The 110,082-nt window shown below is 40.0% G+C and overlaps 2 protein-coding genes and 1 pseudogene across 22 annotated transcripts; 2 read left to right on the top strand and 1 right to left on the bottom strand.

Annotated features, from left to right (window-relative positions):
- Positions 1-10,508: 10,508 nt before the first annotated feature.
- BLOC1S6 (biogenesis of lysosomal organelles complex 1 subunit 6) lies at positions 10,509-68,765 on the bottom strand. Of its 16 annotated transcripts, none has more exons than XM_073800915.1 (12): positions 68,628-68,765; positions 66,629-66,896; positions 64,923-65,081; positions 57,078-57,243; positions 56,530-56,728; positions 27,191-27,332; positions 22,824-22,911; positions 20,456-20,542; positions 19,633-19,748; positions 12,945-12,993; positions 12,162-12,270; positions 10,509-11,114 (listed from the first exon to the last, which is right to left on the bottom strand). In XM_073800915.1, the coding sequence occupies exons 5-12, from the start codon at positions 56,603-56,605 to the stop codon at positions 10,930-10,932; spliced, it is 852 nt and encodes a 283-aa protein (XP_073657016.1). In that variant the 5' UTR covers positions 56,606-56,728; positions 57,078-57,243; positions 64,923-65,081; positions 66,629-66,896; positions 68,628-68,765; the 3' UTR covers positions 10,509-10,929. The 16 variants fall into 16 exon arrangements, 12 of the variants coding, with proteins under 12 accessions (XP_073657016.1, XP_073657014.1, XP_073657015.1 ...); XM_073800913.1 differs by having other exon boundaries at positions 68,594-68,731; XM_073800914.1 differs by having other exon boundaries at positions 68,590-68,721.
- On the top strand, positions 51,554-52,553 carry LOC101320066 (large ribosomal subunit protein uL3m pseudogene; annotated as a pseudogene).
- Positions 68,564-97,366, top strand: SLC30A4 (solute carrier family 30 member 4). 6 transcript variants are annotated; one of them, XM_073800909.1, is made up of 8 exons: positions 68,564-68,678; positions 69,174-69,678; positions 77,650-77,796; positions 90,571-90,724; positions 92,173-92,374; positions 93,090-93,195; positions 93,979-94,113; positions 94,730-97,366. In XM_073800909.1, the coding sequence occupies exons 2-8, from the start codon at positions 69,288-69,290 to the stop codon at positions 94,882-94,884; spliced, it is 1,290 nt and encodes a 429-aa protein (XP_073657010.1). In that variant the 5' UTR covers positions 68,564-68,678; positions 69,174-69,287; the 3' UTR covers positions 94,885-97,366. The 6 variants fall into 6 exon arrangements, with proteins under 6 accessions (XP_073657010.1, XP_019791023.1, XP_019791024.1 ...); XM_019935464.3 differs by lacking the exon at positions 68,564-68,678 and adding an exon at positions 68,926-69,063; XM_019935465.3 differs by lacking the exon at positions 68,564-68,678 and adding an exon at positions 68,926-69,063 and having other exon boundaries at positions 93,979-94,139.
- The last annotated feature ends 12,716 nt before the right edge of the window (positions 97,367-110,082 follow it).

Below are 110,082 nucleotides of genomic sequence, written 5' to 3'. Positions count from 1 at the left end.
CCCCATTCCCGGGTGCCTACACCGTTGCGTAACTGGCAGGAACAAAGGTGAAGGCGGGGCTGTGGATAGAGGCCCTGGCGGTTTGCTTTGGGTCGTCCAGTGAGCCCTGCTGGGCTTCTCATCTGGTTCCCAAGACTGTCCAGAGAGACAACTGTTCCCGGGTTCATTTCACAGATAAGGTAACCAAGGCTCAGAGAAGCCCCAAAACTTGCCTTGGTAAGCGCCGGAGCAGCGCTCTTCCCTCAGGGTGGAGGTCAGGGTCAGCTGGCTTTCAGACACTGGTCTCCACACCACGTTGCGTCCTACTTTGATGACTGGACGTTTTCAGTTGGCTGCTCTAAGTAGGTGCGAAGTGTAGGTGAGTGGTCCTCGACCACACCAGATCTAGAGCACCTTTTTATAACATATATAGGGTGTCCAGAAGTCTTACTGCAATTTTAAGCTTTTATAACTTCAGATGTGTTACAAACTTTAAAGTCCCTTGAAAGTATAATTACGTTTCTTTTACATTTATTTCATTCTGTGAATTTCGAATAATTCTTTTTGAATTTTTTGTTTCAGTCAACTTTTTTTTCTTTTTTTCTTTTTAAAGAGGAACCCTAGCAAACTTAAAATTGAGGCAATCACAGAGGTAAGAGCTCGGAAAAGCAACCTAATAAAGTTGTCCCCCTGCATTGGGCGCACGGAGTCTTAACTGCTGGACTGCCAGGGAAGTCCCTATGTACTGTCTACATTTGTCACTTGTTATCTTTTTGGCTTGAAGTCTATTTTGTCTGATATGAGTATGGCTACATCCACTTTTGTCTGCCATTTGCTTGGAGTATCATCTACCATCCCTTCATTTTTAGCTTATGCGTGTCCCTGGAGCTGAGGTTTGTCTCCTAGAGGCAGCATATAGTTGGGTCTTGTTTTTTAATCCATCCAGGCACTCTGTGTCTTTTGATTTGTGAATTCAATCCATTTACATTTAGGGTGATTATTAATAGACGAGGACTTAGTACTGCAAAACAAAACAAACCTTTTGTTTTCTGGTTGCTCTATATCTCCATTGTTTCTTTTTCCTTGTGTTTCTGTCTGCTATTCTAGTTTGGGGGTTTTCTATGATGTTTTTCTCAGTTTCCTCTTTTTTTATGTTTCGTGTCTCTGCTCTAGATTTTTGTTTTGTGGTTACCATGAGATTTGTATACAATGTCTCATAGGTAAAATAATCATTTTTCTGCTGATAGCATCTTATCTTCATTTACCTATATGGGTTTCTTCCTTTTCCCCCTTTTTGTTTTTGTTGTCTCAAATTATCTCTTTACGTTGTGAGCTTGTTACAAAGTTGAAGTAGTTATAGTTACTTTTTTCTGCTCCCCCCTTTAACCTTTATGCTATAATAAAGCGTTTAAAACCTATTCTGATTGAGAGTTGCAATTTTCTGGTTCTATTTATCACCTTGCTCAAAGTTTTATGTACTTTTGCCTTTTTGTTTCTGGTAAAGAGCTCCTTTCAACACTTCTTATAAGGAAGGTCTAGTGATGATGAACTCTCTCAGCTTTTGTTTGTCTGGGAAAGTGTTTATTTCTTCTTTGTATATGAACTATAATTTTGCTGGATAGAGTATTCTTGGGCAACAGCTTTTATCTCTTAATATTTTAAGAATGTCATTCCACTTCCTCCTGGCCTGTAGGGTTTATGCTAAGAAATCTGCTGAAAGCCTAATGGGGGTTCCTTTGTGGGTTACCATCCTTTTTTCCCCAGTTGCCTTTAAAAGTCGTTTTTTTGTCATTGACTTCTTACAATCTTAATATAATGTGTCTTGAAGAAGGTCTTTTTTCATTTAGGTAATTAGATGTTCTCTTAGCTTCATGGACTTCTACAACCAGTTCCTTCCCCAGGTTTGGGAAATTCTCAGATATTATTTAAATAAATTCTCTGCTCCCTTCTCACTTTCTTCCTTCTGGGATACCCATTACCCTAATGTCACCCTTCCTAAAAGAGATAACTCTCATAGAATTTCCTCATTTTTTAAATATCTCATTTCTCTTTCCTCTTCTAGTTGTATCATTTCTAGATTTCCATCTTCAAGCTCATTAATTCTCTCTTCCATATGGTCTGCTCTATTTTCAATGCTTTCTAATGCATTCTTCATCTCATTTATTGACTTATTCAGCTCCAGAATTTGTTTGGCTCTTTTTTAGAGTTTCAACATCTTTGGTAAAGTATTCCTTCTGTTCACTAATTTTATTCCTGAGCTCACTGAACTGCCTTTCTGAGTTTTCTTATAGCTCATTGAGTTTCTTCATGAGAGCTATTTTGAATTCTCTTACCAGTGAGATCACAATATTCTGTGACTTTAAGCTGGGTTCCTGGAGAACTGTCATTTTCTTTTTGTGGTATGGTGTTACTGTGGTTCTTCATGGTGTTTGATGAATTGTTCCTCTGCCGGTGCATTTGAAGGAGCCAACAACTTTCTGCGTGATTCTAACAATTCAACAGCTTAGAAATTAGAGGCTTTTCTTTTGTTTTTCCAGTAGGTGGCACTATAGGACAAGTTTTGAGTTTCTCTTACCTGCGCTGCCTCTGATCAATTATGTTTGAGAATCAGTACTTCCCACCCTCTACCACCTCTGTCACAGGGGTGGCCCCTTGCCCTCCTTATCATTTCTGTTCCTCTGGGGTCAGTGTTGCTGATGTGGCTGCTTTGTGCACCAGGATGGTGGGCTCTTCTGTTGCGTCCAAGATCCCCTGAGTCACAGGCTCCATTACCACTGGGAGGGAGGGTGGAGGCCGGCTGGGGTCATGCAGGTGCCTCTGCCGTGTCCAGTGTTGTCAGGTTTGCAGGGTCCACCACTGCAGGTGGTAGACCACGGGGCTAGAGTCACAGGCACCTCAGCAGCTGGTGGGCCAGTATCCTAGGTACCACTGCCACTGCTGCCCAGCTACTTGTGGCTGCAGGCACTGCTGTGGCCAGGAAGCCAGAGTCATGTGTACTGCCTCCCCTGCTACTCGTGGGTTCTCTGGGGCTGCAGGCTCAGCTGCCATGGTGGGGAAGGCCGGGATTACAGGCACCACCTCCACTGTTCCCTTGGTTCTGCCTCTTCTCTGTGTTCCAATCAACCCACCTGTTTTTCTTTCTTTTTTTTTTTTATACTTAAATGTTGGGGCAAGAGGGGGCACCAGAAATCATGCAGGACTCAGGACAATTAATTGTGTATGGCACTATCCACAGAGTACAGGATGTTGGTATTCCCGGCTCCCACCCTCTAAGTGCCAACAGATCGTGTCCTAATCACCTTGACAAATAAAAATGCCCCTGTGTATTTCCAAAATGCCCCACCTCACCTCCCAGTTCCACCACCTGAATGAAATTAGAACATTTTCTAACACCATACACAAAAATAAAATGTATTAAAGACCTAAATGTAAGGCCAGACACTATAAAACTCTCAGAGGAAAACATAGGCTGAACACTCTCTGACATAAATCGCAGCAAGATCTTTTTGGATCCACCTCCTAGAGTAATGAAAAAAAACAAACAAATTGGACCTAATTAAACTTAAAAGCTTTTGCACAGCAAAGGAAACCATAAACAAAACAAAAATACAACCCACAAAATGGGAGAAAATATTTGCAAACGAAGTGACCAAGGGATTAATCTCCAAAATACACAAACAGCTCATGGAGCTCGATATCAAAGAAACAAACAACCCAATTAAAAAAATGGGCAGAAGAACTAAATAGACATTTCTCCAAAGAAATGTCTCCATACAGACGGCCAAAAAGCACATGAAAAGATGTTCAACATCACTACTTATTAGAGAAATGCAAATCAACACTACACTGAGGTATCACCTCACACTGGTCAGAATGGCCATCATCAAAAAAGTCTACAAACAATAAATGCTGGAGAGGGTGTGGAGAAAACAGAGCCCTCCTACACTGTTGGTGGGAATGTAAATTGGTACAACCACTATGCATAAGAGTATGGAGGTTCCTTAAAAAACTAAAAACAGAACTACCAAATGATCCAGCAATCCCACTCGTGGACATATATCCAGAGAAAATCCTAATTCAAAAAGATACGTGCACCCCAATGTTCAATGCAGCACTATTTACAATAGCCAAGGCATGGAAGTAACCTAAATGTCCACTGACAGAGGAATGGATAAAGAAGATGTGGTACATACATACAATGGAATATTACTCAGCCATAAGAAAGAATGGCTTATGTTCTTTGCAGCAACGTGGATGGACCTAGAGATTATTATACTAAGTGAAGTAAGTCAGAGAAAGACAAATATCATATGATATCACTTATATGTAGAATCTAAAAAAAATTATACAGATGAACTTATTTATAAAACAGAAACAGACTCACAGACTTTGAAAACAAACTTATGGTCACCAAAGGGGAAATGTGGTGGGGAGGGATAAATTAGGAGTTTGGGATTGGTATATACACTACTATATATAAGATACATAGTCAACAAGGACCTACTGTACAGCACAGGGAACTCTACTCAGTATTCTGTAATGAGCTATATGGGAAGGGAATCTGAGAAAAAAATGGATATATGTATATGTAAGACTGAATCACTTAGCTGTACACCTGAAACTAACACAACATTGTAAATCAACAGTACTCCAATATAAAAATTTTTAAAAAAAGCATCAGCAGTCCTGGTTTTAACAACAACAACAAAAAAAGCAGCAGCAGCAGCCCTGGTTTAGATGGGAAGGGGGCAGGCAGGAAGGAATCACAAGAGATGTGCTGCTTGCTGGGTGGTTTGAGGTTGGTGGTGTGAAATCAGATTCAGAGTTAAGAAAGGTGTCCTGAGCAGATCCCACATGCTGGGGGCTTCTACCTGTATTCATCCTACTATCTCACCTAAGCCCTCTCTTAAGCCTTTGAAGAAGAGCTGGGACTGTCACATGAGACAGCCAGGAAGAGGGGGAGCTGAGAGTTCACTCATTCGCTCGCTCACTCACACAGTCGTTCTTCCATATGATGCATGATCCCTGGGTCCCTGCCTGCTATGCTTCAAGCAAGCCCTGTGCCCACTGCCTGGCCATACACTGTTGAAAAACTCAGACTCGGTTCCTACCCATGTGGGGCCTGCCAGGTAGCGCAAGTGCACCTGGGGAGAAGGGAAACTAAGAGACGCACTGTTAAAGAGCGGGAAGAGGAAGTGATAGGCGGGGCGGGCACGAATGGGAACAGACCCCAATTCAAGAAGATCCAGGAGACAGAGTAGTAAACTGGCAGGGCTCTGGGAAGACACGCAGGCTAGTGAGCAGGAAGGGCTGGCAACAGGAATGGGTGGGCACGGGGAACGGAACAGAGGAAAGTGCTCTCTGGAGAACAGGAAAAGGAAGGCGCAGGAGGAAGCATTGTGAAGAGGCTGTTCCTGCAGGCATGCAGTTTTAAATAGTACCCCCTGCTTTAGCCGGATCAGCACGTCCCACCCTCGTCCCTTCCCCGTAGCAAATTCTCCCCTCCCTGAGTAGCTAGAGAAGCAGCCTCAGCCCCTGGCCCCAGCAAACCCTCCCTAGCTGAGAGAGCAGCGCAGCTGACAAAAAGCTTCTGAGGAGCTGCAGCGAGATGTGTGTGAGCTAGGGTAAGGTCCTAGTGCAGGGACCCGCCCGCACACAGTGTTTATCCTGCCCGACCACCAGGCACTCTCAGAAGCGGAAGGGGGTGGGCAGACAGAGCATAATGATTGTGTGTATTATGCCAGGTGTGTTTTAAAGGCAGCCCCAGCACCTCCTGAATGTACTGTTTTCATCACAGTCATTCTGCATGTCAAATAAAAACTAGAATTGCTATCAGGCTACAGGGTGGCTGGAGTTTTCTCATCTGTTACATAGAAGATGAAGCTGTTTTTCAGACCAGAAGCACTAATGCATATGGAGGTGCTTCACAAACTACAAAGAGCTCTAACTCAATCAGCACTCTTGGTTGAAGGCAAGCAGCTCTGGATAACTTACACAGAAAAGGCTTTCAGGGGTTCACACTACCCTCAAAATGACAAAGCAATGATGGCAGGAAAAGTGCACAGGAATCAGCAGCTCTACAAGATCAAAAAGCAGAAAACGCAACACCATCTTTCAGCAGGAACAGCCTGGCAGCCCTCAGAATACTCCCCCTGCCTTGGCAAATGACTCCAGAGTAAGTGACACAAATATAAAGGGAATAAGAATTCAAGTCCTCATGGAAGTGTCCACTGACCAAACTGATGTCAAAGGCCAGCGCCACAGCTGTCAGAGAAGGAGAGAGTGTACATGGCCCCTCTGACTTCCATCAGGATTCTTACGATGAGTATTTCCCCCAAATTGGGAAAGGGACTGAATACGAGGCGGCCAAGAGAAAAAAAGAAAAAAGGAAGATGGCAACCATAGGCTCCGTACATATTAGATCTTATTATATATTGTTTTCTACTTATATACGCAAGGTGGTATGATAGTGAAAACCCTCAGCCCTAGAACAACAAAGACTTCTGCTAAATACACGTGCAGTAGAGGGACTTCCCTGGTGGTCCAGTGGTTAAGAATCTGCCTTCCAATGCAGGGGATGCAGGTTCGATCCCTGGTCGGGGAACTAAGATCACACATGCTGCAGGGGAACTAAGCCCGTGCGCCGCAACTACTGAGCACTCGAGCCACAACTAGAGAGCCTGTGTGCCACAACTACGGAGCCCACATGCTCTGGAGCCCACGCACCACAACTAGAGAGAAGCCCGTGCGCCTAAAGGAAGAGCCTGCGTGCCGCAACTAAGACCCGATGCAGTCAAAAATTTAAGGAAAAAAAAAAGTACATTAGAGTGCTGGAGAATGACGGTGTGGCTCAGGAAGACTCAGACTCTCCATCCAAAGGGGTCTCTGAGGACATAAGAGTGGAATCAAGTCTTTCTCAGAAACTTAGCTTCATAAACTCAGTTTTGGGAAATTCCTTTTGCCTAAATTTCCTCATCTACATGATAGGAATAAATATGTCCTCCTACGTCAAGGATATGCTGGAGGAAAAAACACTATGACTTTTGGGCCACAAATACCTCAGAGTATGTGGGACTATGAAGACCAAAGGTTACCTTTGTGTTCATACACCACCACTCTCAGAAAGAATGAACTGACGTGCCTCGGTTAACTGTATCGGTAAAATGGGTATTTTTATGAGTACCTACCTCATAGTATCCTTATGAAAATTAAATGAGTTAATATATATATAAAGTGATTGGTACCATACCTGGCATAGAATAAGTATTCAGTAAATTGTAGTTACTAAAGTAACTATAGTATTATAGGAATTATTGTTATCCAGTGTTCAGGCAGGCGTTATACAAGGTACTGAAAAGTAAGTTCTACAGGTCTGCCCCAAGGCAAGTGAAACAGTATAGTATTGAGTCTAATATAAGAATATTAGACCTCATTTCTCAAAGATGGGAGTAATCGGAAATGTACAAAAGCTAACTATTTACAGTACAGATATACTGCACTGCAAAGTGCCCCTCAGACGTAAAATTGAAACTGAGAGTGGAACTGATATTCCCAAGAGATGAAGCAAAAAGTGGGGGAGGTCTCAATGTATCCTCCAGGGCAAATAAATGCTTGTGGGTGTTCCTTTTGCCTCAAGATCAAGAGCTGGTGTGTAGGAAGGGCTCCATTGTAGCTGAGGGCTGGCTCCCTGTCAGCATCGGTTCCTTCAAGATGCTTCTTCCCAAACCTGCCTTCGTGCCAGCAGTGAGTCCCATCATTACCAGTTTCTGTTCCTTTGGTACTTCGTGTCATGGTTACTTATTACCCCTTTTAATAAAGTAATGCATAATGTGACAAACTGCGTCTCTCCGTGAAAAACATAAAGCCACTGAGGGAAGGAACGGTGTCTTCTGCATCTTCTTGTCTCCAGGACTTAGCAATGTCTTTTTCCCAATAAAAGTGTGTTGGGTTCCATGGAATGGTTCCCAGGTAGGAGTGTCAAAAGAAGCTAAAACAGACTGCCCCAAAGGGCTGTTAAAGGCCCAGTAAACTTGTGACTCGCATTTGATAAGCACCGGGAGAATAGTAGTCAGTGAAAAACTCAGGAGTTGCGGAGAGTATGAGGACCTAAGGCTTTCCTGACCCCTGGAGCAGGTAGCAAATCTTCTACTAGTTCATCTATCTCTTTTCTATGCACGTTTGAACAACACAGGAGAAGTCCACCTATAAGGGAGCACTGGGAGGCTCTGAAGTTGCGCAGCTGAGGTTCTGGGCAGCAAGCATTTCCCTGGAGGGGCTGGGAACCATGTCTCCTGTCCCCGCAGTCACCCCTTGTGTCCTATAGATCTACTTCACGCAGGTGCAGGGAGCAGCTCCTCATGGGCCTGTGGGCCTTCCCTCCTGAGGGGCAACTCAGAAGAGGGAGAAACTGGGTAAGTTACTGTCCCCTGAGATCACTAGAGTTGATCCCAAGGCCACATTTTTACTCACCGTCTCCCCTTTCCCCCCTCCCCTATCCATTCTACATCCCCTTTACCCTCAGCTCTCACGTAGGCAGGTCCTGGTGGCTCACCTGGTGGTGTGACCCAAACCTTTATTCCTGAGGGGTCTGAACACTTGCTAATCAAACCCTCCTCAGGCTGGGTTGCTGCATGTGTCTACTCACAGTTATAACGGAGCAAAGGAGTCCAGCAGATGCCCACCTGAAGCACCTGAGTCTCACACATATTCCTCCTTGCTCCCCTTGTGTAAACGCAGCCTTCCTCCTCCCGATGACCAGGGTCAGTTACCCCTGCTGCCACGGCAACTCCTCTCTTGCCTGCTGGTCCCTGGGCACAAAAAGTTCAAAGTGCCCTTTGAACTTTTTACCCCATAGCAGCAGCTTTACCATATAGTTCAATGGGACCTTTATTGTGCCCCTGTCAATAGTGTGTTCTCTTTGGGGGCCAGAAACTCCAACCATGCAGAGCCCAGAGTTGCAGGGAAAGGAAGCACAAAATTCCGCAGCGGGTCATTAGGAATGACAGTAAACAAGGCCATCCCTGCCCCCACCGCTTGGTTTCCAGACCCTTATATCCTTCCTACTGAGGACACAGCACCCTACAGAGGTCTCCGATTTAATAAAGACACCTTGTTCTGAATGACGGCACTCCATCCTTTCAGAGTGCTTTCTCAGAGCTGACGCTTCAATTGTTGAGTAGAGAAGGCCCTCCCAATCCATTGGGCCAGTTACCTCTGAGTGGAGCAGTACACAACACAACCAGAGGACCCCTGGTCACGACCCTCTCCCACACCCCCTCCATTTGAAAGTGTATCCCCTGGTTGGATGCTCTGCTATATGAGATTCCATACCTGTGGATCAGACATTCCTTAAGCCTCCAGACAGAAATGCCGGTTGAGGCTCTGTAGGCAGCAAAAACAGACAATATTCATTTACAGTTTGCCTCGGGGTTATGTTAACTCTCCCACCTCCTATCATATTATAGTCTGAGAACTCTGGACCTCTTAAATATCCAAGAGAACATCACACTGATCCATTACACTGATGACTTCCCTGATTGGACAGGACAAGCAAGAAGAGGCTAGAATGCTACAGTCAGTAAGATGCTTGTGCTTCAGAGGATGGGACATAAACCCTATGGAGAGTCAGAAACAGACCATTTCAATGACGTTTTCAGAAGTCTACTGGTCAAGGGTATTCTGGGATAGCCCTTTCTAAAGCAGAAGACAAATTGCTGCATCTTACAACCATGTCACAAAGAAGGAAGCACACTGTCTTACAGACCTCTTTGTGTTCCCCAGGGATATTTCTCTGGCCCACATACTGAGCGACACAGTGTTGAGTGGGGCCGGAGCAGGTAAGGGTGTTGCAACAGGTCGAAGCGCAGTGCAGGTAGCCCTGCCAGCTGACCCCCACGGTGTTGGAGGGGTCAGTGGTGGGAAAAGATACAGTGTGACCACTACATGGATCTGTGGATCCAGTGGGCCCACTGTAAGCTGGACTTTACCCAGGACCTCACTTTTCACCTGGTCCTCATAGGCCCCCAATCCAACAGGAGAGCCAGGATGCTCCTTTGGGTCTCTAGGTATCAGTGTCAGCTCAGAACCTTTGTCCAATAACCCAAGTAAATGGCCATAGGTAGATTCTTTTGAGGAAAGACTGGAGGAATCGCCACAGTATATACTTGCCACAGTGTTGCAGGGTCCGTCCTTCAGCCACTTCTTCAGTCAATGGGTTCCAGATCTGAAAACTGACTCAAGTCTGAGAACTGAGCAAGAGATCATGACTTTTTCTTAAAGTGACTGCTCTCAGCCTCTTGCTCCAATTTTGTTGTGTGTTTTTGTTTTTGTTTTTGTTTTTGGGGCGCACACCACACAGCTTGTGGAATCTCAGTTCCCCAACCAGGGATTGAACCTAGGTCACAGCAGTGAAAGCACCAATTCCTAATCGGTAGAACACCAGGGAACTCCCGTGTTTTGGGGTTTTTTTTTTTAAATAGATGAAAGATCAGCAAACATGGCCCCACGGGCCAAATCGAGACAACCACCTGTTCTTGTAAACAAAGTTTTATTGAAAGACAGCCACATACATTTGTTCACATATTATTTATGGCTGCTTTTGTGCTATAAACAGCTGAGTGGAGCAGCTGTGACACAGACCATGTGACCTTCAAAGCCTAAAATATTTACTCTCTGGCCCTTTACCTAAAAAGTTTGCTGACCCCGTTACAGATGCTAAGCATCTTGTCAACTGTCTGCCTATTTTGCCCCTAGGTGCAAAATCGACACGGTGTCCCATTAGCCATCTCCACAACCCCCTGCTGGCAAAGCCCACTGATTGCCCTCTGGCCTTGCCTTTTGGTGAGGGAGGTAATTATGGCCTCCTGGCTTCTGGCAGCTAAGTGCCACCTCTTGGCCTCTATGAACCCCATAGATGCTAACAAGCTCAGTTTGTAACCGTCTGTCCTTCCATCATCCCCAGCCTCCAGAACTTCTTAGTGATGTTGGTGCCCCTCTCATCAGTACACTTTGATAGCTTGGTGACTGGTGTGTCCTCTCAAGGGATGCATCCTCTGGTGGGTCTTTTGGCTTACATAATAGAGCCCTTCCAGCATGTCCACTTTCCTCAGCCTCTTTATTCCTTCCTGGACTGTCTGCTGGAGTGAAGGAGAGAAGCAGAGGTTGGGGAGAAGCATCCTAAACTGCTAAGCAGAATTTCATCAAAGCCAATGGGGAGTCCCTGAGCCAAAGCTGACATCACAGAAGTCCCATGTCTCCCAGGGAGCGGACCATTGGCTGGAGGCAGCCTGGAGAAAGCGTGCCTCAGTACAAATGCAGGGGGGGGCCTCAGAGCACTGTGGCCAGAGCCCTTGGTCAGCTATGGTCCACTAGTTAGAGGTGTGTGAGACATAGTCTCACGGTGACAGCAGGAGCACAGAATGAAGATTAGGGTGGGTGTGTCAAAGCCTGATTTACATGCCAGTCTGCATCCTTAATAACAGGTCTAACTTCTAAGGGGGCACAAGCTGCTGCTCAGAACGACACCTCTCTTAGGAAAGGAGGGTGAATCAGGAGAATAAGAGGCTCCGGGATGGACTGCAGAGAGGCAAGGTGTCTCATGTGTGCCTCTCCTCCTCTCTCCTCGCCATTATTCTTTCAATCCAGACAGGAAAGGTACATCTGCCCTCATTCAGAAGCGATCTCTTCCCAGCTCCCTCATTGTGCGAGGGTAAATTCACGGACCTTAGGATTCTTCTGAGGCCCAGGCTGTGAGGTAGTTAAAGGCTACAAAAATGTCATCTGAGATGAGTGCTTTTGCCTGGATGCTGCCACTGCACCAAGCAGATGGACTGGTGAAGCAACAGCCCATAAGCCAACATTCCTTGAGAGCCATGGGATACAAGGTGTCTCATAATGTTAATGCCAGAAGAGTCTTAGGGATCACCTCCTGTCTGCATGTTTACCCCTGAGGGAAACTGAACTGCTCAGGGGCCTCCAGTGAGGAAATCTGGCTTCTCGTCCTGTGTTCTTCCCCCAAAGCCATAAAAGTGCAAAAAGAGATGGAGCCGAGTGGGCAGAAATGAAGACCCAGAAATGCAGGCTGAGCAAGGCAACATCCATGCTTGCTTGAGGTGGTGGTGGTGGTGGTGAATGTCTCAAAACAGCTGTAATGGGAATGTCCTGGCCCTTCTGGAGTCACTCACTTCTCCCAGCAGCTCTGCCCTTCTTCCGTCTACTCCAGCAGTAGCAGCATCTCAAGGGAAGGCTCCTGAGCCGCATCTCACCCAGGTGCAGTCTCACCGTTGCTTGTTTCTATTGCAGAAATGTGGAGCTTCAGAGTCAGTCTAAAATTAAAACAGCCTTGCAGGAAAATCAAAGAAGAGTTCTGTGCATTCTTCCTACCAGGCTCTCCTAACAGGGAAACCCATGCTTCCTCCACTTCTTCCAATATTATCAGACTGGATTAAACAAATTAGCAGATGGTTTGTCCACATAATTCCCTATCACTGGTATAGCTGTAGAGAAAGATTTAAAGTAAAACTCCCAAGCCTATTTCTATCTCTGGTCCTAGGGTCTCTAGCCCAAGAAAACTCCCCAGCAACGGGGTAGTTTTGGGTTTCTCCCAGAATCAAATTCAGCTCCACCACTTGCAGCTGTGTGATCTGGGCAGTTATCAGACTCAATGTGTCTCAGCTGTCCTCATCTGTAAAGTGTCCTCATCTATAAAATGCTGATAAGGATATGGTGTTAGGGTGGTAACTGCTAAAGTTGTTGTTATGAGACGTCGTGTATAAAGCACCTGGCATATAACAGATGCTCAACAGAGCTAGGGCTCTGAACTTTAGGCTTGGGAATGAGCTGGAAGTAGATGTGGGATTAGAAATCCAGCCAGAGATGAGAACACTCTAAGAAACTGGATAATACAAGGGAAAAACCCCAGCAAGCAATGAGAGTAGGTGTGTGGCTGGCAGCAGCACTGCTCCTACCTGGGTGCTGGTCAGTGTGCTGGTCAGTGTTATCTTCTTCCTTGAACTCCTGGATTAGCAGGCATGGAAACACATAATCTCCTAAATAGCATCCTTATTATTAAATTAGATAGTGCACACTAAAACACTTTGAAAGATATAACATGCTAGGGAAACTAAATGGCAACGCTAGATGCTTAAAGTTGCAATAAATAAAGAATTGTTAAGGTTATCTCATAAATAAGGGAAGTAGGGGATGGGAGGGTGGTACTGTGGAAAACAGGAATCTTAGCCCAGTAATTAAATCCCATAGGGACCTAAGAAAAGCCCAGCACCCAGGTCACACAGAGCCTTATACAGGAAAATAGCTCGGGATCCAAGATATTTTGAGGGATCTATGACCTTGTCCCCTTTCAGAAGTAGAAGTTCATGGATCCCTACTCCTCCCCACATAACACTCAGCTGTTCTGTCTGCTTCCGTGTGTCTTCTCAATTTCTCCTTCAATTACTAAAGGCCTGATTCTCTCCGAGTATTCTAATACATATTCCCAAGACAGTAACCGACTAGGGCAATGAGATACTCTACGTCCCCATCTAGGCAGAGTTTTTCCTGCCAGGCTAATTATTCCACCACTGAGCCCATGGGTTGGCTGCCCTTGGGCCACGTGTTAACCCCAGATCCTATCAGCAAAGGCCCAATGGGGACAGTCAGGTGAATAAAAGCACAGAACTCCTGAGAACTTTGCCCACAGCAAGATCTTTGGCCTGGAATGTTTTTCTTAGAAAAGTATTCTGAGCATGGTGGATGATGATAGACGATGGGAGAAGGGCGGTGGAGGGGGGCGGGGGACGACCGTCAAGCCTAACATCAAACTAAAAGATTCAAAAAGTTAGAAAAATGTAGTTTTAAACCTGATGTTTCACAGATCACTTTCAAACATCTCACTCAGACCATACAGAAAACCCTGACTTACCAAAAACACTATAGTTGAAAACGCTTAGGCCAAACTTCATCAAACTAGTTGAGACGATACAGAATTTGTTGACTAGGGGAGCAGAGTACCACAAGATGGCAGCATTGTCCCTTCTGTGCCTCATCAGGTTTTAATTTTAAGATGTGCTCATCTGTTGAGCCTGCTCTAAAACTGCCCACCTCTTCCTAGAAGCCATTTTTAAGAAAACTGAACAGCCCCTAATTAATATAGAAGGTATAAAGCTACAATTGATGTAGCATCTATTTTGCTGCAGTCCCGTACACATATTATCCCTGAGCTCTGTTTATTCCCAAGATCTTGGGACTATCTTTTTTTTTTTTTTTTTTAGTCTAATTGAGTATGTAATCAGGGATGGAAGCAGTGGCTCAGGTTATCCAAGGATTACAGACTCCCAAGCCATGTTTCAATTTCAGGAACTTAATCTTTTTATTTTAATAGTCCCTATTTGGCATTTATGTAATCCAGGTTTTTATTATAGCTATTTTTAATATCTGTTTATTTCTCTTACTAGATTCAATTCAGTCTCAATCATGATGGCTAATTTTATGTGACAACTTGGCTAGACCATGGTACCTAGATATTTGGGCAAATATCAGTCTAGATGTTGCTGTGAAGGCATTTTTTAGATGAGACTAACATTTAAATCAGCAGACTTTAAGATTACCCTCCATAATGTGAGTGGACCTCAACCAATGAACTGAAAGTCTTAAGAAAAAGACTAAGAAAATTCCCCCTGAGAAAGAGGGAATTCTGCCTCCATACTGCCTTTGAACTCAAGCTGCAACATCAACTCTTCCCTGCGTCCCCAGCCTGCTGGCCTGCCCTGCAGATTTTGCAATTGCCAGCTCCCACGATCATATAAGCCAATTCCTTAAAATAAATATCTCTGTCTCTACGTCTCTACGTCTCTACCTCTACCTCTACCTCTCTCTCTCTCTCTCCACACACAGACACACACACATACACACACACACACACACACACACACATTCATTCTGTTTCTCTGGAGAACCCTGATTAATAACTATAGGCCAGGCACTACTGCACCATGGAACAGAAATGACTAAGAAATATCCTCGATCTTGAGAGACATGTGAACACATAACAATACTGTAAATGCTAAGGCAAATGTATTAAGTACTATAGAACACAAGAAAAAAATTCTTTGGGAAGTGGTTTGAAAAACCATAAGGAAGAGACATTTGAGTTGCAAAGAACAAATAGGTGTCTAACAGGAAGATATTAAAGAACCAAGGATCCTAGGGGAAATCCTGTGAACAAAAACAGGCATGCACAAAGGGGCAAAATAAGCACCATCCCCACATGTGAATATGTGACTTCAAGATACCATGATATAACACCCAACATTTCTTGAGCTCTTCCTATTTTGTTACGGGCTTTTATATGGATATCATAAAACCTCATAATAACCTTATGAAGCCAGAAACACCTATCCCACCTTTACAGTTTAGGAAACTGAAAGGTACCCAGGGTTTAAGCAAGTCCAAGGCCCTAAAAATCAAGCAGGAATATAAACCACAGCAGTCTGACTTCAGGTCCACAATCCTAACCACTATATTACGAAGGTTCTACATCCTTTAAAATTTAAAGGTTTATGATCAAAGCAGAGGCCAGGAAACTTCAGGTCTATATACATGTATGTTTTTACTTCTTAGTATTTATTCTCTTGTACTAAGTGTTCAATATACTTTTTGACTCTCTTTTCCAAAGTCCTAATAAAAGTCAAACCTGGAATAGGAGTGAGCAGCACCCACACACGCTTATCCAAATTTGAGCACTGCAGGCCTCCTGAAGCACTTTAGGAATATACATTATTTAAACCAGAATGAACAGCAGGCTACCACCTTTTCTTCAGTTTACGATGAAGTGACAGTAGGGGGCAACCTCATCTTAAAACAGGTGGATATTATTAATTTATTATTCTTCACAAGCCTATAAGCCTCCTTTATTAAAGGTATGTAAAAGACACATCACCTTTCCCTTCTACCTCAGACTTGGCCTTTCCTTTTCTCTTTCTCTATTACCATCCCCAACCCACCCCAAATTTCACCGATCTTCTCTTTGACTGCCCTTCCTTCACGTTGTATTTCTTTGGAATTTCTGCTTTAAGTGCTTTTTAAACTAGTCATTAGAACCATCTCCCTTGACTACTCCCCTTCACTCTCTTAATGGCTATGAAAATAAACCTAGTTTCACCCAAATGTTAACCTGAAGACTAGATGGCACCTGGCCTCATACATGCAAGCAGAGCTAAAACAGTGTGAATAAGCTATCAATAGAACAAATCTTAAATATCTGATTCATCTGTACAAGCATAATATCTGAACAAATATGTAAAATAGGAACTATCTTGATCCAAAAGGAAAGCCCAGAAACTAAGTAACTTTTAAAAATATGTGCACAGTGAGGTCTGAAGGTTTAATGATTAAGAATCATTGCTTTAGGGACTTCCCTGGTGGCGCAGTGGGTAAGAATCCGTCTGCCTATGCAGGGGACACGAGTTCGAGCCCTGGTCCGGGAAGATTCCACATGCTGCAGAGCATCTGGGCCCATGCGCCACAGCTACTGAGCCTGCGCTCTAGAGCCCGGGAACCACAACTACTGAAGCCCGCGTGCCTAGAGCCTGTGCTCTGCAACGTGAGAAGCCCAAGCACCGCAACAAAGAGTAGCCCCTGCTTGCCACAACTAGAGAAAAGCCCATGCATAGTAACAAAGACCTAACGCAGCCAAAAATAAATAAAATAAAAATAAATTAAAAAAACAAAAGTAGTAGCTATTATTCTTATTCTCAAATAGTGAAGAACTTTATGAAGTTGGGTTATTGGTAGAATCTTTTCGTAACACTTTCAATCACCTTTCTGAAAAGGATTTCATGAGCCGACCAGTCATTTTGTGACACAACCTACAGAGAACATTAAGAGGAAGATGACAGGAGAGGAAAGCAAAGGAAAGGAATGTCTGAAATAAAGTACATAAAGGGAAGTGTACAGTGCTGTGTGCACACCAGTGCTTGATAAATGATACTGGATAATTCATAGACCTTTCTTTTCTTTATTAAATGTGTAAAAAGGAGTCCTCATTTTACAAGCTCAAAATCAGACAAGTATATGAGGGTATATAATTGGCATATTTATAAACTGTATCCACCCAAAAATTCACTGCGGACACAATCCATACTACATTCAACGTCTGCATATTTACATGATACCTCCTACAAAGTAAATACAAAATTAACTCCCATCACTTTAGTTCAGTACATATATGATATAGTTTCAAAACAAAGGCAATTTTTTTCAACTAAAACACCATAGGCAATTTTTTTCAACTCAAGTACCAATTCATAATTTTGTGCAAAAATACAGCAAGACTAATTATAAGGGTTCTCTTCAGTTTTAGTCAGTAAGATATGTTTGTACACTACTGAGATACAGCTAAAGTTTTAGATTTTAATTACCAAAGTAACAGTACTTCTGATTTACAATTGACCTAAAAATAGTGGATCCTAATATATATTCTTGACATTTTAAAAAATCTTCAAAATGTAAGTAATACATTTCTAAAAGTACATGTGCCTTGCCATTCATTCAATAAACATGATTTATTTAAATATAGGTCACAAAAGTTCAATTAACCAGAATTCTATACCTATTTCCGGCCTGCTATTTATTTCAGTCTTAAATCTGACTTTATATCAAAAGCAGCAGTTTAAGAATTTATTTAATAAGATTAATCCCAAGAGTTACTGGGTAGCTTTCAAACTATTTCACTCCTTATAAATATAAATCACTAGAAAGTCTAGACCAGTGGTTCCTTGCATTGGACTTATCTGGGGGGCTCTTTAAAATGTGCATGGGCCCTACCTAAGAACTAATGAGTAAAAATCTTCAAGAGTATATTTTTTTAAAGTTTCCAGGTGCTAATATGCAGCCCAGTGTGGAAACCTCTGACTAGACCAGTGGTTCTCAACTTACAAGGTACATCAGAATCACTTGAGGAAATTTTTTAAAAAGGAAAAAAAGAGAAAAACAAACAGATCTGCTTCAATAGATTGAGAGTGGTGTCCAGGAACCAGCATTTTAAACAATCATTGCAGTTGGCCACCACAAATCACTCTAAGAAACAATGCACAGCCTTTGTCAGGTTATCAATGAGTACATTCAGCAGTTTAGGTGACACTGTCCTGCCAGTGCTAATGATCCTGCCCTAGGAGTTTTAGCCAGTGTTTGAGGGCAACACATAGCCTTTAAAAATAAAATATATTTATACTCTTAAACATAAGGTCAAAACCAAGAGAACTGTGAGATAATAATTCACTCACTAAAGAAGGGAAAGGTTTTCAAACAAATTTTTTAAACCTTTAAACAGACCAGTTCTTAGCACTCGACGTAAATCTAATGCCTTCTCCATCATTGGTTAGCCTGATATGTGATCAGAGGTAGTGAGTGATTCCAGCTTACCAAATGTAACGTAGATTATAAAAGATACACATTCTAATCATAATCTGTAATCTAATCTGTACAGTCTCTATGTAAGAGATTGGACATCATGGATATTAAGTAATACTAAAACAGTGAATAATACACTCTCAATTTAAAACAATGAAACTTCATAATATTTCCCTCACATAATAAATTTCTACATGTAATATTGGGGGAGGGGGATCTAGAAAACACTAAAGGTATCATGCTGCCTCTTTTGTGAAGAAGCTATTTACTAATTTTCCACCATTCTTGTCATTATCTATAAAATGGGTAGTTGGTATGTATCATTCTACCTTAAGAATTTTTTTTAAAAGCACAGAAAAAGTAACCACATGTTAAGACCACACAACAAATCAGAGGATAGCTAGAACTAGCAGTAAGACTTTCCACTTGGAAAGCTGGGTTCATTATCTTATCAGCTTGACAACTGTATCTCACAGTGTGTGATGACTGTTACTAAGAATTATAAACATTTAAACACTTTTGAGTGTGTGAAAGCTACATCACCCCTGCCAAACTTTAGGAATAGATATAATCTACTTTGAACCCAGAAGCAGCATAAGGAAAAAACAGCAACAACAAAGCTAGGAAGCAGATATAGTATATGGTTAGTGGAATCTACACGGCATCTTGCTCACCTATCCTATGTCTAAGATGCTACTATTTCCTGTGTACACACTTTTCTATCATGTTCTTCACAAAGGCTTATACCACCTCTTTTCCAGTGGCATATGAGATTAAACAGCTGGCAATTCTTCTCAACCAAACAATGAAAAGGCAACTGCCGAAACCCAGCGCTGTATTGCCAGAAAGGCAATTCATTTCATAAAATGAGAAACTGAAACTTTTAAATCCACACTTATTAAGAAGCTAAACAATTCATACTAATTTTTAACCACTTATAGTCTAGACTATTAAACCATTTTCCAGTTTATAAGTGACTTAAGGCCAAAATAATGAATTTTAAAAAGCAAAACAAAGTTGAAAAATTACATATAAAATATCCAAACCAAGTGATATTATGTCTTCTACTTAGGAAAAAAAGCTTCTTGAATGGCTGAAATGAAGATAGAGAGACAGCACTCATGGGAAAAGGATTTCAAAACATAACACAATGGTATAAGGCACTACCTTAACTTCAGTCTACACTGGGTCACCTTAAATCCAGAACATGAACAGGGGAAGGAAGGACACAAACATCCAACTTCTCACATCCTTTTAGCTGGTTTGGCAGTTAACTGCTTTTCTCTTTCAAATTCCTTCTCCCGTTGCTGCTCCCTTTCCAACTCTTCTTTTTGCCTCTTCTGCTGCAGTTTAAGTGCTCTTTTCTAAGTCAAAAAAATTTAAAAACCAAGAGAGCAAAAGGCTTATAGGTTATGGCCTAATTTAAAAGTAGTAGTGGTTTTAGAGAACAAACTAGTGGTTTATGGGGGAGTACAATATAGGGGTGGGGGAGTGGGAGGTTCAAACTACTGGGTGTAAGACAGACTCAAGGATGTATTGTACAACATGGGGAATATAGCCAATATTTTGTAATAACTGTAACTGGAAAGTAACCTTTAAATATTAAATTAAAAATAAAAAATTTTGAGTAATAGTGCTTTGATTTAAGGTAATCAATAAATAATAATAAATTTCATGTTTAACTTTTAAATTCGTTCAGGGTAACTTTTTTTTATTGAAGTATAGTTGCTGTATAGTATAAGTTACAGGTGGACAATACAGTGATTCACAATTTTTAAATGTTCTGGGAAATTTAAGGTCTCCTTGATAAAAAAGTTCTGTTACTCAAAACTCTTATTATTAAATGAGAAATACAGTGACATATTCAGAGAATGTGAGCCCACCAGCCCAGCTATTAGTAGAAAAGCCCAGAGTGGGGTTAATAAGAATGTGTTTTAAAAGAAAACAATGTACCATGAATTAAGTACCCTATTGCATATGAATATATAAGAAGTCAGAAAATGAATACTGAAGAAAAACAGACAATTAAACCTCTACTTCTATAAAGACTGTGAAAGAATTTTCAACTCACTTTTAACTTTGATGTCTTTTCATGAAGCATCAGCATCTCCTTTCTTATATTCACCAACTTGGCATGATAGTGTTTAGCTTCAGTGAACTTACGATGGAAAAGTAAATTTAAAAGTCAATTTAAAACAGACTGAAATATCAAAATGGATAAATAAATCAATACCTAAATTACAGTTCATTCTGCCTAAATTTGTCAAAATTTTTGAAGATCTAATTATCTCCATATTTTAATTCCAAGATTCAAATTTAATTTAAACCACTAGTAGGCTTTTGAGAATACTTGATTCAGTTCAGATTGATTAAAAGTTACTAAACATAAAATAGACATTTATATTCTGTACAGATAACATTTTGCCTTAAAAACATGCAATATAATTGGGAGATTGGGACTGACATATATACACTGATATGTATAAAACAGATAACTAATAAGAACCTGCTGTATAAAAAAATAAATAAAATAAAATTCAAAAAAAAACACCACGCAATATAATTCTCAAATTTTAGTAAGACTATCCAACAATGCTATCAGTTTCATTTAAGAAAAGTAAAACACTCTCTACTGCCTTTACAAGGGAGAGACTGAGCCAGGGTACACAGGACAGTTTAAGTGAAGTGTCTGCCCATCAGGAAAAACCAAGTTGTGGCCAGAGAGCCCTGAGAAGGCTGTGGACAAGTCTGATCATATTCTTTGGGCTTCTGAAGTCAGACCAAGGACAACAATCTCTGTAAGGACAACATTTTTCTTCCCAAGGAGTGATAAGTATAGACTTTCCATCTCTCCCAGAGATGGGAGAGAAGGAAAAAGAAACACCTCATTCTTAGGAAGGAAGGTAACAGAAAGAGAAGATCCGGTAAAAAAAAAAAGGAAAGAAGTGCCAGTAGAGAGATTAGCAGCCTTAATGTAGCTATAGTAAAGTCAGAGTCTGTCTAGAGTAAGAGTCTGTCTAGTCAGAGTAAGTCTAGAGCTTACAGACCCTCTTTCTCTCTCTCTGGGCTTCTATTTTTCAGTTCCTGAATGACAATCAAAACCACTCTTGGGTGACTTCCCTGGTGGCACAGTGGTTAAGAATCCGCCTGACAATGCAGGGGACATGGGTTCGAGCCCTGGTCCGGGAAGATCCCACATGCCGTGGAGCATAAGCCCATGCGCCACAACTATTGAGCTTGTGCTCTAGAGCCCGCAAGCCAAAACTACTGAGCCTGAGTGCTGCAACTAGTGAAGCCCGTGCGCCTAGAGCCCATGCTCTGCAACAAGAGGAGCCACCGCAATGAAGAGTAGCCCCGGCTTGCCACAACTAGAGAAAGCCCACGCACAGGAACAAAGACCCAACACAGCCAAAAATAAAATTAAAAAAACAAAAAACAACAATAAAAAAAACACCACTCATGGGCTGAGAGAAGGAAAAAGAGCAAGACTTAGTTTCTGCGACTTAGTTTCTGCCCTTTCAGATGGAAGCGTCAGTATTACATATGCTTGGTTCATTCATTCAACAAATATGTAGCTCTGCTGCAACATGAACTCAATGGAGAAGACAAAGACCACCTCCTTCACAAATCAAGAACTACTGAGTAGAAGACTTTGTATTTACTACCACAGGCCTCTGCCTAATACTACAGAAGGTGGACTTGGTTTCTGATTGTTATAAAAGGAAAACATTAATAAGCCACATTTTTCCAATGAAAAGTCCATTCTTTGACGTATATATGAAAGTCCACAAAATCATGCAAACTAAGCTATTTCTAATGTTCCGGGTAAAGAGAAAGGTAGCCACAAGTTCCTTATTTCTGTTAATTCTCCATTTCCTAAAATAAAGAGTATTAGTTCCTCTCATCAAAAAGCTATAAAGTTTCTGATGAAATTCAACTACTGTCACTTAAATTGAAAGATATAAAGGGGATGTAAAGGACCCTCAAACAGTCTATTTCAGTGTTAATTTGTTATGACATTATGAAAATACCATACAATTAAATAAATACTAATTTTAAAAACCATGTACTTGATAAAGAGAGATGTGCTTTCCTTAAGGGGAAAAATAGTACCTCCAAAGTTCCTTACTTTTACTTCTCTTTTATTAGTCTTTAATTATGAGCAGATCTATTCCAGACTTTCATATATAAGTTCAATTTCCTATCACAAGTTCCTATCACAAATACTTTCAAGTATTTGAAAGCTAATAATTCAAGACAATAGAAGGTCTAATAAAGTAAATCAAGGTTTCCTGTTAAACAACAAATTCTAAACTTTAAAAATTAGAGGAAAACATATGTAAGTATCTCAAACATACATAAGCACAAAGTTGGGAGGATAAACCTAGCTATTTCTAAAATAAGATGTCATTAAGCTATGTCAACTAAATCATACTTACCAAAGCATTAATATCCAACATAGAATGACATTCTTTAAATTTTGAAATCTCTTGTTCCAGTGTGTCTAATAATACAACTTGGTTCTGTCTGAAACAAAAGCACACAGCCAAAATAAACTTTACATACTTTAAGTGATGGTTCATTAAAAGCAACCACATTCATCTTGGTTAATGTTAAAAGTAGAAATTAAGTTGGAAATTTATTGACTCTCCAAGGCTTATTTAGTTTATCATAATCTTTTTCAAAATAATATTCCAAAGCCAAAATAATATTCCAATATTCTGATAATTAAATACGTCTTTTATTCTTGCCTCAATTTCAGATTTGAATAACATCAAACCATTTAAAATTATTTTATTACTTATTCCTAACAACTCTCTGTATTATCCCCCAAAAAGTTTTTTTATACTATCTTGCCCAAGAAACTTGATGTTTTATATATATTAAAATTGTAACATCATCATAAAGGAAGAGGAGCAGTGACTTTTTAGATTAGAGTTGGAAAAAAATGCAGTATCAAGGGATAATAATCAGTTGGTGTGATCTTGGAAATTTAGTTTCTCTGGACCTAAATTTCATTTACAAAGTAAGAAGGTCAGACCAAGTAATTTCTAAGACTCCTCAATAAAATCTGATTCAAAACTTGCTATTGAGGAAGAGAAGCCAACTTCTCTGATATTCTTCTCCAGATCAACCAATGCTAGGATCACAGGAATAAGTGACACTGCGGGGGGGGGGGGGGGGTCCCTTAATTAAATATTTTAAAGAATACTACAGACAAAGAAAAATATGACATGATGTGCTTGCAGAAGTATGCTAAACAGAGAACAACAATGAAAAAAAGAAATAGCAATGAAGAGACTGAAGGGCAGTTAAAACATCCCCACCATCTAGCACTGAGTATGGCATATCCTACAGGTCAAAAGTGTCCCTTCAGCTCTGACTGGAGACCACAGAAGGTGAAACCAGAATGGATGAGAGGAGAACCCAGCAAGCCAATGATCCAAGACAAGCAGGACAGCAAAAACAAACTGTTACAACTGGAAAACAATAAAAAATAAACAAAACCAAAAGTTGGTTCTTCCAAAATATTGATAAAACTGATAAACTTCTAGCTAGACTAACAAAGAAAAAGAGAGAGGAGATACAAACTACTAACATAATTTATGGAAGAGGGGTCATCACTACTTATCCCATGGACATTAAAAGGATAATAAAGGAATACTACAGGTAGCTCTATGCTCACCAATTTGATAACTTAGATGGAAATGACTAACTCCTTGAAAGACACAAACTACCAAAACTCACACAAGGAGAAACAGATAATCTAAGTAGGCCTATATCTATAAGTAGTAACCTTCCAGAGATCGAAGTACCAGGAACAGATGGCTTCATGACGATTTCTACCAAACATTTAAGGAAGAAATTATACCAATTCTCCACAATCTCTTTCAGAAAACAGAAGTAAAGGGAGTACTTCCTAATTCATTCTATGAGGCCAGCATTATACTAAAATCAAAACCAGATAAAGACATTATAAGAGGGACTTCCCTGGTGGCACAGTGGTTAAGAATCCACCTGCCAATGCATGGGACACGGGTTTGAGCTCTTGTCCGGGAAGATCCCACATGCCACGGAGCAACTGGGCCCATGCGCCACAACTACTGAGCCTGCGCTCTAGAGCCCACGAGCCACAACTACTGAAGCCTGCGCACCTAGAACGCATGCTCCACAACAAAGAAAAGCCACCACAAGGAGAAGCCCACACACCACAACAAAGAGCAGCCCCTGCTCACTGCAAGGAGAGAAAGCCCGTGAGCATCAACGAAGACCCAATGCAGCCAAAAATAAATAAATAATTTTTTTTTTTAAAAAGACATTACAAGAAGGAAAACTATAGATCATTATCTTTCAAGAACATAGATGCAAAACTCCTCAATATCAACAAATCAAATCCAACAATGTATAAAAAGAATTATACACCACAACCAAGTGGGATTTACTCCAAGTATGCAAAGCTGGTTCAACGTTTGAAAATCAATCAATGTAACCCACACCAACTGGTTAAAGAAGAAAAATCGTATGGTCTTATCAGCGGATGAAGAAAAAGCATTTGACGAAGTCCAACACCATTCATGATTAAAAACACTCTAATCAAACTAGGAGAGAGGAACTTCCCCAACTTGATAAAGAATATCTTTAAAAAAACCCATACAGCTAATATTGCACTTGTGGTAAGAAACTAGATGCTTTCCTCCTAAAGATCTGGAGCAAGGAAAGGATGTCCACTCTTACTACTCCTATTCAACATTTTACTGGAAGTCCTAGCTAATGCAATGAGACAAGAAAAGGAAATAAAAGGTATACAGATTAGAAAGGAAGAAGTAAAATTGTCTTTGTTCACAGATAACATGATTGCCTATGTAGAAAATCCCAAAGAATCAACAACAAGAACCCAGGAACGAATATGTGAATATAACAAAGTTTCAGGATACAAGGTTAATATACAAAAGTCAGTTGCTTTCCTATATACCAGCAATGAACAATCAGAATTTTAAAAAATACCATTTACAATAACCCGTCAGATGAAATAATCTGGTATAAACCTAACAAAATATGTATAGGATCTATATGCAAAAACTATTAAACTCTAATGAAAGAAATAAGAGATATCTAAGTAATGAAGAGATATTCCGAGTACATGGAATAAAAAACTCAATAGTGCTAAGGTATCAATTTTTCCCAACTTGATCTATAGGTTCAATACAATCTCAATTTAAATCCCAGAAAGTTATTTTGTAGATATCAACAAACTGACTCTAAAATTCACATGGAAAGGCAAAGACCTATAATAACTAAGACACACTGAAGAAGAACAAAGTTGGAAGACGTACATTACCAAATTTCAAGACTTACAGAAACTACAGAAATCAAGACAGCAGGATATTGGTGAAAGAACAGATACACTGATCAATGAGACAGTGTAGAAAGCTCTTTACTAGACCCATATATTTCTCTTTGTTCTTTCTCTGAAGTTTGCTTATCTTTCCTTAACACTCAAGAAGTTTAGTAACTGCTTATTCATCATATTCAACTGTTATAAACAGTAGCTGATTTTACTATCATCATCATCATCACTGTCTAGACGCCTAGGAAGATAAATGGGGTTATTGAAACACTAAATTTTAGCCAATGTCCTCATCAATTAAACTTTCCAATTAAACCTTGATTCCTAACTTCCTCTAAATAAAGTGTTACCAGATATGTTTTGTTTGCAGAGTTTCTTACCTTCCTTCAGTCTATCATATATCATTCAAACTCACCCACAAAATCTTTGACTTTTCTGCCACAAGGATTGGCTGGTGTTAAAATACAAGATATACCACACACTGGGGAATAAAAATAATCTTACTTGGAACTAGCAGAAAACTAAGAATGTTACCAGCTTCCGTAACTACAGTAGGGTACTACATGTAGTAGAACACAGTACCACTTTTATATTCATTTATCATCTTCAAACCCAAGGATTATAACATTAGTTACTAATATTTAAAAAACGGACATAGTTGTTGATTATTCCTCTCCTTTTGCCCTAATAAAGGCCTCTGAGACCAGTTTTCAAAGAGTAAGTCTTAGAGCAGCAGTGGTTCATAGCCAGTTTAAAGGTGACCACCACAAAAAAGAAATAATAGGCCAGCTTGGGCAATCCAGAGAGGTCCTGACCCAAGAGGAAGAAGAAGCTCAGGCTGCTGTTTCTGGGTGACAGCTGATAAAATCGGAGTGTATATTTTTGCATATTGATTACACTTTATGGATTCCATTCTTCCTTATCCTGTTTCTCTCTTATTCTCCAATCCTTTATTTAGCTAGTAGAGTTATAAACTAAGAATGAAATGGGTCATCTCCAAAAAAGATAATTAGGGATTTCTGGCAACTCATGTGAACCAGCAATTGAAAACAAATGTGACTCTTACAGAGGCAATTTTGCAGCTCTACTCAGAAACAGGTGTATACCCATTTGCAACATCCCCAAGAGGCGATTCTTTCCTAAAATAGTGGAGAGACACCAAAACTAATCAAAGAGTCTAGATAAGATTTAGGGGTACTTCTCAGAAGAGACCAAACACTCTAGGAGCATTCACTTCACCTTTTACATTTAGATTACTGTGTAATCTAAATTACATGTATACTATGTAATTTAGATTACTCCACTCCCATTTGCTAACACAAAAGACACAGAAATACTCCATTGTATTAAATGTTACAAAATATTATCCCTAATACAGTATATACTTTACTTATACAGTAAATTATGACTATGCCAGAGAAGAAATGAGTGCATCTATGTTTTTTTTTTTCAGCTCACGTGAGTTCCTGGAGAGCTTGTTTTGATCTCTGCAGATCTGGCAAGTAGTGAGAAAGCAAGCCTTCTGCCAGTTGCTCCACAGCTTTGTCTTCTATGGTCAAGTCCTCTATTAACCCTTCATCTGGAGAAGTGTCACTTAAACCTGTCCCCAAGCAAAAAATCAAATTTAGGAAGCTTTTAAACTGACATGGGGTAAGAAAGTAGCAGGGAGGAAGGAAAGGAGGCTGGCAGTGGAGTTCAGAGCACACACACAGGATACTATAGGTATCCTTTTTTTTTTTTTTAACTTTTACTTCCTGAGCATCCTCTAAAAATCAAGTTATGAGCACTCAAAAAATATTTTAAAGCTACTAGTACAAGGTAAAGTCTAGCTGAAAAGAACGTTAACACACGCAAAATTCCATATGTGTATGTATTTTTCAGGGAAGGAGATTTAGAGTTTTCGATGAATTATTAAAGGAGTCTGAGGCTTAAAAGGAAGGAACAGTTACTGAATGGAAGCAAGAAATTCTTCTTTCCAAAAGCTTGCAGAATTTTTTTTTAATTAATTTATTTATTTTGGGGTATGTTAAGTCTTTGTTGCTGTGCGTGGGCTTTATTTAGTTGCGGTAAATGGGGGCTACTCTTCATTGTGTTGCACAGGCCTCTCACTACGGTGGCCTCTCCCGCTGCAGAGCACGGGATCCAGGCTCACGGGCTTCAGTCATTGTGGCTCGTAGGCTCCAGAGTGCAGGCTCAGTAGCTGTGGCGCAGGGGCCTAGTTGCTCCGCAGCATGTGGGATCTTCCCGGACCAGGGCTCAAACCCGTGTCCCCTGCATTGTCAGGCAGACTTGTAACCACTGCACCACCAGGGAAGCCCCTAGAGATTATATATTTTTTAAATGCAGGGACTTCCCTGGCAGTCCAGTGGTTAAGACTTCACCTTCCAGTGCAGGAGGTGCAGGTTTGATCCCTGGTCAAGGAGCTAAGATCCCACATGCCTCCCGGCCAAAAAAACCAAAAGGTAAAACAGAAGCAATATTGTAATAAATTCAATACAGACTTTAAAAAAATGGCCCACATTAAAAAAAAAACTTAAAATTTTTTTAAATAAATGCAATACCTAAAAATATTTTTTTTCAATTCTATGGAAGTAATATGAGTCAACATTTATTTTGCATAGAGCTTGATAGTTACATGTAAAGGGAGGGTTGTTTTGTCATTTGTTAGCAGGAAAGAAATTTTCTAAGAATTTCTCCTCTCTTGAAATTCAGAACCTTAATTTACCATAGAAAATAGTGTATAATAATTGTCTTCTGTGTAAATTTAGATTTGATGCCAGGAACTATTTTATTCCTACCTTTCCTTTGAATAATAACAGTGTAAGCATTGTACCAGGCATTCAAAAATGTCTAACATGAATACCCATCTATCACTACTCCTACCGAGAAAAGTACAAAACAATTTCTAAACAGGGTTCAATGAATGATTTGTAAGATTTTAGAATCACTGGTTTAGAATTAAAAACAAAAAAAGTGAAATGGCCACATTACTAAAATGGTACTCCAAAAGCATTTTTAAACTAATATTAAACTCTGAAACACCTCTTTAATCATAATCTGGTAATAATCCATAACACCAAATTAGATCATTATACAAAATACGTTCATCACAATACATTGCTTATAGCTCATTTCCAAGTATAGTTTTTACCACAGATTTAAATTTTGGCAAGATTGAGGAAAACAACATGCTGTCATATTCAAAATTAGCTTTTAGAGATCAAAATAAATTAGCATGGTTTTTATTTGGATCCTGAGAAACATATGAACAAACTTTGGAATTCTCTAGATTGCAAGGCAATATTCAAACAAGTAAGAGCTAACTAGAAACTGAAGCACTCCACAAGTGAAATAAAAATATAGTGGGAAAAGTGAAGCATTTACAGATATTGCCATTGATGTTTCATCAGATGGGAAGTGAATAAAATATATCATTAATGTTATATATATTATATTATTATGATTAATGTCACTGCTAAAGGCTTGATTACAATAACAGTGCAAACAGCAGCAACTCTCTTTAAAAAATATAGAAGGGGGCTTCCTTGGTGGCGCAGTGGTTGAGAGTCCGCCTGCCGGGTTCGTGCCCCAGTCCAGGAAGATCCCACATGCCGCGGAGCGGCTGGACCCGTGAGCCATGGCCGCTGAGCCTGCGCGTCCGGAGCCTGTGCTCTGCAACAGGAGAGGCCACAGCAGTGAGAGGCCCGCATACCGCAAAAAAATAAAAATAAAAAAAATAAAAAATAAAAAAAAAAAAATATAGAAGGGCTTCCCTGGCGGCGCAGTGGTTAAGAATCCACCAATGTAGGGGACACGGGTTCGAGCCCTGGTCTGAGAAGATCCCACATGCCGCGGAGCAACTAAGCCCAGGCACCACAACTACTGAACCTGTGCTCTGGAGCCCGCAAGCCACAACTACTGAGCCCACACACCTAGGGCCCACGCTCTGCAACAAAGAAAAGCTACCGCAATGAGAAGCCCACGCCGTGCAACAAACAGTAGCCCCTGCTCACCGCAACTAGAGAAAGCCCACACACAGCAACGAAGACGTGACACAGACAAAAATAAATTTTAAAAATAAATAAATTTAAATATATATATATATACTTAAAATATATATATTTAAATATATATATACATAGATATGTATACATATATATACATATGTATATACATATACATATATATACATAGAAAACATAAGTATTACAGACAAACAGAAACAACCAAATAAGGATATTTCAACTTTAAGGAATAACAACCAATACGCCTTCCTTAAACTATATATACATTTTAACTCACACCAACCCCCTTACCCTGCCCCAGTCTTCTGGTTAAATTATTGGAAGAGTTGAAGTTTCTCATGTTTTTACACACATTTATTCACTAAGTTCAAGGTACTTTATTGTGGGAGACAAGAAACATTTGCTGCACATACATTTTATGTACTAGTTTTTGAGGTTACAACAATAAATTAGGCAAGTCCCCATCCCTGAAAAAGCTCAATACAGGGGAATCAGAGAATGTGAGACGTGCCATAGATTAGAGAAATCACTTTCATCACTATTTAAATTCTTATAAATAGATTAATGGAACAAGGTGTTTATGCATTTTTTAATAGACACTGCAGGGACTTCCCTGGTGGCAAAGTGGTTAAGAATCTGCCTGCCAATGCAGGGGACACGGGTTCCATCCCTGGTCCGGGAGGATTCCACATGCCATGGAGCAACTAAGCCCATGCGCCACAGCTACTGAGCCTGCACTCTAGAGCCCGTGAGCCACAACTACTGAGCCCACATGCCACAACTAGCCCGCATGCCTAGAGCCCGTGCTCTGCAACAAGAGAAGCCACTGCAATGAAGAAGCCCGCGCGCAGCAACGAAGACCCAACGCAGCCAAAAGTAAATAAAATAAATTTATAAAAAAAAATAGACATTGCAAAACTGCTTTCCTAAGAGATGTCACCAATTTACACTTCCATCAGCAACCTATGAGGGCTACTATTTCCAAATGGGTAAGAATTCTAAGGCAGGAGAGGAAGGGATGCAATATGGGTAAAGGAAGGAGCATGAGGAAAGGTGGGAATATAGGATGGCTCTGGAAAGAGAGGTTAGTTTGGGGTGTCTGGAGCATGAGACATATGCAGTAGTGAGCTCTAAGACCATGTGGCCAGCCTATGAGGACCCTTGAACGAGAAGATAATGTGTTTGGCCCTTAATTTAGTAAGGAACCATTTAAGGTTTCCAAGCAAGGAAATGGCATGATGGGAGCTTTATCTTGGGGCAGTGACGTGACAGTGGGATAGATGGAATGAATAAGAGACTGGAGGTGGACTAGCCTTACAACTGTTGTTGTAAAGGTGAAAATGCAAAGAGGAGATGTAAATTGTACAGTAGAATCCCCTGGACTAAACAGAGGTAGGAGGCAAGTGGAGGAAAGAGACAAGAGTAATGTCAAAGTTTCAAGTGATAGTGACTTGGCACCATTAATAGGATCAGACATCTACTTTTATTTATGTACATGCTGTGTGTGAGATTAGTGCAAAATAACCATGTCAGAGTACCCAGCAAGCAGATGGAGGAGCAAGCAGAGAGAGACCCAACCTGCACTTACATACAAGGAAGTGATATTTACAGAAGCAACTTTGGAAGGTGTGAAGAGAGGGAAGTCACTGAGGAAAAGCACCACCAAGAAAGGGCTGAGAGCGCTATTTTGGGGTAACCCCTATATTTCTGGAACAGGAAGTACAAGTAAAGGTACATCCAAAGTCCTGAAGCCTTTCTCACCTAGGGTTCCTCATCTGAACCGCAGAACACAGAAACTGCTTTGAGTGACTACCTTCTCAATTCTCCCTAGGATAGTACAAAGATAGTATCATTATGGATGCAGAAGTCATTCATTACATTCAATAGATGCCCTAGGCCATTAGGGTTTAAATCTCTCCTCGAACTCGGGCTGAGAAAGACTGCTGGAAGAAGGACGCAGTAAGGTCAAAACGCAAGATAATCATTTCATGAGTGAGTGTGCAATATTACTGGATACATCAATTCTCTGAATTACAAACCAATCATCCTTCTGGTAAATTCATCCTCAACCACTAACGTGTAACAAATAGCCAACAGTGTGCTGGAGTCAATACACAAACTCAAAATGCCTTCACCATCAACCCCCACCAACAGCACCCCAAACCCCGCTTCCCCCCAGATCTCGTTTCCTGCCTCCTCCTCTGGCCAGGAGAGCCGGCAAGGTTCCCTAGTTCAGCGCTGGGCACAGAGCCTCGGGGCGGCAGCTGCCGAAAGCATCTTACTCCCGCGGGGCGGCCCGGAGACCCACCCACTCGGGTGCCGCCCGCCCGCCCCGCCCCGCCCCGCCCCGCCCCACAGCACGTACCCGGCGTCGGGCCCCCGGACTCCAGGCCGTGGGGTGGCCCTGCCAGGACCCCGTCCAGGGAAGGCGGCCCAGGGACACTCATGTCCCTCCCGCTGGGAACAGGGAAGGGGCAGTAGTACAGACTGTCAGGTACAGTAAGGAAGCACCGAACGCGTACAGAGCCCACCGGGACAGAAGCGACGGTCGCACCCGGAAGTGACGGAAGCGGAAAAACAGCTCGGGGCACGTGACCGAGGGTCCGCCTTCCCGCTTTTTGCCTCCTCCATCCACCCACCCACCGCGCTTCGGGGGTTCCGGGCGGACGTCGTAGTCTGGTCGGTCGGTGTCAGTAGAGTCAGCTGGGCGGGGCTCACATCCCTGCCTCGGATGGTGGTGGGGGGATGGAAGGGGCGGTGACGGGAAGGCGCAGCTTTTCAGTTTTGTGTCCTTGTTAAGGAAACACCTTAGGAAGAAGGACTGCGTGCTTTCCCTGAGATTTGGACCCATAAAAAATTCAGTGTTTAGGTCTCTTCAGCTTTGCTAATTGGGGGTCTGCCAGGATTCGTCTCTCCTCTTGTTGATTGTATGCCCTCCTTACCTTAGACCCTCTTAGACTGTAATAGTGGCCTCCTAATGTTGCACCCCAAAATTGCCTGTCCAAACGATTTTTTCTATGTTGCAGGCAAAGCTGTTTTCAAAAAAATTGAGAATTTATCTCTAACCTCAAAAACTTGCACCTGCTCCCCATTGCCCTTATCAGTGCACTTGTACCCCTTCCTCTTTTGGCCTTCTTTCCTCTCAAGATTAGCTGCTCCTCACTACCTGTGGTAAGCAGAATAATGCCCCCAACAAAGATATCCACAGACTTCACCCCCAGAACCTGTGAATAGGCTGTTTCACTGCAAAAGCGTAATTAAGGTTGCTAGGCCCATGACTGTAAAATAGATTACCCGGAGTTACTGAGTGGGACTAACATAATCACAAGGGCCTTCAAACTGGGAAAGGGCGGCACAAGAAGAGTCAGGAGGGAGATGTGACTATGAAGAACGACTAGAGCAATGCAACATTGCTGGCTTCGAAAATAGAGGAAGAGGGTTACCAGTGACCTCTAGAAGCTAGAAAACACAAGGAAATGGATTCACCACTAGAGCCTCTAGAATGGAACTCAGCCCTGCCAACACCTCAATTTTATCCCAGTGAGAGCTGTATTGCACTTCTGACCTACTGAACTCGAAGATAACATACAAATTTGTATTGCTTTAAGTCTGTGGTTATTTGTTACTACTTAAATAGGAAAATAATGTACTACCCTTCAAACATCCTTTGAGAACTATGCCCTTTCATGCCTGGAATATTTTATTCTTTTCAAAGTCCTACTCATCTTTCAAGGCTCGGCCTAAATAATACCTTTACTTTGAAATCATTCACAGTCCTGCCTCCCCTTTCAACTCTCAGAAAGTAATAACCTTTTCCCAACTACAAAGCATCCTCCTGCTATTTAGCACTTAATCCATTCTTGTATTCGTTACTTCTCTTTCTCTATCAAACTGCAAACTCCAAACAGAAATTCTTATTCACAGAAAACCATAATAGGTTCTCAATGAGTATTTGCTGAATGAGGTATTGATTTTCGAGCCCCAAATTCCAAGTATCTATAATCTCCAAAGTCTGAATCACACAAGATGGCACCTGATAAATGCCTGGTAACCTTAGCTGATTGTTAGTATTATCTCCTAACTAGATACTAAGACCTTCTGGAATAGACCCTTGTTCTACAGGTGGTCTGTAACCTCTTTATCTCTTAGCACAGTATTAAGCATATTACTTGGACTTTTAAATACTGGTTATTTAAATTTAATGGATGAAATTAATTGAACATTAAAATGTTAAGCAAAAAAGAACACTTAAAAGAATGAATGTTCTTGTAAAGCATTTTAACTTTACTTAATGTGACAAAAATGAATCGGCCAAATAGACAAGGAGGACTTTCTGCCAGACCCACATTGCTTTTCTCTTTCTCCTTTTCCTTCTTTACCCCCACAGATTTCAGCTCAGTGCATCAAGTGCTTGTTGAGGGCACTCTGTATTCCAGCCTCCATTAATCAAATACTGTGCACCTAGCACTGCATGTGACACAAAGCTCAAAATCAAAAGGTTGGAATTTGATGCCAAGGAAGTAAACACAGTTTGTTGAGTTATATATTTCTTTTGAAATGCCTTTCATTTCCCCATTGGTAGTCGCCATTCTCTTTTATGCACCAAAGTTATAACCCACTTCAAATAGCTGAGTACCTAAGACGGGACTAGGCACTGTAGGGTGTTTAAAAAAAAAAACAAGGGTAAAAATGCTTGTTCCTGTCCACCAGGAATTTATATTCTACCAATTATACATAGTAGAATTAGAGAGTTTGACAGTAAAGTACTAAATTATGTGGAACAGACCTAGAAGAATATAAATACGTAATGATGTCATATTGGTTTCCTATTGCTGCTGTAACACATGACCAAAGACTTGCTTAACACTACACAAATTTCTTACCTTACAGTTCTGGAGGTCAAATGTCCAAAATCAGTCTCTGGGGGCTAAAATCAAGGTGTCGCCAAGGTTGGTTACTTCTGGAGGCTCTGAGTAAGAATCCTCTGCCTTGCCTTGTTTAGCTTCTAGAGAGCAGTCGCATTACTTGGCTCACGGCCTCACATCATATTGCCTTTTCTCCCTCTACTACCATTGTTGCATCATCTCCTCTCCTATCCTGGCCTCTTTCTCATAGGACCCTTGTGATTACACTGAGCTCACCAGCATAACCCAGGATAATCGCCCCATCTCATAGTCCTTAATTTAACCACATCAGCAAAGTTCCTTTTGCCATGTAAGGTAACATTCACAGATTCTGGGGAATTGAAAGTGGACACCTTTGCAGGGGGCATTATTCAACCAGCCACAGGTGTGCAGTTGTGTAGTGCATGATTGGGAAGTGACTAGAGAAATTTTAAAAACCTAATAGAGGAAATTAGCTGTACCTTGAAGGACAGGTCAATGTAATATGCAGACAAAAACTAGTAAAGGCTTCCAACAGGAAAAACAAAGACACCATAAGTAGCAAAAGTATACTTCAGACTCAAGGACCTCGAGGTGCTGTCTTTTGGGGAAGACAAGAATAACATAGATTAAATGGTTAGTAAAAGAACCTAATGGAGAAAATTGTTGTATAATCTTTTAGAGCAAAAGAACTTACAATGACAAAAGATAACACAAAATGTAGTCATATAGCTCTGGAGAAGTTAGTCCAAAGAAATGATAGTCAGAAAGAGCTAAATGCTGTATATATTCATAGCAAAAGGAAACTAAGTCCATTGGATTTCAAGAAACTTAAAATCCAAAAGAGGGAGAGCAAATCTTATGCAATAAGTACACAAACCCTTTTATCCATTTTTCAGTTTTTTCTGTTTTCCTTAAATTTTCCTACATTATTTTTGCTAACAAAAGGGGAGTCGGTAGGTAGCAGATTCAAGTAAAGAAATAAACATGTTAATACATGAATATTTTCTATTCCTTCTGTTGATCAGGTGTCCTATATTTAGAATGTGCTAAGATTTGATAAAAAAAATCTATCCCAGTTTGACCTAATTCTCTCACAGGATTTGCTTGTCCCTTCCCCTCATCTCTCTCCATCCTTTTCCAAAAATAAAAGAAAGAATGGGGGTAGGGAGAGAAAAAGATTTGAGCAAGAAAGATGCAGGGACCAGGGGCTGCAGAGAAAAGGGATGGAAAAGGGGAAAATATACAGGAGAAAGATGTTACAGCCCATGACCTTATCCTTCTAGTGGATTAAAGTGTTGAAAATTTGAAAACATTCATATAGGGTGATGTGCTTGCAAAAAAATAAAAAGGAAAGAAGGGAACTGAAGGTAGAAAACGAAAGAAGTTGGGGTATTAAAAAATAACAGTTTACTATTTGTCTGTGGTTAACCAACCCGAAAAGGTGTCTCAGCAGTTTTAACCACTTTTCTTACATTTACATGAGAAATATTCTTTCACATTAGCAAAGTACTAAAATTCTTCCACCCTATGCAACTCTACTACATTTCCATCATTCCTTTCTTGCATTATCTAAAAAACATATCCTTCCATGGATTATTTCACCAACACATTCTCCTACCCTTGCCACCAAAAAGTTTGTAAAATATACGCAGTGGTCAAAAGCAACAGCTTTTGACATTTTAAAATAGACTTTTTTTTTTAGGTGTGTTAGTTTCTGATTTATAACAAAGTGAATCAGCTATACATATACATATATAGAGAGAGACTTTTTTTAAGAGCAGTTTTAGGTTCACAGCAAAATTAAGAGGAAGGTACAAAGACACCTTGTACTGTCATGCATTATCAGGTCGTCCCCCACCAGAGTGCTACATTTGTTACAACTGATAAACCTACATTAATACATCATTATCCCCCAAAATTGATAGTTTACATTAGGGTTCACTCTTCATGTTGTATATTCTATGAAACTGGACGAGTATGACACGTATCCACCACCATAGTATCATGCAGAGTAGCCTCACTGCCCTAAAAATCCTCTGTGCACTGCCCATTCATCTCTCCCTCTGCTCTAATCCCAGGCAATCACTGATCTTTTTACTCTATAGTTTTGCCTTTTCCAGAATGTCATGTATTTGGAATCATATAGTATGTAGCCTTTTCAGATTGCTTTCACTTAGCAATATGCATTTAAGGTTCCTCCATGTCTTTTCGTGGATGGATGGCTCATTTTTTTTTTGGCATAGAGTAATAATCCATTGTCTGGATGTACCACAGTTTATTTATTTTTTCACTACTGAAGGACATCATTGCTGCTTCCAAGTTTTGGCAATTATGACTAAAGCTGCTGTACACATCCAGGTGCAGGTTTTTGTGCATACATAAGTTTTCAATGCCTTCAGGTAAATACCAAGGAGCAGTCTCTGCATCCAGGGGGATATAGAGAGATCTGATGGGCTAGTGTGGGTCATATGTAACAGAAAGAGGCAAAGCCCCTTGATTGACAGTCCTGCTAGGAGTTACAGAAAGGCACAGGTGTAGTTCCTTAAAGGAAAATCAGAGTCATGTTACCAAAATGAGAAAGGAATTTGGCCCAACCAAAGCAATAGATATCAACTATATCAGTTATGAGATTTTAGTCAAGTCACTTAATCTCTGTTTTTTTTCCCATAAGTAAAAGAGACAGGGAGATAATACCAGACCCATTACTTGACATATTTCTTATGAGAATTAAACACTCAGTAAGACATATGAAAAGGATCTGTAAGCTGTGAAGCACTATTACAAATAATAGCGGTCCCTGAGTACGTATTACATGCCAGAAGAAACAGTATTATTTCTGTTATTAGTGCCTCGTTTATGTCAAATGACAAAACTAGAACAATTCAGTAATGAGTTTGATGTCCTTTATTTAAAGGAAAACAATCCATGGATTGGGGGAGTAAGAGCCTTTTGTGCAGAGGGATTTAGAGCAAGAGTGAGTTTTATAGAACATTAGAAGAGGCAATGTTGCACAGCAAAGGAAACCATAAACAAAACGACAACCCACAAAATGGGAGAAAATATTTGCAAACGATGTGACCAATGAGGGCTTAATTTGCAATTGACATAAACACACTACTATATATAAAATAGATAACTAATAAGGACCTACTGTATAGCACAGGGAAACCTACTCAATACTCTGTAATAGCCTATATGGGAAAAGAATCTAAAAAAGAGTGGATAGATGTATATGTATAATTGATTCACTTTGCTGCACACCTGAAACTAATACAACATTGTAAATCAACTATACTCCAATAAAATTTTTTTAAAAAAAGATACATGCACCCCAATGTTCATAGTGGCCCTACTTACGTTAGACAAGACATGGAGGCAACCTAAGTGTCCATCTACAGAGGAATGGATAAAGAAGATGTGGTACATATATACAATGGAATATTACTCAATCATAAAAAAGAATGAAATAATGCCATCTGCAGCAACATGGATGGACCTAGAGACTGTCATACTGAGTGAAGTAAGTCAGACAGAGAAAGACAAATATTATACGATATCACTTATATGTGAAATCTAAAAAACAGTACAAATGAAATTATTTACAAAACAGAAATAGACTCACAGACATAGGAAACAAACTTATGGTTACCCAAGGGGAAGGGGGAGGAGGGATAAACTGGAAGTATGGGATTAACAGATGTACAATACCATCTATGAAACAGATAAACAAGGATTTACTGTATAGTACAGGGAACTATACTTAATATCTTGTAATAAACTATAATAGAAAAGAATCAAAAAAAGAATATAGATATATATATATAAAACCAAATCACTTTGCTGTACACCTGAAACTAATACAATGTTGTAAATCAACTATACTTCAAAACAAAAAAATTTACAAATAAAAAAAATAAAGAAGAGGCAATGTGGAAACAGGGCATGATTGGCTAGAAAGTTGGGACTTCCTTGTAAGGCCAGCAGGTCCTATTTTCTAGGATAAGGTAAGCTAGCTAAGGCTGAGTTGGAGGATCGCGAGCAGTATACGTTAGGATTCCTCGACAGGTGTTTCTGTAAGTGTAGGCTGACTTAGGTTTTGTTATGTGACATGGGCCAGGCCACTGCGGTGGCTTCCATTTTGTGGGTCCCCATATACAAATTAACTTTATCAGTTACATATATTCACCAACCTTAATTTGGTTTCTTAAATAGGTTTTAGGTTTCTGAAGTAACCCTTCAACTGTTATTTAGCTTCTTAAGTAGACTTCCATGGTGAGATAAGAGAGACTAAATGAATTAAGTGAGTATCAGAGGGTTCGGCAATTACGTTTTATTACAAACTCACTTCTTTTGTACAAGTCGATGTTATACAATAAGGTAGCTTTTTAGGGGTAAATCTCCACTGGCTAAGCTGGCAACTGAAGTTCCAGACTTGCAGAGTGAGATGATTGAGTCTTGAAGTATAGAGATCACTACCAACACCCACGGCTTTCTTTACCATCAATACCACTGTCAATATTCTGCTTCTATGGCGGGGGGGGGGGGGGGGGGGGGGGGCGGGGAACGAGGTGTCTTATTTTCTTCTTCTTTTTAGCATTATGATGTCTGACTCATGATGTTATTCATGAGTAAAGGAATATTCATAATATTGAGTGGTAATCATTTTAAATATCATCATTGCTTCTGGACTATTAGTAAAACTAGTGGTGAAAATTTTATTCATTGAAGAACTTTACATCTTAAAATTCTCTTTTAATATGCTTATATTGGTTCAAAAGACAATGATTCTTCCACTTTGGGGTTTTCACAAAATTCATTTATTATCTTAGTGTGTAGGTATCAAAGTGGCCACCAACCATTACTGCTTTATTCTCTTTCTATGTGATGCAGAAAGTGGGATTATCAGCGACTATAGGCAGCATAAATTATTCCAGTGCTCAGCTTTCTTTTTAGGATAGATTTATTTAAATTAGCTAGGATATATTAATCTTGCTTAATTCAAAATTGCTAAAAGTAGTACATACATTAGCTTTCCAAAATAATCCTTATTTGTTACTATAAATGTTCAAGATCTTCAAAGTATTTCTGTTGCTAAACAAGAATAATTTCCAAAGATCCTTCAGACCAGATGGTGAAATGAATATAAAAATTCAATTTCTTGTAATATGAGGTCAATAATACAGAAAGTTCAGAGTCTCCATTTCCTTTTTCAATTTAAAAATTCCAGTGGATCAACTTATTTTTTAAATTATTGCTCTAGTCTTTGGGCTTCCTGTAAATTTCTTGTCAACATCTTTTGAATTACTTTATGAAAGTGCTGTCTTTACAATTAATTATTTACTTATCTTCATCCAAAGTAATTTTTCTAAACTGCTCACTTAATTTACTAATGAAAGAGCACATTTAAAAGCATTAATTTTTATTAACAGCTAAAGATTTCAGACAGATTTTTTTTTTTTTTTTTTTTTTTTTTGCGGTACGCGGGCCTCTCACTGTTGTGGCCTCTCCCGTTGCGGAGCACAGGCTCCGGACGCGCAGGCTCAGCGGCCATGGCTCACGGGCCCAGCCGCTCCGCGGCACATGGGATCCTCCCGGACCGGGGCACGAACCCGCGTCCCCTGCATCGGCAGGCGGACTCCCAACCACTGCACCACCAGGGAAGCCCAACAGCTAAAGATTTCAAAATGTCATTTTTCCTTTTAAGATTTCATAAAAGTCTTTATTATGTGTTTCCAGGAGAAAAATACACTCGTTTAATTTACTTAGAGATCAATATAATCCCTCTATATTTCATCATTAACCTAGTACAACTAATTCCTTAATGTCAGTGACTATGCAGGATTTTTCCAGCCCTGGTGGCCCTCAGACCCACTCCTCACCTTTCCCTGTTCTGCTCTGTATTGCAGGTGCCCATGTTCTCTGGCCCCTGTGTCAGCTGGCTTCCAGATGGGTTTGGCGAATGGGGGGTACTGATGGAGACTGGAGGCTGGGATACTGAGAGACTGGAAGGAGAGAGGAAAGAAGAAATCAGGGTCTTTGTCCCTCCTTCCTCTCTGCCTCAGGAGACAACTGAAGCAGCAACTGGCTCTCCTGTCTGGTCCTAGCTCCCCACTGGGGAGTCCTACCAGGATTCCAGCTTTGTCGGGTATGCCAGTCACGGTCCAGTCAGGAGAGAAAACACCAAGTAATGTGAATGGAGAAGGTTTAATATAAAGAATTATTCACTATAATAGACACTGGAGTAATGCAGGACTGGCCAGTAGGAAATGAAGAGAAATCTAAACAACACAATACTAGCAAATATAAGGAGCAGTTACAACTCTGGGGCTCAGAGAGAGCAAGTATGATCCACCCCCGGCTCACCAAGACTAAGATCCAGATCTTGCTGGAGACAGAATAGCTATGGCTCACTGGATGGTGGAGAAGCTTGCTATGGCACCACACCAGCAGAACGTGCTGAGATACTGAGGGAGGCCAGCTACAGGGAGATGCCCCACCTCGTAACTGCAAAGCCGTTCTAGGGGATGCTAGAAGAAACTACCCACAGGGAGGTACCGTACTGGCACACAGTAGCAGATAGTGCAGAAACCGCGTGCACTGCAGGAGCCGGGAGCTGTAGAGGCAGCATACACTTCAGGAGCACCAGTGAGAGAAGCACATGGGAATCAAGAAGAGAGAGGAAAAAACCCTCCTCCTGCAATGTCTCTCCAGCACCTCCTACTGACAAAGCTTAATATCATGCCAACTGACAAAGGAGAAACACTCGGAGGGAGAAATATTTACAAGGCCTGTATTACTTTGCTACAGCTGCATAACGTATTACAAACTCAGTAATTTAAACAGCACAGATGTATTATCTCACAGCTTCTGTGGGCTAGGGGTCTGGCACATTTTGTCTAGGTTCTCTGCTCAGGGTCTCATAAGGCTGAAATCAAAGTGTCAGCTGGCTGCATCCTCATCTCGAGGCTCAAGGAGGAAGTGATCATTTAGGTTGTTTCAATAATTCAGTCCCTTGCACGTGTAGGACTTGAAGTCCTTATTTTTTTGTTGGCTGTCGACTGAGGACCACTCTCAACAAATAGAGGCTGCGCTTGCCCTGTCACCCCCTCAACAGGCTCTCTTAAACAGTGGTTTTTTTCTTCCAGTTTTACTGAGATATAACTGACATACAACACTGTATAAATTTAAGATGTACGGCATGAGTTGACTTACGTGCATCATGAAATGATTATCACAATAAGTTTAGTGAACACCATCATCTCACACAGATACAACATTAAATAAATAGAAAAAAAATTTTTTCCTTCCGAGAACCCCTAGGATTTGCTCTCTTAACAACTTTCATACATAACATACAGCAGTTAATTATATTCATCACATTGTAACTTACATCCCTAGTACTTATTTATCTTATAACTGGAAGTCTGTACCTTTTGACTCCCTTCCTCCAATTTCTCCCACCCCCACCTCTGGTAACCCCAAATCTGATCTCTTTTGCTATGAGTTTGCTTTTTGTTTTTGAAGTATAATTGACCAACAACACTGTATTAGTTCCTGTTACACAACATAGTGATTTGATATTACTATACATTTCAAAATTATCATATAAGTCTAGTTACCATGTGTCATCATACAAAGATATTACATAGTTATTGACTATATTCCACACACTATGCATCTCATACCGTGACTCATTTATTTTGATCTAAAAGTCTGTACCTCTTAGTTCCCCTCACCTATTTCTATCCTGCACCCACCCCCTCCCCTCTGGCAACCACCCTTTTGTTCTCTGTGTCTATAACTCTGTTGCTGTTTTTCATTTCCAATATAGAAATCCTTAATTACTGTCAACCTCTTTTGAATAGCTTTTAGGGATGAAAAACTCATTACTTCACTAAGTGGCCTGTTGCTTTTGAGGATTTATAATTGTTAAGAGATTCTTCACTGTGATGAACTAAAATCTGTTTTGTAATTAATTGAGGTATAGTTGATTTAAAATATTATATCAGTTTCAGGTGTGCAACATAGTAACTCAAACTTTTTATAGATTATACTCCACTTAAAATTATTATGGGGAGGGGGAAGGGTAAGCTGTGACAAAGCGAGAGAGAGGCATAGACATATATACACTACCAAACCTAAGGTAGATAGCTAGTAGGAAGCAGCCGCATAGCACAGGGAGGTCAGCTCAGTGCTTTGCGACCACCTGGAGGGGTGGGATAGGGAGGGTAGGAGGGAGGGAGATGCAAGAGGGAAGAGATATGGGAACATATGTATATATATAACTGATTCATTTTGTTGTAAAGTAGAAACTAACACACCATTGTAAAGCAATTATACTCCAATAAAGATGTTTAAAAAATTATAAGATATTGGCTGTATTCTCTGTGCTGTACAATATATCCTTGTAGCTTTTTTTAGTATTTATTTATTTATTTATTTATTTTATTTTTGGCTGTGTTGGGTCTTAGTTGCGTCATGCGGGACCTTTGTTGTGGCATGTGGGCTTCTCTCTAGTTGTGGTGTGCGGGTTTTCTCTCTCTAGTTGTGGCACGCGGGCTCCAGAGCGCGTGGGCTCTGTAGTTTGCGGCACGCGGGCTCTAAAGTTGAGGCGCACGGGCTTAGATGCCCTGCAGCACGTGGGATCTTAGTTCCCCGACCAGGGATCGAACCCATGTCCCCTGCATTAGAAGGCAGATTGTTTACCACTGGACCACCAGGGAAGTCACAGCTTATTTATTTTATACATAGTAGGTTGTACCTCTTAATCCCCTATCCCAATCTTGTCCCTCTCCCCTTCCCTCTCCCCATTTGTAACCACTAGTTTGTTCCCATGTGATATCTTGCATCTCCAGGTGATCCAGCCCCTTTGTACTATATTATGTCAGAGGATGGAAGGTTAACATAGCCCTAGGACAGGAACATAAATGTATATTGCTGTGTCCATCTGTGTGCAAACTGCTTCTTATTCTCCTTACTAGGACAGAAAAAAATGAATTCATCACATCAACAGTCTGTACCTGAGATCATATTAATCTTCTCTGGCAAGGATACAGCTAATGAAGCAGACTATACCCTTTGGGCTTTGGATCTGAAAACTGACTCACATACAGAAACTCGGCACGGAATCACGACTTTCTATTTGCATGGCGGCCCTCTGCCTCCTGATCATCCATTCTTGATTTCTTTCTATTTTTACAGATTGAGCAATACCCAAAACTCTTTATTGGCTGTCCATTCATCTTGACTCTAGACACACGATCTCTTAACCTCTATAGCTCTCTGTGTCAGACTCCTCTAAGGGCCACTCTACCCTTTCTGCTTATCATTATAATTGCATCCACTTTGCTTCTGATGGGTTTGGTGCTACTACTCGGCCTATGTTACTTTAGGATCCTACCATCCCCATGGCTATCACTTCGGAAGCCCTGACCTAGTTAACACTGAGATAGTTACCATTAAGTTTCTCAGTGATTCTTGTGCCCCATTTACCAGCACATTCCTTACCACTTTAGCCAATGGAATATCATCTGGATTCTTTTTCAGAACATAGGCAGCAGCAAGGTTTTTCAGACTCATATCTACTCTAGAATGCACATATCTCTGAGCCTTTTAATCTCTTACTGTCTTCCAAAGCAGTGTGAATTTTCTATTTCACTTTTTCAAATCTTCCTCAAAAACCATCCTTGCAGCAAGGTGACACTATTTTCCAAGGTGTTAAAGCCTGTGTTACAGAAGGATGTTCCCATATTCATAAATTCTTCTTTATCCAATGTTATACCTTATCTCACCCCCATTAAACCAGCATCCTTAGAATCCAGTCTCATATATACTCACTCAGCTCCTGCCAATACATGTTGGCTACATCTGGTAGCTCCTTTAGCATATGGTCCATTTCCTCCCTTAGAAGCTAAGGGAAGTGCTAGGTTATACTGTTACTTGACGCTACTAATCAGTCAGGTAGCCAGGATGGGAGATGGGGGTTGACTATGGGGAGTGGGTGCATATTATCTTACAAGGGAAGGGCTTCTACACCATCTTCAAGTACAGGAGGATCACTGGCCTTTAAAAGGAAGAAAAGGCCTACTTGTTCAGGCCCAGAGGGTCCAGGGAAATCTGAGGATTAAAGATTTTTAACTTCATCAACCCAGGTGAGATATCCCCATCTCAAGTTTCAGGGTTCCACTCCTACTCATTCAAGACCATTATTTGTCGTGGCTCAGAATTCATTCTTCGATGGAGTTTTGCTGCTATTAAAAAGTCCTGGGCTTCCCTGGTGGCGCAGTGGTTGAGAGTCCGCCTGCTGATGCAGGGGACGTGGGTTCGTGCCCCGGTCCAGGAGGATCCCACATGCCGCGGAGTGGCTGGGCCTGTGAGCCATGGCTGCTGAGCCTGCGCGTCCGGAGCCTGTGCTCCGCAACGGGAGAGGCCACAACAGTGAGAGGCCCGCGTACCGCAAAAAAAAAAAAAAAAAGTCCAGGTCCTGATCTTAAACTTTTGCTGATGTCTGACTGCAGGATTTGAGAGTTTGCTTGTATGCTGCCAAGGAGGGCTTTTGGCTTTCACATTTCATCATGAATTGGAGGTTAATCACCCTCAATATTTCACTATTTTTTCTCCAATGTTTCAATAGCATACAGCAAGAGCCATTTAATTCTGTAGCCCTTATATTTACTACTTCTTCCAGACATCTCAAAGACCTAAGTTATTATACCTTGCAGTACATCCCTTCCACTAGAGTTCTATCCCAGCTCACCACCAGTGAAAGTTTTAACAACTGCACAGATGCAGCATGCCATGCACCATCAACATTCCATCTACTACCACTGATGGAATCCACATTGCTAGCCAGCCAATGGGCTGTCATTGCTAAGACAGCATGGGCACCAACTTTCCTAGATGGAATTCCCTCAGAAACAGATTCTGAAGCATAGATTTCCATGCAGGAGGCTTACTGGAGGGTACTTTCAGGAACAATACCTGTAAGACAATGAAGGAAGTAGGATGGGGTGGAAGGAGATGAGTTGAACTGCTTAGGAGTTGCATCAGAGGCTTCAGGTGATCTTCTGGGGAGCTCTGGAGCTACAAATGACGCTTTGAGTTGTCTCAAATAGAGGCAAGGGGCTGAACCTTTGTACCCCTGCATCAACTAATCACTGGATGCAGGCATACCCTGAGAACAGGTGTGAATTCGGGCAAATTAGCACCCTTCAGCAAGGAACTCAGATGTGTGAGCCATCAGCAGTCAACATGCCCAACAGCTAGGAGAATTAGCACCTCCGTCCTGAAGGAGGGATCCAGACAGCACACCATAGCATCCACTATGGCTAGTTTCTGCTCATACCCTACAGATTCACAAGCCAAGAGAAAAGCAGGATGTATTGAAGCAGTCCAAAAGAATTTAGATAACTACTGTATTCTTAAAGATATCTGCTTCTAAGACGGGAATGCTGAGGAAACGATGGGTTAATAATGAAAGTATGATTTTGACACTACAAGGGAGTAAACTGAGGTCATTTACGACTTCCTTGATGTCCATGACCATACCTTTCCTTGAGTCTCTTCCTTCCTATCTGATCACGCTCTGGTTTCCTTCACTGACTCCTTTTCTGCCATCTTCCCCTTCCTCACACCTCAAAAGATGTGGCCTGGGGCTTCCCTGGTGGTGCAGTGCTTGACAGTCCACCTGCCGATGCAGGGGGCACGGGTTCGTGCCCCGGTCTGGGAAGATCCCACATGCCACGGAGCGGCTGGGCCTGTGAGCCACGGCTGCTGAGCCTGCGCGTCCAGAGCCTGTGCTCCGCAATGGGAGAGGCCACAACAGTGAGAGGCCCGCATACTGCAAAAAAAAAAAAAAAAAGATGTGGCCTATGTTTCCTCCTCACCCTCTCCTCACTCTGCACTTTCTTCCTTGTCTATTTCACTTCGTCCCTTAGATATGGATGACACCCAGATCTACATCCCAGTTCTCACCTCACTTCTGAGCTCCTCATTTCTGAGTTTCAGAATCTAATTTCCTGCTACCTACTGGACATTCCTTCCATTCCCACCTCAAATTCAACACATCCAAAACTAAATTCCTTAATATAACATTCACGGGCCATCACAATCTGGTTCCTATCTAATTGGGCTATTCCTCCTCTGCACTCACCGACATTCTGCCTTTTCTGCTGGTTATTTTCTATATACGTGTGCATTTTTTGTCTTTTTGCCTTTACACATACTATTCCTTCTGCATGAGATGCCCTATTTATCCTCTTCCATTTATCAGAATTCAACTCACTGTCCAAATCCCAGGTTGCATGTCACATTATTTAAGAAGTCCTTCCTAATACTGCAACCAGAATTAATTTCTTCTACCAGGTTTTATTTATATCTCCAATCAGACAGTTACCACAGTCTACCCTTTATTATAGTTATTGAGATTTTATTTGTCTCTCTCACTAGGTTGTTAACTTTCTCAAGACTTGCACTGTCGGGCTTCCCTGGTGGCACAGTGGTTAAGAATCCGCCTGCCAATGCAGGGGACACAGGTTCGAGCACTGGTCCGGGAAGATCCCACATGCCGTGGAGCAACTAAGCCCGTGTGCTACAACTACTGAGCCTGCGAGCCACAACTACTGAAGCCTGAGCGCCTAGAGCCCATGCTCCACAAAAAGAGAAGCCACCATGATGAGAAGCCCGCGCACCGCAATGAAGAGTAGCTCCTGCTCGCCACAACTAGAGAAAGCCCGCACGCGGCAACAAAGACCCAACGCAGCCAAAAATAAATAAGTTGAGTAAACAAAGATTTGCACTGTCAAGTTGTTTTACTCATCTTTAGACATTCACTGCCTAGCTCAGTATTTTGCCTATGGTAGGATTTATATTAGTTAGGGTACATATTCAGCTGCTGTAACAAAGACTAAGGTAACAGTGGCTCGAACAAGATAGAAGTCTACCTCTCACACACAGGGACACAGACTCCTTGCAGCTTGTTAACTCAGGCATCACTTGAGTGTTGGCCTCATCTGTATGACCCAGAGAACCCCACCATGTCCACATGTCAGGCAGCAGGATAGAAAGGAAGGGTTGGAGAGAGAGGACACACCCCTCTCCATGCCATGACCTGAAATTAGGTATATACTTCCACACAAATCCCATTGAACGAACTTTGCCACATGCCACACTTACCCGTTGAGAGGCCGCAAGTGGTAGTCTTTCACAGAACAACCATGTACACAGGTTAAACGTTGGGAAGAAGGGGAAAGTGGATGTTGGAAAGCAACTAGCAGTCTTGCCATAGAATCAATGGATGCCTGCTTTAAAAATAACATTAAAAAGCATTCGGGGACTTCCCTGGTGGTACAGTGGTTAAGAATTCACCTGCCAATGCAGGGGACACAGGTTCAATCCCTGGTCTGGGAAGATCCCACATGCCAGAGAGCAACTAAGCCCATGAACCACAACTACTGAGCCTGTGCTCTAGAGCCTGCAAGCCACAACGACTGAGCCCGTGCACTGCAACTACTGAAGCCCACGTGCCTAGAGCCCGTGCTCTGCAACAAGAGGAAGTCACTGCAATGAGAAGCCCATGCACCACAATGAAGAGTAGCTCCCGCTCGCCGCAACTAGAGAAAGCCCGTGCGCAGCAACAAAGACCCAATACAGCCAAAAATAAATAAAAAATTAAAAAATAAAAAAAGCTTTCGTTTCACTCACAGGAGTATGCTAGCAGACTGGGGAAAAGGGAAAAGAAAAAAGTAGGCATGACTGCAACAAGATAGCTACTGAGTGGGAAAGAAGAGAGAATCAGTGTACCCTCCTCCTCAGCCAGCATTAATACTAGATGCCTTCTGCTGGCTGGGGTCCAGTTCTCTCTCAGTAAGATGGCCTTTCCCCCTTCAGCAAGGACTCCTTTAAAGTCACTTGGGTCTTGCAATGGGATTCACACGGACATAAGAAACAACTCAGGATTGTCACAGTCAATAATGATTCCAAGTAACTAGATATTTCATCTACTAAGAGTTATCTCTCTTTCAATACTATTTGCCCCAAATCTTCTAGAGTAGCAGTGTTTTTCCTTCTACCTGTGGGCAGTCCTGGTCTTTTGAATAGGCAGTGGTTTTCATTCCCATCCCTACTCCACCCCAAATCACACATACCTTAGCTTTTTTTTATTATTATTATTGTTTCATTCCTTTGGTTCATAAAGATTTCTTCATAAAATGAAAATATCCCCGAGAGGTATTCAGGTTCCATCAATTAACATTTTAGTTACCCATTAAGCCAGTATGTGAAAGCCAAATCTTAAAGGAAATGAGGTGTGGTGGTCAGTTCTATATGCCAACTTGGCTAGACATAGTCCCCAGTTATTTAATCAAACACTAATTTAGGTGTTACAGTGAAGGTGTTTTGTAGATGTGAATTAAACCCATAATCAGTTGACTTTAAGGAAGATTCTTTATGGAAGATAATCTGGTGGGCCTGATTCAATCAGTTAAAAGGTTTTAAGAGCAGAAATGAGGTTTCTCTGAAGAAGAAACTCCTCTGTGGATAACAGCTTCAGCTGATGCCCAAGAGTCCCAGTCTGCCCTTCCTGATGGCCTACCCTACCAGTGTGCCTTGCCAGCCACCACAATCATGTAAGCCAATTCCAGGCAGTAAATTTCTAAATATATCTCCTACTGGTTGTTTCTCTGGTTGAACCCTGACTGAGGATTGGGGGCTGGGCAAGAAGAGGGGAGAGGCCTTCACAGAGGAGTAAAGGAGGAGGAGCAGGCAGCAAAGGGAATGCTGACAGGGGAGTTCATTCGACAATTCTGCCCAAGGAAGGATTTGTTTGAGAAAATAAAAGAAAGGACAGAACACTCTCAGAGGACGCTGAGAGTTCAAAGCAAAGAAAGGTAGAAAAGGTGGGGAGACACACCCCAAACTCACTCTTCTTCAACAGCTTTAGTTATTGGCAGCAGTGGGGTAGAGAGGGAATACTGACTTTCTAATGGAACCTAGTATCTGCAGATTGCATGAAAGCTCTTCCTCAGAACAGCACAAGCTTACTTTAGCTTCTTTGTACATTTCTATACTTTCATGTAACCAGAGAGGCAAAGGCATACCTTTGCAACTAATGCTTCCAGACTCATCTGCAAAATCAAATGCACCTGAAAAAAAAAAGAGCAGAGAGGAAATTGGTTTCCTTCTATATCTAGAGGGTTTCCCCAAATATCATGAATAATTCTGGCAAATTTTCCAGAATCTAGTACGTATTCTAAACTAAGTATGTATTTGAATAACTCAAGAGCAAGAATATAATGTAAGTTGGAAAAAATAAAATGCTTGGATAAATACTCACTTAAATAAGCGTGTCAGTAAATAAGTCAGTGAAAAGATGCCAATATACACGAGCATTGAAAGGAAGAAAAAAATGGTGCAGCCTTCAAGGGACTCTAAGAAGAAAACTACATGGGCATGATGAAAAACCAGGAATAAGAGAAAAGTTAGAGATCCAAAACTAGACAGAGTTAAAACTGTACCAAAAATTAAAGGAATCGGCAACTGGATGTTGCTACCAAGAATGGTTAGTAAACCTTTTAGAAAAGACAAACTGATATTTATTGAGCACTTAGTATATGACAGGCACTGTGTTACATGGTTAATCTCATTTAGGCTCCACCAGAACCCTAGAAGGAATATAACAGTAATATTGCCTTTATTTTACAAATGGAGTAACTAAAGCTCACAGAGGTTAGCAGCTTGCCCATGGTCACCCAGGTAAATACGTGATTGTACATGCCATGGTGAAAAGAAGTAAGTCTGTCTCTTTTACCTTTGGGTTTCCAATGTCTAAGCACATATTGATTATATAAATTATTACATATTGATTACACATCAATTACATATCAATATTACATATTGATTATATAAATTATTACAATTAAACTGTAGTGAATGGTGGAAGACTGGACTGACCTTAGAGAACACACTATCTCTATTCTACACTAACAGCCCTATTTTCTTAGTTATCACTTTTTCTTCTTTTTTTTTTTGGCTGCTTTGGGTCTTTTTTGCTGTGTGTGGGCTTTCTCTAGTTGCGGTGAGCAGGGCCTACTCTTCGTTGCGGTGCACGGGCTTCTTTACCTTACTTAGTTAGACTGAGTAAGGTAAAAAGAAAAGATTCGAATAAATGAAATCATAAATGGAAGAAAAGACATACAACTGATGCCATGGAAATTAAAAGGATCATAAAAGACTACTATGAACAATTATACACCAACTGGATAAACTAGAAGAAATTAGAACTCTGGCACACTGTTGGTAGGAATGCACAATTGTACAACTGCTATAGAAAACGGTATGAAGGTTCCTCAGAAAATTCGAAACAGAACTACCATATGATCCAGCACTCCCACTTCTGGGTATTTATCTAAGAGAATTGAAATCAGGATCTCAAAGATATTAGCACTTCTATGTTCATTGCAGCACTATTCGCAGTAGCAAAGATGTGGAAACAAATGTCCAATGACAGATAAATGGATAAATAAAATGTGATATACACATTCAACAGAATACTGTTCCACCTTTAAAAAAGAAAGAAATTCTACAATATGCAATAAGATACATGAATCTTGAGGACATTATGCTAAGTGAAATAAGCGGGTCATAGAAGGGCAAATACTGCATGATTCCACTGATATCAGGTATCTAAAATAGTCAAATTCATATAATCAGAGTGGAGTGGTGAGGGGTTGGGGGTGAGGGAAATGGGGAGTTACAACAGGCAGAAAGTTTCCGTTAAGCAAGAGGAGTAAGTTCTAATTCACAGGTTGTTGGATGAATGGCTCCCAGATATCTGACTCACAGCAGGGAAGCCCTGAAAACAGAGTGGTAGGGCGCCCGGAAGTGTCTCAGGAGGACCCCTTCCCAGCCACAGAATGCCTGGTTGGAGGCTGCTGACACAAACCAATGCCCAGGTACTGGCCTGAGGCACGGGCAGCCTGGCTGCTGCTCGGGGCTTGGGGAAGGGAAGAAACATCTGGCTTCTGCTTAGAAGGCTCCACAGCAAGAGCTGTACTTGCTAGGACAAGCACCTTTGCAAAGAAAATGTCCCATTTGTTAAGCAGTTGATCTCTGATAAAAATAAAGCCCAATTAGTAAGTAAACTGCGTCCTCTGAAAGATGAACCATGGCCTTTATACCCTTGGGAACCAGGTTTCTCTAAAGTTGGCCTTATCACACTGAAGCTGGGCATGATGCCTTTATGGACCAAGGACGGTCAAAAGCATATGGTCACATTACTTAAGATACAAGACTATCACATCCTAAAATATACTCCAAAGGAAAACCAGAATGGGAAAATGGCAGCCCTAACTGTAGGAGGAAAAACTGTAACACATGTCTATAGCTCTGCATCTCTATTGGAAATTTACTGAGAACTTGGATTGCTGCCAGTATGGAAAGTTAAAACCTTTCATGTAACAGACAACGCTGTCATTAAACCAGGCACTCCTCCTTACGCTGCTCATTTTCTCCCAGACAGTATATGAATGTCACAACAAAAATGATATTGGTAAAGGTTTTCAAGGCATCATGACAACATGGGGATTGAAAGGCCAGCCTCCTACTCATGGTCAAACAAAAATCCACAGGAGACTTAGAACAATTTCAACCCGTGATGTTGCCGGAGTCTGGCCTGGAACTAAAATGCCTGGACAAATGGGAAGCACAGATAGCACAGCATATGGACTGCAAGTGTGGATACAAAGCCCAAATAAGCTATGTAAATGGCTCTGTACTTGGACATAAAAATTGCTCAGAGATTCTAAACTGCCTGCATATAAGGATTCCTATTAAAATGTATTATTATTCCCTATATATTTTCCTAATGGAGAAGAAGAGGAACAACCAGACCATTTATATGATAAAAACATGTAACAACACAGTATGTAACCCTATTACATACAGTCTAACCTCACTGGACATGACAGAACCTCACATGTTCTTTGAGTTTTGATGAGCCAGAACAATAAGATAGCCAGGATTTATATTCTCTTTTCTCAACCACAGCAATACCATACTTGTTATCTTTGTCAAAGGCATAAATATTCACTGGTTCTCCAACTGAATTTTGTTAGAAAAATTACTACTTAAACAAATTACTACTTAAAAAATTACTGCTTCAACAAAAATTACTACTTAAGTAGACAGGATATGCCAAATTTAGATGGATTGGCAGTTTGCATATTAGCAAAATCTTTGTAATTTGAAGGATTTATTCTCTTTTACTGCATAATTCCCAAGTTGTCTTAAAGTGTTCATAAATATAACCTCTTTTAATTAAAAGGAAAATGAGGGAGTAGCCAGGATGGTAGAGTAGGAAAACCCTGAGCCAGCCCCCTCTCATGGGCACACCGCAATTACAACTACTTACAGAGAAACTATCGATGAGAAAGACCTGAAGACTAGCAGAAATAATCTCCTACAACTAAAGATATAAAGAAGGAACCACAATGAGAGGGTAGGAGGGGCAGAGACGTGGTGTAGCCAGGACTCATACCCCGGGGGTGGGTGACCCACAAATAATTACAATTGCAGAGGCTCTCCCCAAGGAAAACGAGGTCTGAGCCCCACATCAGGCTCCCCAGCCCAGGGGTTCTACACCAGGAAGATGAGTCGCCAAAACGTTTTGACTTTGAAGGGCAGTGGGGCTTACTTTCTGGAGACCCAGAGGGCTGTGGGAAACAGAGTCCACTCTTAACAGGCAGAGACAGAATCTCACACACACTGGGTCTCAGGACAGAAGCGGTAATTTAAAAGGAGCCTGGGTCAGACCCACCTACTGATCTAGGAGAGCCTCCTGGAGAAGCAGGAGGCAACTGGAGCTCACCCTGGGGACACAGACACTGGCAGCGTCCATTTTGGAGAACCATCTACCAAAAGGACATTGGTGCTAGCAAGTGCCACTTTGGAGTCCTCCCTCTAGCTTGTTAGCACCAGGACTGGACCCACCCACCAGCCTGTTGGCACCAGTACTGGGATGTCTCAGGCCAAGCAGCTAGCCAGGCAGGGATTCAGCCCCAACCATGCAGTGGAATACTACTCAGCCATAAAAAAGAATGAAATCTTGCCATTTGCAACAATGTGGATGGACCTAGAGGGTATTATGCTCAGTGAAACAAGTCAGACAGGAGAAAGACAAATACTGTATGATTTCACTTATATGTGGAATCTAAAAAATAAAACAAATAAACAAACATGGTAAAACAGAAACAGAGTTATAGATACAGAGAACAAAAGGGTGGTTGCCAGAGGGGAGGGGGTGGGTGGAGGATAGAAATAGGTGAGGAAGATTAAGAGGTACAAACTCCTAGATGCAAAATAAATGAATCACGGTATGAAATGTACAGTGTGGGGAATACATTCAATAATTATGTAATATCTTTGTATGGTGACAGATGGTAACTAGACTTATTGTAGTGATAATTTTGAAATGTACGGCAATATACAATCACTACGTTGTGTAACAGGACCTAACATAATGCTGTAGGTCAATTATACTTCAAAAACAAACTCATGAAAAAAGAGATCAGATTTGTGGTTCCCAGAGGTGGGGGTGGGAGGAGGGGGAACTGGATGAAGGCAGTCAAAAGGTACAAACTTCCAGTTACAAGATAAATAAGTACTAGGGATGAAATGTACAACATGATAAATATCCTCACCCTCATACCTAACACAGTGCTGTGACACTTGGCTATTCCATAGCAAAAAAGAAAAGGGACACACTCAGAATCACTTTAGCTTTGAACCTGCAGAACGTTCCATACATTCATATTCAATGCATGCTCCTTGAAAAAACAAACAGTATAACAACATTGTAAATCAACTATACTCCAATATAAAATAAAAAAATTTTAAAACAGTATATAAAAGTGTAGAATATTTAAAAAGTCTTTTCTCTCCTCCCCACTTTGCCATGTATCCCCATACTTTGCTATCACTTTGATATATATCCTCCCAGCTTGGTGTGCAGGTACACTCCCATGCATATGCACACACACAATATTCGGAATAAATGATATTATCCTAACCACACCATTCTGCAGTTTGTTTTTCTTACTTAAAATTTGTATAGATGGACCTTGGTTTTTCTACTGGCTGCCTAGTATTACGTATGACTAAACAATCTCTCACTGATGGGATACTTTTTATTTTATTTCATTTCTTTTTCCTATTTTTAAAATTTTTATTTAAAAGTAATACTCACCTTTAAGTCTTTAATCCATTTGGAGTTTATTTTTGTGTATGGTGTTAGGGAGTGTTCTAATTTCATTCTTTTACATGTAGCTGTCCAGTTTTCCCAGCACCACTTATTGAAGAGGCTGTCTTTTCTCCATTGTATGTTCTTGCCTCCTTTGTCGTAAATTAGGCGCCCATATGTGCGTGGGTTTATCTCTGGGCATTCTATCCTGTACCATTGATCTATATTTCTGTTTTTGTACCAGTACCATACTGTATTGATTACTGTAGCTTTGTGGTATAGTTTGAAGTTGGGGAGCCTGATTCCTCCAGCTCTATTTTTCTTTCTCAAGATTGCTTTGGGTATTCAGGGTCTTTTGTGTTTCCATACGAATTGTAAAATTTTTTGTTCTAATTCTGTGAAGAATGCCATTGGTAGTTTGATAGGGATTGCATTGAATCTGTAGATTGCTTTGGGTAGTATAGTCACTTTCACAATATTGATTCTTCCAATCCAACAGGGAGGGGATATGGGGACATATGTACGCATATGGCTGATTCACTTTGTTGTACAACAGAAACTACACACAGTATTGTGAAGCAATTATACTCCAATAAAGATCTATTAAAAAAAAAGTAATACTCGTACATGTTCTAAAAACTCAGACTGTACAGAAGTGCCTAAAATGAGAAACAAAAACCTCCCACCATCCATCCCCACCAACCCCACCGCTCCCACGCCCATTACTCAGAGGTTTTATTAGTAGTTTCTGTCTTAAGTTCTACTGTTGATTACCACTGAAACTGTATGTAATATATTTATACCTCTTTTTCTTGATTTATCAACTATATATATTATCTATTGACTCCTCCTGATGAAAAATTAGGAAAAAATAGTACATTCACCACATGGATGAAAATGAAATATGGCATTTGGCTACTGGGACAATCTCAGCCTGCTACTGATAATGAGTCATCTTCTATGGTACTATAACTTGGTTGCTACAAATAATATTTTAATTATAGAAATATAGTGGTTTAGTAATAAATTGGATTTAGATACAGAAAAGCTCCCCCAGGAGACAGAATACTTCACTTCACATCATGGTCCTGCTGCCAATTAACTCTATGACTGTAAACACATTACTTAACCTCATGGTGCCCTAACTTCTTATCTCTTTAAATAGGAATAACTATCTCATGGACCTGAAAGAGGATCAAATTAAATCATGCCTGTGAAAATGCACTGTAAACCATGGGGGTAGCATTAGCGCCTCTTTAGCCACCTCTGTCACTCCTGGAGCTGGTGAAGGGCAAACAAGGCAGAGAGTTGGGCAGACAGGTCAGGCTGCAAGGCCAGGAATCCTCACCTTGCCCTTCGCTTCTCAGGTTTCAGCCCCTAAGACATCTGATGGAATGGAGCTGCCAGCAGGAACAGAAGCTGAACCAGCAGTTGAGTTAGCAGGGTCTGTCATGTATCCCAAGAATATGAGGTCTTAAAGCAAAACCAGAAGCTGGAAGCAGGAGAAACAGATCCCTGCTGCCACTGGTGGCAGCAATAGAGGCACCCACCCCCTCAGCCTGGAACAGGATTTAAGTGCCTCACATGGGGATGGGGAGTGGGATGGATGTAGACATCAGATGTCTAAGTCTTGAGACAGTCCCTGGAACTTACCTTGGGACAGAAGAGCAGAAGGGGAGACAGGAGCTCCTGGCCACAGATGGGTCAATGTCATTGCCTGAGTGACCATCACAGTCCCAGGGTACAGGGGTCAAACAGGAGAGCTCAGACCCAGAGGCCTCTGGAGCCCTCACTCTGTGCTCTTGAAGCGAGCTGTCATTCTGTAAAAGTGATCTCTCTGGTGCTAATTCATCTGTAGACATGTGAGGAAAGTTCATTCTGTAATTAATCTAAACATCCCATAAGAATACAGCTGCTAACTCACAGATATAGAGGACAAACTAGTGGTTACCAATGGGAAGAGGGAAGGAGGGGGAGGGACAACATAAGGGTAGGGGATAGGAAGAAGAGATTATTATAGGATTCTATGAAATCACATGTGAAACTTTTGAAAATTGTAAAGCACTATAGAATTTAAAGAATCTTACATTCAATTAAAAAAGAAAAGAAAAAGAATGTTTCAGTGAAAAAAAACAGAATACAGCTGCTAGAGGTCCTTTGTGGAGGGCAGCACGTCACAGCTCTGTAGTGCACCCCCTTACCGTGAGGCTGATTTTGTCAGACTACAGGCTTGTTCCTGCTGGTCTTGAGCTGATTAGGCTTTAACTGTGATGGATAATGGACAGCTCCATCGGAGACATGGCTGGGATGGGAGGGAACAACCGTGAGGTGCCCCTCAAGACTTGAAATGAGAGACTAAGCCATCCTCTAAAAAGTTAAACACAAAGGAGAGGATCAGTTGTCTGTTGGAGTAAAGCAGGAAGCTGTGAATGAGTAAGCAGAGAGTTCGGGGGCACTCAAAGATGCTCTGGTTGTATTCTTAGGGAGATGGGACCATACTGGAGTTGTAATTTAGTAAACAGAATTGCTTTTGGAGGAAGATGTGGAAAACAGAAAGGATGGTTCAGTCATCTTATATGGTTAACAGGGCAATCGTCTTTTGTGGTACACATTGTCATGTTACAAAAATAACAGAAATTATAGCAATATAGTAGTGAGGTGATGTTCTGGATTTAGACACAGATAGAATCCTACAAGCCAGAAGACTCAGCTTCTATCTGGCCTAGGGCAGCTCAGAGAAAGCCAGTAACTTTTCAAGCAAGTCTGAGGGATGGGAGTCCTGCCAGGCCCCCCCAGTGGGTGACTCTCCTTGGTGGAAATGACCCCAGAGCATGGAGCCATTAGCTTGGATCCTCCAGCTAACGCCCCTTGCTAGGACTGCAGGTGTACCCAGCAGTCTTAAATCAAATTAGCTTTCCATGTTGTATTCTTGGTGAAGGTAACTTGAACATCCAGGTAGCTTATTTTACTTCTCTCTGTAAATTATTGTCATTTTCTTTATATTTTTAAATTTTATATTAAGAAAATTTCCAACACAAAGAAGCAGAAAAAATAGTATAATGAATATGTATAACATTATATAATGTATAATGAATAATGTAGAATACTCATTAACCAAGTTAAATCATTATCGAATCCTATACTTGCTTCACTTTTCTGTACTTTTTAAAACTAAAATAGTTTTTAAAAAGAGAGAAAAAAAAAAAAGGGACTTCCCTGGCGGTCCAGTGGTTAAGACTTCACCTTCCAATGCAGGGAGTGCGGGTTCGAACCCTCGTCAGGGAGCTAAGATCCCACATGACTTGCGGCCAAAAAACCAAAACATAATACAGAAGCAATATTGTAATAAATTCAATAAAGACTTTAAAAATGGTCCACCTCAAAAAAAAATCTTAAAAAAATAAAAGAAAATATTTTAAAGCAAATGCTAGACCAAAGTCATTTCATCCCCACTTACTTCAGTATGGATCTCGTAAAGGATTAGTGTTCTTACAAAGGAGAGCCCAGTGAGCTCCCTAGCCCCTTCTACTATGTGAGGACACAGCCAAGCAGGGCCAGCCATGAACCAGGAAGAGGGTCCTCACCAGAACACAACCCATGCTGGTACCTTGATCTTGGACTTCTAAGCCTCCAGGAATGTGAGAAATAAAATTCTGTTGTTTATATGCCATTTGATTTGTGGTATTTTGTTATAATAGTCCAAACAGACTAAGCTAACTGTTAAGGAATATAGGCTGGACAGACGGATGATGAGCGGTTTAAATCAAAGGGTAATACTTCAAGACCTACATGAGTTTTGATGGAACTCTAACGTGACACTGAGGGACCATTCGCCAAAATGGGTAACCAGTCATAACAAGTGGCTGCTCCCCCAAAAGATTATATAAGAGAGAATGTTACATACACACCTTCCCACCACCATCACCAACCACCAAGCATAAGAAGGGAGGAAAATGTCAGATTGGAAAGATGATGGACACTTGGCTGGGACAAATCTTGACTCCACCATTTCCTAGTTGTGAAGCTAATAAATTTCATTTATTCCATTATTTCATTTTTTACGTGGAATAAATTTCATTCCACGTACAAAAATGGGGATAATAGTGTCTACTATGTACAGTTGTTATAAGGATTAAATTAAATGATGTATGTAAGGTCCCTAGCACAGTGGTTGTCATGTACTGGGCTCAAAATATTGTAATTTATTTTTTGAATTTTATTTTTTTAATATTTTTATACAGCAGGTAAGATATTATAATTTTTATTACATGATAATATTCATTATCATTGGGACTTCCCTGGTGGTCCAGTGGTTAAGGCTCCATGATTCCAATGCAGGGGGAGTGAATTTGATCTCTGGTCGGGGGAACTAAGATCCCGCATGCCACGCAGCACGACCAAAAAAAAAAAAAAAATTCATTATCATTAAGAAATCTTGGAGGGAACCTGGGAAGTTATGGTTTCCTTGTGAAATAGGCAGGCTAAACACTTAAAATTAACTTCAGAGAAGAATGGCAAGAAGGGTAAAACTTGACAAATTTAGTTAATTTTTAAGGAGTAAATAGCATGTGATAAAAGGGAATTGCATAATATCATCCACTTTGAGACCTTAAGAAAACCTTTGACAGGTTTCCAAAGGAGAGGCTGAAATAAAAGTCGCATGAGATTGGAATGTTTTGTGAGGCAATAAAGAGCTAGCTCAGCAGCAAAAACAATGGGGGGGCGGGCTGTTGATTCCAGTAGGGGGAGGGAACTTGAGGGTCCAAGTGGCAGCTCCTGGAAAGGCAGCAGATGTGTGAAGGGTGTGGTAGTCACGTTTCTAATTCTGGACTTCTCAGAGGAAACGCCTCTTCAGGAAGGTGGAGTCCTGTACGCTTGAGGAATCTGGGCAAGAGGTAGTTAGGCGTCAGGCAACCATGGAGTTGACATCCATGAGAGGAAGTGGGGAAGGGGACTAACATTAATCTCACCATAACTGGGGCAGGCCATGTGCCAGGCACATTATCTCTTTAAGTCACCACAACCTGATGATAATAGTTATTACCTCCATTTTACAGAGGAGGAAACTGAGGCTCAAAGAGATCTTGTAATTCATGCCAGTTCACTCTGCTGGTGAGGGGGGGGGCGGGGGCTGTCATAGACAACAACGCCCCAGCCAATAGGCTGAGGTCTACTGGGGTTCTGGCGCCTCTGTTCAACAAATGCTTGTTGAACACCTACTATGTGCCAGGCAGAGGGCCAGGTGCAGGAGATACAGTAGTGAGCAAAGACAGACAGCCCCCCTCTCATAGAGCAGAGTCTAACAAGGGAGTCGGAGGCAGCTCTTAGTCAAGTAATGCCACTAATGAAAATAAAAGTACAAAGTGAGGCATTAGCTCATGTAACAGATGGACTCCTCTAGACCTGGGGTGCCACAGGTGCCATGGGGGAGAGTGGCCCCAGAGTCTACCTAGAATTGATTAGGAAAAGGAGCGGTGAAGAAAAGCATTCCAAATAAGGCAGCTGCACTTACAAGGGCTGTGGTCAAAGCCTCAAACAACGCAGGTTCAGTGCGGATTCCATTTATAGAGTGACTCAGCTGGGGGTGAGACAACGGTGGAGACACAGTCAGATTTCCATGCTGAAAAGTTCAATGCATTTTCACAAGAGTCGCTGGGAGGCTTGGGCAGCCACAAGCAGAGCACTCTGGTGGGTTCTGGGACCCCAGCTGCACCCCACCTATATGAGGACAGTTAGGCTGCCTTAATAGAATGTTGGGAAGCAGGGACTGATGGACCCAAGTAAACAGCCTGAATCCTCCAGCACATGTGTTAGGAAGGGGCTCACTGATAACGTGTATGTGATCAGGTGGAGGGAGTACGCAGTAAAATCCCTAACAACACTTCTAACTAGCGACTGGTCTAGATCAGGGTCAGCAAACTACAGTCCAAGAGCCAAATCGAGCCAGCATCTATTTCTGTGCAGCCCACAAGCTAAGAATGGTTTTTAAATGGTTGGGAAAAATCAAAAGAAGACTAATACTTTGTGACGCATGAAAATCATATGAAATTCACATTTCGGTGTCCATAAATAAAGTTTTATGGGAACACAGCCCTGCTCATTCGTTTACTATCCTCCACGGCTGCTTTCACAACACAGCGGCAGAGCTGTGCCACCGGCACTGGGGTATTGCTGCAAAGTTAAACTTATTTATTATCTGGCCCTTTACAGAATAAGTTTTCCAGTCCTTGGGCTAGTCAGAAGCGCCTATAAATATGAGCATGTGTTCAGACAAATGACAAATGAGCTTTAGTAGGAACAAGTGCAAAGTAATGTACTTTGGGATAAAAATACCCAAACTATTTATAAAATGAAGACAGGGCTCTGAGCTGTGAGGCCACAACTCAGAACTAAGCACAATGGCAAGGACTGAAGGCAGCTAGAGTAATATTGTGTGAATTTCCTGCCCCAGACTATAAAAATCAGTACACAATGGATGGAGTTGGTTATCTGACGACTTCCCTGGATGGGGGCCCGGGGAGTGATTTCAGTAAAACTAAACTAAAATTCAACTGAGAAGAAAGGCTATATTATTTTGCACTTTCACTTAACTGTTACATTTAGATATAGATAGCAACAGTCTGCATGTAATCTCGGGAAAAATTAGTGATAAAGATTTACAATGCGTGGTGTGTATACAGGACTACTGCGGGATGGGTTATCAGCTAGACTTTGTCTTGTTCAATACTTTATAGTTTAATTACTGGCGTATGATAAGCACTCAAATAATATTTATTGAATAAGAGGAAAGAAGAAAAGGAAGAAGAGGAGGGAGGGAGGGAGGGAGGGAGAGAAAGGAGGGAAAGAAGGAGGAAACTGGGCAAAACCTACAGGGTTTGAAGGCTGAACAGGAGTTAGCCGGCCACCGAGGATGAGGAAGAACAGCCCAGCAGGAAAACAGGAGCATTTAAGAGGCCAGGAGAGCCCAAGAGGCCTGGAATAATATCACATAAACCCCCTGTCACTTTTGCTCTAGCTCTAAGGTAACCTGATTTCCCATATCACTGGTCCTGTGAAGGGGGCATCCAGGGCAACAGGAGAGGTGTATCCTTCAGGATAATTAAGTCATCAGCCACACGGTAATTTCCTCAGTCTCTCTGAGCAGTAGGGCGAACACCGATTTCTTCAGCCTGATCCTTAGGGGTAGTTTCCACAGCTGCAAAGCTTACCGAACTGACCTGGGACCTTGGAGGCTCTAACAGGGTCACTGGAGGCACTACCTGGTGTGGCTGGCCTCTCTCTTGGACACCTCTGATCTCTTCCATTTCAATGTAACAGGAGTCACATCCACAGAGTTCCCTGAGAACACCCAGCCCAGTGTGCTGCGGGCCCAAAAGGAATAAGGTGTCTTTCTCAAGTAAGATACTCTCCCGGCCCAGCAAAGACACAGCCAGCATTCAGGAAGCTAAATATTCAGGGTTCCAGAATCTGTTCTCACTGAGAGGTAAACTCATCCTGGTAAACCGAAAGCCCCATGCCTGGGGAATCCCCCCTGTCCCAAGCAAACCAGGACAGTTGGGCACCTGCCAGACGGGTTCCTCATTTACAATGGGTCTATTGGGGAGGGGGAAATTTCCCTCTCTATTCTTCTTGAATTCGTGTGGTTGGGTTAATAATAAAATTAACAGAGAAAAAGGAACAAATTTTAATTCACGCCCATGGAGGACCCATAGAAATGAGACCTAAGAAGTAGCCAAAGCAGGCAGCTTTTATACTTTTTAGACAAACAAATTTGTAAGGAATTGACAGGACAAAGACACTTAGGTTCTGGGTGCCCAATTAGTGAAGAATCAAGACAGAGTTTGGGCTTAGGGTAGTAAGCTAAAGAAGTAGTAAGATTTGTTTATATAGTCTTCTCAGCCCAAATTCCCTACCTTTGGCGATAAAGGTGTCCTATCTCCAGACACAGGGAATGCACCTTTCACATGAGAGATTTATTTTCTGCTTTCAGGAAGACAGAAGATTCAGAGTGTCCCTTCTTCTGTTGGCCATAAATTTAATTCAAAATAAATAATATGCCATTGAGGCGCAGTTTGGTCTACCCAACAGGCCTTTTTTTTTTTTGGCCTCGCCATGTGGCACGTGGGATCTTAGTTCCCCGACCAGGGATGGAACACGTGCCCCCTGCATTGGGAGCTCGGAGTTTTAACCACTGGACCACCAGGGAAGCCCCCCAACAGGCCTCTTGTCCTACTGTTCCCCAGACCTCATGTGGGCCTATTCCAGAGAATCTGCTGCCTCCAGCCCGTCAACCAGAATGTGCAGAGTGGCTCCTTCTGGGTCAGGGAAAGGGACTGCATGGGCCAGGTGGGTCACTGGGGACAAAGGAGACCAAGAAACTGAGGTAAAGGGGTTCCCAAGGAACCTCAACTGTTGGAGAATTGGATCTAGGACTCCTGTCTTTTATCTGGTGTCTGTATGTGTTTCTGTGCAAACAATGAGGATCGAACAGTACCCGGTATCAGGGAAAATTTTCAACATTTGCAATGTTTGAAGATAGGGAGGAACTACTAAAGGGAAGGCTGCCTGAAACCCTATTTGTAAACGAGCAGAATGTGAGTTATTAAAATATAAATAACAAAGAGGAGAGTAAAACTTTGTTGCTCAGTATAAAACAGCTGTAATAATTACAGTAACTAATATCTAATGACCATGTAGCATAGTGATTACAAGGCATTATTGTGTCATGTAAATCATACACCAAGATCTTTGTGATTAGCGTACTAAATTCTGCTCAGTCATGTGTGCACTGGTAGCCCACTTAAAACCATTAAAGGTAATTTAGGTTGGCTTAGTCTGGCTTTTTGCTTCAGGGAATACAGAGAGTTAAACAGTAGGTGAACTTGTTTCATTTGATTCTAGGAGGACCAATATAAAGATACTTTAAAAAAAATTAAAGCCATCTTTATTTATAAAAGAATTCTGGGAAAAAGTCAAAGCATTTTGTAGATTTTAATCTAATTAATCCTCACAATAACCCCGGGAGGGAGTTCTTATACAATGGCCTTCATTGTTTAAAGCTACCAGTTGTCAGAGGCCACAAAAGAGTCACTTTGTCTGCAGTTGCTTCTCTGTCCCAGCTTAATTCATAAACGTTATAATGTTCTTTGAAATAAGTCTAGTATAAACACAAACTGACTACTAGTGTATCAATAATCTCTAATCATTATGAGACACATTGACCTCACCAATAAGAATTTCGTACAAATGACTTTACACACCAGCTTAAAGAAATAGAAATGTTTGTTAGAGGGGAATTTAAAGTCATGGATGAGCTCTCTATAAACAGAATATTTTCATTAATCCACATGTAGTTACAGGGTTCCTGCTCTGAGCACGATGTTAGGTGCCATGGACACAAACAGAGCCTAGGAGAGAAATAAAGGAATTTTAACAGTGAAGCGTATGTGGTGGTGACCTAGACGTCTAAGTGAGCCAAAACATGTTATTAATAAACCAAGGATGGAGTGTAGCAGTCCCTAGAAGGGACAGGCACAAGTGGAAGATATTTCATGACAGCATTTGTCTGTACCCTTGCTTTGCAATTTGGTCCAGACGGCATGGTCTTTAATAGTTCTCACTAGTGAAGTAGGTAAGGGGACGCTTTCACATACAGAATCTCATTGCATTCTTACAGTGTCCCTATGAAATAGGTAGGACAACTATTATTTTCCACTGTTAACACACAAGAAAATAAGCTCAGCAATAGTACACTGCTAGAGATCATAGTGAATGGATGGCAAAATTAGAAGCTGAACCAGGTTCTACAAGTTCCACCCTCACCTTCAAGCTCCCTCAGCCCAGCCACCACCTCCAGATTCCAAGACTGGCGTGCGTAGTTCTCAAATTACCGTCCCAGCTGGGACCTCGTTATTCCCTCTCATTTCAGCCAGACATGGATAGAGAAATCCATAGGAATGTTTAATTTAAGCAATAAGCAAAGACAAAAACAAAGATATGAAAACAATGAACTTGACTAAGCGTGGTGTTGTTAGGTTTTGGCTCACAGGTTGGTGACAGGGTAGATGGTCTCAAGGGCCAGAGATCTTCTCATTTATCTCCTCCCCGTCCAAGAAGGCAACTGCCTGTCCTCAGGCAATCTATTTCTGGTATTTCTTCTTCTTCCTTGGAGGAGGGGTTAAACTGAATCTCCAGCCTCTCTGTTACTAGAGTAACCCACAGAAAGAAGAAATGATTACGTTCACCGTTCACCGTAGTGGTGTATCACATCACTAACCCTTGTTCATGCCCACCCAACAGCTTTCATCCCCTCCTGAAAAAGATAAGGGAACACATTCCAAAAACATCCTATGGGAACCTCCTATCGCCACATACTCCAATGGAGAAAGGAGTTCTCATGATGGGGAATATGCAGCATTGGAACCTGTCGACTAAGTGGATGAAGCACCTTTTCCACATTTCAGTTTTAAAAAAACTTTTCACTTTTCTCCCCCTCCATTCCCAAGAGGGATTTCACCGGACAATGCAGAGGTCTCCAGGTGCTGGCAAATCTTTCATATATGAAACAGGGATCTCTCCTAACATACCGCAAGAAGTCTAGATGCTTTTTTGCAGATCATTCCATTTTTATGCAGAAAGAAACCGAGAGGGACAGTGTAGAGTGATGGTTAAGAGCTTGAGCTCTGAAACCAAACTGACCGGGAACTGAGTTCCTGCTCTGTTTGCTAGCTTCACGACTGTGGCCAAGTTACTTAATCTCCCTGAGGTTCCATGTCTCCACCTACTTAAAAAAATAGTAATAGCTGGCATTGATTGAGCACTTACTATGTGCTAGGAACTAGGTATGCTAAGTTTTACATGCTTTACATCCATTAACCCTCATCACGGCCCTGTGAAGCAGGTACCATCATCATCCCCACTTCATAGGTAAGAAAATTGAAGCACGAAGAGGTTAAATAGTTTGCCAGAAATTATAGGACCCTAAGATGTAAAGCCAGGATTCTAACACAAGCAGTCTGACTCCAAGACCCATGCTTTGAATCAATACCTTCTTCATAGTGATGTTGTAAGGATTAAATGAGCTCAGGTAAATCAGGTCCCCTGCATAGTGCCTGGCACATAAACAAGCCTTAAGTAAACGTTAGCTGTAGTATTATTTTCAGCATTGTCATTTGTTCTAAGAGATATCTAGGCCAGAAAACAGGTTTTGATATAGGGTATTTTGCATCTATTCCAGTTAACTGCCCCAAGATATGCGTCCTGCAGTTAAAATGACAGGCCTCTGCTGTTAACTAAACAATCTGTGTATTATGGGTTACCTGGTTAAGAGATAGCCTAAATCATTGACAACTTTTTCCATTTGCCCATGCAGAAATGCTCTTCATACTAAAAAGAAGTATTAAGTCTCTTATAAAAGAATGGCGTACTGAACAAGAGCTAGCAGAATTGCAGGCAGTACTCAGCTTATAAATGGGTTGTTTCAAAAGTTGGTTTGTCTACTGTTATAAACTGAATACACAGACATAAGTTTGAAAATGGTGGTTACATTCCAAGACTATTCACAGAAGTCTATTTATTTAGCCCATTTTAAAGTTCAATGATAGAAACCATGCCACTAGCTCAAGGCAGGCCTAGGAACAAGAGCCCATGTGTGATAAAAGACTAAGAAAGGTATCTTTCCTGGTACAGAGGAAAGTTGATATAGACTATATTAGTCATCTATTGTTGTGTAACGAACTACTCCAAAACTTACCATATTAAAACAATAAACATTTATCATCTCATAGTCTCTGTGGGTCATCTGAGAGTGGCTTATCTGGGTGATTCTGCTCAGGATCTCTCATGAGGTTTCAGTCAGCATCACCCAAGCTACAGTCACCTGAAGGCTTTACTGGGGCTGCAGGATCCACTTCCAATATGGCTCACTCATATGGCTGTTGGCAGGAGGCCTCAGTTCCTCATCATCTGAGCCTTTCCACAGGGCTGCTTGAGTTCCTCATGACATGATAGCTCTGGCTTCCCTAGGTACAAGTGATCCAAGAGTGAGAACAAGAAGGTAGCTGCAATGCCTTTTATGACCTAGTCTTATAAGCCACACACTGTCACTTCACCCATATTCTGTTCATAATGAGACACAAGTTATACATTAAGAGCAGCCCACACTCAGTGGGAAGGGGAATTAAGCTCTACCTATTGATGAGAAGTATGTCACAGAATTTGTGGACATACCTTAAAATACCCTATAGTTTTTGTTGCCCTCCCATTACTCTCTCTAGGTACTCAGTACACAAAAGAGTAAAAATAAACTGGGGTGCAGAGCTTCAGCCCTTCCCAACAAAGTTTACTGTAAATATCCCCCAAAATCCATGCTCTTGCCTCATCTTGCTTTAAAAACATCTATCCCCCCAAAAAAATTAAAATTAAAATAAAATAAAATAAAAAATAAAAACATCTATCCCCATTCCTTAAATGGAATCTCATTTGCAAAATGTATACTAAAGAGTGATCACATTCCTGAAATACTTGCTCTATTCATTTGTATCTCTCAGCAGTAGAATGTCAGGCAATGTAACAAACTAAAAGTAAAAACAACAAAGAAACTACTCCCAATCTGGGTGGATTAAGATATTTGGAATTAAGAAAGCAACCTTCAGGAAACTTTCTCCCTTCTGTCGATAATGACCTGGGTCCCCTGGTTATTGAGTATTCTGGGTCTAGGGAACTAGGGGATCTCTGACCCCCAGTTCCCTAGACCTGACCCCCAAGGCTGCAGCTCTGCAGGAATATTGTGGGCATTCAAAAGTGATGGACTGCCCTGGATTCCAAAAACAGTTGCTGCTCTTGCACCAGAGACATGCAAGATTCTAAAGTATCATCGGGATCTTCAGAGGAAAATGATGTTTCATATGACTTTCTATTGTATTTTTTGTAACTTGAAATTTGGTAATTCATGTAGACTGTTGTCAAAATACATTTCTAAACATTGGATAAATGGGAGTTTGCACTGTAATTCAACTCCAAGTAGAAGCTAGAGGCTTGATCTATGAGTTCTTCTAACAGTGTTGTTGTTTTAAATCTTGAGTGCCCATTTGAGAATATGATGAAAGCTAAGGGACTTACTCAAGAAAATACATATACCCACAAAATTTTAAGGCCTCCGAATCCCCTAAAACCCATCCAGGGAATCGCTGGAGAAGCGGGAGGCGGGGCTTATTGTCACTTCATTTTGTCCTTAAAATGTAGATCTAAATTAGAAGCTACTACTAAAAACTTAATTCTTTTTAAATCTTGTTGTTAAACAAAACCAACGGCCAGTACAGATACCTCTACTAGATTTTCTGTGCTGGGGTTTAGTCCATACTGTAAATACCTTGGAGGCAAAAGGAACCTGGCGGTGAGCACACAGAGGACAACACACATTTGCTGAAAAAAACAGTAAATATAACGCAGGACACAGAACTGCTGACGACCACAAGCCTTGCCCTCTCCAAGCTGACCTCACTGTGCAGCAAATTCTGCCAATTTGCCAGAGAGGCAGCAATTCGAGGAGACAAAAGCGGCTCAGCAACCCACTTAAAAGCAAACGCTAAATTCGTTTTCTATCGAGCATCAGAAACCCAAATCCCAGCCCAGGATTCTCTAGGCCCTCCTTCGGTGGAGCGAACTCCCGGCAGCAACGCCCAGCCCCGGGTGGGCGGGACCGCTCGAATCTACCCACTTAACCCGCGGACTCCAGCTCCATCCACTCATGCCTCTCAGCCTCGGGAAGTGGAAGGGCCGCGCGGGAGACTGGGGCTTCGCCTGTGAGTGTCCCCCGGGCAGAGGCGGGCCCGCGGGATCCGCATCCAGGAGCGGGACGAGGGGCGCCCCTGTCCCGTCCTTCGCGGGCGCCCCTGCTCAGCGCGCAGGGCCTGCGTGTCCTCGTGCCGACTCCTCCCTCGCGCGCCTCGCCCGCGGCTGCTCCGGCGCACGCGCGCGGCCTCGCGCAGGGCGGGGAGGGGCGGCGGCCGCGGGCGCCCGACCTCGAACCTGTCAGACCAGACCCGGGGAGCCGGCCTGGAGTTGTGGGCGCCGCAGGCGCGAGGACGGCCCCGCTGCCCCGCAGCCCCGGGCCGAGCTGTGCGTGCCGGCCCCGCCGAGCCGGCCGGGGGCGGAGAGATGAGCTGCGGCACCGCGGCGGCGCCCCAGGTAGAGCGCTCCCCCCTTTCGGAGCCCCGGCTCCCCCGCTGCCCCGGGCTTCGGAACTTGTGGGCTTTGTTGGGGCGCTTTTAATTTATAATGAGTTTCGTTTTCTACAGGATGGGGAGGGACGCGCGGCAGTGCCATCGGGAACTGGCACTCGGGTGAAGTAGGAGCCGCCGGCCGTCCGCCTGCACCGAGCCGTTCGGCGCCGCGGCCGCACAGCCTCTGCCATGGCCGGATCCGGCGTGTGGAAGCGCCTCAAATCTCTGCTGAGGAAGGACGATGCGCCGCTGTTTTTAAATGACACCAGCGCCTTTGACTTCTCGGACGAGGTGGGGGATGAGGGGCTTTCTCGATTTAACAAACTTCGAGTTGTGGTGGCCGACGATGGTTCTGAAACCCCGGAAAGGCCTGTTAACGGGGCGCACCCGGCCCTCCAGGCCGACGATGATTCCTTGCTGGACCAGGACTTACCTTTGAGCAACAGTCAGCTGAGTTTGAAGGTGGACCCCTGTGACAACTGCAGCAAACAGAGAGAGTTGCTGACGCAGAGAAAGGTGAAAACCAGATTGACCATTGCTGCCGTTCTTTACTTGCTTTTCATGATTGGAGAACTTGTAGGTGAGTTGTGTTGCCAACTCACTTTCCATTTACCTTGCCTGGAGAGTCTTTGTCAAGCTGTAGTTACACATAACTTGGCGTTTAAACTTTCTTTTTAGGAAGCTTGTTATTTATCAATATACTGATGTGAAAAGGCCTCACGGTTCCAAAGTGCAGATCAGCCTAGGTACAACAAACTTCCAAAGATAACTCTGACCTTTTCTTCTGATTCTCCAAACACTGTGTCATCTACTGTAAAGTTAAGGACATTATCTTCATTATATATCCTGTAACTTCCTCTTTAAAAAAAAAATCTGATAAAACACCAGGTTAATTTTTGCAACCTTTTAAATAGTAAATGATTCTACAATTATTTAGAATCATAAAATTTTACAGTATGAAGGGACCTTACTGAACACCTGCTCCACCTTTTTCTTTTTTAAGAGATCAGAGGACCCAGAGGTTAAATATTAATAAATTATGAGGACACTTAAGTGGGTAATTGAAAAGCTACATCTACAGTCCCGTTGTCTTGATTTTTTCCCTCTACATTTGAATTAAGTGGTCTCTTACTATTTCCTTTTGTGTTTATATTCAAGAAATTTGCAAAGCTAAATAATGCTAACTGACCTCACCATTTTTCATTATAAGGAGGATCTGAAGGCCAGAAGGCTCCCCTGGGTTTTATAGAACTTGGTTTTATTTTTCATTTTTAATTATTCAAGTAATGCAGTCTTACTATAAAATACATGCTCAGTTTAGATATTAATTTCAGAGTCACATTAATGTAACTGCTAACTTCTTTTAGTGACAATTGAGAAAGTGACATTAAAGCAGGGAGATTATTCTCCTGTGTTCTTTTTTTTTTGGCCACACTGTGTGGCTTCTGGGATCCTAGTTCCCGGATCAGGGACTGAACCCGGCCCCTCAGCAGTGAAAATGCAGAGTCCTAACCACTGGACCGCCAGGGAATTCCCTCCTGTGTTCTCTTAATGATGAACCATGACAAGAACAAAGGTGGCAGTCCAGATTTAAGATGCTGGCTGGAGGTTATGTGCAGGAAAATTATATACATTTCCTACCTCTTTTCATACCACTTCTCGCCAGTGCTCACTTCAGCCATGCTGGCCTTCTTTCTCCCTATGACTCACAAAGCTGTTTTCCTGCCCATAAGACCTTCAGACTGAGTGGTCTCTCTACCTCTGGCTTTCAAACTTTTTTGAGTTCACTATAGTAAGAAATACACTTAACATTGTGACCCGTGTAGGCATGCATGCATACGTATGTATGTATGTACACACACATATACATTTGTATAAATATATGAATAACTAAAACAAAAATTTTACTTCATGTGCTGTGTTCTACTGTTTTTTCAATTATGGTCCCAGCCCACTTAATTAATTTCATGGTCTACAAGTGGGTCACAGCCTGCAATTTGAAAAGCACTGCTTTATATGGACTGCCTTTTCCCAAATCTTCTCTTGGCTGCCTTCTTGTCATTCGTGTCTCATCACAAAAGATACCTCTTAGAGACCTTTCCAACTGCCTAAAGTCAACCTCCCTTCTCCCCTGTTCCTTCCCCAGCTTTAAAAGCCCTCAGCACCTGAGATTATCTTGTTTGTATATTCACTTGTTTAATATCAGTGTCCATTGAAATATAAGCTGAATTACCAGCACCTAGCACAATGACTAGCACAGAGTAAACACTCAATAAAATTTTGTTTAATTAATTAATAATTGCTGTTAGAGAATTATAAATGTTTAAGCTATGAAGAAATTAAAGACAGAAGTGAAACAGATCAGATAAGGCATGGTCAGCAGATTAAGAGTCAATGACTTGGGGCTTTCTGGTGGCTCAGTGGTTGGGAATCCACCTGACAATGCAGGGAACATGGGTTCAAGCTCTGGTCCGGGAAGATCCCACATGATGCGGAGCAGCTAAGCCCGTGCGCCACGACTACTGAGCCTGTGCTCTAGAGCCCGTGAGCCACAACTACTGAAGCCCCTACACCTAGGGCCTGTGCTCTGCAACAAGAGAAGCCACCACAATGAGAAGCCCGCTCGCCACAACTAGAGAAAGCCCGCATGCAGCAACGAAGACCCAATGCAGCCAAAAATAAATAAATAAATCTATTTTTTTTAAAAAAAGAGTCAATGACTTGCCCAAATTCCCAGTTAGAATATTGAGTCATTCAGACTTAGTGATTCTTGAAGTTAATATTTGAAGTTAAAATCACATTAATCACAATTTCCCCCTTAAAATTAGAGTTTACACCTATAAAAATTACTAAGATATAATTGTCCTGACTTAGCATTATTTAAATCTCTTACTTGGTAAATGATGTTTTGTGAAAGCTACAATAAGTATTTCCTTTCAAATACTAACTTTATTTTCAAATATGAAAATCTTTTGTTAAACACTGTAGAGATGCTAGTACTTAGAATAGACATTAACAATATTATTCAGAATGTTACATAGAATTAAATTGTATACAGTAGAGCATTTATTAAAGTGTGTCGAAAGCACTTAGAAATAAAGCATCTTATGTAGGAAGTATGGAGTAATTTTAAAATGAAGTATTTTAAAGATCTGAAAGGGGAAACTTGATTTTGAATCTTGGATTTGCTCTGAGACCTTAGGCAAGATCAATTCAGCAAGTATTTTTTAAGTACTTGCTATATACAATGGAGAACAAAACTTATGCTCCCTACTATCTAAAACACTTAATCTAATGTTTGGAGGACATTATATCTTCCTGTAGTGGAGGACACAGGTATTAATAAACACACAAATAAATTTAAAATTCAAATGGCCTTAAGTACTGTGAAGAAAAAGAACAAGATACTATAAGACATAGTTTAGACATGTCCAGCAGGACATGGTTTATGTATGAGCCACATACAGTTAAACCAAAAAAAAAAGAATATTAGGAGTAATTTGAGCAAAGGGAATGGAGGAAGATGTTTTCGACCAAAGAGAACAGCAAGTTCAAAACTCCTAAAACCTTCAATTCTTTAAGAGGATCTAAAAAGAAGACCAGTTTGGCCAGAATGTAGTAAGTAAAAGGGAAAGAGACAGGGGGACCAGACCAGGGAGGTCATGAGAGACCATATTAAATGAGTTTAGTCTTTAATTCTAAGTACAATGGGGAGCCAGTGACTGCTTTGGAGTGGAGATTGACCTGATGGGATTTATCTTTTTAAAAGATTACTCTGACTCATATGGAGAGTGGATTGGAGGGTACAAGAGTGGAAGCAAGTATACTTTTGCAGAGGTCCAGACAAGAAATGATTATGGCTTGAACTGGAGTGGATGGAGAAAAATGTACTGATTGAGAAACATTCTAGAGGTAACAATGGCAAAATGGCTAATGGTTTGAACGTGAGACTTGATGGGAGAGCAGTATCAGGAATGATTCTGAAATTTCTTACCTAAGCAGCTGAGCATATGGGAATGTATGTCAGTTATGAACCAGGGAGAAAATACAGAGCAGGATTTAAGCATGGGCTCAAGGGTTGTTTTAGGCATGTTAAGTATCATATGTATGTGAAATAGACAAAGATGTCTAGTGAGCTGTTACATATAAGTCTGTCATTCAGAAGGGAGGTCAAGGCAGAGAGAGAAACAGTATGTAATGCCATAGCAATAGAAAAAATTATCTAGAGAGCCCCAGCTTTGAGGAACTACAACTTTAGAAGTCAGGCAGAAGGCAAATGGGTATCCCAGAACTGAAGAAAAGAGTATTTCAAAATGGAATAAGCTGCTGAGAGGCCTGATAAGATGAGAACTAAAATATCCTCTGGATTTAGTAACAGTTATTGATTGTTTTAACAGCTGCATTTTATTGGGAATGAAAAAACTTAAAGAATGAATGCAAATAGACTTCCAGGTAAAGATGGCAAATGAACTCATGCATCTAGTTGTACTCTCTTAAACTACAGTAAAAGGATTTAAAATACACAGACACACACACACACACATATACACACACACATACATATACACATATATATATAGAATATATATATATATATATATATATATATATATATATCTCCACACAGGTGGGGAAAACCTGAGAGGAGACTCTAGCAACACAAACTAGAAAGGAATCAGGTAAAAGAGGTAACTGACTTGACCCAAGAAAGCCAACTCCTAAACAAGCAGTGGGGAAAGCCAAGAACCAATCTAGTTTACACTAATGCATCAGAAACACCTAGACAACTTATTAAAAAACAAATTGCTGGACCAGAGTTTCTAATTAAGTAGGTCTGGGGTAGGGTAGGGCCTGAGGATTTTCTAACAAGTTCCCAGGAGATGCTGATACTGCTGACCCTGAGGACTACACTTGAGAACTACACTAGAGAATCCTAAGCAGGCCCAGAATTGGTTGTACCAGGTACCCCTATAAGTGTGGTTAAAGAGGAAGGCTAAAATAAGGAAAGTTCATTAAAACCTGTTTAAGAGCCAGTCAGATATAATAGTATAATAATACAATAAGTATCCACAGAGATAAAATAAGATCATGAATCCATGAAACTAGAATAGGCTACTTTTTAAAAGAAATTCAGAGTAGAAAATAGAGCTTTTGAATAATACAAACTTTTTTTTTTTTTTTTGCAGTATGCAGGCCTCTCACTGTTGTGGTCTCTCCTGTTGTGGAGCACAGGCTCCGGACGCGCAGGCTCAGCGGCCATGGCTCACGGGCCCAGCCGCTCTGCGGCATGTGGGATCTTCCCGGACTGGGGCACGAACCCGTGTCCCCTGCATTGGCAGGTGGACTCTCAACCACTGAGCCACCAGGGAAGCCCTAATACAAACATTTAAAATTTTAACTCCAAACAAATTAGAAGGTGAATTAAGGTCACCTCTCACAGAATATAGCAAAAAGAGAAGATAATGGGAGAAAAAAAGCAAGAAAATTAGTATATTAGTTCAAATTCCAAATAATAGGAGTCTGGGGAATAGAGAAAGCAGAAGGAAAGAAGTTATCAACAACACAGTTTAAGAAATTTCCCCAGGGACTTCCCTGGTGGCACAGTGGTTAAGACTCCACGGTCCCAATGCAGGGCCCCAGGTTTGATCCCTGGTCAGGGAACTAGATCCCACATGCATGTTGCAACTAAGAGTTCGCATGCCACAACTGAGAAGCCCACATACCGCAACTAAGGAGGCCGCCTGCCGCAACTAAGACCTAGCGCAACCAAGTATTTTTTTTAAAAAAAAGGAGAATCCTTACCGCAAAAAAAAAAAAGGAGAATCCTTTCCAAAAAAAAAGAAAAAGAAATTTCCCCAGAACTGAAGGGTATACAATTCCAGATAGAAAGAGTCAATAGGGCTTCCCTGCTGGCGCAGTGGTTAAGAATCCACCTGCCAATGCCAGGGACACAGGTTTGAGCCCTGGTCTGGGAAGATCCCACATGCCACAGAGCAACTAAACCCGTGCACCACAACTCTTGAGCCTGTGCTCTAGAGCCCACAAGCCACAACTACTGAGCCTGTTCACCACAACTGAAGCCCGCACACTAGAGCCTGTGCTCTGCATCAAGAGAAGCCACCTCAATGAGAAGCCTGTGCACTACAACGAAGCGTAGCCCCCACTCTGCATCTAGAGAAAGCCCGCGCGCAGCAACGCAGACCCAACGCGGCCAAAAAATAAATAAAAAATTTTTAAAAAAAGAGTCAATAAAAGCCCAAATTGGATGAAAATAATCCCACACCAGGTACATCATTGTAAAATTTCAGAACACATGATACACACTTATTATTGCTTCAGGCAGCTGCTGTGTTAAACAATTGCCTCTGATAGTTTTTGACAAACACTGACCGAGGTTTGCACCAGGGCCAAGCTCCAAGTCAAGTCAAATAAAAAGAGCCTTAAAAAAAAAAAAAAAAAAAAAAAAAAAAGAGCCTTGCAAGTATAGTCTCCCAGGGAACCACCAGACAGGTCAAATAATGACAATTTCCTGGCAATGGAGCTTTTTTTTTTTTTTTTTTTTGGTGTACGCGGGCCTCTCATGTGGCCTCTCCCGTTGCGGAGCACAGGCTCTGGACGTGCAGGCTCAGTGGCCATGGCTCACGGGCCCAGCCGCTCCGCGGCATGTGGGATCTTCCCGGACCAGGGCACGAACCCATGTCCCCTGCATCGGCAGGCAGACTCTCAACCACTGCACCACCAGGGAAGCCCGCAATGGAGCTTTTAAGGAGCTCTAACGCCATCCTATTCCTTGCAGTGGCTGCCAGGCTGAGGTTTTCACTGTGGTTACTGCTTGTTAGTTTTCAAGGCTACCATAGAACTGAAGAGGGGGAGATTGGGTATAAGGCAAGTTAAAGTGCCACAGAGCTAGTGAGCTTCTTACCAAGATTCAGCCTTTTTCCTTGAATAGATGCTACCTGTATCAGCCTTTGTTTAATTTCCATAGTTTTCAGAATGCTGATTTGGACAATTTTTGCCCATGTTCTTATGGCTTTTATGGAGGAGATGATTTTCATAGGTCCTTACTCTGCTGTTTTTGCTGGTGATCATCACATGTGGCTCTTTAGGTTAACAAAAATTAAATAAATTCAATTCCTTAGTTGCACTAGCCGTATTTCAAATTCTCAAAAGCCACCTGTGACTAGTTGCTGCTCCATTGGCCAGCGCAGATAGAACATTTCCATCATCTCAGTTTTATTGCACAGTGTGGCTTTAGGGTATTATCCTTATTTTATAGATGAGTAAACTGAACCTCAAAAATGGTAAGTAACTTGCTCAGTCTCTGAGATTTCAAAGCCCCATGTTATTAACTGCCAAGCTGTATTTTCTGTCAGTGATTCCAGCTTTTTCATGTAAGGGAATACATAAAAAATGATATTTCTATAGAGCACACTGGCTGGAGTAAATGGATGTGACTACAAGATCACCAGCCCCAGTTCTCCTGCTGCTCTTGACTCTGCATACACATCCCAGGAATAGGGGAATCAACATCTCAGCACACTTATGTGTCACAACATCCTGATCATGAAGTTCTGCTATACATTATAACAGTATTTCTCAGTGTGGTTACAAGACCAGAAGCATCAGCATCACCTGGGAACATGTTAGAAATGTAAATTCTCAGGCCCCATCTAGACCTACTGAATTAGAAATTCTGGGAGTGGGGTCAAGAAGTCTATAGTTTAACAAAACTTCCAGGTGATTCTGATATACATAAAAGTTTGAATACCCTGTATTATATTATAAAAACTTATTCTATGGTGCTAGGAAAATTGGTTGACCATAATGGTCATAAATAAGTACATATATATGTATATATGTACACATATATATATTATTATGTATATATATATATATATACACACATATATAAAATACATATACACACCCACATATATGAAATATACACATTATTATTATGTATAATAATACATAATACTGGAAAACTAATATAAAAATTGTATTCTAAATACCATCTTTTATCCCTCTATTAGGAGACATTGCTGTTTATACCGAAGAGAATCAGTTAATTTTTATCTTTTGTTTTGAACTAATGAACATTTTGTGAAATTTCTTCAGTTTATGTTCAAACCCTCCCAAACAAGTGAATACCTACCTTTTATTCAGCTTTATTGTAATATTTAGATATGGTGGTTATTAATTTCACTGTCTAATAGTAGAATTAGTAGGCTGAGTAAAAACTGTATTGCTAAACACAAAAAACTTCTCTTTGTGTCAGCCCCCATTTAATGGCTCTTAAATTTTTTAAGGTCATTTACTCCTCAGAGAATCTGTTCCTGGAAATGGACATCTTCACCATTAGAAAAATATGCATAGTTAATGTTTTGCATAAAATTTCAGGATACCTTGACTTAATTGCAATAGGATAAGTATTTAGTTAACTTTAGTTAGAAGTTCATGTTTTGTAGGATGCTGCATATTTTTGGTTTGATTGCTTATGTTTATTATTTTAATTAACTTATTCCTTCTTTCCTGTCACCCTTACTCTAAGGTGGATACATTGCAAATAGCCTAGCAATCATGACAGATGCACTTCATATGTTAACTGACCTAAGTGCCATCATACTGACCCTGCTTGCTTTGTGGCTGTCTTCAAAATCACCAACCAAAAGATTCACCTTTGGATTTCATCGCTTAGGTAGGTAATTGGGCGTTTCTTTGGTTTATAAAATTTTATAGTAAAACCACAATGAACTATAACCTTTGATTAACTGAAATCTTTCTGATGATAGTCTGTTTGAACAAAGCAAATGAAAACAGACAAATAAGATTCATTCAGATATATATCTTCCAGGGTACATGCAGTTCAGTCAGCTAAATAGTTTACACATATAAAATTACACGGTGATCAGGGACTTTCCTGGCAATCCAGCAGTTAAGACTCCACACTTCGATTGCAGGAGTCATGAGTTCGATCCCTGGTTGGGGAACTAAGACCTCACATCCCACATGCCGCATAGTGCGGCCAAAAAAAAAAAAAATTGTGTGGTAAACATTAATCTTCAGATGTTGTTCCTTGTGTCCTGAAGGTGTTAACAGAAAAAAGTTTACCTTCAGTTTATCGAACCAAGCAAAACCACATGGATTTAATTCATCAATGAGCATTAGCTTTTCTTTCTCTTAAGGTATTCCAACCAAAGCGACTTATAACCCAGGTTTTAGGCACTACTATAATATGTATAACATACTGTATGGCTGACCTTCATTGTGGCCATTAACTGTAAATGCTAACAAAGATTCTTTGCTTGACCAAACGTTTGTCAGTCTCCTGAGCTGTCTCCCAAGCCCATCTCTGTACTTCCTCATTAAATCTAGTTTTAGGAAGAACCCTGCCAAACCAATTTAACAGAACCTCCACTCTCAATATTTGATGGGTTATTCCCAGGTGATGTCTCATCACCCTGGCCTGTTTTCAACAAGGCTTCCCTATACCAATCTTGATAGCTTCCCCCCAACTGTATTAAAGTCTTCTTTACCATGTTTTAATAAGTGTCATTGAATTTTTTTTCTTTCTCAATGCACACATATTTATATTTTCCTATTTTGAACAAATATTAATATTTAATTAAGAGAGGTTAAAATCATACATTGTTATCCACACAACTCTTCTTGCCATGTTAGTGTTTTTTTTAATTTTTACTTATTGTCAAAATACATATAAAACAATTACCTGAATTAGTATATGAAGTGCCATATGACCAATTTTTTGCTTAGAACCCAAAAATTGATTTAGGCAGCTTCAGCAAAACCTGTCTTAAAGAACCAGAATTAACATCTTGTAGTTTTATTTTGTGTAGACAATGACACTCTTGGCTAATATTCCATTCAGTTCCTCCCCTTCTTTGTTACTTTTTAGCCTAATCTTAACTCAACATCTAGGTCTCCTATAATTTAGTAGCTGGGTCTTCTAGTGTAAAACTTGACATTTTACCTGAATGGCTGTATTCCAAGTAGCTATCCAGGTCGTAAGTTTGGGAACTTATCTGGCATCCCCATTTCTCAGCACCCTCAGCTGCTGTACAAGAGCAGTAAAGCCCTGAGTGAGGCCTTTCCGTTATTTGTTAAGCAACTGAATAACACATAATGCATTTGGATGTGTTCCTAAAAAAAACTCCCACTTCTAGCTGACACATTATACATCCATTTGTTTACTGATTGCCTTGGGGTTTTTAAAAAACTTCAAAATTATTCTTAAACTTTAATATTTTTGTGTGATTTAAACACCTGCAATTTAAGAGCAAAACTCAAACTAGCATCGTGGAATGGGGATTTTTACCTTCTAACACTATTTGAGAGAGTGCATTCATTTTAGGTTATAGACCCCTTGGAATTCTAATGAAAACAGTGGAATTCTCCCCCAGAAACATGCAATACCAGAACATAGAAAGTTCTACAAATGATAAGTTAAGAACCCATAATCATGAAAATTCTATTAAATATCAGAGAAGTACTTAGTGTTTATCTAGATAGTCATAGATAACAAGTACTATGAAAAGATGAAAGAAAATAGAACTGACTGGTCCTATTGTATTTCTGTACATTTCTATAGAAAGTCAAATTTTTCCCTTTCCTTAAAAGTACTACTTCAAGATGGTGGACTAGAGGTCAGCATTTGAGAGTCCATTGAAATAAAAGGTACCAAATCAACACAGAGAAGCAAATGGTTGAGTCATCAATCAACAAGACATTTTCAGAAATTTCTGGAAGTTGGAAAGTAGATGGGAGTGGGTTGAAGAAAGAAACAAGCCAAGAAGCGACAGCCTGGAGAACGCTAGGGTAGAACTGGACCAGCCCAACAGAACTCCAAAGAAGACTCAGGGACAGAGATGGCAGAAGTGAGAATTGGGGCTGAAAACAAGACTAATTGAATGACTGCAAATGAGAGACTGCTCCCACTAGTCCACTGTGTCCCTACCTTCCTCCCACCGCCACCTCCACTCAGGCAGTCCGCATTTTCCCCCATGTAAACACCACATAGTTCTTCCAGAAGGAAATTGAATCAAATGTTTGGAGAAAGCTGAGGCTTTTAGTGTGAATGTTGATGCTCCAAAATAATTCGTTTTCATACTAGAATTCAGGGTTCTCCAGCCTTCTAGTTTGGTTCCCCACATACTCACACTAAAGTAATACACTTGTCTTAGTCTTCCCTGCTCTACACCCCTTATTAGTAACCATTTTAAATAGTTATGGCTTATCCTTCCAGCATTTCCCTTTTGCAAAGGACAGTTTCCCTATCCTATTACCCTAAATGTGAACGGACACCCAAGGATCTTTCAGAAAATGGGAAAAACCAGCAGCATGAAAGAAAGTTAAAAAACAAACAGACAAAAATTTGTCGTACAGGAAAGAGAGGTGACTTAGGAAACAGAAGAAAATGTTTTCAATTATCTTATTAATATACCCAGAATAATAAAACAGTAAAATGTTTTGAAAAAGAAACATACAGAAAAAGCTCTTTGAAATTGAAATATTACTAAAATTTTTAAAGTTTTTTTCAATAGAAGGACTAGAAAATATAATCAAGAAAGTCTCGGACTTCCCTGATGGCACAGTGGTTAAGAATTCACCTGCCAGCAGGGGACATGGGTTCGAGCCCTGGTCCAGGAAGATCCCACGTTCCACGGAGCAACTAAGCCCGTACGCCACAACTACTGAGCCTGTGCTCTAGAGCCCGGGAGCCACAACTACTGAGCCCATGAGCCACAACTACTGAAGCCCATGCACCTAGAGCCTGTGTTCCATAACAAGAGAAGCCACCGCAATAAGAAGCCCGCGCACCACAATGAAGAGTAGCCCCTGCTCAACGCAATTAGAGAAAGCCCACCCACAGCAACAAAGACCCAATGCAGCCATAAATAAATAAATTTATTTTTAAAAAAAGAAAGTCTCCCAGAAAGACAAATACCATATGATATCACTTATATGTGGAATCTAAAATACGATACAAATCAACATATCCATGAAACAAAAACACACCTACAGATATAGAGAACAGAGTTGTGGTTGCCAAGGGGGAGGAGGGGTAGGGGAGGGATGGAATGGGAGTTTGAGATTAGCAGAGGCAAACTATTATATATAGGATGGATAAACAAGGTCCTACTCTATACTATGTTCAATATCCTGACAAACCATAATGGAAAAGAATATGAAAAAGAACATATAAATATGTATAACTGAGTCACTTTGCTCTACAGAAGAAATTAACACAACATTGTAAATCAACTATACTTCAATAAATTTTTTTAAATAGTTAAAAAAAAAAAAGGTCTCCCAGAATACAGAACAAAAAAATAAAAATAGGAAGAAAAAGTTTAAAACTATAAAAGAATAATCTGGGAGGTCCAAAGTTGTGTTATTAAGAATCTCAGAAAAAGAGACTTACAAAATAAAAGGGAGTGACTGCTTAAGGGGTACAGGGTTTCTTTTTGGGGGTGATGAGTGTGTTCTGGAATTAGATAGTGGTAATTGTTGCACAGCCTGTGCGTATACTAAAAGCCACTGAATTTGTCCACTTCAAAATTGTTAAAGTGGTGAATTTTGTTATTTGAATTTTATCTAAAATTTTTTAAGTCATCTAAAAAATAAAAGGAAGAGAATTGTTAAGATATAGACAGGTATTTTCCAGAGCTAGGGAGGGAATCACATCCTCACACTAGCAGGGCCTTTTTGGGATCTTCTTTTTCTTCTTTGTATTACAAAAGCTTATAAGGATATATCTAGATAAGACTTATTTCACTTATCCTGCTCTTTGAAGTAATGGAAGAAAAACTTATGATGTGGGGAGGATTAAAAAGACAACAAAGAGGGGGCTTCCCTGGTGGCGCAGTGGTTGAGCGTCCGCCTGCCGATGCAGGGGACACAGGTTCGTGCCCCAGTCTGGGAAGATCCCACATGCCGCGGAGCAGCTGGGCCCGTGAGCCATGGCCGCTGAGCCTGCGCGTCCGGAGCCCGTGCTCCACAATGGGAGAGGCCACAACAGTGAGAGGCCCAAGTACCGAAAAAAAAAAAAAAAAAAAAAAGACAACAAAGATACGTAGAATTGAATAAAGCTATAAACCAAAGCAGTGGCTGTCCTTGTGTGCTGTAAAATTCCACCACCTCACGAGTAATCTCTCTAAGTTCTGTAGGGAAATGTTTGTTTACATTGGACACATTTAGATAGTGTGCCTCTTATGACCTCTACTACCAAGACTTGGGAATTCAGGTCTTAAAGAACACTGCAGAAGGAATCCCCCCTAAGAAACTTCTGGTTTATTACTGTGTTGTTGAATTTGCTTTGTTTTAATGGCATGGGTGGTAGGACAGGAGTTGGTTTTTTCTTTGTTGATTTATTTTGTAAATCTGTAAAACATGTCACAAAAGTCAAAAATTATTTTTTAAAAGAAAAGATTTACTCAGAGAAGCCTCGCTTTCATTCTGTCCCCTCCAACCCATCCTCCTGCCCCACTCCTAATTAGCAATCATTTTAATTAGTTTCTGGCCTGTCCTTCCAGCATTTCCTTTTGAAAGTATAAGGAAATACATATATATGTTCATATCCCGCTCCCTGCCACACTTTCTTATGCAAAGGCAGCATCCTGGAGGTGTGTGTCTGTGAATGAGAGTCAGATAACAGTAGTACCATACCCTAAATTTTCTTTTTGTTTTCTCATAACACTTTATACATGCCTAATAGCATTTATCACATTTTTATAGATATTTTTATGAAACAATGTCTCCTTCTAGACCATGAATTAAGTAGGGACAGGAACAGAAAATATTAAACTCCATGGGTCTGGCACTAATAAGTGCTGTATAAGATATCTTTAATCAAATTGTTGCGTATTCAAGCTGATTAAATATGGTTATGAAAACTGAAACAGATAATCTAGTATAGCTCATGATCCACAAATCATTTGTGTTTGGGTTAAATTAAACCAATTTCTAAACTGAGAGTAGGAGTATTTTTGAAATTTTGGGACAAAAATATTTGGGACTTGAAAACATTTATCTGTAATTCTGAATCTGTTTATGCTCACAAACTATAAAAAATTATTTGATCTCTAACATAGCTGGGTTATATAGCCTGGCTTATAGGTCCTTTGGACCAATTAAGAAACTAGTCAGAAGGGAATTTCTTCTTATCTCAGTCAGGGGCTGATCCTATTTGTTTTGGTACTTAACCTCTTTTAGAGTTTTGTGGTTAAATTGTCTTTGGTTCACATCTGAGATCTGCACTTTTACTAGCTGTATGACCTTTGGAAGAATGATTTAATCTAAGTATGGGTTTTTACTGTAAAATACAGATGATAATGTATAAGTTCCTAACATGGTACCTGGCACAGAGTAAATTCTCAGTAAAAGTTAGTTCCAGTCTTCTTTTCCTTCCCTCTTCTACCTGCCAGTTTATCATCTTACCCAGACTTTTTATATCTCTCAAAATGCTCCATGCTCCAAAACTACCTGCCTTCCCCCCTCCCCCTAATCGGAATTCTTATCCTTTTAGCAAAACTGTCTCAGCTAGGTAGGAGGAGAATAAGATGATTCACCCTGATGATTAAATAACAATTTTTAAAGATGTGCTTTTTAACTCAGGTCTTTGGTAACATTTGGGACAATATAACAAAATTTATTTTAGCAAAAATCATTCAGTCAAGGCGAGAGAAAGGTAGTTTTAGATTTGAGGGGTAAGCCAAACTGATTGTCCCAGGAGTCAGGTCCATTCTGTTGGTACTTTCTTTCCTTCATGTGAACTCAGAGATTGTGTAAAATCATTCAAGGTTTTTCTTTTTCTTCTTTCTTTATCACACTACACTGAGCTACAATGGCAGCTCTTTGGTGGGAAGAGGGAGAGCAGGGTAGGAACTATATGTGAGTTATTTTTAAATGCCTGGATTTATTTGACTTTGGGTATGTCTTCTTATTCTGGAAGCTACTAAAACTTAGAACTTCATGAAGCCACACTGTAGGAGAAATCCCACAAATCCTTAGGAAGAATAGCCTATGTCTCAGGGGACATGCTATTCTAAAGAGAACAGCCCAATCCCTTGCTTGCTTTCTACTTTTATCTTTCTCTGTGGATTATGAGTGTAATTGACTTTATTTATATGACTATTCCAGTTCTTGGGCTGAAGAGACTGCATGGATTAGATAAAGATAGTGACCATGTGAAAGGACCGTAGTAAGCAGAGTTGTCTGTATTTGAAATAAAAAGCGAGATTTACTTTGGTAATAAAATCATCAGCCTAGGTTAATAATGAAGTGACAGTGCAGGGATCTTTAGTAGCAGTGTGTCATTCTACTGAACAAAGACCTTGGCAGATCTGACTAGATGATGGTTGTCCTGAGGTAGGTATATGGTTATAATGCTAGTTCTACGTAGTTTGTTATTTTTCTCCTGATACTTACTAAAGGAACAGAAAGGATTCAGCTAAAAAAAAAATCTCTTCCCCCATACGTGCAGCAAAAAAAAGCCCCACAATGCTTCTCCCTAGTGATTCATTTTAACAACTTCCTCCCACCCCTGACAAGAGTTATTCCTATTAGTTATATTCACATCTTAGAGTTATTTCATATCACATGAACATCTATAGGAAAAGAATAGGTACATGCTAGAAATGGGAATTTTTACTGAGGCAGGAGTAAGACATGAGTGAGGTGGGCAACACTGGATAGCCAAAAGTCAACTTGAGCACACTGGGCACCTTGGGTGTGGGCTATAGGGAATGGTATGAAGGCAGGAAACAGGAGGTGATTCAGAGTAGGAGGTGAGAGGCTCCAAAGACAAACTTTGCAGTTTAGCTTAGCATTCTGGTGGCAACAGTGGGCCCCTGAAATCCTACATGATGTCTTTATCCTGAGTGCATCCTCATCTGTGGATGAGGTGAAATTAAAATACTATCAATAGTTTGGAGGTCCTAGGCAAATCCAGTACAGCCCACTGATTTCCTTCTTTTCTCCTTCCTATCTGCTTTTAGAAGAATGTAGAAAAGAGAAATAGCAAAAAGAAAGTAGAAGAGAGACTATGTCTCCACTTTCCTTCCCTATTCATTTTTATAGACCTCTGAAACCTGAACTTTAGATGTTTACTATGAGGCAACAGAAAGACAAGTGTAATATAATTTAAGGGAAATATACATTATTGGCATCATAGCATTAGCAAAGATAACAGTTATGATAGGCCAGTACATCTAGGCAGCACTCGTTAAAAAGCAAATATGCTTGAGTTGAGTGTGGTTTACATAGTTGAAGCAGATTGTTACTCATACACTGAGTAGGTGCTCAAAAGTTACCTGTTGAATGAATGAGTAATGTTATAAGGTGGGGAGACAGGCAGTAAACATGTACATAAGCACAACATAATCATAAATTGTATTAAATGCTGTGAAGAGAAAGAATAAGGTACTATGATGGAGAATAACAGGATGTCAGAGAAGGACTCAATATTCTTCATGTGAACCTTGAAAACCTCTAGTTTTGGCAATTTATAGATGTGTTAAAATGTGCAATAAACATTTTTCATATTTTATCCTATCAAAACTTGATAATCATCTGTGTTTTCTCCCATTTAATTTTTGCTCTTACTATTTATTAGCCATTCAAATCAAAACTGTTTATTCTCTGTATGTGAAATTCACGGTATATTTTGGTCTTTATTATATCATTGACTATAAATAAACATTTGTTTATATTTCAGCTGAAAAAAAAGACCCAAGTGATGTTATAACAAAAAACACATATTCATTCATCTTACTCCATCCTCCAATGCTACAGTTCAGCCAGGTGGAGTGATATAATTATTTGTGTGTAGAATAAAATAGCAAAATATGTTAGAACTACTATAATAATAGGTTTCTAGAATTTCCATAAAAATCTATTTCAAGAGTTTTTCATTTATGCTAAATTTCCATTTAGTCAAGTTTGTCCAAAATGAATAGGGTAGTAACTTTCACAGAAATCCAGCGTTTCATTTATGAAAGTTCCTGGGTCTCCTTTAGAAAATGAAAAATCCACCTGTCGTGCACTCCTTTCATCTTGAAAAATTTTACTGTATGTTGTGTGACCAGATACCAGCCCAGGGCAACAGGGCAAGAATGAGAAGACTGGAGCAAGTCATAATTTGGTTGTTGATTGAAAGCTTCCTTCTCTCTTAAATGTTGTGGGAGAAAAAAAATCCTGCCTATATTTATCTGCATTCCATCATATTTAAAATACTATGAAAAAAATTCAAACACTAATTAGTTCTACTCATGATATTTCACCAAAGTTTAATTTATTCACAGTGAAAGAGCTTTTTGTTCATTTTATCAGAATGATCATACAACTACTATTAGGAATTTTAGCTATATGGTATTACTGTACCTTATACTTCTCAATTATAAATCTCAGCCCTAAAAATCTACTTAAAATTTTGAGGTTTTTGCTTTTGCATTTATCAGTATTCTGTTTAGAAGACATTTTGACAGGTCATTAGAATAAAAAAATAACAGATGAATGTCTTTGCTTTTCACCAGGGAAACTAGATATGAGGCATATTCCTATTAATTGCTGAATAAGGCATATCTTTAATAACAATATCCTAATATGTCATTTTGGGAATTTCTAGGAATCAGTTGAATTCCATTACTCTTAACTAGGGGCAGGCATTAGGATCCTTTGTGCTACTTACATGGGTGAAAACTGTGTGGTGGAAAACTGAGTTTTCAGCTGCAGGGGCCTAGGGCCTTCAAAGTGTGGGAATCCTCCTTGTCAAGAGCTTTGTTTATGCTTTAGTTTGACTTTCATTTTACTTTATTTTGAATGTGGTTTTGCCTTATCTGAGGGTTCACAAAAAGATCATTTTCAGTGTTTAGGAAAACTATCACTGGGATGTGGGTGTTGCCAGATTTAGCCTGCTCTCTCTCTCTCTCTCTCTCTCAGGATGACAGTATGTCTGAAATATTGCAGGGGACATACTTATATGGAAAAAATTAGTTGTTTATCTGAAATGAAGATTTAACTGGGCATCCGCTATGTTATCTGGCAGACCTACTAGGGTAACAATATATCTTATCATCCAAACTAGGACACTTTTGAGAGTTAAATGGGACACTTTTAACAATTATGCCAGGATAACAGGCATAACTTGGAACTATCTGGGAAAACTGGAAAGTATGGCCAACCTAATTACAAGGGGTTTTGAAATTTTTAATTATTGGTTTTAGATTTTCATAAGCAGTCACATCTCTCTGTCATTAACTTGTATAGCTGTTAATCTTTATGAAGTATATTGCTTTATAATTTCATATTAAAAATTTGATTAAGGCACCTTTAAAACTTTGGTGTCCTAACTGCTAGCTAGCTTCAAGCTTGACACAGGGTTAGAGTTCTCTTCTTTTTTTTTTTCAGAAGAGTTTGAGAAGGATTGATATTTTTTACATACCAATATTAAAGAGAATTAAAGTTCTCTTTCTTCACGAGTAAAATGAGGAGCCTACCGTTAGTACATGAGATTTTATAGTTCAAAATTTTTAAATTATTTCTTCTTTCTTTATATTATTTATATATGTATATGTTGCCATCAGCAGTTATAACTTAAGACAAGAAATTCCATGTGTTTTCAGTCTTATATTTGGCTTCTTTTTCTTTTTAATTTATTTATGTGTTTTTTTTGGCTGCGTTGTGTCTTCGTTACTGCACACGGGCTTTCTCTATTTGCCGCAGGCGGGGGCTACTCTTTGTTGCGGTGCGCGGGCTTCTCATTGCTGTGGTTTCTCTTTGTTGCAGAGCACAGGCTCTAGGCGCACAGACTCAGTAGTTGTGGCACGTGGGCTCAGTAGTTGTGGTTCACGGGCTCTAGAGCGCAGGCTCAGCAGTTGTGGCACATGGGCTTAGTCTCTCCACGGCATTTGGGATCTTCCCCGACCAGGGCTCCAACCCGTGTCTCCTGCATTGGCAGGCGGATTCTTAACCACCGCGCCACCAGGGAAGTCCCTATTTGGTTTAATTCTTTTCTTTTAACCTATTCTTGTTTTGGGGGATTTAGTAAATAATTATTGTTCATATTTAGCTTTACCTTCTGAATTGTATATATACCCCTTTCTCTTCCCTTGCTCAGCCTAACTAACTTCAGTCTACAGATCCATCCACAAATATATGAGTACATGTTACATGCCAAACTTTCTGCTGAATGCTACAGTAAATGTGATGTGGAATGTAACTTGGTTATATCCTTAGGGGCTTAGAGTCTAGACTTGATATGGTAGTCTCTCCACAGCTTTGTATATTTCAGTTGGGGTTTTTTTCTCTGTCTTCTTCAAGCCTGTGTCTCCTATGAAGTACGATAATTAGTATATCAGGAATACATGAATCATGGTTTTGAATAGGAGTTGTATGTTTTTTGTCTTATTCCAGTACCTGTTGATGCACAGAATTTTATTAGGGTTTTGGCTACATTAATGAAATGTCTTTGGGAAAAAACTTTTTACTGCTAGATAGTTTTTCTGTGTTGCAATTTATGAGGTGGAATAAAAATGATCATAGTCCAATATACTTGAACTGCCTTTAACCTTTGAGCAATGAGTTGACCCAGATAACAATTTTCCAGATTGTTTTAACTTTTAACACTTAAAAGTTTAATATCTGGTTTCTTTAAAGAAAAAAAATTTGTGTATTTTCTTGCTATTATTGTTTTGAGTGTCAACACTAGTTTTATATAATAATTATTTTAAAATGTACATTGCCCTATTTTTATTATTTTGAAAACATATAAAATTATTTCTACTTCATACTCACATGGTAGAAAACTCACATGGTATAAAAGCATATATAGTGCAAAGTCATCCCTGTCTCCTAGCCACCCATTTTCCTCATAATCAGTTTTTATCAGTATTTTGTATATTCTTCCAGAGTTTACATGTACAGATCATTATTTATATATTCTCTTTCTTCTTTTTGCACAAATGCTAACATACCATACTGTTGTATACTTTTCTTTTTTCACATAACACTGTTATTTTGAAGATGACTCCTTATCAGAACATAAACAGCCTAATGTTTTTTTCCAAGCTGCATAGTATTCCATGTTACAAGGCCCCTACTAATCACTTTTTTTAAATTGTTTTCACTTGTTTGCTATTATATACAATGTTTGATAAATAGCTTCATAACATACCTCATTTTGCACATGTGCAGCTCAGTTGGCAAGAGTGTGTATATCACTCCTGGAAAAGGAAATCCTGAGTCAAAGTGCATTCATACATGCCTTAAAATATGGGTTTGTTTTTCTTTAGTCTAAAGGTAAATGTGTTTATAGTAAAAACTTAAAACTTTTCAAGCGTTACCAAAAAGAATAAAGTGAAAAATAAATTCCCCAAACTCTTAGTCTCACTTCTCAGGTATAACATTTTCTCATCTGTCTTTCTTGTGATTATCAATTTGCCTGATTTTTTTTCTTTTTTTTTAATATAAATGAACCAACAAGGACCTACTGTATAGCACAGGGAACTATACTCAATATTTTGTAATAGCCTATAAGGGAAGAGAATCTGAAGAGGAATATATATATATCACTCTACTGTACACCTGAAACTAACATGATATTGTAAATCAACTATACTTTAATTTTTTAAAAATACATATTTATATATATGACTCTATGGTATCCCATTATATGTATATACCATAATTTATCCATTAAGTTCCTCATTGGTGGGCATTTAAGATGTCTCCAGATCTTTTTTTATACTACAGACAAAGCTACAGTAAAAAACCTTGTAGATACCTTTGCATATATTTGGATGTGTTTCTGCTGGATAGATTTTTAGAATATAAGGAATATATGCATTTTAAAATTTTATTAGTTTTACTAACTGCTCTCCAAAAAGATAGTTCTGTTTTATACTTCCACCAGTATATCCTTGCTAACTATGGCTGTTATCAAACTTTTTAATCTTTGCCAATTTAGTAAGGGGCAAAAAGGAATTCTTACTTGAATTTCTTGTATTATGATTGATTTTGATAAATTGGCCATTTCTGTTTATTTTCTGTGTATTACTATTTGTGTCCTTTACCCATTTTTCTTATGGGTTGTTCACTTTTTTATTGATTTGTAAGTATACTCGTCTATGGGGAAATTAGCCTGTGGTCAAGTATGTTACAAATTTTATTCTCAGTTTTTTCATTTTTTTATCATGTGTATAGTCTGTAAATATACATAATTTGACACTAAAGAGATGAGGAGAAGGCGGGGAGTGGTGGGAGTGAATTAGTGGAGGATGCAAAGCAAACTACTAATCACTTTTTAAGTAGGAAGAATAATATGACAAAAATAATGTAGTGCTTTTATCTCCTTAGAGGAAAGAAGATATAAGTAAGAGATTGTACAGTATTTCGTATATATAAAGTATAATGACCATTCTGCAAATGTATTTATTTTTTATATTTTTCCCTCCAGAGGTATTGTCAGCTATGATTAGTGTGCTGTTGGTGTATATACTTATGGGATTCCTCCTGTATGAAGCTGTCCAAAGAACTATCCATATGAAATATGAAATAAATGGAGATATAATGCTCATTACCGCAGCTGTTGGAGTTGCAGTTAATATGATGTAAGCTCTATTTTTAAAAAAATTTTAATAGGTTTTATTTTTTAAAGCAGTTTTAGATTCAAAGCAAACTTGTGCGGAAGGCACAGAGCTTTCCCATATATACCCTGCCCCCCCCCCACATGCATAGCCTCCCCGGTTATCATATCCCCCACCAGAGTGGTACAGTTGTTACAAACCATGAGCCTACACTGACACATCATTATAGCACAGAGTCCGTAGTTCACTTGAAGGTTCTCTCTTGGTGTAAAACTCATTCTATGAGTTTGGACAAATTTATAATGACATGTATCCACCATTATAGTATCATATACTCTATATTGTTTTCACATTAATATTTTCAAGTACTGTGAACTTAGAGACTATTATGTATGCATTCAGTAGCCTGCAGTGATATTTTAATGTATTTTAAAGTTATGTAGTACATTAATTTTTCTTCTAAATGTTAATAAAACACTATTGGAATTACAAATTTCTCATGGGTTTGCTCAGGTATACTGAAGTTTGCCTAACAATCAGGAATTTAAGTAGGACAAAGTTTTTTTTAACTTTTATAATATTTTTATTTTAATAAGATTTTTTTGTAACTACCAACTTTTTTTCCTAAAAACTACAAAATCTTTAAGTTACATACCTAATCATTTGGACCAGGGGTCAGTAAACTTTTTATGTAAAGGGTCAGATAATAAATATTTTAGGCTTTGAGAGCCATACAGCCTCTTTGGCAGCTACTTAACTTTGCGGCTACAGAACAAAAGCACCCACATTCAGTATGCAAACAAATGAGCATGGCTGTGTTCCAATAATACTTTATTTACAAAAAAAAAAAAACTTATAAGAACAGGCAGTGAGCCAACTATGGTCTACAGACCATGGTTTGCCAATCCCTGTGCTAGTGGCCTCCATTAATACTTAGAATAAAATCAAAAGTTTTTACCATAGCCACCCCTCCAACTCATCTCCCAACACTCTTGCTCACTTTATTCTAGCCACCATGGCTGTCTTGCTTTTTTAAGCACATACACATACAGCACATTTTCATCTTAGGGCCTTCGCCCTGGTGTTCCTTCTGCCTAGAACACTCTTCCACCACCATTTGCTTCCGGACTTCATTCGAGTCTCTACTCAGAACCTTAGTGAGGCCTTTTCTGATCACTCCCCATCACTCTCCACCTCCTTGCAATGCTTTACTTTTCTTCAAAGCATTCGCGTTGCCCACCAGTACATTATGTATTTATTTGTTAATTCTCTGCCCTCTCTACTAGAACATAAGTTCCATAGGGATAGGGATATGTCTGACTTATCACTGTTTTGACCCCAACACCTAGAACAGTACCTGATACATAATAGGTGCTCAAATATTTATTAAATGAATTAGTGTCTGATTAGTAACAAATATTTCTGTCAATAATATTAGGAAGAATAATAATCTTTTCTTTTATTTTTAACAGAATGGGGTTGCTATTGAACCAATCTGGTCACCATCATGCCCATTCCCACTCCCTGCCTTCAAATTCTCCTACCACAGGTTCTAGATGTGGACAGAACCATGGGCAGGATAGCTTGGCAGTGAGAGCTGCATTTGTACATGCCTTGGGGGATCTGGTACAGAGTGTTGGTGTGCTAATAGCTGCATACATCATACGATTCAAGGTAACATGATTGCTAGTATTTTTATTTTAAAATATATATTTAATTTCAACATTAAAACTAAAGGTGACTGTCTTATCAGTATACTAGACACCTGTGCCAGTCCTATTCATTTTGCATTATGCAAGCATACTTGAACTATCAGTATATCTCTTTTATTAGCACCAAACACAATAGTATCAACCTCACGGGGTAACTTATCTGTTGGCTTTGGTGGTGCCTTCACTGAAGAACTCAATTCTAAGCCTTGTCACTCAACTGCTAGGTACTGGAATGTGCACTGGAGTGCTCTGGAAATCCAGAGATCTGAGTTCTAGTCTTGGCTCTGCCTTTAATGCTTTGACCTTGAGCAGGTCCCTCAACTCTAAACTTGAGTTCCCTCCTCTTTAATATGAGGGGCTTAGACCAGATGGATGGCTGCTAAAACTCCTTCCAGCTCTGATAGTCTATGGTTCTGGGTGGAAGATTTAGAGAAAGCACAGAGGAAAACAGTGGAACAAATGACTAAACTTCTGGAAATACAATAGGTTTCACAAAGAAAGGCATTTAAACAGTCTAGGAAAGAGTGAAGACGTTTCTCAATTGGCATTATCCAAGTTTTAAAGATATGCTCCAGTCCTGCTAAAGAACAGGGGACAGAGTATGCCTTACTTTGCTTTACAGACTGTTTTATGACTGTCTGTATTTAATCATGCAATTTTGATCTGTCATTTTTCAGCCAGAGTACAAGATTGCTGATCCCATCTGTACATATGTGTTTTCATTACTTGTGGCTTTTACAACCTTTCGAATCGTATGGGACACAGTAGTTATAATACTAGAAGGTAAGATCTCTAGTATCCCCACTGTGGGTTTATTATTTCCCTAAATCAGATTGGGGCTGTTGGTGAGGGGCAGGAGTACTCCAGGGTAGGAGCCATGTCTTTCTTTTTACTGATACTTATTAGTCTATAATACCACCTTACATGTAAAAAACATGTGAGAGTCAATGCACTCTCCCATCTATTACCCATTTGATCCTTATAATAGCCAAGAAAAGTAGGCAAGGCAGACATTATTATTCCCATTTACCAACAAGAAAATTGAGGCTCAGCGAGGTAACATAACTTCATTAAGGTCATGCTGCTAATCAACTGTGGACCTAGGACAAGAATGCAGCTCATGATTCTTAATACAGTTATGTTTAATAATTTATTTATTAAGTCTGTAATTCCCATTTAACTTGCTATTCTATTTCCAACATCCCTGCCTTACTGATATTAAGTATAAGCATTTAACTATAAGTTCTCAGAAGTAGGTTTATCTTTATTGTATGTTCGTTTTTCTTTTTTGTCTGTCCTAGCTTGTTTATTAGATGAAGTCATCTGGTTTGAGTGACATTTCTTTTTAGTGAGAATGAACATTTTCTAAGTATTTATTAACCTCTTGTATATATCCTGCTATATGTGTGCATAGTTTATCTTAAAGTTTTAATATGTTTTAAAGTGTTCATTTAAACTGAATTTGGTAAAGCCATTTGGTTTCTTTTTAAAAAAAAATGTCCTATTAGTAATATATAAATGTTTTCTCAAAATAACCTTTACTTATAAATGATACATTCTGAATAGGTGTACCAAGCCATTTGAATGTAGACTATATCAAAGAAGCTTTGATGAAAATAGAAGATGTATATTCAGTGGAAGATTTAAATATCTGGTCTCTCACTTCAGGAAAACCTACTGCCACAGTACACATACAGCTAAGTATGTTGCTGACGGTGAATGCTGGGGTTGGTGGACTTCTATCTTTGGAATTAAACATCTGTGCTTATGATTAAACAGGAAGACTTTTCTGATGGAAAGATATGTTTTAAGGGAAGGGTGAGGCTCTTCAGAACGTGAGTTGCAGGTCAATTTATTGTTGGCAGAGCAATAATTTTCTATCTCTTTGATGAGATATTACAAATTGGTTTTTTCCCTTCAGATAAAAGGCACAAAGTATATTTACCATGTTTTTTCTATATAAGAAAAGCTAAACTCTATGTTTTTATTTCTTTAAATCATTTCACAGCTTTTTATTTTTTTATCAAAATAATACATGTATATGGTTTATTTTAAAAACTACAAAAGATGAAAGACTTGTAATTGATGTCTAGTATTTTTTCTCTACCCAAGAGTGGAATAGAGAGATTGGAATAATGAGAAGTCATTCTGGCTTTGTAAACTGAAATACTTCTCTAACAGAATAGCTTCAAGAGGGTAGAAATCAAACTAATAAAAATCTGTTCACAGTATAATAAGATTGTTTTTGCCCTTTGTCTTGTTCGCTAATGTGTAACTGTATACAATGAATAGTAATGATATTTTCTTGACCTTGCAGTTCCTGGAAGTTCATCTAAATGGGAGGAAGTACAGTCCAAAGCAAAGCATTTATTATTGAACACGTTTGGCATGTATAAATGTACTATTCAGCTTCAGAGCTATAGGCAAGAAGTGGACAGAACTTGTGCAAACTGTCAGAGTTCCAGTCCCTAATTGTATACATTTTGGAGACTACCGCCTTATTTATCCTGCAGTCACAGATGTAAGAGCAATAAATGCACACCTAAATGAGAAATGGAACCCCTGACAGCTGTGTCAGTATCAAGCACCGGTCTCTCAAAACAGTCACTCTAGCCTGACAGTGCTACTTTCTGTTTAATGGCAAAATGAGACTTCACCATGATTTTCAGATGAAGATGTTTCTAAAACACTGTTTACAGAATGAGACATGACTCTACAGATACCTCATAGAAGACAATCCGAGACCGTACTTCATTAATTATGACAGTACATGTCTTAAAGGAAGCATCAAGAATTCAGTATTTGCATTTAAAAATCCTTTTTAAAGGCCATTTTATATCAAGCCAGTGCTGGAAAACTGAATTTTTTTATTATGTAATCTTGAACCCAGCTTCTGGAATTTGACACCCAGCTCTCTTTTTACCAAAATTATTTCTCAGCAGATTTCAGCAAGTACTACTAATTATCCAGAGAGTGGAATAAGCATGTATTCCTAGAGTTTCAGAAATGTTTGATTTCACAAATAAGTCTTAATCTTACTGTTAACAATTTGTAATCAATTTTTTCCAGACGTTACAGGGTTTTGAATCTCAAAGTTAGCATTTTTGGTTATTTGTAACCTTATCAGAACCAAATCTTTACATATTGTGGTCACTGTCATTAAATTGTTTAGGAAATTATTTTCAATATTATTCTGAATAGCAGAAGTTAATCATAAACTCAAATTACTATATGATAATTTAAAACAAAATATGGGAGTGAGGATGGGGTGTGGAGTTTCAGATTTAAGTCTTCCCGAAATCACTTGTTGTTCATGGAATTATTTTAAGAACAGCAAGAGACTGCAAAAGGTAAACAATGATCCTCTGTCCTTTTAAGAACTGCTTTACCTTTTGTACAGAAAGTTTGCTTGGTACCTTGCTTCCTTCCTGCTTCCATACCAGTTAATCTGTGTGAGCCCTTTCAGGGTAAAACTCTGGGAAGCTAAGGTTCAGTGTGCCCTTCACCTCTCATGTGTAGATTAACCACATTCCTCCAGAGAATTTTGGCTGGATGATATGAATTAGGGATTCTCCATGGAATCCAGAAACCCTAGGATGTAATTTTGAAGTTTTTCCAATAATAATACCTTAACAGAAACTCCCAGAGGGATTGGGACAAGCTATTACTCTGAGAAAACAAAATTTTCAAGGGATTTTGACCTTGTGTGTGTGTTTTTTAAAGCAGGGGAATGGGGATGGACATGAAATCTGTGTTGTAGGGAGGCTAAGCATAAAAGTTTTCAGAGCAAATGCAACTAATTGGTAACAGTTGTGTTAAAGAGGCAGCTGTGAATATTCATGTTTCATTTTGCAACTGTTGGTTTTGAGATTATCTTTATGCACATTAGAAATCCATTTTCAAGAGGAACAGTTTCTTATCCCAAGAATGGATATGGTTCTTTGACTCCTCAGAATCAGAGTAGAGTGTACTAGACAAGTTGTGAACTGAAATCCCAGGTGGGCATGCAGTTGACTTCTGATATAAATGAAGAATAGGAAACAGATTTCATCTTCCTACCAAGAAACTCACTATGTGATAAACCTAAGATAAAACCTAGATTTACCTAAAAATTTATTGAGTTGATGGTATCCAATAAAAGGGTTGATGAGGATTAATGGCTCCTAATAAAACCCAGTGTCTGTTGAATTGAATTGAAAATTCAATTCAATTTTTTGGGATTGAATTTTCCAAAATTCAATCCCAAAAAATTCCCAAAAGAATTTTGGGAATTTCAATCCCAAAAAATTCCCAAAAATTCCCAAAATTCAATCCCAAAAAATTCCCCAAAAAATTCCCAAAAGAATCCCTTTATGGGATTCTTACTGTGAATCTATTTAAAATAATGCTTTGAATTTTTCAAAAATTTCAGTAGCATATAAACTGTTTAAATCAAAATAAATATAAAATTAAAATACAGAGGTCAAGTAAGAATAAATGAGAGGCATTTCAGTGGACATCTGGGTATTTATGGACTTTGAGTACCTAGCAAGAGAAACGAAAAGAATATGCGTTATATATGCTAATTATGCTAATGAATTTCCCCATATTTGCTAATTGTTCCTCATATCTATGGAGCTTGTTTCTTGTAAACTTTCCTTTATCTTAAATAGCTATATATGACTTTTCATAATGACCCATTCCTTGGAAAGTTATTTGATGAAACAGTCTAAAATCCATTTGAGGATTGAAAGGATCCTCTTGTAAAATGCAGAAACACTGAAAACTTTTGTAGATTTTAATTATAGTGTTCTCCTTAAAGTGAGGCACACATGAAGTTTCCTGTGCTTTGCTTTTTGTAGCAAAGACTATAGACTTTGTACTTCTACTCCACTGGGTCTGTAAGATTTGAGAATTGATAGATTTAACTTTTTGTAACTTCACAAGACCCACAGAGAGGGATGTGAACTTAGCAGATACGACCAGGAACTGCACAGCTGGTCTGTCCTTCACCTGCTTAGTTACAGCCCTAAGTTACACTCCTCAGCCAGCCCTCAGAAAGGGCTTTCCATTGTCCTGGGAAAAGCGGTGGCTGTTTGTATAAATACCAAGCATTGTTAATTTTGCACGGAAAACATCACAACATAAAAACTGGGCAGTTCTTCATTGCAATGTATTTCAGTTAACATTTGCAAATAATCAGAGTTACTTGTGTATATAACCTGTTTCACAGCTCTGGCCAGATGCAGCATTTTGATTTATTTTAGGAAAAAGACCTATTGTTTCATTAATGACCATGCTGCTTTAGAAATATAATGTGGGGAATGCAGTTGAGTAAGGCATATTTCAGAAGGCTTTGAAATGCAGAACCAGTAGTGCTTGTAATTCCTCCATACATTTTCCATTAGCTATTTCTTGTGTAATGTGAGCCCAGATTTTCACAACTTGCAGCTCCCATCAGTATTATTTGCCAAATCACTGGATTTCTTATTTTACTGTTTTCAAGTTTGGGTGCTTTGTTCCCATTTTTCTAAAACTAGTTTTCTGCTCTTAGGAGTCTCAATGTTCTGGTTCTGTCTCTTGAACCCAGGTGTCCTCACCGACAGTGTTTGTCTTTAGTAGAATTTTCCCAGAATAGACTCAGGCAGGATCAGATACTTGAGCTTCCCTTTCATTTTAATGTGAGGAAAAACCATCTTTCAGAGACAAAGCACCACTTATAAATGTGTTTCTGGGTAGGGAAGAACCTTGTTTTAAACAGCTGGTTGTTCCTGATCCAGATTTCTCTGCATGCTGAGCTCTATAGAGTAAGTGTGGTAGAAGTGGATGCACTATACAACAAACAGCAAGCCAAGATCACTGCTGATAAGACTCGGGGTTGTGTTTCTCAAACCACCACTCTTACTACTTTAGAAGAGAGAAGAATTCACTTCTGAAACAAGCACAATTAGCTAAATTTATTTTCTTCTTATGTGTTTATATTAATTGGTTCACCGTAATGAATAAGGCGTTCTTACGGAATTTGAGCCCCTTTGGAATAAGGTTTTAGGCACTTTTGCTGTTGCCTCTACCGTACATACAGTAAATTTAAAGTTATAGAATGTGTTCATAGATACAAGATTAGTTCATTGGATTCAGTTTGTCTTTGAACCAAACTTCACTTTTGAGCCTGTTGGGTATTAGTCACAAACGAATAGTGGCACCTCGCTATATGCTGTGTTGAGGGGAGGCCAGCCTGATCCCCAAATTGATGATTAAGCTTAATGTCTCTATAACCAAAATACCATTTGCAAACCCTGGCTACAGATCTATCCTGTGAATCCCGCCAGACAGGGCTTCAGATTTATGTTAACAGATCGCTAGCCAGGGATATTGTGATGTTGATAGGAGCACGCAAATTGGAGAGAAGAATTGTTGTGAGAGTTCCTCGGTGTTGAATTGTGTGTGTGCAACTGGGTTACACATTCGGGCCAGCCTGTCATTGAATTCTTGCTTACAAAAGGTTTAACCCGTTCTTCCAGTCATGTGGTGAGGACCAACAAACATTTGCTGAGTTTTGGTAAGATTGGAAAACCTTATGGAGACTTTCCCAGTTAAACCTGTGACAGTGTCAATTTAAATATTGCAATTAAGTATATTACGAAATAACTGCAACACAAAATTGAAATGTGCCAGTATGTCAGCTTTGCACCTGAAAAATAATGTATATTTGGAAAGCTTATGCTTCTCTAAATAAATGTATGTTAATAAGTAAGCCATATCACAGTTTAAGAAATTGTATATACTTTTCCATATACACCTTCAGAAACTAGGTATTTTGCATAATGATTGATTTTAGAAAGATTTTGAAGCTGGAGTTTGTCCATGTAATTTAAGATCGAAGTACAGTATATGTATATGTACTGTATTTGCAACTTTCAAATTGTAATTTCCTATACATTTATTAAATAAAGTATTGTTTTGCCATGTGGTTTATTAAAAAATGAAAGTGTATATTGCCTTAAATTTCTAGGCTTTTTAAATTGAATAAATAATCATAATAGGCCTTAAAAGACAATCTTCTTAGAAAGAAAAGCATTGGAAAATAGATTTTAACCTATCTAGTTTTATTTATTTATTTTTAATTAATTTATTTTTTGGCTGCGTTGGGTCTTCATTGCTGCGCGTGGGCTTTCTCCAGTTGGGGCGAGTAGGGGCTACTCTTTGTTGCGGTGCACGGGCTTCTCATTGCGGTGGCTTCTTTTGTTGCGGAGCATGGGCTCTAGGCATGCGGGCTTCAGTAGTTCTGGCACACGGGCTCAGTAGCTGTGGCTCGCAGGCTCAGTAGTTGTGGCGCACGGGCTTAGTGGCTCCGCGGCATGTGGGATCTTCCCAGACCAGGGCTCGATGCCGTGTCCCCTACCTTGGCAGGCGGATTCTTAACCACTGCGCCACCAGGGAAGTCCCCTTATCTAGTTGCATAATCTCTGATTGTAATGCCTTTTAGATGTTTAAGAAATAACATCTTCCAGATAGGATAAAAGAGAGGTTAGAAGAACCTTTACTTTTTATATCAATCACTTTTAATGTCCCTGCAGCCCCAGCAACAGTGGCAGACAGGAAAGAAAGAGGCCCTAGCGGGAGTGAGTTTGGTGAGGACCGTCGGGAAGTGTGAGCATTGCGACCTGAGGAGCCTCCAACGGTGCAGACCACGGGTCGGCGGCACGCCTCACAGGCCCGTCTGCCAGCCTGTTTGTATGGCCCAAAGAGCTGAGGGTGGTTTTCTCATTTTTTTAATGGTTAAAAAATCAGAATAATAATATTTCATGAGGTGAAAATTATGTAAACTTTAAATTTCAGTGTCTGTAAATAAACTCACTGAACCCATCCACACGCATTCAACCATGGCTGCTCTCTCATGCTGCAGTGGCAAAATTGAGTAGTTGTGACAAATATAAGATATTTACTATCTGTCCCTTTATAGAAAAAGTTTGCTGGCCTCTGGTGTACCCTATCGTACCATTTTAGGGCCATAACAGCATAAATGGATGCAGCAAGCTCTTGTAGAGCCCCCTTGGAAGTTTCTGTGACTGGTTGATCTGACGGCTACCCAAGTCACCAAAAGGTCTTCTCCTCCCTTTACCTTTTTTCTTTTCTTTATCCGCCTTGGAGTTTGGGGCCGAAATATAGGGAAAGAGTAGCAAGATTTCAAATATTACCTACGTACCATATGTTCTATGTAATGTTCAGCAGCAAAGCCATTTTATACCCAGAGCACCATGATCACCAGCATCATTTAAGAATATTCTTCAGGACTTCCCCGGTGGTCCAGTGGGTAAGACTTGGAGCTCCCAATGCACGGGACCCAGGTTCGATCCCTGGTCGGGAAATTAGATCCCACATGCATGCCGCAACTAAGACCCCACGCAGCCTAAATAAATAAGTAAAGTATTTCTTAAAAAACTATTTTTCAACGTAAAGCTTATTCACCTGAATTTTTAAATTTCTCACTTAAGTTATGACAAAAAAATGAAGGAAATAAAAATGTATATATGTTGAATACCTTATGTAGTTGGTGCCAACTGGGAGTTCACAAACAAAAAACATTTTATCTGCTAAGTAAATTGAAAATTGGCTGTCAGTCTTTTAAAAGAGTATGTTCTTTAGAGTTTTCCAGTTACCTAGCTAGTAAAAGACAACTATTTTTGAAAACAGTAATAAATACAGTTTTAGATAAGTTATACTAGTAAATACTGATATGTTACATATTCTTTGTGATTATATACCTAGCTCTATTTGTTTTTGATGTGTTATATTTTGGGGTCCATGTCAGATGCTAAAACAAATCCTAATCTGGGCTACCAGCCATACAAACTCTTATTTATGCTAAACTTTCAGCTTTATTTAATATATTAGAATAACATTTTTATTATAATTCAGTTCCAACTATGATCTATTATAATTGCTATAAGCTGTGAAATAAACTAAGCATAAATAGGAATTACGAAGCCTTAGGACATCTCTATGTGAATCTTGTTTAAGATTAAGATGTTTAAACCTCCTAAGATTATAAGGTTCAGTGAAATATAACCAAAGATGTCATTTTCAAGCAGCACTCTGGTTTAAGGCTCTCATGTAACTTTTACAGAATGTAAACTGTAAAGTTTGGCCTGTGGGTATTACCCAATAAACATGAAGATGATACTTTGTAAGTTACCAAATAGCTTCGATGTCTCCTGTCCTGGACTTTTCAAAGACTTATTCTGGTTTGATTTTAAATTCCTATTGTCTGTGTTTCACTTGCCCGTTTCTGCACATTGGTTTTGGGTTGTTTTTGTTTTTTCTTTTTTAATTTTTTTATTATTTTTAACATCTTTATTGGAGTATAATTGCTTTACATTGTTGCTGCTGTATAACAAAGTGAATCAGCTATACGTATACACATATCCCCATATCCCCTACCTCTTGTGTCTTCCTCCCTCCCTCCCTATCCCACCCTTCTAGGTGGTCACAAAGCACGGAGCTAATCTCCCTGTACTATGCAGCTGCTTCCCACTAGTTATCTATTTCACATTTGGTAGTGTATATATATATATCCATGCCACTCTCTCACTTCCTCTCAGCTTACCCTGCCCCCACCCCGTGTCCTCAGGTCCACTCTCTATGTCTACGTCTTTATTCCTGTCCTGCCCCTAGGTTCTTCAGAACCATTATTTTATTTTTAGATTCCATATATATGTGTTAGCATACATTATTTGTTTTTCTCTTTCTGCCTTACTTTACTCTGTATGACAGTCTCTAGGTCCATTCACCTCACTACAAATAACTCAATTTCATTTATTTTTATGGCTGACTAATATTCTATTCTATATATGTGTCACATCTTCTTTATCCAATCATCTGTCGATGGACACTTAGGTTGCTTCCATGTCCTGGCTATTGTAAATAGTGCTGCAATGAACATTTCAGTACATGACTCTTTTTGAATTATGGTTTTCTCAGGGTATATGCCCAGGAGTGGGATTGCTGGGTCATGTGGTAGTTCTATTTTTAGTTTTTTAAGGAACCTCCATACTGTTCTCCATAGTGGCTGTATCAATTTATATTCCCACCAGCAGTGCAAGAGGGTCCCCTCTTCTCCACACCCTCTCCAGCATTTACTGTTTGTAGATTTTTGATGATGGCCATTCTGACCAGTGTGAGGTGATACCTCATTGTACTTTTGATTTGCATTTCTCTAATGATTAGTGATGTTGAGCATCTTTTCATGTTTGTTGGCAATCTGTATATCTTCTTTGGAGAAATGTCTATTTAGGTCTTCTGCCCAGTTTTGGATTGGGTTGCTTGTTGTTTTGATATTGAGCTGCATGAGCTGCTTGTATATTTTGGAGATTAATCCTTTGTCAATTGCTTCGTTTGCAAATATTTTCTCCCATTCTGAGGGTTGTCTATTTGTCTTGTTTATTGTTTCCTTTACTGTGCAAAAGCTTTTACGTTTCATTAGGTCCCATTTGTTTATTTTTGTTTTTATTTCCATTTCTCTAGGAGGTGGGTCAAAAAGCATCTTGCTGTGATTTATGTCATAAAGTGTTCTGCCTATGTTTTTCTCTAAGAGTTTTATAGTGTCTGACCTTACATTTAGGTCTTTATTCCATTATGAGTTTATTGTACAGTGTTAGGGAGTGTTCTAATTTCATTCTTTTACATGTAGCTGTCCCGTTTTCCCAGCACCACTTATTGAAGACGCTGTCTTTTCTCCATTGTATATTCTTCGCTCCTTTATCAAATTTAAGGTGACCATATGTGCATGAGTTTATCTCTGATTCCGCCAGCTCCATTTTTCTTTCTCAAGATTACTTTGGCTATTCGGGGTCTTTTATGTTTCCATACAAATTGTGACATTTTTGTTCTAATTCTGTGAAAAATGCCATTGTTAGTTTGATAGGGATTGCACTGAATCTGTAGATTGCTCTGGGTAGTAGAGTCATTTTCACAATTTTGATTCTTCCAGTCCAAGAACATGGTATATCTCTCCATCTGTTTGTATCATCTTTAATTTCTTTCATCAGTGTCTTATAGTTTTCTGCATACAGGTCTTTTGTCTCCATGGGTAGGTTTATTCCTAGGTATTTTATTCTTTTTGTTGCAATGGTAAGTAGGAGTCTTTCCTTCATTTCTCTTTCAGATTTTTCATCATTAGTGTATAGGAATGCAAGAGATTTCTGTGCATTAAATTTGTATCCTGCTACTTTACCAAATTCATTGATTAGCTCCAGTAGTTTTCTGGTAGCATCTTTAGGATTCTCTATGTATAGTATCATGTCGTCTGCAAACTGACAGTTTTACTTCTTCTTTTCTGATTTGTATTCCTTTTTATTTCTTTTTTGTCTCTGATTGCTATGGCTAAAGCCTCCAAAACTGTGTTGAATAATAGTGGTGAGAGTAGGCAACCTTGTCTTGTTCCTGATCTTAGTGGAAATGGTTTCAATATTTCCCATTGAGAACGATGTTGGCTGTGGGTTTGTCATATATGGCCTTTACTGTGTTGAGGTAAGTTCCCTCTATGCCTGCCCTCTGGAGAGTTTTTTCATAAATGGGTGTTGAATTTTGTCAAAAGATTTTTCTGCATCTATTGAGATTATCATATGGTTTTTATCCTTCAGTTTGTTAATACGGAGTATGACATTCATTTATTTGTGTATATTGAAGAATCCTTGCATTCCTGGGATAAACCCCACTTAATCATGATGTATGATCCTTTTAATGTGCTGCTGGATTCTGTTTGCTAGTATTTTGTTGGGGATTCTTGCATCTATGTTCATCAGTGATATTGGCCTATAGTTTTCTTTTTTTGTAACATCATTGTCTGGTTTTGGTATCAGGGTGATGGTAGCCTCATAGAATGAGTTTGGGAGTGTTCCTCCCTCTGCTGTATTTTGTAAGAGTTTGAGAATGATAGGTGTTGGCTCTTCTCTAAATGCTTGATAGAATTCGCCTGTGAAGCCATCTGGTCCTGGGCTTTTGTTTACTGGAAGATTTTTAATCACAGTCTCAATTTCAGTGCTTATGATTGGTCTGTTTATATTTTCTGTTTCTTCCTGGTTCAGTCTCGGAAGTTTGTGCTTTTCTAATAATTTGTCCATTTCTCCCAGGTTGTCCATTTTATTGGCATATAGTTGCTCGTAGTAATCTCTCATGATCCTTTGTATTTATGCAGTGTCAGTTGTTACTTCTTTTTCATTTCTAATTCTGTGGATTTGAGTCTTCTGCCTTTTCTTCTTGATGAGTCTGGCTAATGGTTTATCAATTTTGTTTATCTTCTCAAAGAACCAGCTTTTAGTTTTATTGTTCTTTGCTATTGTTTCCTTCATTTCTTTTTCATTTCTTTCTGATCTGATCTTTATGATTTCTTTCCTTCTGCTAACTTTGGGGGTTTTTTGTTCTTTCTCTGATTGCTTTAGGTGTAAGGTTAGGTTGTTTATTTGAGATGTTTCTTGTTTCTTGAGGTAGGATTGTATTGCTATGAACTTCCCTCGTAGAGCTGCTTTTGCTGCATCCCATAGGTTTGGGGTCATCATATTTTCATTGTCATTTGTTTCTATGAATTTTTTGATTTTGTCTTTGATTTCTTCAGTGATCTCTTGATTATTTAGTAGTGTATTGTTTAGCCTCCCTGTGTTTGTATTTTCTACAGATTTTTTTTCCTGTAATTGATATCTAGTCTCATAGCGGTGTAGTCGGAAAAGATACTTGATACAATTTCAATTTTCTTTAATTTACCAAGGCTTGTGACCCAAGATATGCTCTGTCCTGGAGAATGTTCCATGAGCACTTGAGAAGAAAGTGTATTCTGTCATTTTTGGATGGAATGTCCTATAAATATCAATTAAGTCCATCTTGTTTCATTTAAAGCTTGTGTTTCCTTATTTATTTTCATTTTGGATGATCTGTCCATTGGTGAAAGTGGGGTGTTAAAATCCCCTATTATGATTGTGTTACTTTCGATTTCCCCTTTTATGGCTGTTAGCATTTGCCTTATGTATTGAGGTGCTCCTATGTTGGGTGCATAAATATTTACAATTATTATATCTTTTTCCTGGATTGATCTCTTGATCATTATGTAGTGTCCTTCTTTGTCTCTTGTAATAGTCTTTATTTTAAAGTCTATTTTGTCTGATATGAGAATGCTACTCCAGCTTTCTTTTGGTTTCCATTTGCATGGAATATCTTTTTCTATCCTCTGACTTTTAATCTGTATGTTTCCTTAGGTCTGAAATGGGTCTCTTGTAGACAGCATATATATAGGTCTTGCTTTTGTATCCATTCAGCCAGTCTGTGTCTTTTGGGTGGAGCATTTAATCCATTTACATTTAAGGTAATTATTGATATGTATGTTCCTACTATCATTTTCTTAATTGTTTTGGGTTTGTTTTTGTAGGTCTTTTCCTTCTCTTGTGTTTCCTGCCTAGAGAAGTTCCTTTAGCATTTGTTGTAAAGGTAGTTTGGTGGTGCTGAATTCTCTTAACTTTTGCTTGTCTGTAAAGGTTTTAATTTCTCCGTCGAATCTGAATGAGATCCTTGCTGGGTAGAGTAATCTTGTTTGTAGGTTTTTCCCTTTCATCACTTTAAATATGTCCTGCCACTCCCTTCTGGCTTGCAGAATTTTTGCTGAAAGATCAGCTGTTAACCTTATGGGGATTCCCTTGTATGTTATTTGTTGATTTTCCTTTGCTACTTTCAATATTTTTCCTTTGTATTTAATATTTTATACTTTGATTAATGTGTCTGGCGTGTTTCTCCTTGGATTTATCCTGTATGGGCCTCTCTGTGCTTCCTGGACTTGATTAACTATTTCCTTTCCCATATTAGGGAAGTTTTCAACTATAATCTCTTCAAATATTTTCTCAGTCCCTTTCTTTTTCTCTTCTTTTTCTGGGACCCCTGTAATTTGAATGTTTGTGCATTTAATGTTGTCCCAGAGGTCCCTGAGACTGTCCTCAATTCTTTTCATTCTTTTTTCGTTTTTCTTCTCTGTGGTAGATATTTCCACTATTTTATCTTCCAGGTCACTTATCCGTTCTTCTTGCCACAGTTATTCTGCTATTGATTCCTTCTAGAGAATTTTTAATTTCATTTATTGTGTTGTTCATCATTGTTTGTTTGCTCTTTAGTTCTTCTAGGTCCTTGTTCAATGTTTCTTGTATTTTCTCCATTCTATTTCCAAGATTTTGGATCATCTTTACTACCATTACTCTGAATTCTTTTTCAGGTAGACTGCCCATTTCCTCTTCATTTGTTTGGTCTGGTGGGTTTTTACCTTGTTCCTTCATCTGCTGCGTATTTCTCTGTCTTCTCATTTTGTTTAACTTACTGTGTTTGGAGTCTCCTTTTCACAGGTTGCAGATTCATAGTTCGTGTTGTTTTTGGTGTCTGCCCCCAGTGGGTAAGGTTGATTCAGTGTAGGCTTCCTGGTGGAGGGGACTGCTGCCTGTGTTCTGGTGGATGAGGCTGGATCTTGTCTTTCTGGTGGGTAGGACCACGTCTGGTGGTGTGTTTTGGGGTGTCTGTGAACTTAGTATGGTTTTAGGCAGCCTCTCTGCTAATGGGTGGTGTTGTATTCCTGTCTTGCTAGTTGTTTGGCATGGGGTGTCCAGCACTGTAGCTTGCTGGTTGTGGAGTGGAGCTGGGTCTTAGCATTGAGATGGAGATATCTGGGAGAGCTTTCTCCAATTGATATTACATGGGGCCAGGAGGTCTCTGTTGGTCCAGTGTCCTGAACTTGGCTCTCCCACCTCAGAGGCTCAGGCCTGACACCCCGCCGGAGCACCAAGACCTTGTCAGCCACACAGCAGTGAATGTGGCGGTCTCCATTATGAAGCCAGATTACGAGGGTCTACAATAGCTGTTCAGCTAGAACAGGCTGACTTGGTAGCACTTTGTCTACGAGGCTGTCTCCAGCAGCTGGTGGCTAAAAGCGTAGGTCTCAGCATGTGCGGCCAGAATCTTAAACGTTTATATAGAGGTCTTCACTGGGTTCAGTCACGGATTCGGTACAGAAGGTCTCAAGAACACCTTACTCTCTCAAGGCTGTGTGCTTGAAACAGCTCCTAAGCCTGAGGATCTACAAGCTGCAGGAAGACGAGACAGCCGGGGGTGGCCTGAAAGCCGTGATTCTTGCCACGAACCCTGCTGCTGCCGTCGTGGAATCCGGCTTCCCCTGCCGCTCTGCAATGAGTTTTCAGTGAAGCTTTCTCTCTGTGCTGATGAGATTCATGCTACCTGAGTTGCCCAAAGCCACAGAGCTCTTCGATGTTGGGGCGGGGGTACAAACCCAGCAAACCTGGCTCCAAGGTCGGTGTCATCTCACCCTGTCTGAAGCAAGGTCCCGGAGAAACACCCCACTGTGTGTGGCAGACAGCACGCAGGACCAATTTTTTTTTTTTAACACTTTTGTTCACTTTAACAAAATGCTGACAGTATGGGTAGGTTTTTCTCCAAAATATATTGAGGTATTTCTTGTTAAGAGAGTAGGATTTTTTTAAATAGGAAACTTTTAGAGACCTCATGAAACAAGGCTAGCCCTAGAGCAAGACAGACCACCTCTGTTCCCTTGACTTTCCTAGGATTGAGGCTCTGTCCCCACCTTCTTCTATCACCTTTCCCCTACTTCCTTTCCAGAAGAAACTTGCTAACAGCATAAAGGTAACAGCGATATTTACCTCTGAACAGTGATTGCATTGAATGTTTGGCCTCAAACTTCAGAACTGGGGTGAAGACAAGAGTTTCCTGGACTTCCATTTACTAATTATCATATTCAACTGTGAAGGCTACAAGGCAAATCCTAGTTCCAACAGGTTTTAAATCAGTTACAGCTTGACCAGAGTTTCAGTATTATTAGAACATGAGCCTATTCCATCCTCTCTTTGCTTTTTTGTATAAGAATATTTTCTATTTTTAAATCCCCTGAGACAAAGTATTACAGAATTTATAGTGTTTTAACCATTGATATATATTTGGTTTTAGAAGCATTCTCATCTTTAAGATACAATGATATTGAAATCGGGACATCTCAAAAAGTTGGTTCAACTGGTTGGAAATTTTTTTTTTTCTAGAGTAGATTGAGACTATTTCCAGATGCTGATTTTATAAGCATTCAACTAAGAATTGCTCTTTGAAGGTCACCTCCCTACCACTGAACATGTTACGGAATAGAACATGAAACTCCTACGTATTTTTTAAATGAAACAGGAAATTAAACAATATTATGTTTTTGGAGAGCAGGTTGAGCCATACGGTCACCCCTATAGATAGATCACGCTCCCATTAGGGATGGCTTGAGAAACTGGCCTGAAGGATAAAGCCCATCCTCTTGGTAAAAACACACAAAATCCTTCTAATTGGTGACTGCTGACTTCTCCACCCACAGTTCCATCCTCTCCATGACTGCCATCCTACTTCCCATGCATCAGCCATACCAAACCACAGTCAACTTTTGGTTAATGGGGGAAATAATTGCTAACATGTATTGAGCCCTTCAGACACTGCCCTTCAGACGCTGCCTTACTGCCCTTCAGACACTGCGCTGTGCACTTTTTATGTATTATTTAACCCTCGTGATGGTACTTTGAAGAATATTATAATATTCATTTTGCAAATGAAGGAACTGAGATCAGAAAAGGTTAAGTGACTTGCCTAAAGTCCTATAGGTGGAGCAGTAATGCAGGAATAGAAGCCACAGACAACTCTTTAATATAGTTGTAACTAGTAAACATGTAGTACAAAAGGAATGCAATGTAGACTAATGTAGTTAAAATCACAACCAAGTTTTAATAATAGATGTATAAAAGTAATAGAAGTATAATAGTTTAGGAACATTCAACCTTATATAAGTTCATGCATGATTGGCAAAAAAGTAGCCAAAAGTTTACTCTGTTTCTTGAGTTCTTGTTTTTTGAGGTACGAGAATGGCACTTAATAGGGTCCCAGCATGTTCCCTTCATTGGCCCTTCCTGTCCTTATTCCTCAGCCCTCACAGCCATGACTGGGAAGGGTTGGGATCCAAGCCACAGGGCTTGGACTCCTCCTGGCCTTCCCTCTGTAGACAGCCACTCCTCTAAGGCCAGGACACTGCATTTCCCAGTCCACACCTGGTCTTGTTTGTGCGGGGGGTGGGGGCAGTCCATGTTACAGTCAACATACCATGGCACCCACTGGTCACAGCAGCCCCCCAAATCTTAAGTCAATTCATGCATGGTTTGGGGGGAGGGAAGGAAGGCTAAATTAAGAAGGGGCTGTGCCCACCAGTCAGCCATCACCAAGACAGGACAGAGACAAACAGCTCGGAAATGCTGCATAGAGAATGTGAACCCACAGGAAACAAAACAAATGAAAACACAAGCCTCTGGTAATTCATAGAAATTTCCAGAAAGACAATGAACTTCCCACAAGTCATGGAATTATGGGTTAAAGTCGATCTCATCTTGGTTGGGAGTGCACAAAATCTAGTTGATATCTGGGTTAGTTACTAGGTAGCTCCAAACCAAATAGATGCTTTCATTGTGAGCTCACACAGAGGCAGGGACTCTGGCAGGCAGCCTAGATTTCCATCCTGGCTCTCTCACCCTAAGAATTGCGGAAAGTTACTAAACTTCTCTATGCCTCAGTTTCTCCATTTGCAAAATGGGGATAATAATTGTCTCTACCTAATGTGAC

This window comes from Tursiops truncatus, chromosome 2 (genome assembly GCF_011762595.2).
Source record: "Tursiops truncatus isolate mTurTru1 chromosome 2, mTurTru1.mat.Y, whole genome shotgun sequence".
Lineage (NCBI taxonomy): Eukaryota > Metazoa > Chordata > Mammalia > Artiodactyla > Delphinidae > Tursiops > Tursiops truncatus.
Note: the sequence above shows the minus strand (reverse complement) of the source record. Positions and strands in the feature narration are given on the sequence as shown.

What these genes read in the sequence shown, in the direction of transcription:
- SLC30A4 (XM_073800909.1), top strand. Translation starts at nt 69,288, where the DNA reads ATGGCCGGATCCGGCGTGTGGAAGCGCCTCAAATCTCTGCTGAGGAAG. An exon ending in CTTTGGATTTCATCGCTTAG is followed by an intron (nt 77,797 to 90,570) that starts GTAGGTAATTGG and finishes TTTTCCCTCCAG; the next exon opens with AGGTATTGTCAGCTATGATT. An exon ending in GGAGTTGCAGTTAATATGAT is followed by an intron (nt 90,725 to 92,172) that starts GTAAGCTCTATT and finishes TATTTTTAACAG; the next exon opens with AATGGGGTTGCTATTGAACC.
- BLOC1S6 (XM_073800911.1), bottom strand. Translation starts at nt 32,204, where the DNA reads ATGAGTGTCCCTGGGCCGCCTTCCCTGGACGGGGTCCTGGCAGGGCCA. An exon ending in GTCCGGGGGCCCGACGCCGG is followed by an intron (nt 27,333 to 32,122) that starts GTACGTGCTGTG and finishes GCTTGGGGACAG; the next exon opens with GTTTAAGTGACACTTCTCCA. An exon ending in GCCAAACCAGCTAAAAGGAT is followed by an intron (nt 12,994 to 19,632) that starts GTGAGAAGTTGG and finishes CTGCTAATCCAG; the next exon opens with GAGTTCAAGGAAGAAGATAA.